At 32.7% G+C, this 127,495-nt stretch overlaps 14 protein-coding genes and 1 pseudogene across 25 annotated transcripts; 9 read left to right on the top strand and 6 right to left on the bottom strand.

The window, feature by feature from the left end:
• Positions 1-6,580: 6,580 nt before the first annotated feature.
• Positions 6,581-13,239, bottom strand: LOC125421003 (cytochrome P450 714C2-like; annotated as a pseudogene).
• A 6,092-nt stretch (positions 13,240-19,331) lies between these two features.
• On the bottom strand, positions 19,332-21,940 carry LOC107411668 (cytochrome P450 714C2). Of its 2 annotated transcripts, none has more exons than XM_048467894.2 (5): positions 21,582-21,940; positions 21,135-21,355; positions 20,810-21,057; positions 20,335-20,692; positions 19,332-20,204 (listed from the first exon to the last, which is right to left on the bottom strand). In XM_048467894.2, exons 1-5 carry the CDS (start codon positions 21,880-21,882, stop codon positions 19,779-19,781), a joined length of 1,554 nt encoding a protein of 517 aa, XP_048323851.2. In that variant the 5' UTR covers positions 21,883-21,940; the 3' UTR covers positions 19,332-19,778. The 2 variants fall into 2 exon arrangements, with proteins under 2 accessions (XP_048323851.2, XP_048323850.2); XM_048467893.2 differs by having other exon boundaries at positions 21,129-21,355; positions 21,582-21,939.
• Positions 21,941-34,888: 12,948 nt separating this feature from the next.
• On the top strand, positions 34,889-40,643 carry LOC107403551 (sister chromatid cohesion protein SCC4). Of its 2 annotated transcripts, XM_016010455.4 has the most exons (12): positions 34,891-35,349; positions 35,560-35,701; positions 36,103-36,219; positions 36,399-36,903; positions 37,086-37,124; positions 37,223-37,344; positions 38,028-38,174; positions 38,417-38,506; positions 38,613-38,737; positions 39,390-39,595; positions 39,967-40,091; positions 40,210-40,643. In XM_016010455.4, the coding sequence occupies exons 1-12, from the start codon at positions 34,985-34,987 to the stop codon at positions 40,396-40,398; spliced, it is 2,172 nt and encodes a 723-aa protein (XP_015865941.1). In that variant the 5' UTR covers positions 34,891-34,984; the 3' UTR covers positions 40,399-40,643. The 2 variants fall into 2 exon arrangements, with proteins under 2 accessions (XP_048324557.1, XP_015865941.1); XM_048468600.2 differs by lacking the exon at positions 38,028-38,174 and having other exon boundaries at positions 34,889-35,349.
• A 254-nt stretch (positions 40,644-40,897) lies between these two features.
• On the bottom strand, positions 40,898-42,442 carry LOC107407962 (NAD(P)H-quinone oxidoreductase subunit N, chloroplastic). Its single transcript, XM_016015305.4, has 4 exons — positions 41,839-42,442; positions 41,624-41,740; positions 41,443-41,528; positions 40,898-41,275 (listed from the first exon to the last, which is right to left on the bottom strand). Exons 1-4 carry the CDS (start codon positions 42,262-42,264, stop codon positions 41,212-41,214), a joined length of 693 nt encoding a protein of 230 aa, XP_015870791.1. The 5' UTR covers positions 42,265-42,442; the 3' UTR covers positions 40,898-41,211.
• Positions 42,443-42,906: 464 nt separating this feature from the next.
• On the top strand, positions 42,907-51,960 carry LOC107403550 (ABC transporter B family member 25, mitochondrial). The gene is made up of 20 exons (XM_016010454.4): positions 42,907-43,741; positions 43,878-44,114; positions 44,232-44,418; positions 44,680-44,741; positions 44,894-44,937; positions 45,188-45,290; positions 45,476-45,583; positions 45,822-45,905; positions 46,022-46,082; positions 46,196-46,341; positions 46,444-46,560; positions 46,797-46,882; positions 47,974-48,062; positions 48,645-48,700; positions 49,656-49,736; positions 49,864-49,929; positions 50,047-50,139; positions 50,559-50,623; positions 50,903-51,038; positions 51,353-51,960. Exons 1-20 carry the CDS (start codon positions 43,403-43,405, stop codon positions 51,494-51,496), a joined length of 2,304 nt encoding a protein of 767 aa, XP_015865940.2. The 5' UTR covers positions 42,907-43,402; the 3' UTR covers positions 51,497-51,960.
• Positions 51,961-52,061: 101 nt separating this feature from the next.
• LOC112489561 (uncharacterized) lies at positions 52,062-57,111 on the top strand. 2 transcript variants are annotated; one of them, XM_048468599.2, is made up of 10 exons: positions 52,062-52,276; positions 52,977-53,333; positions 53,564-53,606; positions 53,778-53,847; positions 53,946-53,991; positions 54,105-54,203; positions 54,709-54,777; positions 54,977-55,160; positions 55,302-55,432; positions 55,553-57,111. In XM_048468599.2, exons 2-10 carry the CDS (start codon positions 52,986-52,988, stop codon positions 56,939-56,941), a joined length of 2,379 nt encoding a protein of 792 aa, XP_048324556.2. In that variant the 5' UTR covers positions 52,062-52,276; positions 52,977-52,985; the 3' UTR covers positions 56,942-57,111. The 2 variants fall into 2 exon arrangements, with proteins under 2 accessions (XP_048324556.2, XP_048324555.2); XM_048468598.2 differs by having other exon boundaries at positions 53,769-53,847.
• Positions 57,112-72,243: 15,132 nt separating this feature from the next.
• LOC107411592 (uncharacterized) lies at positions 72,244-76,216 on the top strand. The gene is made up of 7 exons (XM_016019200.4): positions 72,244-72,967; positions 73,248-73,439; positions 73,713-73,838; positions 74,133-74,300; positions 74,789-74,953; positions 75,644-75,823; positions 75,906-76,216. The coding sequence occupies exons 1-7, from the start codon at positions 72,599-72,601 to the stop codon at positions 76,029-76,031; spliced, it is 1,326 nt and encodes a 441-aa protein (XP_015874686.2). The 5' UTR covers positions 72,244-72,598; the 3' UTR covers positions 76,032-76,216.
• A 445-nt stretch (positions 76,217-76,661) lies between these two features.
• On the bottom strand, positions 76,662-80,699 carry LOC107411593 (uncharacterized). Of its 2 annotated transcripts, none has more exons than XM_048468345.2 (9): positions 80,439-80,699; positions 79,698-80,272; positions 79,448-79,524; positions 79,146-79,314; positions 78,620-78,708; positions 78,336-78,500; positions 78,134-78,211; positions 77,823-77,926; positions 76,662-77,161 (listed from the first exon to the last, which is right to left on the bottom strand). In XM_048468345.2, exons 2-9 carry the CDS (start codon positions 80,257-80,259, stop codon positions 77,056-77,058), a joined length of 1,350 nt encoding a protein of 449 aa, XP_048324302.1. In that variant the 5' UTR covers positions 80,260-80,272; positions 80,439-80,699; the 3' UTR covers positions 76,662-77,055. The 2 variants fall into 2 exon arrangements, with proteins under 2 accessions (XP_048324302.1, XP_048324301.1); XM_048468344.2 differs by having other exon boundaries at positions 79,698-80,277; positions 80,439-80,698.
• A 3,031-nt stretch (positions 80,700-83,730) lies between these two features.
• Positions 83,731-86,906, top strand: LOC107411581 (uncharacterized). Its single transcript, XM_048468348.2, has one exon. It carries the CDS (start codon positions 84,577-84,579, stop codon positions 85,507-85,509), a length of 933 nt encoding a protein of 310 aa, XP_048324305.2. The 5' UTR covers positions 83,731-84,576; the 3' UTR covers positions 85,510-86,906.
• Positions 86,907-89,063: 2,157 nt separating this feature from the next.
• LOC107411562 (KH domain-containing protein At3g08620) lies at positions 89,064-94,250 on the top strand. The gene is made up of 7 exons (XM_016019170.4): positions 89,064-89,634; positions 89,783-89,871; positions 90,666-90,817; positions 92,139-92,255; positions 92,457-92,573; positions 92,862-93,005; positions 93,700-94,250. The coding sequence occupies exons 1-7, from the start codon at positions 89,552-89,554 to the stop codon at positions 93,853-93,855; spliced, it is 858 nt and encodes a 285-aa protein (XP_015874656.1). The 5' UTR covers positions 89,064-89,551; the 3' UTR covers positions 93,856-94,250.
• A 785-nt stretch (positions 94,251-95,035) lies between these two features.
• On the top strand, positions 95,036-96,954 carry LOC107411584 (cytochrome b-c1 complex subunit 8). The gene is made up of 2 exons (XM_016019193.4): positions 95,036-95,451; positions 96,633-96,954. Exons 1-2 carry the CDS (start codon positions 95,282-95,284, stop codon positions 96,679-96,681), a joined length of 219 nt encoding a protein of 72 aa, XP_015874679.2. The 5' UTR covers positions 95,036-95,281; the 3' UTR covers positions 96,682-96,954.
• A 1,318-nt stretch (positions 96,955-98,272) lies between these two features.
• Positions 98,273-102,467, top strand: LOC107406633 (putative B3 domain-containing protein At5g58280). Of its 2 annotated transcripts, none has more exons than XM_048468347.2 (8): positions 98,273-98,488; positions 98,866-98,967; positions 99,462-99,527; positions 99,644-99,739; positions 99,946-100,007; positions 100,089-100,248; positions 100,398-100,604; positions 101,292-102,467. In XM_048468347.2, exons 2-8 carry the CDS (start codon positions 98,932-98,934, stop codon positions 101,682-101,684), a joined length of 1,020 nt encoding a protein of 339 aa, XP_048324304.2. In that variant the 5' UTR covers positions 98,273-98,488; positions 98,866-98,931; the 3' UTR covers positions 101,685-102,467. The 2 variants fall into 2 exon arrangements, with proteins under 2 accessions (XP_048324304.2, XP_048324303.2); XM_048468346.2 differs by having other exon boundaries at positions 98,866-99,009.
• Positions 102,200-104,169, bottom strand: LOC107411601 (large ribosomal subunit protein uL16). The gene is made up of 4 exons (XM_016019214.4): positions 104,014-104,169; positions 103,223-103,724; positions 102,575-102,656; positions 102,200-102,468 (listed from the first exon to the last, which is right to left on the bottom strand). Exons 1-4 carry the CDS (start codon positions 104,021-104,023, stop codon positions 102,403-102,405), a joined length of 660 nt encoding a protein of 219 aa, XP_015874700.1. The 5' UTR covers positions 104,024-104,169; the 3' UTR covers positions 102,200-102,402.
• Positions 104,170-105,303: 1,134 nt separating this feature from the next.
• On the bottom strand, positions 105,304-113,662 carry LOC107411597 (probable LRR receptor-like serine/threonine-protein kinase At1g06840). Of its 7 annotated transcripts, none has more exons than XM_016019206.4 (21): positions 113,372-113,530; positions 112,844-113,036; positions 112,572-112,722; positions 112,035-112,106; positions 111,800-111,871; positions 111,569-111,712; positions 111,389-111,460; positions 111,161-111,232; positions 111,001-111,075; positions 110,499-110,567; positions 110,201-110,269; positions 109,956-110,027; positions 109,663-109,749; positions 109,337-109,405; positions 108,647-109,161; positions 108,162-108,320; positions 107,600-107,883; positions 107,204-107,255; positions 106,562-106,812; positions 106,204-106,338; positions 105,304-105,857 (listed from the first exon to the last, which is right to left on the bottom strand). In XM_016019206.4, the coding sequence occupies exons 2-21, from the start codon at positions 112,947-112,949 to the stop codon at positions 105,513-105,515; spliced, it is 2,871 nt and encodes a 956-aa protein (XP_015874692.2). In that variant the 5' UTR covers positions 112,950-113,036; positions 113,372-113,530; the 3' UTR covers positions 105,304-105,512. The 7 variants fall into 7 exon arrangements, with proteins under 7 accessions (XP_015874692.2, XP_015874693.2, XP_024926834.2 ...); XM_016019207.4 differs by having other exon boundaries at positions 112,844-113,057; positions 113,372-113,503; XM_025071066.3 differs by lacking the exon at positions 113,372-113,530 and adding an exon at positions 113,211-113,350.
• Positions 113,663-120,745: 7,083 nt separating this feature from the next.
• Positions 120,746-123,211, top strand: LOC107411591 (root phototropism protein 2). Its single transcript, XM_016019199.4, has 5 exons — positions 120,746-120,904; positions 121,009-121,078; positions 121,178-121,555; positions 121,665-122,390; positions 122,477-123,211. The coding sequence occupies exons 1-5, from the start codon at positions 120,837-120,839 to the stop codon at positions 122,960-122,962; spliced, it is 1,728 nt and encodes a 575-aa protein (XP_015874685.2). The 5' UTR covers positions 120,746-120,836; the 3' UTR covers positions 122,963-123,211.
• Positions 123,212-127,495: the final 4,284 nt, after the last annotated feature.

Raw genomic sequence — 127,495 nt, 5'->3', positions numbered from 1 at the left:
CTTCCCTGTAATATAAGGCTATCATTAACTTTTTCGTTGAAAATAAATGAGCTTAATTATTTATAACAGTTGAGTTACATATATTTGATATGATATATAATCTAACAATTTCAAATTATCAAATTTTCTTATCCTCAAATCAAAACATTTTCACTTAAGCTGGACTATAGATATAGATATAGATTTTAACCTTGTCCATGTATGGTTCAGAAGCAAGAATTTTTCTTCGATGAGCCCAAAAAATGCCATTTGATGTTAGAATGCCCTGACCAAGTAAAAGACCACGGTCCTTGAATTGGTATAAAAGGCGTTACCAAGTCCAAAGATGTTCTGTGCATGTTGTTATCTCCCTCACCATCTCAGGTTGATTCACTCATAATATTTGGGTGTTACCAAGAGCAAACAGAAACGATTCACCTGGATTTGTCAAATAATAATAATAATAACAACCATATTAATATATAGAAATAGAATTGTGCAGCAAATTAATTCTAAATTATAATCCAGACTTTTGGACCATTGCACATGCATCTCCCAGGTACAGTTTTAAACTTTATTAAAAGCGAAAATTAAATGCCTTTTAAATGGTGTTTGAAGCAACATTCAAATTGGGCCGGACGGAGAGATGGGCCTCAATAGTTTAGGCCCAATTGGACTTTCAGATAACATTATAGTATTGTTTTATTTAATTTAATTTATTGTTTTTATCATTTCTTCATCGACTAAATTTGGAGTCTCAGCATTTTTCATTTTTAAGTTTAATTAAAAAAATTTTGGAAAATGTTTTTTTTTTTAAACCAAAAAAAAAAAGAAAAAAAAAAGAAAAGGAGGGGAAAATGTATTTACTTATTTCTTGATATTATATTATTATTTCTATGTCAAATTTGGAAGGAATTACGTTAGAATTAACACCCAAAATAAGTAATATACGTGTACATTCAATTCCAATTCCACATGCTACTTTTTCAATTTTTACTGTTTTGGTTTCCAATTCTTCCATGGAATCAGAAATCACAGTGTAGAGAGAGAGAGAGAGAGAGAGAGAGAGAGATGGAAGCTGTGGCGGAGGGACTATTCTTTTCATTATTCAATGTATACTATTTTTAATAATATAATTCTTTAAAATAATATTTTAATTATTTATATTTTATTTACACGAATGTCAAAATAAATTCTAAATTGAAAATTTTTTTTTTTTGTATAACAAATATTTCAACAATTTTCTTAAAAAAATAATAAAGAATTTCAAAAATTATTTTAGAATAGAAAAATTATCAACAATTTTAAGTTTTAACCATAAATACGAATTAGAGATAGTTTTTAGTTATATATCAATTCACTATGTTTTAGCCATATTTGTGCTATAAAAAACACTATTTGTACATGTTTGTACATTGTGGGATGTTAAATGTACACATATGCTCTTATAGCCGAACTATTTGCCATATATCAATTTCCTTTGTGCAAAATTAACCATAAATCCAATTGTATAAATCATTTTATCTATATAATATATAAAAGAAAAAGAATGAGTGTCACGTATCAGTATATTATCATTCTAATTTTCTTTCAAAATTATCTTCTTTATTTTAATCATATGTATTTATATTTATGATTTTAACTTTTATAGTTGTACCTAAATATATATAAAATTAATTTTTGTTTTCAAATAAATTTTAAAAAAATATTTTTTTTTTTGAAATATCAATAACCATATATTGAACACAATAAAAGTTGGTACATTATTATACTTCCGAATATGTAAACTCATTCTTTTACTATAAATATTATATTATTATTATAATATTATAATATTTTTATAGTATTATACATATATGTGTATATATATACATAATTTTTATATGCAATAGATTTCGGTTATACATTGTTTGCTTAATTAAACATATTTTAAATATTTTTACATATATAAATATGATTATATAAAAATTAATAAAAATATTTTTTTATTTGGACATAAAAAACATAATATCAAAAATAATAATTATCAAATATAGCAAAATAATATTTATTTTTATATATAATAGATTTGTTTTTAGGAATGAAAGAATAAAAATATATATTTTTATTATTATAATATTATATATATATATATCATAAAATATATTTGCATAGATATTGTTTCCTTAATTAAACATATTTTAAATATTTTTACATATACAAATATCATTATATGGAAATTAATAAAAATATCTTTTTATTTAGATATAAAAAAACATAATATAAGAAATAATAATTGTTAAACATAGTAAAACAATATTTATATTCAAAACAAATTATTTAATCTTATTTTATTTACTAATTAATAAATATTTTTATTATTATATTATAATATTATATAATTGATTGAAAAAGTATAAGATTTTTTTATCTTTTTTTAGTTGTACTCAAAAATATATAAAATCAATTAGTGTTTTAAAAAATTTAAAATAAACATACTTTTTATTATTAGTATTGGTAACAATCTATATATATATATATATATATATATTCCAACACGTGTCATCGTATAAATACTTAAATTTTCATTCAAAAACATAAATAAAAATTCATTAATTATTATTAGGTTGTCAAACAACTATACAAGATTTTATTATATCAAAAATGTATATATTTGATTTTATTTATTTTGGATAAAACTAACTGTGAAATTAATTGAATGAATATTTGATTCTAAAAATTTTATATAGAAAATCTATTGACATTGTATATATTTGATTTTATTTATTTTGGATAAAACTAATTGTGAAATTAATTGAATGAATATTTGATTCTAAAAATTTTAGATTGAAAATCGATTGACATTATATATATTTGATTTTATCTAGTTTTAGTAAAATTGATCATGAAAATAATAGAATGAATATTTGATTGTAGATATTTCATATAAAAAATCGATTAATATTGTATATATTTGATTTTATTTAGTTTTAGTAAAATTGATCGTGAAAATAATAGAATGAACATTTGAATGTAGATATTTCATATAGAAAATCGATTGATATTGTATATATTTGATTTTATTTAGTTTTGGTAAAATTGATTTTGAAAATTATGGAATAAATATTTGATTGTAGATATTTCATATATAAAATCAATTGATATTATATATATATATAATATTTTATATAAGATTATTTATAGTTATTTGGATAAGTATTATATGGAAAATAATAAAGATATACATAATTTTGCCATTAAAAATTACATAAATAATGCGTTATTTTATTAAAAGAAAAAATGTGAAATATTCTTTTCAGAATATAATTGTTAAAAAAAAATCTATTTTTTTATTATTTATAATTATATCAAAATATTAATCCGTATCAAATAAAGCAACTATTTAAAAACATGAAATTGTTTTTCTTTTATTGATTGTATTTAAAAATATATATATTTATTATTATAATATTAAATAATTAATTGAAAAAGTATAATTTTTATTTTTATTTTTTATGGTTGTACCCAAATATATATAAAATCAATTTTTGTTTTGAAATAAATTTTAAATAAATAATAAATATATATTTATAATATTATATATATAAAATTTTACTAAAATGAATATTATCATGCACATTAAATATAAGTTATAATCAAATTATATGTAATAATAAAATAAAATGCGTACAACATACCATAAGTTATATATAATTTGATGCTGATCTGTATCATAATATACAAGTCGACATATATAGTAGTAAAACTGTATATATATATATATATATAGTATGTATATATATCTCTTTTTAAATCCAAATTATTGTTAATTATGATATAATAATAATAATATTAAAATAATAATAATAAATATAATTAAATTATATTAGAAGGAATTAACATAGGAAAATTAATTATTTGCCAAGAATTAAAAAAAAAATATTTGAATTTGAATTTGAAATCCATATATGCAAATATTAAATAAATAACTTTGAATTTGAATTAAATTGGATAATATTTGAATTTAAATTTGAATTTGAATTTTACAAGTGGAAAAAATCAAATAGGTAAATATTTTTTTATTTGAATTCCATAAATAATTTATCTTATAAGGTAAAAATGTGTTTATAACATAAATAACAACAACAACAATAATGATAATAAATAAATAATTAATTAGATTACATTATGAATATTTAATATATAAAAATTAAATAATTGCAATGAATCAAAAAATACGTTCAAATTTGAATTTAAATTCTATAGATGAAAAATATTATTTAAATATATTTGAATTTGAATTAAATTATATAAATGCATTTGATTTGAATTAAATTTCATAGATGGAAAAAATTAAATAGAAAAATTCCATAGAGGAAAAAATTTATATAGATAAATATTTTTTAATTTGAATTCTATAATTGAATAGTATTATATAAAGATGTTAAATTTATAGTTTTTAACAAACTTTTATAGTATAGATTTAAAAAAAAAACCCATATATATTTGTTAATAATAAATTTTTCAAATAAGTTTTCAAATATAATTAAGAATTATAGATTATTTTTAAAATCATCTATTATGGTTGCACATACTAGATATCATACGAGGATGGATGCTAATTACATATTATTTAGATGGTATTAAATGTACACAATGGGATGTTAAATGTACACCGATGCTCTTTATATGATGCTCTTATAGCATAACTGTTAGCCATATGTCAATTCCCTTGGTGCAAAATTAACCATAAATCCAATTGTATAAATCATTTTATTACATATTAAATAAGATATGGTCATTTATTCTATCGGTGTAGCTTTATATATTGTTAACCTTTGTTTAACTAAACCACGAAATAACATAAGTATAAATCACTCAAGTTAACAAACATAATCAAAATCAAAATTATTTCAGTAATTATTAATTTGGTCAAAAGCTTGTAAATTTACTAAACTGCCCATGCAATAAATCAATAAAAATCTAAAAAATACATATAATAATAATAGATGCTAATAAAATATAAAATAAAAAGAAAGAAAATATGCCGTAACTTGTAAGTAGATCTCAAATAGAGGTCTTAAATGTCAAGCAGAGAGATTGTTTGGTGTAGCGAAAATAGAAATGCAAATAAATAAATAAATAAGAAAACATATTGTAAGTAAATTTCAAAGAGGGTTGTAAATCTTAAGCAGAGATTGTTTGAGTGTAGAGAAGATTATTTTAGAGGGAAAGAAGAAAAGTGAGCTGGAAATTGGATGTAGACTATAATTTACAAATTATAATAATACTTAAAAAAAATTGTTTGCCTATATACTAGAATATTTTATTATTTATTTTATAACAAAAAAGAAATTTCATAAAAAGGCTTGCAAATATTAAACCCAATTTGAAAGGAATGTTTCATAAAATTTTTTACCTCTTGGTATATACTAAATTACAATAATTTGATAAATGCATAAAATATTTTTTTTTTTTATAAATAAAATGAAATATAAATTTTTTCCTAGTATATACTAAATTTCAATAACTTTGCTAAATGCATAAAATGAATTTTTTTATTTTTTATGATAAAATCTTTTAGTTCAATGAATATATAAATTAACAATTGATTAAATATACAATATATATATATATATATATATATACAGCACATAAAAAAAATCTATAATTCATATCAAGAAACATTTTTCTAGAGAATTTATATTTTCTGGAATAGGTGTTGTAATTTTGAACAATTTCGATAAACTTTTTGGTGCTATGTCCAAACCAGTAAGGCATCAAGTTTCTCCTCATGTTGTGGAAATTATGGCGACCAGAAAAGCGATCCATTTTGCTCTGGATTGTGGTCATTTAAAAGCTATATATCATCGAAACTGACTCTAATTATCTTTGATTTTTCAGAGTGTAGGGTGATTAAATGTTTCCTTACAGTCTGTATAAAGATGCCTCCTTAGATCCTCTAATTGTTTTTCTTGTAATTTTGGCCGAGGTCCACTAATCAGGTTGCTCACTTTTTAGCAAAACATGCTGTTAATTTGCTAGATACCTTAATCAATGAATTACTCAGTTTTTCTCCCCCAAAAAAAAAAAAAAAAAGAAATGTTATTACTCCTTAAAAACTTTTTTTCCTTTTTTTTGGGAAAACAGTACCTGAAACAAAATTATCATCTAGATAATGATCAACATTAATTGGTTTGCCTATTTATAAGTCATATATATATATATTGATTAAAAAATATATACATATTCAAGAAGTTAAAACATGAAATTCTTTCTAAATTAATAAATATTCATTTATTGATAATTTATTTATCAATAATAAACAATCCATTTAAAATAATAAATCTTTCGTCAGGACATCTTGCACCTCACCTCGTTTAAACTAATAACATTGATAAGCATACACCCAGTGGATTAATGATCCATCTGATCATACGAAATTGAAAACCATTGAACATATGTATTATTTTTTTATTTTATTTTTATTTTTGGCTTTAGGAACCTATTCATTATTTATTTATTTATTTATTTATTCTTTTTTGGTGAATGCGGAACCTATCGACTTCCACATTTAAGAAATAGAGATATCAAACTAAACAATCTCCACTCTCCCGACATACCGAAAAATAAATGTCCCTGCCGTGTATTCCAAGTAACATGTTCGATTCTTCTATTTATCTTTTATATTAACCCAATCTCGCCTTCTGATTAATCATAACTTCTTAATCAAAAGATTAACTCCATATTCTGGTTCAACTACCAAACGATTGGCCGGCGCATGGATATATATGTGGAAGAGTGAAAAGGAGAAATTGGAAACAATTAGAGCCAAAAGTAACTTGAGCTCAACCATGGCCAAGTTCTGTCCAAGACACACCCGAGGTCCAACCCCAAATGGCATTTACAAATATGGAAGCTTGCAAGCTCCAGCTATCCTATTTGCAAATCTATCCGGGTTGAACTTGTAGCTGTCGGGTCCCCATATTTTTGGATCAGTATGCAATGCCACCATCATGGTCCAGACAATGACACCCTTTGGAATATCGATGTCTCCGAACTTCAAGTCCTTGAAAACCTCCTTGATATCACAGTCACCGGGGGATAAAGGCGCAATGATTCATGAATCACCATTGTTAGCTGTATATATATACATATATATATATATATATATATATGCAAAGTTAATTTCCAAGTTTATGTTACTAATTAATCCAAAAAACACTAAATTTAGAAAGTGAAAATGTGTGTGCATATGCATAATTATAAACAATAGTGGAGTGACATTGCACTGCACCTGTTTCATCTTATTGAGCATATCATAATCAGGAGTACTGCAACCTTTGCAAACTTGGAGGACTTCTGCTCGGACACGATCTTGCCAATTTTGGTTTGCAGCCAACAACATGAGGCACCATGTGGCTGCAACTGCAGTGGTTCATAGCCAGCCAAGTATGCGTTCCTGCAGTTGTCAACTACGATGCGGGCAGTTTCTTCCTGATTAAGGCCACTATTTTCAGTAGCCTCAAGGAGGACGTCTTTGTTGTACCCAGCTTCTTGTTTCTCCTTCACCACTTTCATTATCAAATTGGCCACCTCTTTTTCTAAAGCCCAGGCTTCTCTATTGCTCTTTGTAGGAAGATATCTGCAAACCAATCAACTAAATATAATGATAGAGCCCATAGGTTTTATAATGTTTTGCTCATAATTGATGAAGTTACTTAGTACAGAAGAAATTCATGAATTTATTTACTTAACCTACTGCCTGGAATGCCAACGAAAAAGACTTGCTTGGAAATAAGCTCCTGTAGAGATCTTAGTTTGTGGAAAATCTCTTCCCCTTTGGAAAAATTGCTCCCAAAACATGCCCTTGAGATAACATCCCAAGAGAAGCTTCTTGTATGGTTATCTATCTTAATGTCTACGGTTCCTCCTTCCGCCTCTATTATTCTATTCCAAGAATTGACCAAAATTATTGCAGACTCTGTTATTAAGCTCAGCATTCCCTGTAAGTGATTTAAAATATTTTTAACAAATTCTAATATCAAAAATCTATATATGCATATAGTAAACATGTATATACCTTAACCTTGTCCATGCAGAGCTCAGGAGCAAGAATTTTTCTCTGATGAGCCCAGAAAGTGCCATTTGATGTTAGAATTCCCTGACCAAGTAAAGCACCATGGTCCTTGAATTGGTATAAAGGTTTTCCCAATCCAAAGATGTACAAGTTGTTATCTCCCTCACCATCGCAGGTTGATTCACGCATAATACTTGGGTGTTACCAAGAGCAAACGCAAATACATCACCTGCACTTGTCAAAAATAACCATATCAATATATAAAAATGGAAACCCCTGAAGAAAATTAATTCTGTATGTAATATTCATTCCTGGCATTTCTGTTTCAATCCAGGAGACCATGATCAGATAGTGCACATGCACGTATCTACTATGTGCAAGACTATACTTAATATTCTCATTCTCTATGTATATTTATATAGATATAGATACAGATTGTACCGTATTTATTTCTCCATTGCTCAATAAAGTGAAAGAAAACACCGGAGCAGTTGTGGTCCGCACGGGATTCACCGGCAGCACTACGCGAAAATTGATATCTAGCGACACTCATTTAGCGACGCTACGAAACAAACACGTCTGAAAAAACAAAACTGCGACTCTGAAGTTAATACACGTCAGTAAAAATTCAATAAATATACAACATACTATATAGATTGTGCGTCACCTGTTCTCTCTTCCGTTTTTTTAGTTATTTTAATTAATCTAATTTTAATTCAACAACAAATAACTCATAAAAATATTAGAGCAACATAACTGAGGTTTTTTTTTTTCTTTTTTGTTATATGTGTAACAGGCGATGCACTGGTAAGATTGTGTGTCGCCTGTTCTCTCTTACCCTTTTTTTTTTTAGATCTTTTAATTAATCTAATTTTATTTTAATAATAATAATCAATAAAAATATTAGTGCACCAAAACTGAGGGTTTTTTTTTTTTTTATTACACACCAATTGTGCATCGCCTTCTCTCTTCATTTTTATTAATTAAACCCAGGACCTCCTACACTCTCAAGAAATCACCACACCACCAGACCAAATGACTTATATGTACTGATACAACAAAAATTGGTTAATATAGTATTAGGCGACGCATTATTTAAACAATGCGTCGCCAAATACATGAACAGGCGGGCGACGCATTCTTCAACAAATGCGTCGCCTGTTCTTTTTTTTTTTTTTTCAATTTTTTAATAATAATAATCAATAAAAATATTAGTGCACCAAAACTGAGGTTTTTTTTTTTTTTTTTATTACACACCAATTGTGCATCGCCTTCTCTCTTCATTTTTATTAATTAAACCCAGGACCTCCTACACTCTCAAGAAATCACCACACCACCAGACCAAATGACTTATATATACTGATACAACAAAAATTGGTTAATATAGTATTAGGCGACGCATTATTTAAACAATGCGTCGCCAAATACATGAACAGGCGGGCGACGCATTCTTCAACAAATGCGTTGCCTGTTCTTTTTTTTTTTTTCAATTTTTTTGTTTAAACATTTAAAAAAAAAAAATCAAAATAGGACCATAACAAGAATTGAACCCAGGACCTCCTACACTCTCAAGAAATCACCACACCACCAGACCAAATGACTTATATATATTGGTTAATATAGTGTTAGGCGACGCATTAATTGATAGAGCAAAAATTGGTTAATATAGTGTTAGGCGACGCAAAATAGGGCCATAACAAAAGTTGAACCCAGGATCTCCTACACTCTCAAGAAATCACCACACCACCAGGCCAAATGACTTATATGTACTAATACAGTAAAAATTGGTTAATATAGTGTTAGACAACGCACACTCTCAAGAAATTACCACACCACCAGGCCAAATGACTTATATGTACTACAATGCGTCGCCAAATACATGAACAGGCAACGTAACAAGAATTGAACCCAGGACCTCCTATACTCTCAAAAAATCACCACACCACCAGGCCAAATGACTTATATGTATTGATACAACAAAAATTGGTTAATATAGTGTTAGGCGACGCATTATTTAAACAATGTGTCGCCAAATACATGAACAGGCGACCTGTTCTTTTTTTTTTCATTTTTTTTAAAAATTTTTTGTTTAAACATTTAGAAAAGAATAAAATCAAAATAGGGCCATAACAAGAATTGAACCCAGGACCTCCTACATTCTCAAGAAATCACCACACCACCAGGCCAAATGACTTATATGTATTGATATAGCAAAAATTGGTTAATATAATGTTAGGCAACGCATGACGCAGCCATAACAAGAATTGAACCCAGGACCTCCTACACTTTCAAATAATCACCACACCACCAGGCCAAATGACTTATATGTACTGATACAGCAAAAATTGGTTAATATAGTGTTAGGCGACGCGCCTGTTTTTTTTTTTTTCAATTTTTTTGTTTAAACATTTTAAAAAAATAAAATATAAATAGGCCCATAACAAGAATTGAACCCAAGACCTCCTATGCTATCAAGAAATCACCACACCACCAGGCCAAATCACTTGAATGTAATAATACAATAAGAACTAGCTAGTATAGTTTTAGGCGACGCAGTCTTTTAAGAAAAAGTGTCTAAATAAACTAAAAAGCGACGCATTTGTAAACAACTACGTCGCCGTTTCACCCAACCAATTTTTAACTTTTTTTTCAATTTGAAAGTTATTTTTAATAATTTTTTAGTTTTGCAAATATGCTTTTTTTTTTTTTTAATTTGTAGATGACCAATCAACCAAACTAATTAAAGATTAAAAAAAGAAAATGGAATAGGCGACGTGTTTTAATGGAATTGCGTCGCTGTTCCTTCAATTATTTTTTATTTTTTTAAAAAAAATAATTTAATAGACTTTCAATTTTTAAAAACAAGTAAGCTATCAATGACCACAAACACATGAAAGTTAAGCTCATTTAACATACTTATCTAGATAAATTGGTCAATAAATGCTTGTTGAATTAGAATTCTATATTTGGTACCCTATCTCAAATTAGATCTTGAAATATTTTGTGTCTCGTCTATACACATATATGTATAACTAAGAAGAGCATTGACAAAACTATTTTCTATTTTTAGATTAATGGAATTTATGTTCATTGGATTGCTACATGAATATATTTGTAGATGAATAATTAAAAAATTATTTAAAGATTATAAAGAAAATATAAAAAAATCAAACAGGCGATGCTTTTCGACCATAATACGTCGCTTGATCCCAGAATTCAAGAACAGATGATCCTTCTTGAAGAGAATATGTCGCCTATTCTCTCAATTAACAAAAACAAAAATTTTAAAAGACATGTAAATTTTATAAAGAATAAAGGTGTACTTGAAAAACAAAAAAATAAACAGCAATCTTCGATATTTTGCTTCGCATTTTTAAGAAATATTTTCAGTTTTTATTTGTAGTTGAAAAATAAAAAAATTAATCAAAGAAAAAAAATGCAATTGGGAGAAAAGGCGCGTTCTTGCCATTTTTTGAAAAATTTTGGCGCGTTTTAAAATTATTACGCGCTCATTTGAATCCATTTTTTCTTTTTTAAAATTACATCAAGTACACTACCTAATCGATATTAGATTTGGAAGCAATCTAAGAGAGACTTGAAGAGTGAGATATTTCAGGTTTCATTTTTCATTTGCCTACGTTGTCGTCGGCCGAGAAGCTGGATTTCTCTGTGTCGCCCTAGTGATTTTTTGGTTTTCTTCTTTCTTTGTCTCCACCGTTTAAGTGAGTTTCTTTTTTCTTGACATGAGATGGGTTGTTTTTTTTTTTTTTTTTTCATTTTAACTGCAGCTTAGGTTCATTGGGTTTTATTAATCTTGCTTTTATAGAAATAATATTTGTGATATTGCTTAACATTATTTTGCTAGGTTCAACAAGTATTTTATGTTGAAGATCAACTTAAATCAAGATGGTCTATTGTTTTAACTTCACCACAATATCGTACTTTCGTTGAAGAAGATGTTCTTAGAGATACAAAGATGGCTCACAATCCATTTGTCATATAGTTGCCAAGTATCGATGAAAATGATACTGAGGATAAATGTGAGAGTGACTATGTTTGTAATGACTGTGAGGGGAGAAATGTGCTTCGTCAAATCTTAAGAACAATAGTAATATTCTTTAAATTTTCATTTACTAAATTACAAATTTAATAATGATTAATATTTTATTTATTTTGTATAAGTGCTAATAACTTTTTTAATGTTTCCATATGCAGTATGAGGATGTAATATCGTCAACAAGAGGATGTCAACTTCCATCTCAATGAATATGTATTCATGGAAATTTAATTAATATTAAATTTGTTATGAAAAATACAATAGCTTATAAATTATGTAAAAATATGTCAATGAGATGATATTTAATTTATTTGATAATTAATTTGTTATGACAAAATATTTATTTAAAATTTTTGTATTCTATTTTTTTTCGATGAAGCTAGTTTTCGTTTTTTTGTATTTTAATTATTTTTATATTTTTACTATTTTAATCACTTTTCACAAAATTTAAAAAAATTAAAAATAAAAAAAAGAAGGGGTGACATATTAACAAATAATGCATCGTTAAAAGTGTCGATGTGTCGTTAAATAGGCGACCCTATTAATGCGTCGCTAAATAGGCGATTCTACTATTGCATCGCTAAATAGTTAACTCTATTAATGCATCGCTAAATAATCACTTTATTAATGCGTCGCTAAATAGGCAACTCTACTAATGTGTCGTTAAATAGTCAACTCTATTAATGCATCGCTAAATAGGCGATTCTATTAATGCGTCGCTAAATAAGCGACTCTATTAATGAGTCACTAAAAGTAAATATGCGTCGCTAAAAACTCAAAGATAGGCGACTCTCATACTGCGTCGTTTGTTGTCTTATAGATTTAACGACAGGACGTTAGGCGACATCGTGCGATATGTCGTTATTTATTTTGTGCGACGCATTTATTGCGTCATTTATCAATGCGATTCTAGTAGTGCAGGAACAAGGTCGGTGATGGTTTGAGCTTGGGATTTCTTGATCTCCATAATATTTCCAAGAAGAAGAGTGGATGGTGGTCCGCTGATGCCCTGCTTGGTTAACATGGATCGGAGTCTTCTTGGTCTAATCACGAAAACATTGTATAGACGCACCACAATTCCTATCAATCCTACCACTGCAATGGACGATGCTAACATCTTTATCAATTCAAACTCAACCACCATTTCTATTGCTCCTATCGCCTGCCTCTTTCTTTATTCTTCTCTTTATCGAGTCATCTTCCTGAAGCTCTAACGTGTTACATTAATGTAGAGACAGTGCACGAGGACAATTTTGTCATTGCCCTAATGCAACAAAAGTCCATCACTCTTTCTCATGGTCCGCATTCACCCATAAAACTTTTTTTTAAAAAAAAAATAAATAAAAATTTCAAATTTGGAAAAACAGCAAGCTATTTTATATGTTAAATCAGGTTCAAATTTTAAATCGCAAGCCAATTCTTTTTCATCAACAACGCTAGGCTCATCCACAAGCATCATTAAGCAAAAGCACTATTACTTTTGTATATTTTAATTTAAAAATCCATAATATAGAATTAAAGATACTTTGATCTTGATTTATTTCTTTGTTGAACAAAATTTAAGGTTTTGGGATGATTTAGATATTGTCTCGCTTTTTGATGGAAAGTGAGTTGATAAAAGTGATTGGTATAGAGGGAGAGCCGTCTTTGTGAGAAAGTGTGTTTGTTGCAGAGAATGGTCAGGCAGAGAAGAGGTTTAGGGTTTAGGATTAGGTAGAGAAAAGGATTGGGGTTTAGGGTTCACGGTTTAGGCAGACAATGGGTTAGGTGGTTCCAAACAGGAAGAAGGGAGCGTTGTGAGAGAGAATGAAACTGATGTGGAAAGCAAAGTACATATGTCACAAAACGGGTACTGAATGGTTTAATATTCTGGGAGTACTTGAATTTTTTCTCTGTTGATGAAACTCCATTGGCTAATTTGATCGTATAGGCAAATAATGGACCATTACCAATACTAATAAAGTCAGAAACTGTGTGAAGAAGAAAGGAAAAGAAATTCATGAAAGCTAATATGGTAGCTCACTCTCTAGCAAGCCATGCTAAAGATTGTGATAATTGTTGTACTTAGCTAGAGGTTGTGCCCGCATTCGCTTCTACCTATGCTTAATTTTCTTGTAAGTTTTCTTCTTTCACCGTTTCATTTCTCCTTTCATTCCACCAACCTCAGATAACTTTTCAAAATAACATGTATATTTTCCATGACAAAAAATATCTTTTCAAAATAGAGAGTGAAATTTTAAAAAGTCTTCTAACTGTACTTTTTTTACCTTTTTATTTTTTTAATATATAAAGATTTACTGCTTTATTTATATTTCCTTTTTATTTTTATCTAAAATCTCTTTTAAACAATATATATAATAATGGCATGGGAATTTATAATGCATAAATTAATATAATATTATAATAAAGAATGGATTTGAATTTCTATATTTTTAGAGGGTTAAATCCATTTCTTATAACAAAAATTCAACATAAAATGTCTATTGAAACTCCTTTTTTTAAAGATGAGCTCTTTAACAAAATAGAAATTTTATTTATACTCTTTTAGTTTGATCATTATTTTATTCAAATTTTATATTTTTGAAAAATCATATCTTCCTTTAGTTTTCTTAAACCATTAAAACTAACTAATATACCAATTTTTTTAAATTTTTATCAGATTAATTTTAACAGTTAAATATCAAAATTGTATTTTTACAATGTTATTAATTATAAAATATACATTTTTAACTTTCTTTTTGTTTTTAATTCTTAAAATCAATTCGTAAAAATTAACATAAACTAACAAATACATTTGTTTTTATAAATATAAAAAACTAAATGAAAGATGAAAGGATGCAAATGAAATTTTCCCTTAACATTTAAAAAAAAAAAAAAAAACACAAATAAACAATACCCTAGAAATGCAAAGTACCATTTTATATGCACTTGTATGTTGCAGGACATTAAACGCACATATATATTTTATATGTGGTACTCTCAGTCTCTGTAGCAGAACAGCCATATATAAATTCCCTTTGTACGGAATTAACCAACAAATGAAATCCATTGTACAAATCATTTTATTACATTTTAAATAAGTTATGGTAATTTATTCCGTTCACGTAGTCTTATATATTGTTAATTTTTTTTTTTTAACAAAACCACGAAATAACATCAAATAATTCTTTTCAACAATTAAAAATTCGGTCAAAAGTTTTTAAACTTACTAAACTAGCCACACAAATAAATCAATCAAAATTTAAAAAATACATATAAAAGATGATAATAGAAACACAAATAAATAAAAAGAAATAAAATATGTTGTAAGTAAATCTCAAAAGAGACTGTAAATCTGAAGCAGTGGTTGTTTGGGTTGAGAGAACAGAAACACAAATATATAAAAAGAAAGAAAATATGCTGATCTCAAAGAGGGGTTGTAAATCTTAAGGAGAGATTGTTTGAGCTAGAAACGATTATTTTAGAGGGAAAAAAGAAAAGTGAATTGAAAATTGAACGTACACTATAATTTACAAATTAAAATAATATCAAAAGAAAATAACTTATTTCACTATAAACTAGAATATTTTATTATTTATATTAAAACCGAAACGTAATTCCATAAAAAGGCTTCCAAATATTAAACCCAATTTGAAAACAATGTTTCATAAATTTTTTTCCTCTTGTTATATACTAAATTATAATAACTTTGCTAAATGCACAAAATAATATTTTTTTTATAAAATAAAATCCTTTAGTCCAATGAAAATATAAATTAATAATTGATTAAATATACAAATATATATATATATATATATAGCATATAAAAAATCTATTATACATATTAGGAAACATTTGGCTTGAGAATTTATATTTTCTCAATTCCAACGCCTTTCTAATATACAAAATAAAAATAAAAAAAATAATCTAACCCTTTTTCGAAATATGGGTATATGAAGCCATTTTTTTTTAACACCTAAACTGAACTCAAACTCTTCCTTTTTTTTTTTTTTTTTTTTGGCTATACATAGAAGACATTTGATATTAATATTTCATTTTGTAGCAGATAGTAAAGTAGCTATTCAATGTAACTACTGCTCAAAAACATTTTTTTTTCTTTTTTTAGAAAAACAGTCACTAAACACACAATTATCAACTAGGTAATGACCACCATTGATTATAAATATTATAAAAACCCATCAATATAATAAAACTCCTATATTGATTATCATTTATGTATAGATGCATAATTCTTGTAATCTATGTAACATCTTATATTTTATTAATTTTTATCATTATTAGTCATTTGTATCGCTTTAAACGATGACCTTTGTGAGCTTATACATAGTGGCTTTATGATGATGGCTACATACAAATAATAAGAATAGAAAATATTTTCGATTTCTCTATTTTCTTTATGTTTTATATTTTATTGTGTAATTTATATTCTTGTTAAGTTTCAATCAGTTTATAACAACATATAATAAGTAAAAACATGAAATTCTTTTAAATTAAACTAATATTATCATATAGTAATGTAGCTATTTAAAGTTAATAAGAATTATCCAGGTGCTTCAAGTAATGGTTTTTCTCAACCTTGTGGAAGGTGTTATTGAGATCAGTTATCCCAAATAAAATAAAGCTTTTCTCGTTGGAGAGCCTCCCATGATATTTTTCCTTGTTCTTGGAATCTTTTTTAGGAGAAAAGTGTTGAAGTCAGGTAAGTGTGAATTATGTGGTTTAATGGAGCAAGATGGTTTTATGCTCTATGGCAGTGCTCTAAAGCTAAAGAAGTTTGGAAGGAAACTAAATTTTATGGTCTTTTGAAAGGATTCTTCTTTGGATCTTTTGCTGACATTTGTACACTGGTTTCTTAGAATTTTGATGTGCCCAGATTTTGTTTCGTTTGCGTGGGCCATTTGGATTGGATCGAACAAGAGATATTCAATCTTGCATGGTCAACAAGCTGTCTCTATTCATCATCTTTTGGAGTAGCCGTTATCATGCGAATTTTTTGGGAAGCTCATGTTTCTTGTGTTAAAAAAAGTAAATAATAAATAATTTGTAATTTTGTAGTAAAGTCGGCAGCATAAGAAAAAGTTTGATTTGGATACTTCATGGTTAAGAGAGTAAAACGTTGACATGTGTATTGCAATTAATGTAAGGAAGTCAAATTGTTTACTAAAACCATAGCAAGTTGCCACACGTAAGCTAGCCTTAAATGTATTGAGTAGATAGTTGGCAGGTTGACATGTGTACTCATATGAGCTGTATTTTTTCATGTATTGAAAAGAAAGCAGAAAAGCATATGGCGGTTGTTACTTTGAACCGCCTCTTTTAAGCTTATATATTTTTAAGCTTATATATAGGCTTGTACCAACTTATTTTGAATCATTTAGAAAAAGCTATAATAACGTGCATTTCTTTTTTATTTTTTTAACTCTTCTCTTCCTTTAAATTAGAATCAGTTTCAGCCATTTCTTTTACCTTTTCCACTTTATCCAAGTTTTTAATTTTAAATCATATTATCCAAAAAATTTAGTATGAGAGTCTGGTTTAATTCCTTCATAAAAAATCCATGACAGTTATAACCAAACAATTTTTAATTTAACATATAAGCAAACAATGAGAATATTTTATGTATTTTCTTTTTGACGTATAAAAAAGGTTTATATTTGAACTCCATTGAAATTTATTTTGTTTAAAATATGAATCAATTTTTCTGTTCCGAGCTCGTGGTGCTTATTTTAGTTTATATAGTATCTTTTTTAATTGTAAAATTTTGTTGTTTTTTTTTTTTTTTTTTTCTTTGATGGAGTAACCCATAGGTTATTTCATGTATACTTCTTTTTTGAGTTCTGTATTAAGGAAGGTGGATTTGACATCCAATTGATAGACTGGTATCTCCACCAATGATGTTAAATGGGAAGCTGCATAAGGATGATGGTGCAGAAAAGGTTGATGTAAAAAACAACAGAAGTTTAGTTGGATGTCTCATTTCTTTAACAAATATCAGAGCAGATATTATTTTTGCTGTTATGTTTCCAAATTCATACACGAGCCAAGGAAAAATCACCATAGCAGCAAAGAAAATCTTTCACTATCTATAAGATATCAGAAAGTTTGGAATTAAGTATGCCAAAGAAGCATATAACAAGTTTATTGGATATACAAATAGTAACTGAACAGGTTTTGTTTTGTATATGATCGCACATGCATCTTAGGATATTTATTTTGTTTGGGTACAAAACTAATTTTTTGATCATCAAAGAAGTAAAAGACCGTGGCATTATCTTCAATAGAAATGGCAAAACTTCTCATATCCCACAGTAGGACAAAGTATATAAAAATTCGACATTATTAAATTGGATAGTTGATCGAAGAAGAAAAAATTAAATTTGAATTTGTCAACACTGGCAAACATTTTTACAAAGCCAAAATTACAAATTGAAATCGTTTTTAAAAAGTAAATAATAAATAATTTATAATTTTGTAGTAAAGTCGGCAGCATAAGAAAAAGTTTGATTTGGATACTTCTCATGATTACGAGAGTAAAACATTGACATGTATATTGCAATTAATATAAGGAAGTCAAATTGTTTACTAAAACCATAGCAAGTTGCCACACATAAGCTAGCTTTAAATGTATTGAGTAGATAATTGATAGGTTGACATGTGTACTCATATGAGCTGTAATTTTTCAGGTATTGAAAAGAAAACAGCAAAGTATATGGCGGTTGTTACTTTGAACCATCTCTTTTAAGCTTATGTATAGGCTTGTACCAACTTACTTTAGATAATTTAGAAAGAGCTATAATAACGAGCATTCCTTCTTTATGTTTTAGCTTTTCTCTTCCTTCAAATTAGAATTAGTCTTGGCCATTCTTCTTCTTTTTTACCTCTTCCATTTTATCCAAGTCTCCAATTTTAAATACGTTTTTGCATATTATCCAATATCTTGAGGCCAGCATGCTTCCGTTAGGCCCTCTCAATGCTGGAGACCTACAACATCTAAATCAATGTAGATGGTACCTTTTGAATGGATTTTTATATGGATGGAATAGGTGTTGTAATTTGGAATAATTTCGGTAAAATTCTTGGTGTTATGCCCAAACCAGTAATTTTTTTGTGGGGGAACAGTTCCTAAAACAAAATTATCATCTAGATAATGATCAACATTAATTGGTATTGCCTATTTTATAAGTCATACATATATTCAAGAAGTAAAACATGAAATTCTTTTTAAATCAATAAATATTCATAAACTGATAATAAAATTTAAAATTATTTATTTTTCAATAAAAAACAACCTATTTAAAATAATAAATCCTTCATCGGGACATCTTGCACCTCACCTCATTTAAACTTGTACGTGCTAGAATTAGATAAAGATATGTATAACATAACATTGGTAAGCATAGACCCAGTGGGTCAATGATCCATCTGATCATATGAAATTGAAAACCGTCGAACATATATATATATATATATATATATATATTTTTTTTTGGCTTGAGCAACCTATTCACTATTTATTTATTTATTTATTTATTTTTGTTGAATGACGAACCTACTGAGTAAACAGTCTCTACTCTTCTGACATAAAAAAAAAAAAAAAAAAAAGTCTGCTGTCTTTTATTCCAAGCAACATGTTTGATACCTCTATTTGTCTTTTATATTTACGCAACCTCTCTTTCTGTTCAATCACAACTTCCTTATCAAAAGATCAAGTCCATGTTCTGGTTCTACTACCAATCGAAAAACCGGCGCATGGATATACTTGGGGGAGAGTGAGAAGGAGAAATTGGAAACGATTAGAGCCAAAAGTAACTTGAGCTCAACCATGGCCAAGTTCTGTCCAAGACACACCCGAGGTCCAACCCCAAATGGCATGTATAAATATGGAAGCTTGCAAGCTCCAGCTATCCCATTTGCAAATCTATCCGGGTTGAACTTGTAGCTGTCGGGTCCCCATACCTTTGGATCAGTGTGCAATGCCACCATCATGGTCCAGACAATGACACCCTTTGGAACATCGATGTCTCCGAACTTCATGTCCTTGAAAACCTCCCTTGATATCACAGTCACCGGGGGATAAAGGCGCAATGATTCATGAATCACCATTGTTAGCTGCATATATGTATATATGCAAAGTCAATTTCCAAATTTATGTTACTAATTAATAAAGACTAAATTTAGAAAGTGAAAATGTTTGTATATGTATAATTATAAACAATAGTGGAGTAACATTGTACTGCACCTGTTTCATCTTATTGAGCATATCATAATCAGGAGTACTGCAACCTTTGCAAACTTGGAGGACTTCTGCTCGGACACGATCTTGCCAATTTTGGTTTGCAGCCAACAACATGAGGCACCATGTGGCTGCAACTGCTGTGGTTTCATAGCCAGCCAAGTATACGTTCTTGCAGTTGTCAACTACGATGCGGTCAGTTGCTTCTTGGTCAAGGTCACTATTTTTAGTACCCTCAAGAACCATTTGGAGGAGGTCTTTCTTGTATCCAGCTTCCTGTTTCTCCTTCACCACTTCCAATATCAAATTGGCCACCTCTTTTTCTAAAGCCCAGGCTTCTCTATTGCTCTTTGTAGGAAGATATCTGCAAACCAATCAACTAAATATAATGACAGAGCCTACAGATTTTATAATGTTTTGCTCAAGATTGATGAAGTTACTGAGTACCGAAGAAATTCATGCATTTAGTCATTTAATTGACCTGATGCCTGGAATGCCAACGGAGAAGCCTTTCTTGGACATAAGCTCCTGTAGAGATCTTAGTTTGTGGAAAATCTCTTCCCCTTTGGAAAAATTGCTTCCAAAACATGCCCTTGAGATAACATCTCCAGAGAAGCTTCTCATATGGTTATCTATCTTAATGTCTGCGGTTCCTCCTCCTTTCTCAATTATACTCTTCCAAGAATTGACCAAATTGATTGCAGACTCTGTTATTAAGCTCATCATTCCCTGATTAAAAATTTTTTGAACAAGTTATAATATCAAAACTCTCTATATGCATATGATAAACATGTATATACCTTAACCTTGTCCATGTAGAGCTCAGGAGCAAGAATTTTTCTCTGATGGGCCCAGAAAGTGCCATTTGAAGTTAGAATTCCCTGACCAAGTAAAGGACCACGGTCCTTGAATTGGTATAAAGGTTTTCCCAAGTCCAAAGATGTACAAGTTGTTATCTCCCTCACCATCTCAGGTTGGTTCACGCATAATACTTGGGTGTTACCGAGAGCAAAAGCAAATATATCACCTGCACTTGTCAAAAATAACCATCTCAATATATAAAAATGGAAACCCCTGCAGAAAATTAATTCTGTATATAATATTCGTTCTTCACATGTCTTTTTCAATCCAGGAGACCATGATCAGACTTTTGGACTAGCTAGTGCAAATGCACGTATCTACTATGTGCAAGACTATACTTAATTTTCTCATTATCTATGTATATAATATATATATATAGATATAGATTGTACCGTATTTGTTGCTCCATTGCTCAATAAAGTGAAAGAGAACACCGGAGCAGTTGTGGTCCGCAGGGGATTCGCCGGCAGGAGCGAGGCCGGAGATGATTCGAGCTCGAGATTTCTTGATCTCCATAATATTTCCCAGAAGAAGAGTGGATGGTGGTCCGCTGATGCCCTGCTTGGCTAACAAGGATCGGAGTCTTCTTGGTCTAATCACCGAAACATTGTATAGACGCACCACAATTCCTATCAGTCCGACCACTGCAATGGACGACGCTAACATCTTTATCAACTCAAATTCAACAACCATTTCTACCTCTCCTCTCCTCTGTCTCTTTCTCTATTTTTCTCTATACGGAATCATCTTTGCTTTCAGATGTTACATTAATATATAGATACAATGCACGAGGACAATTTTGTCATTGCATATTTTTTCCTTTTTTTTTTTTTTTTTCCTTTCAAATTTGGAAAAAAGAAAGCTATTTTATATGCTAAATTTGGTATCCATTAATCAATATTTATATATGTAACATTGTCCCAGTTGAATAATGCAAAATTATCAAATAAATACAAAGTAATAAAATTTTGGATGCGAAAATGGATGTAAAAACTTGCATGATTGTACCAATGCAAGGTTGGTTTGGAAGGATGTGGATTTTGTAATGGATCTTCTTAGGATGCATTTATCGTATTTTGAAGAGTTTGTGTTTTGTAGTTCTAATAGAAAAGATTTGCGCATTTTTGTTGGGCAATTTGGAATAGGGTAGTGCTTATTATCCATGGTGATTTGCGTAGTACGGATGTGAGCCCAAGAGACAGTGTCAGTGTGATTAATCTGCACTTGACTTTTTTTTCTTTTTTCTTTTTTGAACGCTACAAAACCTGTGGTCCCTGTTTCACATGAAGTTGTGCTTGTGCAGAGTTTGCCACCTTTGGCTGGTCAGTACTACAAATTGTAATGCTGACGGATGGAGCAATTTTTCCTGCAGGTTGGTGAGCGGTGTTGTCGGCGTGTCAATTCGATCGGGACAGCGGTGGCAATCTGATGGCTGCCTCATTTTAGCCTTTTTGATTTTTCCAACGTTATTTCATACCTTTAGCAATCAAGTTATTCATTTTTTCTTCTCATTAATGAAAAGAAAGTTGGATATGACGATCACGAGAACGATTATGTATTTATAAAATAATTTCAATTTTTTTTTTTTTTTTTGGGTTGAATCTAACAATTTCAATTACTTAATTGTTATTTATTAATCAATATATATATATCAATACAAAAAAAGAAAAAAAAAATCAGTGTTTATATATGGAACATATATATGTATAGTCCAGTTGATTAATACGTAGTAATGAAATTCTGTACACCAAATAGATGTAGCATTAACGTGTGAAACACAGCCCGCTGGACACTCTTCTCAGTCTCTCTCACCAACTCAGCCACTAATATTGACTAGGGAGTCATCTAATAAGGAGCTAGTTATTCAATGACCATTTTTTTGGTTTTTTTTTTTTTTCAAAATATTAGAATCATTGCTTGACTAGTTCACTTAACTTATAAGTCCAGGCAAGTTATCCTATTGGAACGGTCATTAAACAGCTGAATTTTTTGGAATAGAGGTTCTCCTAGTGTCCTTGCTGACCTACTGGCAATCGTTGAACAGCTCTGTCTACTGACCTTCTGGCCATTAAAAAAAAAAAAATGGAAAAAAAAAAAAAGTCTTGATCTTAATTGTAATTTTCATTTTGATGACGATGGTCTACACCCCCTCCCAGATGATTTGACTAATTTTGCTCATGCTGACTGTCCTCAGGAGTTAAAGTTTGTATCCCGTTGATGGTTTTTTTTTTTTTTTTTTGGGTGCTGTGCTTAATAGCAAACCCATTCCATCAGAAAGGGCAAGCTATTCTTTATATAACTGCTAATGTTGGTCTGTTATGCTGCTGAACTCTCTTAATATATTGAATCTAGAATCAAGGAGGATACTGGATCGACCAGACCTATAATCCTAGTCCTGATAGCTTTGATACTTATAGATATTTCCTTCACCATCTCCAATACTTTCCTTGCCGTCCGAGTATCACATAATTCTAAAACCTTCGATTCAATGTTGATATCCTTCATGCGCAAATACTGTTACATTTTTTTCAAAAAAAAATTTTGTTATTACTTCTTTTCTTTTTTTTGTTTTTTTTTTTGTTTTTTTTTTGTTTTAATTTACAAAATTTCACACGAAGACTTTAATTGTATAGACACAGTAGAATTCCAATTATTCCAACCGATGCAATGGACGACGCCAACATCATTATCTACTCTAATTAATTCAACCACCATTTCTATCACTCCTTTCTCTGCCTTTTTCTCTTCTTTCTCTTTTAACCGAATCATCTTCTTGACGAGGACAATTTTTTTGTCATTGAATGATTTATAAAATATGAAAATTTCAATTACTTGAGTGGTTTTATTAGTCAATATTTATATATGGAACACTGCTGCAGTTGAATAATAAATATTTATCAAATTATAATACAAAATTTTGAAATTTTGGACACAAAATGATATAGAATTATTCAGTTGTTTCACTTTCTATTATTTTAGTTTATATTAATTTATCAATAAATAAATAAACAATCATATATATATATATAGTTTAGAGTATCATCAATAATTTTGTAGATGGTTATCTATATGGTACAGAAATTGGAAAGATTTATAATCTATGTGATGTAAATATCTACTTAATAGATATTCAATCCAAAAATTATAATTTTATTTAAATCATAATTATTTAATGATGTGCATATATATATATATATATATATATATATATATATTTTAAATAATAATAATAATAATTGATAATGATTTATTTATTTATTTTTTAAAATATCATGATAAAGAATATTTGATAAGTCACATAATCTAGCAAACGGTCTAAAATAGACAATGCTTTGATGGTGTCTATTTTATTTTTTATCACATCTGCTTGACGGAATCAATGAATGAAGTCATTAACGAGTTTTTTTTTTTTTTTTTTTTCAAATCACTATATATACTTTTGACATAACAACAAAAATATAGCAATCTATCAAGCCATTGAAAATGTTTCTTAGCATTCGAATTTTGATAAATAAATTTGATGCTCCTATTGAGTTTTTGCTTTAAATCTACCTATCCAATACTTTTGTATTTTTTTATTTTTTATTTTTATTTTTGGGATGAATCCAATACACTTGTAAATGGTGGTTAGGTCCTTTGTTTCTAGTTATCCTTTCAATGACTTACATTTAAAAAATAAAAAAAAAATAAAAAAAAAGCGCTTTACCTGTTGTTTGCTTTGATATTTGGACATTTAAGTCAACACTAGTAATTAATTTCTTTAAAGACTTCTACGACGTATGGATCTCGCCAATTTTTCATTTTCATAAGTACAAACAAATTTAGGAATGAAGAACTGACTTTTCAACTTAACATTATAACTGTTGGCCAATAAAATGTAATAATTGAATATTTTCTCATTCGCCCAAAAAAATTTATTAATTCATTTTTTTAAAAAGAAAATGTAAAGAATAATAGGATCATCATAGAATTTTCTCAATAATATCGTTGTGATATCGTTGTGAGAAAGATTCTTTGTTTTGTTTGTTCCATTAATTCATATTGACGTGCTAATTCAATTAAAAATTTTAAAATATATAAAATCATTGAAAATGTTTTTAATATCTAAATTTTGACAAATTTCTTTGTTTTGTTTGTTCCATTAATTCATATTGACGTGCTAATTCAATTAAAAATTTTAAAATATATAAAATCATTGAAAATGTTTTTAATATCTAAATTTTGACAAATAAATTTGGTGTTTTTGTCTGAGTTTTTATTGTGTTTAAATCTACCTATCCAATATATTTGTAATTTTTTATTTATTTTTTTTTTTTCTGATGAGTCTAATATTTGTAAATGCCAGTTAGTTCTTTTGTTTTTATAGCATTTTCAAAGTACTTTTTAAATGTGTTATACTTTTTATTTTAAAGAGATAACATTTAAAAAAGAGTTTTAATATATTTTTTATTTTTATTTTTTGATATAAAAAGTTAGTTTGGCTCTCCAAATATAAGGAGTCAAAACCACTATATAGGAAGTCAAAACTATTCTTTATTTTAATATTATATAAATTTAATTGAACGTAGCATATGTTTTTTTACCACAATTATAATATTTAAGAGATAGATAACTCATATAAAATAAAGGGGCTACAAATAAAATAATAAATGTTTATAAAAAAAAAAAATAAAGAGCAATAATAAAATTTTTTATTGAAAAGTATTTTTAAATTTTATTAGTTATCTCAAAAAATATTCTATATTATAAAAAATATAATAATTTACTTTAAAGAGTCCTTTGAGATACTTTTAGTTATCCTTTCAACGACTTACTTAAAGGAAAAAAAGAAAAATGCTTTATGTTAGTTTGCTTTAATATTTAAATGTTTAAAATTACTCGACTAATTATAATTTCCTTAAAGATTTCGACGACTTATGGATCTCACCAATTTTTCATTTTCACAAATATAAACAAATTTAGGAATGAATAACTGACTTTTTAACTTAAAATCATAATTGTTGACAAAAAAAAGTAATAATCGAATTTTTTTTATTCAACCAAAAAATGATATTAATTGACTTTTTTTTTTTTTTTTAAATGTAAAGAGTAATAGGATCAGGGAGATTTTTCTCAACAATATCGTTATGAGAAATATTCGTTGTTTTGTTATGTTTCCTTTTGGCATCAAATGAAATTTGTTTTAGAACAAAATTTATTTTATTATTATTATTATTATTATTATTATTATTATTATTATTTTGTCTTCAGTTTCTGGAAAATATTTGTTACGATTATTTGTACAAATAACATTTGAAGCGGGCTGGACAGTCCTAAGTGAAGGACAAATGGGCATGACTTCTAAGCCGCCCAGTTTCTGTTTGAAAGCAAATTGGGCATCTGTTGGATTTTTTTTTTTTTTTTCTCTCTATATATTTTTTAATCTTTTATTGTTATCATTTTTTATTTTTTTAACCAATCTCAAAAAAAAAATTTTCTTTTTAATCGTGATGTTAAAAATCTCACCCCCTTTTGAAAAATTGCTACAAAAATATGCCCTTGAGATAACATCCCCAAGATTGCTTCTCATATGGTTCGTCTATCTTTATGTCTATGGTTACTCATTTTGTCTCGATTATACTATTTCTGAGTTGACCAAAATTATTGCAGACTCTTGTTCTTAAGCTTGTCCTTCCCTGTAAGTGATGTGAATTTTTAACAACTTATATCACTAAAATTTTATATATGAATATGGCACTATTTATATGGATCACATGTATATATGCAAGAATGCTCATATAAGGATATCATTAACTTTTTAGTTGAAAATAAATAAACTTAATTATTTATAAATGTTGAGTTACATATATTTGATATTGGACATGATATATAATCTAACAATTTCAAATTATCAATTTTACTTATCCTCAAATCAAAACATTTTCACCTAAGCTGGGCTATAAATATAGATTTTAAGCTTGTCCATGTATGGTTCAGAAGCAAGAATTTTTCTTTGATGAGCCCAAAAAGTGCCATTTGATGTTAGAATGCCCTGACCAAGTAAAAGACCACGGTCCTTGAATTGGTATAAAAGGCGTTCCCAAGTCCAAAGATATGATGTGCACGTTGTTATCTCCCTCACCATCTCAGGTTGATTCACGCATAGTATTTGGGTGTTACAAGAGCAAGCAGAAATGATTCACCTGGATTTGTCCAATAAAATAATATTAATAATAACCATATTAATATATAGAAATAGAATTGTGCAGCAAATTAATTCTAAATTATAATCCAGACTTTTGGACCATTGCACATGCATCTACTGTTGTGGTTCTCTGACCACTTTAGAGAAGAAATATGAGAAGAAAATAAAAGAATTCTATTAATCTCTTAAAAATAGAATACAAAAATAAAAACTTCTCTCATGGAGGATTCTCTCGTGGAACCTCTCTCTGCACTCTCCAATTCTCTCTGGAATTGCTCACTCTTCTCTCAAGTTCTCTCTGGAACTTAAACAACTCTCACTCTTGGAGTTTTCTCTCAATTCTCCTCACTTGGGAGGCTTGAGATTGCTCTCTTGGCTTGATTTTCATGGAACGGGAAGGAGCCTATTTATAGGCAAGCATGGCCACAATCTTCAACAACTTAGCCCACAATTGTTGATCGGTGCAGCATGTCAACAATGGTGGCTGTCAACAATGGTGGCTGTGGTTGGTGCGGTTGGTGTGGTTGGTGAGGTTGTGGGTTGGTGAGGTTGGTTGGTGCGGCTGGACTTCACAATTCTCCCCCTCCAGCCGCATTTAAAACTGATGGTCATCTGCCATCTATTCCAGCTATGTCTCTGCATAGCTTCAGCTTCTCTTGAGCAACAACTTTTGTTAGCATATCTGCTGGATTCTCTTTTGTGTGGATCTTCATCAGTTTCAGCAACTGTTGATCTATTACTTCGCGTATCCAATGATAGCGGATGTCAATGTGCTTTGTACGGGAATGATACATTGAGTTTTTGCTCAAATCCATGGCACTTTGGTTATCACAATGTATCTTGTAGTCTTCTTGCTTGATGCCCAATTCTGTGAGAAAACGCTTTAACCACAACATTTCCTTACCCGCTTCCGCTGCGGCAATGTACTCTGCTTCAGTAGTGGATAAAGCAACACACTTCTGCAATCTTGACTGCCATGACACAGCTCCCCTTGCAAAAGTGTAGAGATAACCTGATGTAGACTTTCTATTATCAGGGTCTCCGGCCATATCTGCATCTGTATAGCCTTCTAAGATTGGGTCACCTCCCCCGTAGCACAAGCACAGCTTTGATGTACCTTTAAGATACCTGAGAATCCATTTGACTGCTTCCCAGTGTTTCTTTCCAGGATTTGAAAGAAATCTGCTCACAACACCTACTGCATGAGCAATGTCTGGTCTGGTACACACCATTGCATACATCAGACTTCCTACCGCTGAAGAATATGGTACTGAAGCCATCTCCTCTATCTCTTCTTTGGATGAGGGGCACATTTTCTTACTCAACTTAAAATGATTTGCAAGTGGAATGCTGACCGGTTTGGCTTTATCCATGTTGAATCTCTTTATCACCCGTTCAACATACTTCTCTTGAGATAGCCATAACCTTCTCTTCTTCCTGTCTCGGATTATTTGCATTCCCAAAATTTGTTGAGCTGGTCCTAAGTCTTTCATATCAAAAGACTTAGACAATGCTTTCTTCAGCTTACTAATCTTCATTGCATCTTGTCCAACGATCAACATGTCGTCCACATATAGCAAAAGTGCAATGAAGTTTCCACCTGAAAATTTTTGAATATAAACACACTGGTCTGCTGCAGTCCTTTTATAGCCTTGACTCACCATAAATGAGTCAAACTTCTTATACCATTGTCTTGGTGCTTGCTTGAGGCCATACAAGCTCTTCTTTAGCTTGCATACGAGGTTTTCTTTCCCTGAAACCTCAAATCCTTCTGGCTGCTCCATGTAGATTTCTTCATGTAAATCACCGTGAAGAAATGCTGTCTTCACATCCATCTGCTCAAGCTCTAGGTTTAGACTTGCTACTAAACCAAAAATGACTCGAATTGAAGTCATTTTTACCACTGGTGAAAAAATCTCATCAAAGTCAATTCCTTTCTTCTGAAGAAATCCTTTGACCACCAATCGGGCTTTGTGTTTCACCACCCTTCCGCTGCCATCTTTCTTGAGCTTGAACACCCATTTATTCTTTAGTGCCTTCTTTCCTGTTGGAAGCTCAACCAACTTATAAGTATGATTTTTCTGCAAGGATTCCATCTCATCTTGCATTGCTTGCAGCCACTTTTCCTTCTCTTGATGAGAAACAGCTTCCTGGAAACTCTCTGGCTCCCCCTCTTCAGTAAGCAGAATATACTCAGATTCTGGAAATCTCTTTGATGGAATTCGGCCTCGCTCAGATCTCCGAACTTGTAAACCACTGGTTTCAGGAGGTGTACCATCATCTGACCGCTGTGATGGCCCTGCAGCTGCTTGAGAGGATTGAGTCTCCCCCTGCTCATTATCCCCTTCTTCCTCCTGGTCTGCTTCTGGTATATCTTCATGCACCTCATTATCCTCTGTGGCTATTTGTGCTGGTGCTGGATTAGGACAAAAATTCTCGGCACTAGAACTATAATTAGGAGACATTCTGGGCTTTTCAATGTCTTCCATTTTCTGGTTTTCTTGGAATACTACATCCCTGCTTCTAATAACCTTCTTGGTTTTCGGGTCCCAAAACCTGTATCCGAATTCTTCGTCTCCATATCCTATAAAGATGCATGGAGTAGATCTTGCATCGAGCTTCTGTCTGAGCTCCTTGGATACATGTACATAAGCTATACAACCAAACACTCTTAAATGAGAGTAGGAGGGAATCTTACCCGACCACATTTTCTCCGGAATATCAAAATTCAACGGTACTGACGGTGATCTGTTGATTAAGTAGCAGGCGGCACGAACAGCTTCTCCCCAGAATGGCTTTGGCAGCTTAGCCATACTGAGCATACTTCTGACCTTTTCCATAATGGTTCGGTTCATTCTTTCGGCTATTCCATTATGTTGTGGGGTGCGAGGGACCGTCTTCTCATGTCGAATGCCGTGTCTTCTGCAGTAGGCATCGAACTCCTTGGAAGTATACTCGCCTCCATTATCTGAGCGGAGACATTTCAGCTTCTTTCCTGTTTCACGCTCTACCATGGTATGAAACAGTTTGAAGTAATCCAATACCTGGTCCTTTGTCTTCAAGAAATATACCCACACCTTCCGTGAAGCATCATCAATGAAGGTCAGGAAATACTTGTTGCCACCTAATGATTCCACCTCCATGGGACCACAAACATCAGAGTGCACCAGACTAAGCAACTCTGATCTTCTCAATGCAGAGGAACTGAAGGAGACTCTATGTTGCTTACCAAACAAGCAGTGATTACAAGGATCTAGCGCAGCATCCTTGCAAACAGTGATAAGCTTCTTCCTTGCCAAAGTGGACAATCCTTTTTCACTCATGTGACCGAGTCTCTGGTGCCACAGATTTTGAGACGGCTCTCCTTCTGCAATATTGAGGCTGTCTGCACATATCTTCACATGAGTCTTGTACAACGTTCCACAAATATGTCCTCGGGCGACAACTATGGCACCTTTCGTCATTTTCCATGTGCCTTTACTGAAGTAGTTGTCATAGCCTTGCTTGTCTAAGGCTACTCCCGAAAGTAGATTAAGCCGAAGATCTGGAACATGACGGACATCCTTCAAAGTAATTGTACAACCAACATTCATTTTTATCTGAATATCACCAGTTCCCATAATCTTTGCGAAACTGGAATTTCCCATCTTTACCGTACCAAAGTCTCCTACTTTGTACGTTTTGAAGAAATCTCTATGTGGAGTGACATGGTAGGATGCTGCAGTATCGACTACCCACTCAACATCTTGGGTTGATATATGAAGGCATGTCTCTTCTTCGGTGGAGCAGAGCGCCACTTCTCCTGTACAAGTGACTAGTGTCTCTCCATCCTTCTTCGGCTGATTACCTTGGAGTCTCTGCTCTCTCAACAACTTTCTGCAGTTCTTCTTCATGTGACCCTCCAGGCCACAATGATAGCACTTATACGATGATTTTCTGCCGTCTGTAGATCTGCCTCTGCTCTTGCTCCTGCCTCTCCCCCTATCTCGACCACCTCTTTGCTGTCTTCCTCTCTCTGTGACGAGGGCATGTGACTGATCCATGCCAATGTCCTTTCTCCTGGCCTCTTCATTAAATAGGGCATCCTTAACCATAGCCATAGTAAGTTTGCCATTCGGGGCCGAATTGCTGAGAGAGACTACCAATGTCTCCCAACTGTCTGGAAGAGAGCTTAGAAGTAGGAGGGCCTGATCCTCATCCCCTAGTTGGTAATCCACAGCAGATAGTTGATTTACCAAGCTCTGGAACTCACTGGTATGCTCGGCTACAGAAGTTCCATTCTGTAATGTTAGATGTACCAATCGCTTAAGCAACAGGGCTTTGTTCCGAGCAGTCTTGGCCTGGTACATGTCCTCCAATTTTGTCCAGAGGGCATATGCATCCGTTTCCTTTGCTACATGATGGAAGACACTGTGGTCGATCCATTGCCTGATCTGACCGATCGTTTTCTTGTTTAATTTCTTCCATTCTGCTACTTTGCTGGGATCGGGGTTTTCGCCTTTAGCTTCTATAGGATCAAACAGATCCTTACAATTGAGGAGATCTTCCATCCGAGGTCTCCAAAGTGTATAATTTGTGGCAGTGAGCTTAACCATAGCTCCCGAAGATGATTCTTCCATTGACATTATGGCTTGACCAAAAAATGGAGCTGAATTTGGCAAAACGAAGTTAACCGTTGCGTCCGGAACGGCCGAAAATGGTGGACTTGACTCTTCCGGGGTCAAAATATAATTACCAGAAATTTTGGGGCAAAAATGTAATTTCACAAAATTTCTGGGTCAACCTGCAAATACAGAAACTTCAGGGGTCAATCTGTAATTTCCAATAATTCAGGGGCTATTCCGTAATTTCCGAAACTTCAGGGGCTGTTCCGTAATTTCAGAAAAAATATTGCTGACGTGGCAGATGGTGCTGACGTGGCACTACGTGGCAGATGACGTGTCAGATGACGTGGCGACACGTGGCAGATGACGTGTCGGCTGGCGTGGCAGATGACGTGGTAGGTGTTCGCTGACGTGGCTGCTGACGTGGTCGTCTTCAACCTCCAGACGGCGCGTGCGGCGCGTGGGCGCGTGAACAGTTGCAGAAAAATTTCAGTCGGCGCGTGCGGGCGCGTGGGACGTCCGTTTTCTCTCCGGCGAACTTCGTTGTTCTCCTCTCGTCGGGTACTGTCACCTGGGATTGTCAAATTAATTATTTGAGCAACTTTCCGAAACACCAACTTGAAGAACAATGGCTCTGTTTCTTCAAATTTTGAACCCAAGCTCTCGATCTGGGGCTCTGATACCACTTGTTGTGGTTCTCTGACCACTTTAGAGAAGAAATATGAGAAGAAAATAAAAGAATTCTATTAATCTCTTAAAAATAGAATACAAAAATAAAAACTTCTCTCATGGAGGATTCTCTCGTGGAACCTCTCTCTGCACTCTCCAATTCTCTCTGGAATTGCTCACTCTTCTCTCAAGTTCTCTCTGGAACTTAAACAACTCTCACTCTTGGAGTTTTCTCTCAATTCTCCTCACTTGGGAGGCTTGAGATTGCTCTCTTGGCTTGATTTTCATGGAACGGGAAGGAGCCTATTTATAGGCAAGCATGGCCACAATCTTCAACAACTTAGCCCACAATTGTTGATCGGTGCAGCATGTCAACAATGGTGGCTGTCAACAATGGTGGCTGTGGTTGGTGCGGTTGGTGTGGTTGGTGAGGTTGTGGGTTGGTGAGGTTGGTTGGTGCGGCTGGACTTCACATCTACCATGTACAGGTTTAGACTTATTAAAAGCGAAAATTAAATGCCTTTTAAATGGTGTTTGAAGCAACATTCAAGGTGGGCCGGACGGCCAAATGGGCTTGAATTATTTAGGCCTAGACCCTGTTTACAAGCATATGGGTTAGGAGTGGGTATGGATAGGGATGTCAACGGGGTGAGACGGGACTGGTTTTTAAAATTCCGTCCCCATCCCCGTAGGGAATTTTACATCCTATCTCCGTGATTTTTTCCGTTTCTTTAGGTGCGGGGCGGGATCGGGGATTTGCGGGGCGGGGATGGGGCGGGATGGTTTTCCCCATTTTGTTTTTTAATTGATATATTTTTATAAAAATGTATATAAAAAAATTATTTTATGATTAAAATATAAAAAAAATGATTACAATGCAATAAAAATATAATAAAATACATCAAGGAACAAATTTACAATTATAATAAAATACATATTTAGAAAAATAAATATAAAAAAAAGAAGAAAATGATTTTACATAAATAAAATTTTATAAAAAAAAATAATAAATAAATATATATATATATATATATCGGGGCGGCTTCGGGGTGGGGTTATTATTCCCCGTCCCCAACTCGGTTTTTAGGCATTTGCCCCGAGCCCACCTCGCATCCCCTAGTTTTCGGGGAAAAACCGCCCCGTTAGGGGCGGTGCACCGCGGTTTTGGGGATGGACGGGGCAAATGGACATCCCTAGGTATGGATTGAGTTGATTCAGTTTTAGACCAAAATATAATCCAATCCATATTTATCGGTTTTACTAATATATAATCAAAACAAAACTATTAAAATGTTAAATCCAAATCAAACTAAACAATTTATGATCGGATTTGTTTGGATTAGTTAATCAATTTGAAACTTACTAGTTTATAAATATATAATACAAAAAAAAAATTCAAATATAAAATATAAATAATAAATATAAATATAATTTAGGAACATATACTAAAGCTGCTGTAAGTCTTGAAGCAGAAGAACAGATGCTGAAACTGTCGTAAATTTTGAAACTGTGAGTCTTGAAGTAGAGGAGCAGATGGTTGAATTGAAGCTTGGCATGGTTAATGGTTATGGTGATGAACTGATAGTGAGCGTTAACGAAGGTAAATGTTTAAATGTTTAGTTTAGGGTTATAACTTACAATTCAATTTGGAATTTGGAATGTAAAAAAAAATTATATAAATATATATATATATATATTAAAATTAATATATAAAAATGGAAAATAAAAAGTTAAAATTGATATATAAAAATGAAAAAAAATATATTAAAATAAATATATAAAAATAAAAAATATAATTTTTTAATTATATAATATATTATTTGGATTGGATTGGATTGGATTGGATTAGATTGCATCTATATTTCTAATCCATAACCAATCTAATCCATACAATTTATAATATTTTGAATCCAATTTAATCTAATTGATATAAAAATCCAATATAAACTATTAAAAATAGATTAAATTGAACATATTAAACAAGTTGGATTGAATTTTGTCAATATTTAGTATGGGCTTTCATATGACATTATATTATTATTATTATTATTATTATTTTTTTATCATTTCTTTATCGACTAAATTTGGAAAATGTGTTTTTTAAAGGAGGGGAAAATGTATTTACTTATTTCTTGATATTATATTGTTATTTCTATGTCAAATTTGGAAGGAATTACGTTAGAATTAACACCCAAAACAAATAATAAACGTATACACTCAATTCCAATTCGACATGCTACGTTTTTTACTTTTTACTGTTTTGGCTTTGTTTTCCAATTCTTCCATGGAATTAGAAATCACAGTGTAGAGAAAGAGAGAGCGAGAGAGAGAGAGAGAGATGGAAGCTGTGGCGGAGGGACTGTGGGGACTAGCAGACCACCACGAGAGGAAGGGAGAGATAGCGAAGGCGGTGAAGTGCCTGGAAGCTATTTGCCAGAGCCACGTGTCCTTCTTCCCAATCGTCGAGGTCAAGACTCGTCTCCGCATCGCCACTCTGCTCCTCAAGCATTCTTACAACGTCAATCACGCAAAGTCTCACCTCGAACGCGCTCAGCTCCTCTTGAAATCCATCCCTTCTTGCTTCGATTTGAAGTTCAGAGCTTATAGCTTGCTCAGCCAGTGTTACCATCTCGTCGGTGCTATTCCTCCTCAGAAGCAGATCCTTCATAAGGCTCTCGACCTAACTGCTTCTGCTGGAAACGAGTATGTTGTGCCCTTTTTTCCCCCCCAACTTGTTTTGCAAAGGGTTTATGATGTGGTTTTTTTTTTTATACTTGTTGAGAGGTTAAAGGGGTCCAATTGATTTTGAACGGAATTGTTTATAATCTTAAGTATTTCTCATTTTTGTCTACTTGCTAGTGCAATTGAGGTTACGTAGTCATTGTATTCTTGGGTTTGTTTTCTTTTCTGAAGGATTGCAGTGAAATTATGGTGTTGCAACTTCAATTCGCAGCTTGCAAATGCTCTCATAATCGAAGGAGACTATCCCAATTCAATCTCTGCACTGCAGTGCGGTTTTCTTTGTGCAGCTCAAATATGTTATCCAGAGTTGCAGGTTTGTGTAATCCATATCCACCGTACTTTCTGTTAATCGTTTGTATTTCGGGTCTATCGCTATTCTTGTTTGGTAAAGACTAGTTGGAAGCAAGTTGTATGTTCACATTTCTGCTGTCAATGGGTGCCTCGAGGACCAATGTTTTCTTGATTTGCAAGAAAAAAAAATGCTCTTGTAAGGTTTTAGTTTAATTGATGAGTTTGTCCTGCCATATCTTGTGTTTGTCAAAAGTAGATAACAGCATCCATTTTTGTCCTTCTATCTTCTGATTCAGCGAAATACAACCGAAAGGAATATACTAAATAAATCCCCTTTCAACCGATTGTTATGTTTTACATGTCATTAATTGCATGTTTCTTTTTTCTTTTCTTTTTTTTCTTTTTGTATTTTTGGTAATCCAGATGTTTTTTGCAACTTCAATCCTGCATGTGCACCTCATGCAATGGGAAGATCCAAATCTGGTTGAGGGAGCTGTTAACAAATGTGATCAGGTCTGGGAGTCCATTGCGCCAGAAAAAGTAAGGGCATGCCTGTCTATGTTAGCGATCCTGCTTTTCAATGTGTGGCTAAGCAACTTGGAAAGATTTACTTTATTCCTGTATGTTTTGTTTAATGTAACTTTCGTATGCTAATTTGCTTCTTGTGCTGGTGGTGCTTGTTTTTATATCTGTATTGTTAACTCTTCACATCCAAAAAGAGACAACATTGCCTTGGTTTACTCTTTTACAATGAGCTGCTGCACATATTTTATCGGCTTCGGATCTGTGACTACAAGAATGCTGCACAGCATATAGACATTTTGGATACTGCTATGAAGGCTGATTTGCAGCAAACACAGCATGTACAGGAGCTGACGAAGGAACTTGATGCCTTGAATCAAAGTCTCTCCCGGTCCGATCTCCACTACAGGGATAGGTCTGCTCTGTCTGAAAAACAAGCTTTGCTTCAGGAGAGATTAAGTAGTATGACAAGATTTAGTAATTCAAGTAGAAAAGATTTTCTGGAACCAGCATATTTTGGTAATGTGAGACGAACATCTGGAGATAAGCTTGAGTTGGCACCTCCACCAATTGATGGGGAGTGGCTACCTAAAAGTGCTGTCTATGCTTTAGTTGATCTAATGGTGGTCATCTTTGGGCGTCCAAAAGGACTTTTTAAGGAGTGTGGAAAACGTATTCAATCTGGAATGCATACCATACAAGGTGGTCATTTTACATTACCAAACAGTTCATGTTTCTTTTCCTGTTAAGTTGTTACAGTTTGAAGCTGCAGCTAGTTATTTATGTATTAAAAGTTATGATGAAAGTGATGTGGACATATTGTATATGATCTTACCAGTTCAGGTATCTGACTTATTATCTTTTAATTTATTATCTTACTGCAGAAGAACTGGTTAAGCTTGGAATAACTGACGGTGTGAGAGGTGGGTTTCACTTTTCCAGAATGCTACAATAGCAAGGTTTCAGTGCTTCTGTGATCTTGTGGTTAATAAATCAAGCTTTCTTATTTTTGTTTGTGCAGAGGTGAATCTGCAGCACTCTGCAATCTGGATGGCTGGTGTATATTTAATGCTACTAATGCAGTTCCTTGAAAACAAAGTTGCGGTGGACCTAACTAGGTCGGAGTTTGTTGAAGCACAAGAGGTATGTGGCATGCATTCACTAATGGTATTTTTTAAGGTTCCTCATTTATTCATTTTGTTATTTTTGTGGTTTGTTACATGTCTCATTTTCCCAATTTGCATATCTCTATGCCCTCAGTCATGTTACTTTTTCAGTTCCGCATTTATTCATTTTAGTAATTTTGTTGTTTGATATGTTTGTTGGAGCTCTTTGGCTTTCAGAGCAGTTTTAGATGTGCTCCGTTGGCACAGTTGAATTTAGTGGTTTACAATGTAATGTGTGTTCTAATTAACCTAATTAATGCATGTTTAGTCATAAAAGTTAGTTCCTTGTTTCATTGTGTCTTTGTCAATCCTATCTGAAGAGTTATTTCTTTCGTAAAATTGACAACTCATAACTTGAATGTTGCAAATACAATAACGCTGTGGGAGTAAAAATATTACAGAGATCTTGTTCCTGTAAAATAATTTTATTCACATTAAAAAATTATTACATGTAGTTATCCAGTTAAGAAGAAATTTCTTGTGAAATTCCCCTGCATGAATTTTTATGGAATTTTTTATGACTGTTATGTGGTATGGTGTTTGAATGTATGCATTTTGGTAGTTATTTGAATGGAACTAAATAGTTAAACTGCTTTCTGTTTGTAGGGAAATTTTTTCATACTCTCTCCCTTACCTTGTTGTCTAAATTATTCCCAACAGGCACTGGTGCAGATGAAAAACTGGTTTATACGCTTCCCTACAATTTTACAGGCTTGTGAGAGCGTAATTGAGATGCTTAGGGGGCAGTATGCTCATTGTTTTGGCTGTTATAGTGAAGCAGCTTTCCATTATATTGAAGCAGCAAGGGTGTGTATTCTATAGTTTCTCACTCTTAGGTTAGAATAGATGCTGTTGTCAGTCTAGGAGTTCCATTTTTCAGATGATGCTTCGAAGCAATATGCTAGTTTCTGTGTGCGAATGTATATTAGTTTATTGTATTTAGTTTTTGGAGGGATGGTATCTGTTGTATTTAGCAAATGCTGAAGGCTCATATTTATTGAACATTTTATGGATTCTATATAAATTTTATATGTTTATTTTATGTTCAGCTCACGGAGAACAAATCAATGCAAGCCATTTGCCAAGTTTATGCAGCTGTCTCTTATATCTGCATTGGTGATGCAGAATCCTCTTCGCAGGTGACATGTTTTCTATAACTGTAGTTTTCTGCTTATTTTGGCATTACAATCTGATTTTATAGTTATCAAGTTAATTTTTCCTTGCTAAAGTTATATTCTTTTGCAGGCACTTGATTTGATTGGACCAGTTTACAGGATGATGGATTCTTTTGTAGGAGTTCGAGAGAAAACTGGTGTCCTTTTTGCTTATGGACTTTTATTGATGAAACAACATGATCTACAGGAAGCAAGGTAGATATTTGAGTTTGTAATGAACCTGTTCCCGTTTCTCACACTAGGGAAAATATCATTCTGGCTGATGACCTCACCTCCTATGTGGGGATATGTATAGTCTTTGCATTAACCATTGTCTATAAAGCATTGAACAATTGGGTTTCTTAAGCCAGAAAACTGGACATTATTACATGATGTCTCTTTCGTCATCAGCCCAGTCTTGAAGCTCCTTTGCTTATTAAGTAATATGTATGCTTTTCCTGTCCTCTTTGTTCAGATAACAAATGTGTCCTCCAAGTTCCACCAAAGAAGGAATGGTTTATATTTCTTAGGTGACTTTAAATACAGTTAAAACAATTGAGTGATGATTACATGGTGTCTTGAAGTTTTGTCATATTATTTCTACTTATAAGGACAAAAACTAAAATATGCACAACCCTGTCCCTTTGCAATGTTTGACAACATTTTGAATAAATAATCCAGGAACTTCCTCTGTTTGAATTTTTTTTTTTAAAACTGGTTCAATCCCTGTATGTTGACTGGACAAAATCCATAATAAGCTCATCGTTGCAGCTCACCATTTTATGCCATTTACTTAATATGGACCACTCTTCAGTCCATTGCTTTTTCTACTCACTCTTTCTCCACTAATTTATCATTGTTGATGCAGAAACCGACTGGCCAAAGGTTTGCAGTTGACACATAATCATCTGGGAAACCTTCAACTTGTTGCACAGTATTTGACAATCCTTGGAAGTTTGGCACTAGCCTTACATGACACTGTACAGGCTAGAGAGATCTTGAGATCATCCTTAACATTGGCAAAGAAGCTTTATGATGTCCCAACTCAGATCTGGGTGCTCTCTGTGTTGACGAGTATATCTGATCTTTCACATTTCTTTATTTTACATTTCTTTATTTCACATTTCTTTTAGATGCCAACCTGGTCTCATTCTGAGTGCAACAGAGATATCTTTGATATATCATCTTGTGACTTGCACAGATTGAGAATGATCATTTTAGGTTTCTGTTCAAGTATCCTTTCTTGTTTGATATTTTTCATATGCTTCCATTGTTCTCTGTGTTGATCTGTGCATGTTACAAAGATGGCTTCCAGTGATTACCTTGTGCGGTAATGTAGCTTATTGTGGGAACAGATATTTGATGGTTGAAGCAAATTAAAAGATTGTTTGATTATATCATACTTACCATTTCGCCATTGTTACATATATGCTGTTTCCTGGCAGCTTTGTATCAAGAATTGGGTGAGAGGGGAAATGAAATGGAGAATATTGACTATCAGAGGAAAAAGATGGATGATCTGCAAAAGAGGCTTGCTGATGCACTTTCATCCATTCATCACATTGAACTAGTAAGGACATTATCTCTCTGGTCTTATAAGTGGAAAGTTGCTTGATATTTCTAACCAATGTCCAGATGTTTAGTCTGAGGCACTTACTGGTTATATTTATTGTATATAAAATGGGCAGATTGACAAAGTGAAGCTTCAAGTCCAACAATTTCATGAGGTTGACATCAAACGTGCAATTGCTGGTCCATCCATGAGTATTAATCTTGACATCCCAGAATCTATTGGTTTGTCTGCGCCATTACCGGGTTCTTCAACGTCAAGGCTAGTGGATTTAGACATAGGAAGACTTGGGAAGAGGAAAATTTAGTTTCTGATTTGTACAGGTTCCACTTCCTCCCCTTTCACTTTTTATAAGCAAAAGAAAATGATAGCTTAGGAGGAGATTGAAGGTTGGCCAATTCAATGTGTTATAGAGTAGGAAGTCCCACAGAACAATGCGCATTCAACTTTGTTGTACAGTAGAAAGTCCAGCAAAAGATTGTCTCTAGCATCTTTAGGGATGTTGTATAGTTCTTAACTATAAATATATTATCATTCGTTAATATTGCCATATCCTCTCTCTTCTTCTTCTTCTCTTTGTCTCTCTTCTCCATCTTTTTTAAGAATGTCTCTAGAACAGTTAATGATGTTCCCGGACAAGTGAAAGCTAATAACCAATAAAGCAACAATGCAATACTTTGGTTCGTTATTTTTAACACAAACATTCTGCAAATGAGTCACATGAGTGGTTTTTGTTGGTCCTTGGAAGCATAAATAGCTGCCATCAGTGCAACCCGGGCTTTTTGTATTAGCTTAACATGCTCATGTAATGAAAGCTCCTCTCTTTAACTTATCAATTCAAAGATACAAACAATAATATACAAGGCGGTGGGACTGTGTTGTTACATGGTTAAAAAAAGTAGTAATTTTAGACAGGAGAACTGTTATGTACTTCCAACAATTCAATATAATGCAGTTACTTTAGACAATTCTTATTGTAAATATTTGGCCCGTTTTGTTTTCTATGGATTTGCTTCTCCTCTGCAGTACAGCTTAGAAACCGTCAGGGGAGAACAGCCTCAGCATATGTGGTGACCATAAAAACTGTGGACTTCTGGTCTGCTATTGCACACGGTTGTTCTCATGCCCCCTCATTAGCAGCTAGTCCAGCAATTTCTTTAAGTGGCTTCCACATGAATTTTCTCCTGCAAATACCTTTAGTTATTATAACATGGATATAATAGGTCTCAACTATAGAAAACTGCATAACTGAGGCAACATAATGAAAGGCAGGAATGATGCCAATGGCCATACAGGTTTATGAAACAAGAACTTGATTATGGATGCAGAACATAATTTATGGAGAGCCTACCAGTTTCCGCACTCAGCAATGACCCGGACTTTTGGCCTGAGAGTCGGAAGTAAAGCAAGAAACTGTAATTCAGACTTGGACAGAACCTGCACATAGAGGACCATGATAATCTTGATTCAATATCGTTTGATGCATTGAAGACGGGTAGATAATGCTATATAAGTCCTTCAATAATGTGTACCTTGGCTTCAATAATCCAGACCACAAGGCCTTTGGCATTCGGAGGCAATGCATCCAGTCTGTAATCAACCTCTGGTGGAAAATACCACCTTGCTATTGGCTGCTTGCCCACATGAGCCTACTCTTTAACAAAAACACAGACCAAAATAAATACTTACAGAAAAAACTACCCATGCTTCTGCTTTAAAGAATCAAGGAAGCAGAATAGAAACTCACAGGGCAAACAGGGTGAATCTTGGTGAGGGTGGTCTCAGGATCGCCAAGACCCCGGGCGGTGAGGTCTAGGAAGTAGTAGCCTTGGTATCTGAGACGGTTCAGGTATCGACCCTCATAGCCTCCCTCATGTGGACTGTAAATGGCAAGAGCCTTATGCTCTTCTACATCGGAAAGCCATTGACCCAAATCAGGTCTCAACAAATCTCCACCAATGAAGTCCCCTATCCCGATCCCGCTACACCTCACCATGCCAAACCTCTTGGAAATCTTGCCATTTTCATATCCTCCTCTCGCTCCCATCAACATCATGTCCCTCTTACCCACCATCTTTACATTTACCATGCAGTTGTGGCTCGGTGGGTGGTTCTGCTGAGGACTGGCCAAGACAGGGATTCCATGCTTGAAGCAGCTTGTCGTTGCTGCCATTTTATCTTTTGCTCTGTGTTCTTTTCTAAGTTTCTAACCCACGAAATAAATGGTGATAGCTTCTGGTGAGATGAAGCCATAATGAGAAATGAAATGAAAATTGGATAGAAGGTTACTTTTTTTTGTTTTGTTTTTGGGGTGAAAATTGGATGGAAGATTACTTGCAGTTCAATAAGTTGTGTAGTTTGTATGGTGTACAAATGAGATAAGAAAATGACCATACCAAGCTTTTATAACATGTTTGGGCTTGAGTGTAAGTGAGACGTGGGGTTTGTGGACCCATGTGAATCAAGTGGGGAATCAGGGACAAGTTCATTCCAAATGAGTCACAGAAAATTGTGTACGTAACCTTTTTTTTTTTTTTTTTTTTTTTCTTTTGGTAACTTCTTGAGGATTTATCACCAAAACCATATAAAACAGTAAAATGATATTTGTATTTAGTCCTAATTTTTTGTTTTAAAATATTAATCACATATTAACCAATCATATTGCTACTTCTAATTTTTTTTTTTTTTTTGGGGTAAAAAATTGTTCTCCATGAAAAGCCAAAATTAAAATATAGTATTTTCTTTCTTTTTTTTATTATTATTTTTATAATATTTGAAGTTTTTTTAGATGCCACTAAAGAATTTGAAAGGTCTGAGAAGTCAGACAACGGAATTTAATACAATATATATATATATATATATTGTGAAAGGCTGCAGCATAAACCCTCAACGTTTGAAACTTGTGACTGAAAAAGGGATCGGCGAGACGCTAATAATCCCACCGGCGAGGGCAGAGCTCCTCTATCAAAATGTTAATATTGCGTTAAAACTTGTACCATGGAACAATCTAGTGTAGCCTGCAACTTATAGGTTTCTCAGCAGGGTTTTCTTTATTTTTTGCCCTTCTCATAATCATATCACAAACACATATCTTCTTTCTCTGTTTTCCTCTGTTTTTCTCTGTTTTTCAATTTTTTTGGGGATTTTCTTCGATTTTTGGATTATTCTAATTAGTTTTCTTTTGTTGTAAGTTTTAGTCTAAAAGGTTCAATCTTTCGTCGTCTTCCCACCGTTAATTGTTGTTTTCAAAAGAAAAAAAAAAAATTAGGAATTTGATCGAGAAACAATAATAATAATTATATAAAAAAAAAATGCTGGGTGCTACCGCATCGAGATGGTGTAGGGCTGGTGGTGAGCTTCTCTCTATACAAGCCAGAGGCCACAGGAAGATTCTATTGAAACGTATTGTTCTAACCCAGACCGCCAATTTGTATCCCATAGCTCATATTGGCTGTGGAAGCAGTTCTAATGGCAGTCGAGAACGACGGTGCCTCATTCACAGCAGCACCAGAAGCGACTTTCATGGCAACCCATTGAACCCCATTGGTAGAACGACAACGAGGCCTTGTCCCCAAACCATCCTCTTTACCACCCACGTCAATGCCTTCCTTGCTGATTCCTCTTCCTCTCGTAACCCTCAGTCTCAACCTGTTAGTCAATCTGACTGTTTGCCCATTTCTCTTTTTTTCCCTTTGTTTCTTCTTCTTTAATATGTTGAGTTTTTTTTTTTTTTTTTTTTTTTTTTTTTTTTTTTTTGTTTACTCTGAAATGCTTTGGCAATGACAGGATTCGATGATCAATGGACGCAAATTGTTCTCTACATCTCCTACTGATAACCAAAATGGAGATGCAACTAAGCAATCTGCAGAGCAGAGCAAAGCTACTACTATTAAGGGACCTCCAGACCAACAAGTTGCTGACGTGAAAATCCTCCGTACTCTTGCCAGTTACTTGTGGATGAAAGACAACCTCGAATTCCGTTTGAGGGTCATTGCAGCATTGGGTCTTTTGGTTGGAGCTAAGGTCAGTTTGTCAATGATTTTTTTATTGTGTTACAATTTAGCTTCCTTTCATACTCTAATGTTGTATGCTAAGGATGGTATCCAGTAGTGTTTAATGGGTGCTTGTTTGTTTTTTCAGGTTCTAAATGTTCAGGTGCCATTCCTATTTAAGCTGGCTGTGGATTGGTTAACCACTGCAACTGGAAATGCTAGTGCTCTTGCTTCTTTCACTACAGCGAATTCGACTTCATTACTTCTTTTTGCAACTCCAGCTTCGGTTATGATTGGTTATGGGATTGCACGCACATTAGCTTCTGCTTTCAACGGTACTACAAATGATGTAATTGTTTGCTGATACTTGTTCACATTTCAAAATTAGTATATATATATATATATATATTCTTTTTTCAATACTTAAATGACATATATGATTTTGCGTTCTGTTTAAAGTAAAACTACTTTTTGTCACGTTCTTTTTAAAAAATTTTTACTTGTTACAATATGTTTTTTATTCACATCTTTTTCTTGTGTTTATCTTCTTTGGAGTATTTCAATTCTTCAAATCAAATGAAATTGTATTGTGGCAGAATTCCGAACCGCTATATTCTCTAAGGTAGCTTTGCGAACAATCCGATCAGTTTCAAGGAAGGTATGCCATAACCCTCGATCTTTTCTTACAAATATACCTCCAAAATTTTCTACATTCCAGCATGTTCTTAAAATTTATTTTTAATTTTTCTTTTCTAATACTTTAGATGCTCGAATGACTTTGACATATATATTAGGAACTAACATTTGCAGGTCTTTTCGCATTTGCATGACCTTGACCTTCGTTATCATCTTAGGTATGTATATCTCCCTAAAAAAATAATTCCTGTATAATAAACTGGAAAATTGAAAGTAGGCATATTTCTGAATTTGCACTTGATTGGATGAACATGGTGTAGCTTATGTAGCACCTCAGGCTGTTTATAATCAATGTACCTCCTCTAGATACTCTGCTTAAACTTTTTATAAATTCCTTTAAACAATATTGTTTATGCCAAAAAGTTTATTCTGTATTATCGGTTTCATATTTTGCTGTTAAATTTCCAGTCGAGAAACAGGTGCACTGAGCCGAATAATTGACCGTGGTAGCCGTGGAATAAATTTTATTCTTTCAGCTATGGTATTCCATGTCTTGCCCACTGTGTTGGAGGTATGGATCTGTACCTAATGTAAATAGAATTTGCTGCTAATTGTATAACGTAACATATCATCCACGTCTATTTTATGCTATTCTTCATAGGTGACATTTTGTGAAAAATAACTTTTTCAGTCGATCTGAATTTGTTATTCTTTGTTCATGAACAAGTTCAACAGATTTAACATGTATCCTTCCAGATATCTATGGTTTCAGGTATCCTTGCTTACAAATTTGGAGCACCATTTGCATGGATCACTTCATTATCAGTTGCTGCATATGTTTTCTTTACATTGACTGTGACGCAGGTAACATATCTCCTTCCACTTTTATTCATATATGATTATAGCTATGAGTTGATGCATTTCATTTTCCTAGTTTTTCTTCTTAGTCCTGTTTCTGTTAGATTTGTGTCACATTCAGAGATATCTTGAGCTGCTTTGCTGCATTGACATCAATACATTTGGATCTCACTTGATTGCCCTGCGTGCTTTCATTTTTTAGAATGTTAGTAAATTTCATGTAAGGTGTTTCTTTTCTTTCCAGTGGAGAACTAAGTTTAGGAAGTCCATGAATAAGGCCGATAACGATGCAAATACAAGGGTAGTCGATTCACTTATTAATTATGAGGTAAGGTTGGGATGAATATTTTATGGGCTATTCTCTTTACGTTAATTATGTTATTTTTTCTTGTTGCTGCACTTTAAAGTATTTATTATTATCTGATGTTATTTTTTTCCCCCTAGACTGTGAAATATTTCAACAATGAAACATTTGAAGTTGGCAAATATGATGAGTATTTGGAGAGTAAGTTGACAATTATTTCATTGGGGTTTTTTATTTCCTCATAAATTTTTTTAATTGATTATTAATCATGCATTTTTTCTTTTTCTACTGATTTTGCTGGTTTTGTCTTTTAGGGTATGAAGATGCTGCTTTGAAAGCGCAACGTAGTCTTGCTTTCTTAAACTTTGGCCAAAACGCTATATTTAGCACAGCTTTGTCAACAGCTATGGTGTTATGCTCGCATGGTATTTTGAATGGAAGTATGACAGTCGGTGATTTGGTAAATTATCTTCTTGATAAGTTGAATAGTTTTTAGAGTTTGGATTTGTAAAATGATTATGTGGAGGTTGCACGTAAATTATGGATTAAATTCAAAATGCAGGTGATGGTGAATGGGCTTCTCTTCCAACTATCTCTTCCACTCAATTTCCTTGGTAGTGTTTATCGTGAGACTATACAGAGTCTAGTTGACATGAAGGCAATGTTTCAGTTGCTGGAGGTGATTTTCGAGGAAAATCTTTACAGTTTTCTTAATTTTTAGTTTTAACTGGATGTCATAATCTTCTTTATGAGGTTGTTTTTTGATTGTGTTGAGTTTTCCATGTTGGTTGTGTTAATGCCCTTGCACATGAGTTAATCTTGTTGTTTATACTTCCTGACATATTAGTGAGTTCTTAGTAATGTTAAGGAAAAACCTCTTTTGATGCCTGTGTCTTCTTTCTATAACTACTGCAGGAGAGAGCTGACATTGCAGATAAGGATGATGCAAAGCCTCTGAATTTGAGTGGGGGTAGCATTCAATTTGACAATGTACACTTCAGGTGGTTGATGCTTCTCTTTGTTACCATCAAAAAATTATTAGAGAATGGATCTAATTATGCATATGAGCCAACATGAGAGACACTAAGCGATTTTCATTGCATGACTTTATTGCAACCTTCTCATGACTAGATTCTTCTTGATGTTATAATGTAGGACAGGTTGGGAGTTTGAAAACATGAGGTTAGAGAGGGCTGTTTCATGGGGAAAAAATGGTTGATGGAATTTTGAGAAAACAGCTGATTTTTGGGATTGTAGGTTATTTAAAACAGATATTTTTGAGAGGTTGGTGATTGGAAATGTAAGGGTTTGAATAGTTTAATTAGGGAATTTGTTTTGGTATGAAAGTAGGTTAGGAAAAGGAAGAAGTTCATGTTGCTTTAAACTGCAAACCACCTAAATGAACAGTAATGGAAAAAAATTAATAATAAGAGAGAGATTAGAAGTATATGGAGAAGAAAATGAAGGAAAACTTGGGTATGTATGTCTTTAATTGACAAGTACACTTTGCATTAATCAAACACTAATTGTCAATACAACTATGTGACTTTTGAAGCTTACTTTTTCCCTACAGAAAGGAGATTCTAGGACTTTTTGTTTTGGTGTACTGACAGAGTAGGGACTACTGCCTTAATAATAAGAAAAAGACTGGCATAAAACCACAACCAAACTAAGAAAATAAGAACCATGGCCTACTTTTGAGACATATAATGGTTTCTCACTAATAAGATAAGAACCATGGCCTACTTTTGAGACATATAATGGTTTCTCACTAAGAAGATAAGAACCATGGCCTACTTTTGAGACATATGCTGGTTTCTCTCTCTCTCTCTCTCTCTCTCTCTCTCTCTCTCTCTCTCTCTTCAGAGTGGCTTATCCCATCATTTATAGATCGAAAAGTATTTTCTGAGTTTTCAAAATCAATTCAATGCTGTCAAATGCAAATTTTTTTATACTTTATGTGTGATCAATAACTCTACTGGAACCTTTTACCAAACAAAATAAATAAACAAATTGACAGGAACCACACTATAATTTTTATTGATTTGTGTTGCTTCTTTTGTCACTGATTGCTCATATTTATTAAATACAGTTACTTGACAGAGAGAAAAATTCTTGATGGGGTATCTTTCGTAGTACCTGCTGGAAAGAGCGTGGCCATTGTTGGAACCAGTGGCAGTGGTAAGGCTTTAGTGCGTCATGATTTTTTTATGTTACTTGTTTATCTTCTTTAAAAATCAATCTCTATAAATATAAAATCCATTTCTTTGAAGACTTTTGTACGCCTCTCTCTTTCCTGTTTGTTCCATCTTCTTCTTGCCCTCATTCATTGAAATACTTGGAGATTGTTTTACTGTGCAATATCATTTAGTCTCTTATGTATCAGTAAAAATTTGATAGGTTAAGAGTTTATGCGGTGTCAATATTAAAACCAAAAAAAAAAAAAAAAGTGATAGTTGAAAATTTTGTTTCAATATTGTTATGCGGTTTTGGGATTAGTGTTGAATTTTTGCACCATGAGTTGATGGGGCAAGCCTCTTTTTGTTCTTTTTGTATTCTGTGTGCTGTTGTGGATTGAAAGGTACTAAATAAAGGGGAGAATCTTGGTTTTTCCAGTACATTATTTGTGGCCGGTTTTTCAATAATAAAAACAGTGAATCCACATTGTGATAGAATTAAAATATTCACTCATATTCAATAATTAATAAGGTCCTTTAGGTATATGATGCTGTTATTGATATATTAAACTGGAACTGTTTGCAGGCAAATCTACCATTCTAAGATTGCTCTTCAGGTTTTTTGACACCCATTCTGGAAGCGTAAGAACTGATTATGTTCTCTTTAATTGTTTGCTATCTGTACCATGCTTGCTTACTTTTTTCTTCTTCTTCCTTTTTTTTTTTTTTTTTTTTCTTTTTTTTTTTTTTTTTGTTGTTTCGTTTCAAACGGATGGCATCGTTGCCATGGTGTCTTTCCACTCTTCCAGGGTAAATGTATTTAGACTTCCTTTTTTGCCCTTCTAACGTTTTCTTTTCATCCTTTCTTCTGACATTAAACCTTCATCTGAATGATCTCTCTCCAAAAACAACTTGGTTTCCAAAGAGAGAGGGGCGGGGGGGAATGTATTCTTCATTATAATCTAATTCAGCCCAACAAGTACTCCCCTATTCATTACCACTAGCCACCAATCAATCATGTTCCTTGACTGCCACCTGTTTTTTGCCCAACTTGGCTGCCCAAACTGAAGCCTTCTCTTAGCCAGTTTATTTCTCCATGATTTTGCTGCTTATGGAGTTATCTTGGCATGGGGTTTTGTTATATGCTTCTGAAAGAGCTTTGTAGCAGAGGGATGTTGTTATATTTAACGGGCATAGCATATTTTTGCTGAGGAATGCATAAGCATGAATGGTCAAACAACAGGTACTTCGGGTTGAGTCGGAAGTAACTAAAAATTAAACGATACTTTAGATCAATGTGTATAAATTGGAGAGCGGGTATGAATTTGAGTGTACTAATTAAGTTGAAGAAAAAAATGGAATGAATTTTCAGAAAATGGGGTTCTCAAAAATTGATGAAAAAAGCTAAAAGGCAAAAAAGGTGTTACAAATATTTACCGTGGCAGAGGCGTAAGAGACCTTGGCAATAACACTCCCCTTTTTAAAGATTGCTCTTCTGGTTGTTTGCCACCCATATTTATTTTATTTTTCTTTTGGTTAGTTAATATAGTGGATATACCTAACCTAACATCTAATATGAATTACCTATTATTGACAGATAAGGATAGATGGACAAGACATTCGGAAGGTCACAGTACAGAGTCTACGAAAGTCTATTGGTGTTGTTCCCCAAGATACAGTATGGTCTAATATGCAACTTTCTTCTTTTTCATGTTTTGGTTGTTTCTGCTTTAAATGGTAGGTGACCCATGTGAGATCATGATAGCTGTAACATTATAAGGCAAAATTTGGTGCTTCATGAACAGGTGCTTTTCAATGATACAATATTTCACAACATCCATTATGGTCGTCTTTCAGCAACAAAAGATGAGGTATATGATGAGCAAGCATTTCTACTTTTTGATTCTCTGGTGTGCATTGTGAGATTCAAAATTTGGTATACTGCGTCCTTCAAGTCCTAATAACTCTTTTTCTTTTTCCTTAATCAGGTATATGATGCTGCCCAACGTGCAGCAATACATGACACTATAATGAATTTCCCTCAACAGTATTCTACTATTGTTGGGGAACGAGGTCTCAAGGTGAGAGGAATGCTTCTATTAAGTGTTAGATTTCCATAGTAGTTATGGCATTAAAACGCTCTTTCAGGCATTGTGGGGTATCAAGTTTCTGAACATTGATATTAGAAACATTTTTGAAATTGCATGTTTCTGACAATTTAAGTAAAGTTAAACGAAGGCTCTGAGAGACCATACAAATCACTCATTTGATGAAGCCTCATGGAATTATTTAATACGTTTTTGTGAGGGATCATACAAGTAACTAGTTTGGTGATCATACAAGTAACTAATTTCGTGAACTCTCATGCATATATTTAAAACTTTCGTGTAGATCTTGATGCTCTATATAGTGATAACTTAAACGAAAAAGGAAAAGTTAATACTCTACAATGCTTTCAGCTGACTCTTGAATGTTGGTTTTTTGGTGATATTCTGTGCAGTTAAGTGGTGGCGAGAAGCAGCGAGTGGCCCTAGCTCGTGCATTTCTAAAAGCACCTCCAATTCTGTAATTATATTCTATTACTCTTTTTCTTTATTTAACTTTTCATATAAGTGTATCTATGCAATTATCATTTTGGACCTGATTAATATAAAAAATATTGTTGCATAAGCAAGTAATCTCTTTGTTCTGATATTCTTTGGATTATCCTATCATTACCTCTGAGTGTCATGTTGTTGCTGCCATTCAAGTTTTTCTTGCAATATGATACTTTTCATCAAACAGGAATTTAGACATGCTTGTCACATGCAATATACAATGTTTATTTAAATTTTGTATCCTCAGGTTATGCGATGAAGCTACAAGTGCACTGGACAGCACAACAGAGGCGGAGATATTAAATGCATTGAAGACCTTAGCAAATAATCGGACTTCAGTCTTCATTGCCCACAGGCTGACCACTGCAATGCAATGTGATGAGGTAAACATTTTTGGGATAGAAAAGTGCAGCATGGTTCTGAAGCTTAAGTGAGCCAAATAGAAAATACTTTTAGGAGAAGTAGAATGAGGATTTATGACAATTGATAGCCGCAACGTCAATTGCAATCATTAGGATATGTCAACATTCATCCTTATTATTTTCCATATATGTCGCAATATTTATTCTATGCGACTTTGCATATATATGCTCAACATTCAATCTCATCCATTAGTATATATGTCAATACTTGTCCTTATTCTTTTCCTTGTGTGTCGCAATATTTATTCTGTGCAACTTTGCATATATATTCTCAGATAATAGTTTTGGAGAATGGAAAGGTGATCGAACAGGGACCCCATGAGGTTCTTTTGTCTAAGGCAGGAAGATATGCTCAGCTTTGGGGACAACAAAATAACACCGTGGATGCACTTGATTCTGCTGTGAAATTGAGTCCATGATTTTCATCCCATCCCCACAATTTCTCACCCAAAATATGAAGGATTTAAGAATTTCCCTTGTTTGTATCATGCTGGATGCATACTCTGGCATCACTTTGTAGATATGTTAAGCTGATGTGAAGCAGATGCATTTTTTTGGAAGCCTATACTTTCTGGTGGTGCCAGATGAAGCAATTGATGCATCCACGCTCTAAGTTCGCCTTCATCATATGTCTGCAAGACACAGTCCTCTTGATACATGTACAAAAAGCAATTAGCTGTGCAGGCTTAGTTAGCCCATGTGTGATACATTAATAGTTTTGGCATTGTAACCTTATACTTGAGTTTCACAAATGTGTCACAAATAAAGCCCTGTTTTCCATTGATACATTTTTTTGATTGAGGTTGTGTAAAATATTGTTCTTGCCATAGTAATTTTGGCGTATCGATAACGACAGTATTATATACATTAGCATTGTGCCAAATGTGTGTAACAATTTCATGTTGAGCCAAATTGGAAGTTATGGACACTTTTCAATGAAGAAATTAATCAATGTACAGTTGTCAAATCCATCGTTGCATGTAACGCTAACTCTTACCACCGACAACAGCGCCTAGCTTCAGATTTAAGGGTTGAAAACCAGTCTTGATGAGTGAACTCTTGAGTATGCCTTAAATGTTTATGGTAGGCTTACCTAAAATGAAGAATTAAGAAGGTTTTTCTCTCCATTTGGGAAGATATCCTACCATTCAGCGAGTGAGCAGTTATCATTTCCTTGTGTATGAGTCAGAGTTGATCTGGTAATTTTTCCTCTTCTTTGCTTTGTGTTTGTATATGAAATGCACTGTTTTCACAAACAAGACAGCTCTATGAATCAGTTTCTTCATCGCTTCATTATCAAAGCCAATCTTCCTTAATTTATAGTTTTATATCACCTTAACCCTTTAATGATTGTTTCTAGGTCAATCTAGCATGTGGTTGTGGAATTCTTGTCTCTCATACTTTTCTGTTCTGTATTCCCTTTTCCTCTGCATTCCCTTGCAGCCAAAGTAGATTCATGTTTGTCTGAGAAGTCTGAATACCCAAAATGCGATTTTTAACATGCAAAATCATTAACACCTTTAAGCAGCATCTACATCTTCTAGAATTTGACAACCTTGGACGTTGTCTTGGTTGTCAAATCAGACCTCCATGACCAACATGTCAAGGCCTGTGATTTTAGAGAAATGAAGATACTGTGGTTGATTGTGTTCTTTACTTTTATTTTCTTATAATTACACAAAATTTGGCCACCAATCCTTCTCTGAAAAAGGTCTGAATTTTGATGAACCATTTCAGTGGTCAAACTAAGCTTGCTTGCATGCAACAGAATACCATTTATTTATTTTTCTCTTTTTGTAACGGTTAGAAGAGATAATAATACTGGTGACAGATAGCAGGTTGGAAATGCACATTAACTGTTAGTAAAATTGAACCATATATAACCATATACAATTACAGGAAGTAAATATGAAAATGTGGTGGAAAGAAGATGATGAAATAGAAATTATAGCATATAGAAGGAAAAGTGCCAGATTATCGGCATTGACAGAGAATAAGAAAGAAAAACAGAAGAACAACCACTCATCTGCAGCCATTTCCCCTAGTAATAATAGCAATGTCAACAAGAAGGACGTTGGAGATAAAGAAGGCAAGACCGTCGCATCTGATCATCTTGATGGTGATGATGTAGCTGTGTTGCCAACAACTAAGACTGAAATTCTAGCTCTACTTCCTCGTCCTCCTCCTCCGGAGACAGCCAAGAAGGGACGCAAGCGGAAAAAACTTGGAGACCTCGCCATCCTTTCTTCTCAACAGGTAAGTCTGCCTTTCTTTTGTCACACACACTACTACTCTACTACTCATGCATGCACAGTACATATGTATAAATAGTCGCAATGAAATTTATGTATGTCGTACATACAAACTAATAGTTGAATATTGTTTGAATGAATCGTAGCTAAGGATGATGAGGAACATGGATTTTATGCCTCCTATTTCCTTATATTTATATATATATATATATTACATTTTTATTGCGTATGCAGGATGGAGAAAACCCAAAACCTGAAAATACTTCTGCCCAAAATGGTGAGCCTGTTATGTTTCTGATGTAGATTAGGAATGATGGATTCAAGAGAAAAAATAATAATAATAAAAATAAATAAATGAATTAATTAATTAATTAATAGAATTTTACAGAAAAGGGACGCTTAAAATGGTTGGTACATATTTATATATGAATTGTTTTAGATCATCCAGAAACTGTTCCATCCACAAGGAGAATGCCTGGAAGATGCATGCTTGAGTTTATCCTTGATATTCTGCAAAGGTAAAACAATTTTGTTTGAAAAAGATTGTGGAAAAATGTGGATTTTTCTAATGTGGAAACTGGTTTTTTTCTGATCTTGAATATTGTTCCTAATGTAGGAGAGACAAAAATGAAATATTTGCCCAGCCTGTTAACCCTGAAGAGGTTATAACTTTCATTGAACTTTCTAACTATACATCCTTTCAATTAATGCTTGCAATTTTTCACTCCCATGTAGTTGATAATAGTAATTATTTTCTTTTGCTTAAAAAAACAAGGTCGAGAGCTACTACAGAATTATCAAAGAGCCCATGGATTTTGGCACCATGAGGGCTAAACTTCAGGAAGGACTGTATACAAGTTTGGAACAATTTGAGGTTAGCTATAAAACTTTTTGGAATGTATTCATAATTCATTATTATTGCTAAATTATATATAGACTTTTTCCTAGTAATTTATTATCCAATTGAATGTATTCATAATTCATTATTATTGCTAAATTATATATAGACTTTTTCCTTGTAATTTATTATCCAATTGGAATGTATTCATAATTCATTATTATTGCTAAATTATATATAGACTTTTTCCTAGTAATTTATTATCCAACAATGAATATTAAAATATTTTTTATTTTTGTTTTCCCCTGATGTATAAATTCCATATTTCTATATCCAACATAAATATAGCCTTAAAGGGAATATGGAATATTCTTTTAATCTTCTTGGACAAAAATTATAATCCATTTAGCTATAATTTCCCATAATTTGCATGAAGCAGGTTGATGCATACAATTAATTTATTGATCAAGTACTAATTATGTTAGTTCTGGAACTCCATATGAACCTTCTTCCACTGATTTTTCTGTGTATTAATCTACAGCGTGATGTGCTTCTAATATCTAGCAATGCAATGCATTTCAATTCATCAGCCACCGTATTCTATAAAGAGGTTGGTAAATTTATTTCATTTTTTTGTTTCTTGTTTCCTATGTCATTTTTCAATATATGGTGACTGATTGATACAATTATGTTGAGATTTATTTATACATGTTTCATATTTTATATAATCATGATCCCGAGGTCTCAGTTTTATTTACTAATGCATATATATATATATATATATACACACTGAGGTTTTTGTTATCCAGGCTCGAGCCATACAAGAACTAAGCCAGAGGGTTTTCCAAGCTCTAAAATCTGACCCGGAAAATTTTGAATCAAATTTGTTGTTTAGCAAAAGAATCCCAGCAAGCAAACGCCAAGTTGAAGCCAAAGCTTCACGCTCAAAACTTGCTAAACTTGGTGGACTGAAAATTGGAGTTTCAGAATCTGGTAAAACCAACCTGTACCTCTAATTGCTATTTCTTTCAAGAAAAAAAGTTACTACCAAATAGATGAATTGCATTACACTTCATGTTATGGATTGAAAAGGAAATTAAACCAATCTGGAATTCCTTTTTGCTTATTGAACAGGATCAAGAAATGGCAGGAAAAAATCAACTCTACCTGAAATGCAAAAACGTAAAGCTTATAAACCTTCAATTTCCACTCAGAATGAATTACTTGTTTCATCCATCTACAATGGACCCAAGCCACTTGTCCCTGTAAGTTACAATACACAGCTTTTTCTAGCCATCTTTTTTGTACCTTTACAAGCTTAACCTGAGACGTAATATTTCTTATATATATATATATATATATATATCTCCATATTGCGTTTGTAGATAGAGGATCAAGATTATACATACAAAGAAAGTCTTTTGCGGTTTGCTGAAGGTTTAGGACCAGCAGCACAAGAGTTTGCACGGAAGAAGTTGGGCAGATTTCTAACCGAAGCACCAAGGCCCAAGTCTCAGACTCCTTCAACACCTACAATGCAGACTCAGAATCTTCTGCTTCCTACACCATCAGCTCCACTTCCACCTGTTCATCCAAATAGAGTTCATAATCCAAAAAGGCCCAACACTATCCTACGTGAAAAACCCAGGACTTCAGATATTTCTTTCATCAAGAAAGGCGTTGTTGTCAATGTCAATGGCAATGCTTCAAACAGTGGCTCAGGAAATGTTGCTTCTTTCACTGGGGGTCTTAACATTCTCAAGAATTCCAAAGAAAGTGATCGTGGAGGGAAAGTGAACCCTAATGCAACAATTAATGGATCGATATTTAGCAGCAAGAATTCTGTGCAGACAGAAATGAATACTGCCGGTGCCAATTCAAGTTTGAATTTGGACATCTTGAAAGGAAAAGAAATGTATGCGAATACAAGTTTAAATTTGAACATCTTGAATGGACAACGGGTTATGACCAGTGAAAAAATTGATTTCCAAGGGAATTATAACAGAAAAAATGTTATTCCTCATCATCATCAATATCGTAACGACTCGTTTCGCTTAGCATCACATTTTCGAGTCTTCAAGATTGAGAATTCTACAAGTCCAGGGGCACCAAAGACTCCAAGACTAGGATACAAGGCTATAGATATGATGGCAAATGCTAACAAACAGCTAGGGAAACAAGTTCAGCAATCTCCAAAAACGGATGAAAATCACAGGAAGCTGATCGATTTCATGTCCAAAAGCAACAAGTATCTGAAGTCAAATTTCTTGCCATTACAGTCTTTCTTTCCATCAGAAACTTCGTACGCTTCGCAAGTTCTATTGGCTTCGCATGCTTTATTGTCTACACAAAATTTCTCTCCTCCACCAATACCACCACAAGATATTAAGTTTCAAAGCGTGCTGGTTCATGCCACTCTCTCCTCCCTAGCAGTGCCTCCACTGACCTTAAACTCTGCACCAACTGAACCGGAATTGGACCTGACTCGACCTGAAACATGGGCAAAAAGCCCAGTATGCAATTTTACAAACTTGCTTATGCAGACTAATTACGAGGAGGATTACAAGGCAGTGAACCATGGAACATCTTTTGTGCAAGAACTGAAATCTCCATCCTCAGCTCAAGGGTCAATGCCTCTGTACCCTTCAAATAGTCTTCAAGAAAGAGCCATTGATCAATACCCTCAATCAGGATCCACATCTCAACTTTACCATGTTGATCAACAGCTATCCTTGATGGACAATCAACATCCAGATTTGGCTCTCCAGCTGTGAGTGAGTCCTAGCAACACAAGGGTGAATAGCTCTCAAGTTTGGAAATTCATATTAGCTTGAGTTTCTAACACCCTTTGGATGAAACTATATAATCCTTCTGTATCTAACTTAGAGAAAGTGTACTCAGTTTCTGTACTTTTCAAGTATCTTTCTTTCGTTTTTAGTGTTCATCTATATTTTCTCTTTGCTTGACTGCTTGATTGCATATGCTTTAAGAAACAAAAACGGGAAAAACTTCCACGTTGCAGAAAACATTTTTAACAATTAGCAAAACAGAATATTAAAAAAGATGTACCATATTATCTAAAAATGAAGGCAATGCATTTGCCTCCATAGGAGACCATTTAGGCCGAGACTGCAGCTTGAGTACATAAGTACATGCTAAATTCCTCGTTAATCTCCAAGACAAAAAAAACTAATTTCCCCCCCCCCCCCCCCCCCCCCCTTTTTGAATAAAAAAATGGCACTTGTTTTATCCGAGCTTTGATCAAATTTCCCAAACCACCAAGACAAAAAAATTGGGGAAAAAAAAAAATGAAATAAGAAGAAAGATTCTGGTTTGAAAATGGAAACCGAGCAAAGATTGGAGAGTAGACAGAAAGCACGTAGTCCTAGTCAAATCCACCTCACCCTGGAGACAGAATCAAGGAAATCTAAATCTCCCTTTGGTCGTGTGATTACACAAAAAATTATTTGTTAATATTATCATCAAAGTTTTGATTAGTTCTCTCCTGTAAAGTCCAAAGTAAATTCTTAACCCTCCAATGACCATAAAAGAAATAGAAAAAGGAAATGTTTCTTGCTTTTGTCCAAGACATAACATAATTTAGTGTTAAATTTGATTGTACATTGGTCTAGGGTAAGTGAGGATGAGGACCACATAAAATAACCATACACACCACTCAGTGTTAAAGCCTTCCCTGAGTTGTCATTCTCAATGTTCTCTTTTCTCTACATCTCTCTCTCTTCTTTGGAGAGAAAAGGAAGCCAAAGCAAAGCAAAGCAAGGAATCCCACTTAATAATCAAGGGAATGAGTTCCTTATCCTATGTAACCAATAAAAACAAAGCTAAACAGAATCTAAACTTGGATATGGGTCGGGTACAGGGGTTTCTCATTCTCATGACCTTTTCTCTTTGTAGTTTGTAGAAAAGACTGACCGTGTTTCGCTTCTGAAAAAGCAAAACTCCATCCAATGGATTATTTACCCAAAAAAAAAAAAACTCCATCAAATGGAGAAAGTCTTTTAAGTACAAGGGATGGTTACCTAGGTGCCATTAAACTCTACAATATATAATATGTCCATCTTACAAAATAATTTATATGCATACCATTATTAGTGATTGTTTGTATGTAACATTTTTATTTTTGTTACCAAAAAAAAAGTATATAAGATTTTTTCCCATGATAAGTAGCTAGCTAGAATATGATTTTTTTTTCCCCATCAAAGTTGGGGGTTTCCAAGATTGCTACAGTAAGAGCTCACCATTTTGAGAAAGCTTTCTAGGCTGCACCAAACCAATAGCCAATGGGGGAACCTTTTGCTGGTAACAAGACCACAAGGCCAAAGCAAGTGGGATGGTAAATGGCAGTTTCCTAGAATGTCCATATATATATACATGTGTACCCCATATCCACGAACGTTAATATCTTCCTTTTTTTTGTTTTCTTGGTTTAAACTATGTGTTGAATTCTCATAGGGAATAAAAAGTAAACTGCATGCCTGTAAAGCACCTCCCATGTTATAAATAGGTATTTACCACCCCATCCTTCCAAGATTTTCTTCTTCTTCATTTTTTTTTTCTTATTCTTTCATTAACAATTTAACATTAATTCGAGCTAACAACTTACCAGAAACCAAACATGGCAAGGCAGAGCTCATGATTTTATGTCATATGAGATGGGGGATTTTCAGGTGACTTAATATATCCAAATGAAAGCCACATAGATAGATCTTTGTCACATGGAGGCTGCAACATTAAGCAGCAAAACATGCTTAATAAATGAAATGTGCATCTTTCTTTCAAGTTGAAAAGCTCATTCATTGATTATAGGTTAAGTAAACAGACTTACCACAGAACAAACACATACGCACCAAAAAAAAAAAAAAAAAAAAAAAAAAAAAAGGAACTATGCGTTTTGCATGATATAATATAGAAATATATATTAGGAGAAAAGACAGCGGAGAAGGTGAGAGAGGTTAATAGAGCCAACAAGGAGGAATTTTATAAATACATTATCGAAGGAAGTGAACACATGGGGCATTACTCAAAAAGCATAGAATAATGGAGTTCAATTGTACTTGCAGCCTCAACACCCCCAAGGAACTGCTTATTTTATTGTCATTTGAGTCCTTTATACACACACACGCATAGACTTATACCACAGATACGTCGTCCTTCTCCTAGCTAGCCACTCTCTTTTTTGTAAAAATAAATAAATAAATAATAATAATAATAATAACTACAACAACAATAAACAAATAGGTTTTTCACCTCCTCAAAAACACCAAAACAAACACCTCTGCAGTCTGCCACATACATTTTCATTATAAAATCTACAAACCCTCAAATGCCAATTAATGATTATTACAAAATAAACGTAATCTTTTACCAGACCTTAAAAGCTTTTACCCCAAACAATAATCTGCTTAAAATAAGAACAAGACCTTTATTTTCTTTTTTTAAAATAAGAACAAGACCTTTCTTTTCTTTATTTATTTATTTATTATTATTATTATTTATTTTTTTGGTGAATATAGGAACAAGACCTTTTAGACAAAGTGTGATTCGGTTCTTTACATAAAAGGTAAAGAGTCACACACCCTTCCATCAACCAGCTCTTCATGTTTGAAAAGAAAAGTGATTTTTTTTTTTTTTTTTTTTTTTTTGCTCTGAGTTTGAAAAGAAAAGTGATATGTTTTAGAGAAGAGAATCCAAATATATATTAAATAAATATATAATAGTGTCCATTTCAAAGTGTTTGAACCGTATAAAAGGATGTAGATTATGACATGCAATAAAATAAAAAAACTAAATGTGGGGCTGGGGTTGAAGGGTTGGGAAATAGGAATACCTGAAAATACTACTAGCATTATTAATAATACACATACAGGGGTGGGCATCACGAAAGCCAATGAACCATGAATGAAGCTAGAATAGCTCCAAGTTCCAACCTCTGTCTAAACTGAGTCTACTACTGTGTTTTAGCCCCACTAGACATGGACATGAGGCGGGCTTTATGATGCCCAATATATATGCACGGGATTATATAAAATATTATATGCTGCTGCTAAAACCTGGCCAAAAGAATAGCGACAACCAACCACCATCCATTTCTCACTAATAATTTTTTCTTTCCCTTATACAAAAGCTCTTCCTCATATTATATAAGCTCCATGTTGACAAAGACGTAAAGTTTAATCTTTTGTATTAAATTTAAACCGGGTTTTTATAATGTACTATGACAATGACAAATACGTCCTCACGTAACATGTCCAAATTCCCCTACTACACAATTTACAAAAGAAATACATACCCAACCAAAGAATCCCATCAAAACCCTTTTCAGTACCTTTTTCTTTTTTTCTTTTTTTTTTTCTTTTTTCACCTTACTATGGCAAACACCTCCACATTTAATAAATAAATATTAATAACAAAAACAATAATAATAAACCATCGTTGACACATTTCTAAGAAGTTACCAAATTAAAGAAAACAACGATACACACTTCTAAGAGAGAAGCAGCTAAAAAGTGAATGCCCATTCCCATTTGGCTATGGAGTAAGGATTCAGGGGAAGCTTCAAAGGACATATTTTCCAATATTTACGTGAGAAATCTTTATCCATCTACATCCTCATCCATCCAAAATATTTCTCTCGTCCTTAGATTCTTGCACTTTCCATAAAAGCCTTGTGGTGCTGAAGGTAAACACACTTTTTCTTTATTCTTTTTTTTTCCCCCCCAATTTTCTTACTTAAGAAGAATATAATGGACTTCCATTTAGAAATGGCATAAAAAAATCCCATCCAAAAGATAATTGGAAACCCAATTCAAGTTCCATCTACACGATACTAAGAAACCCAGACTCGTGGAAAAGAATGAAATGCCATGCAACTCATTCGAGAAAATAAACAGGGTTTCAAATCAAAGAGACAAAAAAAAAAAAAAAAAAACATATATATCTGAATTGATCGGTTGAAGATAATTAAATTTGGAAATTCTTGTGTTATACAAACACTAAATAGTTTGTCATCTAGCTTGGAAATCATAGAAGACAAGCATGAATTACAAACTTGAGTAAATTCTGAGTATATCTTCATTTATAATTGCAAGCACAAATTTAAGCTATCAATTTTTCCAAGATCAGGTAACACTGTACCATAACCAAAAAACAAAGAGTGGAAACGGTTGAGAAGATGATGAAATTGTAGTTATATAAAATGAAGAAATTAGTTAATGCTATAGCGTTGTAGTCTGCTTTGGCCAAGCGATATATATATATATATATATAATAATTGGCATAAGCAATTAATACATTAGCGCAAATGATAGAAAATGAATGACTGAAGAAAACGGAAAAAGGGAGCTCCCTTCAGTCCAAGCACAGACAAGAAAAGGATGAAATTATCTCCCGCATCATTCACACAATTCACAGTAGTATAAACAAACTCTCCTTTGTCTACTGTGTTTGAATGAATGAGTCGGCAGCCAATCCAAACCCTTTACCCTTCCATGAGTGGACTGAAGAAAGCTCTTTTAATCCATCTCTCATACATAATAATCAATTCAATTCCCACTATTCATATAATCCATGGAAATTCTTCAACTAGGAACAAAATTAACTACTACAAATTAATGAAAATGGTATACTAATTAATCTAAAAGGGACAAAAGAAGAAAAACAAAATCATCATGATTTCAGGTCTTTATTTTTTACCCTTATTAATACAGACTAAATTAAGAAAATTTTAATTAAACAATGAAATCATCCACAAAGGACAATTCTCCTAGCTCCATCCTATAATTTATGATATCCATCACTAATGTCCCAATTTCAACATGTCTAATAAGTACCAAGGACGATGATATTCAAGATTATTAAACAAAACTATAAAAATCTAGAAACTAAGCAAAAGCAATCAAATCCAGACATATTATTAAAGAGTTAAGAGTTGGTAACTCGAAAAGAAAATGGCTATAAAATAATAAATACTGGGCCAAACTAAGATGGTAAAGGAGAGGGATGGCTCATTCTTGCTTGATTGTTGCGGATCATGAATTGATGATAATATTGTATGATCTATAATTTTTTGCCATAATTTTATAATCTGTTAGATAAGAATCTTACATCTCCAAATGGCAATCCATGTTGATAGCAGCAAAAGGTCTATATTTTGCCGAAAAACGAAAAAACCAAAAAATAAAAAATAAAAAATACACAAACACACACAACATAAAATGAAACCAATTCTACCTTTACCATGACTTCTAAACTTCTAGGCTTAGAGAATCGAGTTTCCAAAGTGGAGAAATTGGCTTGCATGAACCCTAACCCTAATTAAGTACTAGAAACCAAGGAAAGGAAATACAAACAAAATCAGTAAGGAGGTTAACAGAGATGCTGAAGGAAGGAAATGCAGTTGGCACTATCACATCATATCAAACCCCTTAGAGATTAAAAACCATTACCATTCTTCGTAAATCTCAGTACCTTATTATATATATTTGGCTATAGAAAGTATATATGATAGTAAAGACAGTAGAAAAGCTTTCAATGTTATTATGTAAACCAGTACCTTATTATGTAATTAAGTTGAATATTGTCTAGTACTTTGCCTGTCCAACCTAAAATCAGATTTCTTTTCAGACATTGCAGAAGGAGAGCAATGTGATATATTGGTACAAGGCACAAAGAAACAACTAGTTAAATGTTAAAGAAATTATGTATATATATATATATATATATGATTCAGAGAAAACAAATCTCTTTAAATAAAGAGTTTCTGCAAACTTACAAATTTTGGAAAAGCTAGCTTCATGTATCTCCGGAACACAACTTAAATCGGATGCTTCGACCACCTATCATGCCGTAACTCTTAAATGGTGAAGAAAAAGAAAAGAAAAAGCACCCATAACAAAGAAAGAGCAGGAATTTATTTTGTAATTATTGTATGGGGGGGCAAAATAAGAAATAAGAAGAAGAATAATAAAAAGAATGAGAAAATGAATATATAAATATGAAAAAGAAAGAAATTAAGTAAGAAAGAAAGTTTGAGTTGCCAAAATCACGGAGAGGAATTTTATTAAAGACTAGAGGGGGGGTGTGGAGACTAGAGAGGCAGCAGGGAAGAAGGAAGTGTCGCTGTCTTCGTGAGAGTCAGAGAAAAAAGGGAAAGCGATTGAAGATCTCTCTCATCTTTCTCTCTCTACACAAATCTGGCAATCCACTATCACAACTCTTTCATTATTTACCATAACAAATAAATATTTTTTTTTTTTTTAAAGATAGAGTGGGATTTTCTTTTTCTTTTTCTTTTTTTCCCTTTTTGCAGGAGATTTTTCAGGAGGGTTATGTGTGTGTGTGTGTGTATGTGTTAGCCACAAAGGGCTTAGGAGTAGTCTGGCATAAAGTGTATAGTTTGGTTTAAATTTGGAAAAACAAGAAGCTCTATGTATGATATGATATGATAATGATCTCATGTATAGGTAGCTGCTCTGTTTGTAGTGTTTTGGTGATCAGAATCAGACTAACAGAGAGAGATGCTTTTGTTATGTAACATATATACAAAATCCAACTCACCTCTGCTGTGTAGTCTTCTCTCTGTGTTGTGTTGAGAAAGGATAGATAGTAGTGATGGTGGTGGGGTTTCTTTTGACCATTTTACTACTGGTCTCTCTCTCCTCTCTCTCTCTCTCTCTCTCTCTTACTTCTGCATAGTCTACAGTGTTGCACTACTCTCCAAGTCTATCTCTTCACTATCTGTGGAAAACAGGTATCCTATATATATAGGGTTTCACTTCACCATTTGGTCTGGCGGAGAACTCCTTGTACTCTTTCTTCATTCCCTTAAATTACATCCATGTCCCTCACTCTTTCATTTTTTAGCTCTCTCTTTTTTCTTTTTTTTCTTTTTTTTTATTCTCTTTGGTCAAATAAATAAATAAATAAATTTTGCAAAAGTTTCATAAAGTATTACATCACATTAAAAAAAAAATAATTGTATAATTGCACACTTTGTGTAATTTTAGTCAAAGGTGACATAAAATCGGTGTTCTAATTGGTCTCTTCTAATGTGATCATGAATGACGAATGTGTGCCTGTCCCCCTCCCCAGATTAACATATTTCAAAAAAAATAAATAAGGTGTTTTAACGTTTACTTTATATTATTTGAATTTTCAAAATTATTATTCTTGTAAAATTACTCTTAAATTTTTAATAATTAAAATTATTGTTCACTATGCATATACGTTAATTCTATTTTTCCAAATTTAAAAAGAAATTGCAGATCCAGTCTTTTCAAAAAAAAAGAAAAAAAGAAAAGGGTAGATATCTTTTTTTTTTTGGGTTAATAGATACAATTTTGAAACAACATATGTCCTTAGAAAGAATGAAATAAAAAATTCTTAAATCAATCTAGCTATTTACCAAATTCCATCTCTATTTAAAAAAAAAAAAAAAAACAAAGAAAAACGAACAAAAACAAAGAAAGAAAAGAAGAAGTTTGCTTTTGTTAACCTTCTTATATTATATATATATATATATATATATATATATATATATATATATATATATGTATATGTGGGTACAAATGAGATATGGAAATTTTACCTTGAAACAATTAGTGCATCCAGCTGAGTTTGATTTATGCATTTCACATCTACATCGAATGCATGGTGGGTTTCAACTTTGAATCATGTTATTGTTTGCATTACAAAATTATTGTAATCCTAACTAAAAAACTCAATTCCACTACATCATACTTTGATTGTTTTGGATAATATCAAAACAATTATTACATCTAGATTTTTTTATTCAAAAAATATTTAAAAACTATCTTTTGATTTTTACCCAAAAAAAAATGTTAATTGTTTTTTAGTACTCTCTAGTTTTAAAATATTGTAATTTTGATTTTGATTTTAAAACTCACCATGTTGAACCCTCAACCATTCATTCCATGTGGGTTTAAAAGGTAATTTTTTGAAAAAAAGAAGATAGTATTAGAATGAAAATTTTAAAACTATATTAAAAATTCTACAATTTTTTTATATAAATTAAATCATGAAATTATAGAAAGATCCCTAATTTTTGCCCAACTTTTTGTTCATTTTTCAAATACCCTCTATTTCCTTAAAATATATATATATATATATATATATATTTTATGCTCCTTGTGCAACTCACATGGGATGGCCATTAACCTTTATCAATCAAAAGTTAAATATGATTCAATTTGTAACAAATTAAAGGTTGAGAGCTTACTGTGATGGGCTTTAAAATTGAAAACAAAATTTACAACATTCTCAAACAAAAGGTATCAAAATGTAAGTAATTTATTATAACATTTACACTAATAACCAATGTTTTAAAAAACGAAAGCATAAGATAGGGCATTTTAACTGATATTAATCTAGGTGTATACCCCACATTGGGGTGTATGCTTTTTAGGAATTAAATTATAATATGAAATATATATATATATATATATACACACACACATTAATTGATGTAGAATTTTAAAAATAAAAATAAAATAAGTTTTAAACTGAAAAATAAACAAATTAAATTTTCAATAAACATATAATTAATAAGTTATAAATAAATATACGATACAATATATATTTTTGGTTTATAACTAATAATCTTTAGATATAAATGAGGATAAGAAAGATTTTTATAAAATAGAAAATAAAAGGTTGAATTTAATTACATCTGTGAAGCATATATCTTAGGATATATATCTTATTTTCCAAAGCATATACTTTATAAATGCAATGTCTAAATTTTACACCTCAATTTTTTATTTTTATTTTTTATTTTTATTATTATTTATTATTTTTATTATTTTTTATTTTTATGCCTCTACTTGAGAAGAGCCCTTGGGAAGCTTTTTAAAACACTAATAATAATCGATCTAAAAAGCCTAGCTAACTTATAAGTTTCAATAAATTTTGTTAGCCTCTGCCACTTTACCACTTTTGGCTTGCCCTAGAATCCTCAAAACATGGATCATGGGTGTTAAATGACTATTTTCTTTGACCAATTAAAGCCATAAATTGATTATGTTTCTTTTTCTTTGGGCAAAAGTTTTTAAAAAAGATGTGTGGGTAATAACATATATTAATTTAGATGTTAAAGTATAATTTTACTCGAAATTTTTTTTTTAAAAAATTTTATAAAACAACAACAACAACAGCAACGAGAGTTTTCTATAGTAGTCGAAAAATATATACTCCAGCCATCCATTTTGAAGGCTTATCAGTTTAGCATGTTTACTCTTTTTTTTTTTTTTTTTTTTTTTGTTGGTTAATTTATAGTTAGTTTTATGGTAAACATAAAAAATTTATAACCACTAGGTTTTTGTTTTGCCTTATTACTTATAACATCCTTTAATTATGATTAATTTTTTTAAAACCAAAAAAGATTTAAGCGGGGAAATAAAACTCATAATTATTATTTAACATTCTTATCGTTATTAATTGAAATCATCCATCTTTTTGTTTTATTCTGTACTCTTTTGTATATTTCTATGCCAACACTGAAATAACAATGACGTACAAAAAATTTGAATACATACTTTAGTTGATTTGTTATAAAAATAAATAAATAAGACAATAAAAGGGACATAGTATAAGACATCGAAATCTGCATCAAATTGTATTCTTAGTACTATGAACCAACCCAAAAAAAAAAAAAAAAACATAGCTTTATTTTTAATGTCATGTCATGATTCTACTCTCACATCATATGTATAAAACATCTATATATACACTCAACACCCACTATCAATGGATATGACACATACATCGTTGAATACACTAAAATAATATTAACATGCGTAGCCAATACTCAAACAAAACTATTGCTTATGGCGTGGCTATAAATCCTATACATCACGATGATTCCCCTTCTAACAAAAAAGATTTAGAAATTATTTTGCACGAATTAGAATGGGATTCATGTGCATGAAATGACAACCCCCGTATATTAATAATTCGTAATGACATGCCGTGGATCGAAGCTTAATCACCAATTTCCTTTTGAGTCTTTTCGCTTTAACTTTAAAAACAAAAGAAAAAAAAGAAATTGTGAGTGTAAAATGAAATAAGAAGAAGATGAAGTTTGATTGGGAGACCTTCTCCAGGATTCGCTGCGATTCAGGATGTTTCATATCCTCCAAAAAAGATTGGTTTATCACTTTATATATTCCAATTGGAAAATTAATGTAATATAATAATTAAATGTCTACACACACATCACATGTGATGTGGTTATGTCGTTTGTGTGTAAGTAGATATGCATACACATCATGTGTATATATGGTTATGTGTTTTGGGTGTATATATCACAATGACAGGCCACCACAATATTATGTTTTGGTAGTGTTAAATAATGTAATTAATTTGTATATTTATGTTTATAATAAATTAATTACATGAGTTTAACATAAAACCGCCGTCAGAGCTAACCCATGTCTGTTTGTCTGGGAAATGGGTGGCCACCGCCATGCTCTATCTGCCTACCATTTTCTATTTTTCCATCATATTCACTGCATTTGCACATGAAGCTGTGTACACACTCATTGCTTTTCACTTTCAGCTTATTTTTTATGCAATCTCTCAATAAACCTCCCATGCAAATTCTCTAAACATATGTATAATTTATAGATATTTTCACGTCTTGCATATCTTTCTTCCTTTTTATCTTTTTTTTTTTTTCCCCTTGTTTTCGGCTACATTAGCTACCATGTTCCTAGCTAGCCAGAGCTTTTAGACAGGTTTTGCCGACTGAATATACATGAATATATTATTTGCTTTTTCCTTGTAAACTTGTGTGTCTAGAAGTCTAATATGACATGAAATTAAACACTAGCTGTAGTACTTTTCAAAAGATGCACAGTAACACCGGTCGAGTTCATATTATATATATATATGGTTTTCCTGTAGTAGTTTTGTTTTCTACAAATTGGCGTGCACTCTAATTGATTGACGGTGTGAATAAGCTTGGCTATCCTTATCCATTGGTATAGTAATTAATGTGAAGGGTTTGGTCGCAACTTCCATGGCCAGAGATTGAAGAAGCAGACGCTCTTTCCTCTGCCGCTCCTTCCCAAAAATACTCAAAGACATAAAAAAAAAAAAAAAAAAAAAAAAACAGATATTAAATAAAGCAGAAAGTAAATATACATAAATATATTACCAAAAAATATATATTAAATAAAAAAATAAAGTTGAAAGTATAGATATATGCAATGACAGAAAGCTAAAATTATGTACGATATTTTTAGGCACCTGCGGCCTGCCCCCTATTAGAGTACGGTTCACTCTTACATAAGGGAATTTGATCATATATACACATGATCACTCGACTTCATCAATGGATATTTATCTTTCCAAGCTGCTTCCATTGCACTGCTCCATGAACACCTGCTATTACATATTTTTGCAGGCTTATGATTGTGTTTTTTTTCTTTTTTGGTAATTGCTTATGATTGTGTTTATCTTTATATGTATATGCACCAGCATCATCAGCTAAAACAAGGAAAAAATCTGTGCATTAATATACATAATTATGATCTTGACAAGTTGGGAATGAAAACATAATTTTTATCCCCCCATCGAAAATATAATAATGTGATATATATTAAAGATTACCATTAATTTAATTAAGTATTTAATTATAAATTATTAACCTATATTTGAATTAAATATAAAAAAGAATATAAATTTAATGGAAAAAAGTATTTATTAATATTTATTAATTAAATTATTAATAAATAAAAAATAACATAAAAAAATAATATTTTATAGTAATAATAAAATTAATTTTGAAATACTTAAAAAAATCCATTAAAATATTTTTTTATTCGTTTTCTATCAATAATAAAATAAAAACAAATCTGATCAAAATAAAATAATTAATCCTTTTTGCATCATTTCTTTTCGTTTCCGCCTCATTTTAATTATTCAAATAAAAAATTTAAATTATTTTCTTTCTATTCTATCCTATCCCATATATCCAAATATAGAGTTAAATTATTAATAGTGCGGCACATCAACACTTACACATCAGCATGTGATTTCACTTTATATATAGTTGAAATATGTTCTTTATATATACAATGCGTAGAAGAAAAGAAAGGGAAAAAAAAAAAAAATAAATAGTACACATTAAGGATCAATGCCGAAGAAAGTGTACCCTGAGTTCCATTTTTTCTTTTTGATTGATAGACTAGCCAGTGACCACTTAAATCAGGTTGAGTCCCTATGCAGAAGAACCAAAATACATTCATACATATATATATATATATATTAGTATAGATTTTTATTTATTTTTTTTTCCTTTTTAGTGAATATATGTTGGTATAGATATGTTGCATGTTAACAATTACGATTACAAATACAAGGGCGCATTCAACAATGATTATGATTCAGACACTATGATTTCTTTCTACAAGACTTAAAAACCAATAAAAGAGAGCTATAAGTGATGCTATAAAGGGGAAGTGATCATAGCATAGCGTAGAATAGGTAGGTATCGAAAGCTGAATTTGGTTTTGAGCATTATGGGGTTGAAGCGTTTGATGATCCAATAGAAAGCCTGTCTTTGAGATGTGATATGCATCCAATAAAAAGGTTGAAGCCCGATAGGGGCTATGTTGGGGGTTTTGATTCCCTCACGTCCTAAACCCATTTCCTAGCCCGGAAATGAAGGAGAGGACTAGGACCACAAAAGTAATGGCCTCAGCCATTCACCAATTTTAGGGTTATTAAATTAGGATTTTAATAGTTTTTTTTTTTTTGAAATTTAAAAATTTGAATGTAATCAACATAATTTTCAAAAAAATTTGTAAAAATTTAAGCATATTCAATATAGATTTAACTTTTTTTAAGTTTATAAAAATTAAGAATATTTAATTAAAACTATTTTAAAGTGTATAAAAGTTATGTGGTATTCAAAGATTTTTATTGGCTTTAAAGATCGTGGATTTTTATCCATTTTTAAGCTAAAAATGGAAACATTTATTTCAAAAAATTTCCACTCATTTATCCCCAAAACTTTTAAGACTTTTGAACCCACAAGCCAATTTTGCAGCTCATCCTTCTCTCAATTGGAAAAAAACTCTGATACTCCTACATTATCCATTCGTCATTTATCTACTTCTCTGTAACCAAAAAAAAAAAAAAAAAAAGAAAGAAAAAAAAGGGGGGGTGGGGGGGTGGTGGGCGACTTATTAGTTTGTTAACTTATATACAAAGTGGAATGATATGAAAAGAAAATAATTGATTTACATCCTCCCACATAAGTGTCTTTTTAATAATTCATTTATTCCATTTTTGATAATAATAAAAAAAATGTATATTTTTTTATAATATAGAATCCAATATGAAAAATGGAAATTTTTTACATTTATCCAATATGTATCATTTTTCACATGTTTAATCTTGTTTTTAATAATGTATAATTTAACTTAAAAAAGTTTAAGATGTGTTACATTTGTAGAATCAAATTTCTAGTCACTTTTTTAACATTGAAGTAAGAAATTGGGTTAAGAAATTATATTTACAATACAAAAACAAGAGAAGATAAAAAATTGTAGGCCTACAAAAACTCATGAATCAATCTGTTTTTGGAATGCATAGAACAGAAACTCTAATAATAAGATATATGTGTATCCAAAACATTTTTAGATCATACCCATAACCTATACATAAAATAAAATAAAAACATATATATATATATATATCAAAGTTGGAAATTTTCCTTTCTATTTTTTTCCAAGCAAATATTCCTTTTTAATATTTTTATTTTATTATTTTAATAATATATTTTATTATCGACATGAAAAATGTAATTTTATTTCCACAAAGTCTATATTTATATTTGAAAATCAATAAAAATCTTTTAAAATGAAAGTCTCTAAAAGTGCATGGGAGTCTTTCATAATTTTATAAACTTTATTAAAGTCATTGGAATCTAATAAATTCTGTAAATGCCAGTTATTAAAACAAGTTAATAAAATTTTTTTAAAATTTAAATTGAATAATTCATATCTTTTATTTTAAAAATGAAAATTTTTATCAAACACCTTTCAAATTTAATGAGAATTTATTGACGCTTATGAAGTTTTAAAAATTATTACTTACACATTGAGATTTGGAAAAATCATCATTCATGAATTTATGTGAAAATCAACTTCAAGTGTAATGAATAATATTGGCCAAAAAAAAGGGTAATGATAATTTTCCAAATTTCATGGCAGTAAGTGATGATTTTTTAATCTCTGAGAGTGTTAATGAATTTTCATCACATCTCAAGGGTGTTGATGAAATTTTCCCTTTTAAAAAAGTTTCAACGATTCTTCAAGGGGAAAAAAAAAAAAAAATGGTTTCAGCCACAAAAGCATGTTTAGTATACAAAACAAAAGCAAGAATATAATCGCTACTCCATAATAATAGTTTGTTTTATATTTGGTACATTTTTAAATTAAAGAATAACTTAAAAAAAAAAAAAACTCACAATTGTTATTAGCATATTATAACCTAAATAAGCTTTAAATATATCGTTACCATATTTGTAACAAATATAAATTCAGATAGCCTATAACATTTTAAAAATATAAAAGTTTAATTTTTATTAATTTTAACCAAATTTGAAATTTGATGTTTATAAAAGCTAAATTTTGCTTTTAATTCTTTATTGGTACAAAATATATAAATAAAAATTTTAAATTTTTTTTATTACTATTATTTTGATTTTAATAAATCATTATTTATTGTTATTAAATATATAAAATTGAAATAACAATTTTTTTACTTTCTTATATTCACGTTTTAACAAGAACAACTATTATGTGAAAACAAAATGCGCCCGAAATAAAAAAAAAAATGTTATGACTTGCAAGAAAGTAGCTAATGTTTGAAAAAAAAAAAAAAAAGGATTGTGTTCTTGTGAAGTGGGCCGAAACCATAATCCCAACTATGGTAGCCCAAGAAAAAATGGGTGAAGCCCAATTTAATCTTGGTGAGTTGGTCGGTGAATTTGTTTAACGGGTGATCCGGATTCCGATTTCTGTACTATCGGGGAACAGAGGAACGAGCGTTGACAAGGGGAGAGAGAGAGAGAGAGAGAGAGAGAGGGAGGGTAGAAGAAGAAGAAGAAGAGAGGAAAAGAGAAGGGGTTTTGGAACCCAAGAAGGGATTTTCAGCTGTGCCCCTTTCTCTTTATATATATATATATATGCTTGTTACGTTTCATTATTTTGTTTCTGTTTGTGCGTGAATCTGTTTGTGGTTGCGGTGGGCTATATTGGTGGGGGGTTAGAGAGTTAGGGCTTATTGCTCTGAGATTTGTCAATAATTTGATTCTCCCCTAAAAAGCTCCTCCACAACTATCAATCTGTCAAAAGGCACGCGCAGTAGAGAGGGAGAGGATAATGGCGTACCGGAGGAGGCAGCAGGGAGTATCGAAGCCTTCAACAACTGCCATTGAAGAGCGCATCGAGAAACCTGTGTCTCCTCCGCCTTCTTTGTATTCAGATTCAGCTTCAGCTGCGGCTTCCACTGATGATTGGTCGTCGTCTTCTTCTTCGCTTGCGGCCAAAGCCATTAGAGCTTCTTCAGCCTATCGGGGTTCTTCCCTCTCCTCCGCTTACGCTGCCGCAGGTGGTGGTGGTGGTGATGGTGGTCGTGGCACAATCTCAACTTCAACGTCTACCTCTTCAGCTTCTCGATATTCCAACCTCACTGCCTCATCATCTCCTTCTCCTTTACCTTCTCCCTCTCCCCCGCAATTCTCTTCCAAGGTTTCCTTCTTCTTCTTTTTCTTATTGAATTTTTGCGTTGCTTGCCTTTTTGATGGACTTCGTGTCAATTGGGTTCAACTGGATATAAGCTAGAAAGACGTACATATATCAGAACACCAATGCCTGGCTTTGTATTTATTTGCATTTCGTTCCATCTCATTTCAATGCTTCCTTTCATCCATTTCTAGTAGACGAGATAAAGTCACCGCTATAATGAATGATTAAATTGAAAAGATTTTTTTTTTCCCCCCTCTCTCTTTCTTGTTTCTTGTGTATGTAGGATTCTAAGGCTTATGAGTATACATCAATGAGAAGTTTGAATGAATCCAAACAAGGATTTTGGGGTGTTCTGGCTAGAAAAGCCAAAGCCTTTCTCGACGATGATAATGACAATCATAATGAAGCTCAACAACAATTCGGTACGCCTGGAAGAACAGAGGTGGAGACGCCTCCTACAGCAACGAGGAGCAAGGTTACAATTCAAACTGCTTCTTACTAGACACTGTTAAAGGGCTTAAATAAAGGTTGAGAAATAGCATGAGATATCTTTTTGAGACCGTAACTTTCATTCGGTACTCGTTGGGAAAGTCTTAATCATTCCATGTTTGTCAGTTAATGTATTTCTGTCATATCTTGTAGTTTGGCAGATTGCTCTCCATGTAGTCGTTGCTTCATAAACAGAAAATTTTACATTCACCGGTGCATAAGATATGACACCATTTGTTTGATTTCTACCCATTTGCAGTATCATGCTCCCTATCAGGCCGATGTGAACCGGCGGAAAATGGACAATCCCAAGTTACAGAAAGGATTGGATGCAATCACATCTTCTTTCAGTCATATAGGTGGCACCATTGGGAATGCATTTGAGGTAAGCTTATATATTTTGTTGAAATAACTTGCATGCATTTGGTAGTTTTTTGCAGTAACCGTTAATGTTTTTCCTGCTGTTTTGTTCTGTTTCTGAAACTTGGTATAAGTTATAATTATTAACAAATCCTACCGCACAACCCGTATCTTTCTCTGTGGATGAATTGCCATTATATATGTATATTTCTATAGCACGTTTATTTATGTACTTCTTTTTCTCAACCTCCCCTGGAAACCTTCCAAGAGTCTTGTGTCTACCAGTTTATTCATATTTGATTTTTCCTTTTCATCCCAGGAGGGTTGTACTATTGTGGAGAACAGGACTGCAGACATCATTCAAGAAACTCGTAAGCATATCAAGAAAAAGCCAGGCAGTTCTGCTACACAAAATAATGCGCAGAAACCCCAGATGCACAACCAGATGGAAACCGACCTAGAACTTCAATTGAAGGCTTCTCGCGACGTAAGGTGGCAATTATGTATACTAGTTCATATACAGAAGTATTTTACATGTGGTTTCCTGCTCTCATTATTTTTATGGAGATAAAAGGCAATGCCAGTTTATTCGGCACTAGTACATCATTTCTTTTGATATTTTATCAATCCTAGGTTAGTTATCCTCTGCAAAAGTAAAATTGACAGATCCAGTGGGTAAGAAGTCTTAGATGATTCTGAGCTCAATTATCTCCACTACTAAGTTCATTTTTGTTAGCTCCAACTTGACACTTTAGTAAAAAGCCTTGAGAAAACTGCTTTATGAGCATACCTTCACTAATCTTGTGCTGTTACCATCCATAGCCTGGTGATGCAAATATGAGAGAAGAATCTTTGGAAAGGGAAAAGAAAATGGGATGGGGGGTTTGTTATACATAATTAGTTATTCTCTTTGTACTTTCTCTCTTCTATTTGTCTTTTCCTGGGGCATGATATGCCTCTTGGTTGACACTACAGGTTGCAATGGCAATGGCTGCCAAAGCAAAACTTCTTCTTCGGGAGTTGAAGACTGTGAAGGCAGATCTTGCTTTTGCAAAGGAGCGATGTGCTCAACTAGAGGAAGAAAATAAAATTCTTCGGGAGAATCGTGAAAGGGGAGACAGCCCAGAAGATGATGATTTGGTACACGTTTTCTTCCTTAGTTCACCCCCCTCAATTTTATTTTTGAGTCAATATTGAAAATTATAATAATAATATTATAATTTTCTTATTTTATATTATTTGTTAATATATTTGTTATGTAGCCAGAGTATGATTTTCATCATTTTATATTGTGGATATTAATCTCCTTCATTTATTATCACATTTGTGTTTTGATGTATATGTGTATATCTGACCTTATCGTGTATAATTACTCATTATAGGGGCATAATCCATTTACATTGAGTGTGAAAATAAAAGTTAACTCACATTCTGGACCACTAAATATTTTCACATCCATCAATTAGTAATCCTGCCGATGATTTATGTTCTCGCACTTGTTTGGCTCTTATACCGCTATCTCTCTTAAGGTGGCCAATGGATGAAGGCTGTGATGATGAAAAAAATATTTGAAGCTTACTCTTATTGTCTTCATGATTATCAGATTCGCCCCATAGCCAATTTAATGTCCAAGCTAAGCGTAAAATAGTTGATTTGTTTGGCTTTTGTTATATCTTTTTTTAATTTTTTTCTTTTTCCTTTCTGTAGTTCTATCATATGGAAACGTTTTGGTCCCTGATTTTTGATACATGTTAAGTGTAGAATGACCCAAACTTATCACCCGTTTCATTGAGAAATTCCAAATTTTGATGCCTAGCTTTTCCATATCAGATACGGCTTCAACTTGAAACACTTCTGGCAGAGAAGGCAAGATTGGCACATGAAAACTCAGTTTATGCACGAGAGAATCGTTTTCTGAGAGAGGTGGTTGAATACCACCAACTTACCATGCAGGATGTTGTATATTTGGATGAGGGTACTGAAGAAGTCACTGAAGTATACCCCATCAAGGTACCACAACTACCCAGTATATTTTCTGTTCCTGTTTGTTGCCTCTTGGGTTGCATTTAACATGTATTTGCACATGAATCAGGTTATCCCTGCTCATCCTACACCACCACCAGATGTCAAAGGGGTCTCCCAAAATTCTGCCCAATCAGGCTCTTCTAACTACACTACACTGTCAGAGAAAAGCCGACACCCAGATGCGTCAGTTTGAAACCCTTGTATTCCATAATTTCAACAAAGGTTTGAAGTTGTATCCAAGTACCATTTTCTTGTTTTTGCTACTGGTTTTATTTCTTTCATCTTCTTTTTGTCATTATTTGTTGTCATTCTTCTGTATTATTTGGCTGATATGTAATGTTATGTAATTAATATTAAAATGTGGCTTTGCTTTCTTTCTTTTTTTTCTTCTTTTTTTTTCCCTTTCTGAGATGATGCATCATGATACTTCAGTTTTGGTTATCAATAGCTGGCATATTTATAGCAAATTTGGTGAAGGGAAATAAGAATTGTTTTTGATATCTGTAAATACGATTACCAGTGTAGTGTTGTCAGTTGTGTACAAGATTGACCATGTTCAGGTCTGAGAAGGGCTTAGAATTAATTCTAAAGTGAGTGCCTATATCTAGGTTAATGATCTGTTTAGTCCTTGAATTTGTCAAGTGGGAGCTAAGAACTAGTCCTTTCATAGGCTTGCCACGATATCTTGGGATCTGGCAGCATCTACCGTTGCATCAGCATGAGAACGGAATACATTCTAAATGCTGTCAAGCGTGTCACATTAAGCTGTTGATACAGTTACCACAACCGGTTTTAAGTGCTAGGCTGTAAGCTTTACAAAACATGAAGATAAGAGTTTGCACAACTATATATATATATATGCTACAATAAACATCAGTTAATCTACCAAACACAATTAATCCGTTTCAGCAACTGTTTAGGATGCTATACAAACCTTTATAGAATATCAGTATATATATGTGTATAGATTCAAGGAGATACTATTTTAGGTATAAATACATATATAGATATAAAACTCTTTGGCTATACACCGGAAGGCCAGTATCAGTGAGGAAACGCAAGCACCGCGGAGATAGAACCATCTCATCATCCAGTGTGTGAAATAAGATGTCACCTCCTTTTTTGGGTCTTTTGGACCAAAATGGGAGTTCCAGCGCTGCAACTCCAAAATGATTTTTTGGTTAAAGTAGGAGTCTAGTTTCCAAAGCACTGAAATCTTAGAATAACTGGAAGAATATGCTTGTTGATCCATCGCCATATGATTTAATACTCGCTGGTTTCACCAAGGCTCTGCATAGTGGGCAAGTCCTTTCCCGCTCAAACCTGAAAAATTTTGTACGGCAAATCATTGGTCAGAAAATAGCGTCAAATATCAAATTTGCATCAAAGTAAATAGCATTAACTATGAAAGCGCCCTACTCGTCGTAATTAATTGGATACTAAGATACATTTTTAAGGTTTCTAAATAACATTTTGTTAACTTATAACCCCGTTGAAATGACTTTTGAGTTCTAAAAGCTTTTCTATGGTTATGACCAGACTGTATCCCCGAACTCACTCCCTAGTGATTCATATGGAAATGTTGGGGAATGACATATGCAAACATCACAGAATAATAAAGATTTTAGCCATAACAATATAGAAACCATGGTTCAGGATCCAATTAAATCATTCCTTGCTGAAATTTGTTTTTAACCTCCAGACATAAGCCATTTAACATTGTGCCATCTAATATTTTCAAAAAGCTAGAAATTAACTGTTGAAACACAAAACCAACAAAAATGGCATGCTAAGCATATGAAACATGCAAGCTGCTTAACTGCTTATTTGTTCCATCCTATGATAAACTTTGGTCAAAGGTAAAGAGCTTATGTCAATTGAGGAAATTAGGTATTATAACACCTCAAATGCCTGGATATAGAATGGACGAAGAAACCATTGCAGCAAATTCTCATATAATTAAAAGTTGAAAGAAAGGAACTACCATTCTGATACACAATCCTCGCAGAATATGTGTTTACAGCGAAGCAGTATAGGAGCATGCATCTTCTCCTGACAAATTGCACATAGATCTCCTGCCGCATTTACCTACATTCAATAATTTGACAGTTTCGGATGCATAAAACTTTTAAGTTGTCAACTAAAGGCATCCAAGTCAAGGCTAGCTTAACAGGTTTTTCAGTCCATAGATGAAATGTAAATAATTTGTTAAAGAGACTATTTGATCCAAAATCCTGGTAACTAGGGTAAGCTTGAGCTTATTAGGGTGGGGGAAAGAAACAGTGAGAGACTGACCTGCTCAGTTGTTGCATAAGATCCATAATGCACTTCCTTACGTGATAGGGCTCTCAATGCCATAAAAAAGTATCGAACCTAAAAACCAAATAACATAGTATGTTAGTTATCACACTGATAAGCTGTTGTTATCTTTGTGATTTTAAAATCTCAAGTTAAAAATACATGAAAGGTAAAATTTTGTTATCTTCGCAAATAATACCTTCTCTACAACTTGTGTAAGCTTGAATGTTAAATACAATCCTGTAGTTAATGAAGAAAAAAAGCTTCCATATTCTTTATTTAGAAAGAACTGGTACCAGACTGGTGTTGGCAGCAGGGCACGGTACAACAACAATAGATACTCGACAAGAGTTAGCAGTTGACCCTGAAAGAAATATGTACCATTACATGTGATATTTGAGGTATAAATCGATGAAATACAGAAAAATTTGACATTCAAATTAAAATAACTAATATGACTTTGAAATTCAAATAACTAGTAACCTGCTTATGGTTATCACGGCCTCTGCTATTCTTGTAGTACATCAAAATTACACATTTAAGTGCCATTGCTGCTTGCCGCACCATAATATCTATAAAAAGAAGCAGTTACTAAGTATGGGATAGAAACATCAGGAGATATATCGAAACCAATGAGAATTTCATGATCGGATAGAAATATGTGACAGCATACTGTTGACCTTACCTACAAACTCTTTACTCTTTAAATAATTTCAAAAATATACAACATTTCTGAGATTATCAATACCTGATTAAAAGATTTCTGCCAAAAACAAGTTCATCAACATTTATTTAAATTATATCTTCCTAATCTTTCTCAGAATTCATCAGCAAAAGAAAAGACAAAGAAAGGAAAACTACCGGACAAGTAAATGGCACTACAGAATGTTACTAATTTAACTAATTTATCGCAGCCATAGAACATGATCCCAATATCAAGCATATCACCAACTACTACATGTATGATATTAAGTTAATAAAACAAACAATTTACAGTTGGAGTATTTACCATTTACCATGATGATGAATATGGCATGCCAGAAAGGAGGTATAGTTTTAGGAGGAAATAGAATTAACGGGTAGAGAAGATCCTCATTTCTGTACCACCAATAAATGAAAACGACATGGATCACGAACACTAAACTGATGCCCACAAGAACAGGAACTTTTCTCTCCCCCTGCACAAAAGTCAACAATACAATACAATACACGATTAGATTACCCAGAAATTAAAAAAATTAAATTAGAAAAAAAAGAAAATAAAAGGGGAAAAACCATCAGCCTAAAAAAGCTAAGGGCAAGTTACACTACCTTCAGAGCCGTCTGCTTCCGTAAGATATCATTTGATTTGTACATGACACCAGTGATCCAAACGGTAACGGAAAAACCTGAAAATTCAAGTAGCCCAGAACATGAATTTATCATAAAGGTACAACTGGTACCGAAATTCAATCATATGAGTAGCTTACAAGTTATCGATTATGGTGATTGGAAGAGGAAAAGAACATATAGGAAAAGAAGAAGGAAAAAAAAAAAAAAAAAAAGAAGCAAAAGAAAATACCTTGAAAATGTTGACGAATGAAGACAAGAAGAAGAAGCAAAGTAAAAGGGAGAATCTGCTCAAACCACCTGGCCAAGTGCTGAATATCGTATCTTTGATACGAAGAATCGCCGCCATTACTGACACCTCCGCTTCCAGAATCAAAATCGTCCTCACCATCATCCTCGCGGCTTTCGTTTCCGGAACTCGAAGCTGCGTTTCCGATTCCACCTCCATTTAGCTGCGCGCCATTATTAGCTCCGTCAATACCATTCCGCTCAACCTCATGCTCCGCGGAACCGATAATCCTAATCGACACCTCCTCTTCCACCACCACATCACCTTCCTCCTCCTCCTCCTCCTCCACCTCCATCTGTACAGCGGCGCGTGGGGCACGATGCCGCGAATTCCGATTGATCACGAAGCCGTGTGGTCCTTGAGCAACCGACCTAGCTTCGTATACACCAGCTTGCTCCAACAAGAGCGTCAATGGAGAGCGAATGAAACCAGGAATTTGGATTCCGAATCTTCTCGAACTACTACTGCTACTACTCCTCTCCGCATCACTCGCCGATGTCTGCATTTCCCTTCTTGTACTATACTTTAACAGAGAAAAAAAAAAAAAAAAAAAAAAAAAGCAAACTCTGTTTTAGTATAGAAAAACGGAACCGAATTTGGATCCTCAATGTGAAAGCCCTAAAAACAAGAGAAAACCAAAAATGGTGGCTTTTTTTCCTGAGAGCGAAGAGGTTTTCAGAGTACCAATCATGAGTGAGCTTGTTGGAGTTGTGAAAGATCCATTTCCATTCTTAAATACTTGTTTTTTTTTTTAAATTTCTTTCTTTTTGAATTTTTGAAATTCTTCCTTTTTTTTTTTAAAAAAAAAAATTGTAATGAAAGTTTTGATTAGAATAAAAATGAATAGGTGAGAGAGTAAGTGGGGTGGGTCTCTCTCTCTGTCTCTCTCTCTCTATCTTTCTTTGCCAGTGCTTTGTAGCAGTCCCCGTTTTCTTCTCTCTACGCGGATTCTTTCTTTTCTTTTCTTTTTTTTTATTCTTTTTTTTTTTCTTTTCCCGACAAATGTATTACATACTTTACAATTAACGATGTCGTTTTTACACACAATAAGACAGATAACCCAACTAACCAAATCCAATACCTATCCAAAATCCACTACACCTCCCATTACCCATGCATACAATAGCCATTTTTTTAGATTTTCAAAATCCAATAATAATGGTAAACAATAACCCCATTCACACCACTACTTATTTACCAATTTTATTTACAGTCTCATTGGTGCTCAATGCTTATAGCTACTATTTTATGTGCCATAAGTAAACCAATAGTTGATATCGCAATTTAATTTTAGTCATGTTATTTTCACCAATAGTATTATATATTTAGGTTATTATAATGCTTAGTAACTATTGTTCACTACTACTCCATCTCCTTTAATTTAATCCCTCAATCATAGCTGAGGAAGGAGTCAATATTTGTGTAATTTTCAATGCACTGGGGCTGGCATGTGGATTTGTTTTATTGCTATTTCAACAATACATTTATTATCAATATATATATAAATAAATATTTATTGTTCTATTATCTTTATGATCTTATTTTCAGAGCAAAAAAAAAACAAAAAAATCTTTATGATTATTATAATAATTACTGTTAAACAACATATTTGAAGCGTGGTATCACTTTGAGTGGTGCGAAAGCATAGTAAGAAAGCCTTTTTAATCACCTAGTTGGCATCCTTTGGAATTAATGACATTTTAAAATTCAAAAATCCCTTAAGATGGATCTCTACGATACACAAAAGTATACTACACATATTAGAAGACCCTTCAAACCTGTTTTCTATGTGATAATTAAAATGTAATTTCTGTATAAAACTCTATTAGATTTTGTGGGTCCAAACAAGTAATTTATGTTACAAACTATTATGTATATATTTTTTTCAATGTCGAAAAAAATTTAGAATAAAGTAAGTATAAGTAAGCGTGGTCCATCAATCATTATTCACGGATCAGCCTGATTAAAGCCCAGTTATGGAGATTGATAGTGGGCTGAAAGCAAGTAGGTGACGTGTCACCTTCTTTCTCGGCCCCAAATCTCAGTAGGTATTTGCTGCATAACACTATCTCTTCCAATAATTAAAACCACCTACCGACCTCCTGAGATATTTGCTCTGGATTTAAGGACCTTCCCTATCAAGTTTTTTTTTATTCTAATTACTTTTTTTTCTTTTTTTCTTTGGAAAAAAAAAAAAAGGATATTTCTCTGTCTGTATCTCGCACAATAGCAATGTATTCAGCACATACTTTCCCTTCCCTGTCTGTCTCTTATCTTTTTAGCTGGTTCATTAATTTTATATCAACATCAACAGCCTTTTTTTTTTTTTTTTTTTTTTTTTTTCAGCTAAAGTGTTTTTAGCAACAACAAATTATCATTAAATCTACAAGCACTTTTTCAATTTTCTTGGAATCATCGAATGTGAAACCTCTTCTTTTAGTAGCTTGTGTTTTAAGTAGCCATATATTTCCATCTTCAAATAACCACCATATAGCACAAGCAAGAGACATTTTTTTTTGTTTTTTCCAAAACCTTTTTCATTAATAAGGGGAGAGAGATTGTACTTGTTTTGGTGGAATAGAAGTGGTATGTTTAATTCTTTATAAATGCATCTAAGCATCCATTAATATTATTTTATGGCTCAAATTATGTGGATTAGGTTTAATGAGCTCATGGATTACATTCCAATGATAAAACCTTTTTTTTTTTCTGTTTAAAAGCCAAAAAATAAAAATAAAAACACCATTTCTAATTTTTACCAAAGCATATTAGAAGAGTGAACATTTGTCAGAAGAAGTGGTGGAACTCCAAAGAGACAGCACATATGCTATTTTTATTTATTTATTTATTTATTATGAATATTAAAGTATAAGAAAGATTTATGACTATATATTGCTTTTATAATTAATAGAAGCTGATGCCTAGGAAAGTAACACATACCTGTTAAACCAACATGCATTAATACTTGTAGGCATTAACAATCTTTGTAATGGAGCCACCATCATAACTCATTAACGTTTGGCTCTTAGTTTTTTGGTGGGTCGCATTATCCTTTGGCCTCAACTCTTTTAAGTGATCAATTTTCATGACTGGAAGTCAGATGTTTGTTTTACAAGCTCCAAATTTTGCGGACCTGTTATCTTTGTCTCTTGCAAGGAGGGCTCGTTACAAGTTAGCTACCTAAATAATAAAAATCACTTTAACCTTCTTTATTTTGTTATTTTTTTTAATACTATATCTTTGTTATGGAAAATATCGGTATAGTCTTTTTAGATTTGGTTTTTATTTTAATTTAACACCTTTTTTTCAAAAAGATTTACTAATAAAATTAAAATTAAACCTTTTACCTTTCATTTGAATCCTTTTTTTTCACTTTTATAGTTTTTTTTTTCTCGATTTTTATGTACTTTTGAAAAAAAAAAAAACCACAAGCACATGCACATTTCTTTTAAAATTAATCTTTAAAATAATGGTGCTAAAATCTCCTTTCCCTTATTCATAAATAATAATAATAAAAAATTATATATGATAACCATGATTGATTTTTTTCAAATAAAGTTAAATTTATTTGCAATGAATACATTTGAAATTATTTTAAAAAAAAAAAGTGAATAATGATGACTTTGATCAAATTATTTTCATTTATTAATTTTTTTATTCTTTATCTCTAAAAATTGGTTAAAAAAAATTTGTTAAATGAATGGTAAGTAAATCAAATACTAATTTATTGATAAGAGTTTGAAAAAATTGGTTATATTGAAATCAAAATGAAATATAAGGTAACTGTGTTGATATTGAATAGCAAAATAAAGGGAATTATAATGATGTTTACCCTACTCAATAAAATGGTTTTTTTTTTTTTTTTTTTTTTTTTTTTGGCTAAAAACTGACTTCATTGATAAGGAACATAGAATTAGAAAAAAAAGATAATGGTTATCTAGGTATTAGCTAGCTACTTTATCCAATATGTGCAAATTTGTGTTTTTCCTTCGTGGGTTAAAGAAAACACTATTATTTTTCTCATACATTTTTAGGAAATGGGTTTATGGGACACCAGCTGGTTGCTAATAAAATTTGATTAATTTAGTGTGCTTTGTTTCTCTACCCACAGTCCAAAATATTGAGAAGAACATCATGAATTAAACAATTGGCACAGCAGAAGCAAAAGCTCGTCAGGTGTTTATCCAATACCTGAATTATCTACATCTTATTTATTTTCTCTGAAAATAACTGTATTTTGTTAATTTATTTTATTTTGCAAAAAAAAAAAATGAAGATAATTCTATCCTCTGGGATATTGGGGGGAGAGTAAGAGACTCAAACTCATAAGGAAGCAATCTTTTGAGGATTGGCGTTACAGCAAATTCAATGCCTTACGGTAGAGCTATATTTTCTCCTAATTTTGCGGCTTTCGTTTCCCTTCTCTAAATGCTTGTACATTGTCAAAACTCCACCACTACCAGATGCTTTTTTACAGTGGTTGGGAAATCCAATGTGGTAGAAATTAGAAATTCTTGAAGAAAGAAAATGCTTATACAAAGCCATTAGTTTTGGATAATCGGGTAAATTTCCAGGATTTTTTTTTTTTTTTTTTTTTTTGGGGTTGTAGTTAAGGTTTTTGTTATTAGTCCTTGATATGCTAGAGGGAATGGTGAAGAATCAGAGAGAAATGTGATAAAAATTACCAGGTGTTACTTTCTTTAAGCCTAACAATGGTTTCAAAAGGAAAAAAAAGGTCAAATTTTTTTAGCATAGAAAGTTCATTTTGGTGAGAGATCCAGGAAGACTCAGATCTTTGTTTTGTTGGGTTTTGCTGTTCTAGATGAGGGTTGAAGAGAGAGTCTTTATGTTCACAGCATTGCTATATGTGCTTTGTATGCCATGCCTCAGTGCTCAGCCGCTTGGGATTTCAACACGCTCGTTGGATGCTCTTCTTCAAGACTATGCATTTAGGACCTTTGTCCGGCCAAGAACTGGCATTCCTTATAACGCTGAGGTACCCCACAATCTCACAGGCATTAAAGTTTCTGCCATGAGGCTTAGGAGTGGTAGCTTGAGAACCAAAGGTGTTCAAAGCTATAATGAGTTTCAGATCCCAATTGGGGTTGTTGAGCAACCCTTTGTTAAGAGGCTTGTTTTGGTGTACCACAACCTGGGCAATTGGTCTTCTCTTTTTTACCCTTTACCTGGTTACTCCTACTTAGCTCCTGTTCTCGGTCTCCTTGCTTACGATGCTTCCAATTTGTCTGCCATAAATTTACCAGAATTGGATCTGAGAGCTTCTGAAAAGCCAATCTTGGTTAAGTTTTCAGATGTCAAACCGACACTAGATGGTTTTTCACCGAAGTGTGTGTATTTTGATTTACATGGTTCAGTGGAATTTGACAATGTATTACCTGGAAATGCATGTTCAATGATCCAACAAGGGCATTTCTCCATTGTCACAGAGTCTGTTTCACCCTCACCAGCTCCTTCAGCAGAGAGTTTACCTCATAGCAGGGTTGATAGAGGAAAGGTCAAGTCCAGGGTGTGGAAGATAGTCTGGCCATTGTTTGTTGGCTTAATTTTACTGATTGTGCTTGGTTTTGTGATTGTAAGAGTAAGAGGGTGTAAACGTGGAAGGAAGATACAGCAAATGGAGAGTGTAATGGATGGAAGTGAAGCTTTACAGATGACACCTATTGGGAATACCAAAGCACCACTAGCAACAGGAACTCGGACCAGACCAGTATTGGAGAATCATTACATGCCGTAGATTATGATTTGTTTTGTCCAAAGTATTTATTTCTTTTTTACTCAAGATCTGTGCAATTGTTCAGCATTTTTTTTTTTATTTAGTCACAAAAAAACAAAACAGAGAAAAACAAAATGTTCAAAATGTTTAATTCATTAGCACTAATCAGATTTGGCTGCTGTTATTCTCTGTCCTTTTATGAGTGGGGGGCCTTCAAATGATGGTGGCAGACTGCCATTTGATTGTCAAAAGTGACATTTCTTTGCTATATTGCTAAAACTAACCTGAGTTTTATGATCCATGTATCTTGAACACCAAAGAATAGAAGGAGGTCTTTTTTTTTTTTATTTTGGTGTAAATGGGATGTTTTTATGTTTCCTTCTTTTCCTTCCCAATACAAAAACTGGGATCAAGATATTTCTGCTTGCTTAAAACACCACAGCAAGAAGTTCGGATCAAACTGTTCTGTTAGGCCATTTATCTTCTTTTCAAGAGCAATCAAATAAAGGAAGTTGGGATCAAACTGTTCTGTTAGGCCATTTATCTTCTTTACAGCGGCAATCAAATAAATCTTTTTTCCTGTAATATTTGCTTCTCTTTCAGCTTTCTTTCTGATGCATATTGAGACAAACAGCTTCTTGTGATCAGCCTCCGGATTTAGTCTTGGTGCTGCATGTTCCTTAAGCAAAACAGTTATAAAAGAGACAGAGAATGATCATTAGAGTGATGTCAATCAGTTGTCCTCTTTATGTACAATAAATCCAATGCCGCCATTTTACAGCTCTAAACTGGATTATCTGATCGTTCTCTTCTATGATTCTACCCTTCTTATCAATCACAAAAAAAAATAAAAAATATAAATAAAAATAAAAAAAAGAAAAAAGAAAAAAAGAAGAAGAAGAAAAATCGATGCCGTCATTTATCTGGATCTGTTTAGGACTTTGTCCCGCTGTTCCTTGTTACAAACCATCACTTGCTAAAGCACAGCCACTGTAGAAGTTGCTGAACCATTTGAAAGGTTCAAGTGAAACTTCTCAAAGTTTTGATTGTAAGTATACTATCAGATAAAAATGAAAGAATAAATTGAAATGGAATTCCAACTAAATATCTACTAGTGCAATAGAGAATTTCCTGCTTTAACCTAACCCACAACATTTATTTTTGGGTTTTTCATTCTGTGGTCCAGAAAAGGAACTTAATTTGGAAATTGAAGCTAGTAACAAAGCAGAATTTGATATATAACAACTAGCCCTTTTGAGCTGCAATGTCCTATTACCTTTTCTTTAGAGAATATATAGAAACAAAATCATAACAGTTTAAGTCTGAAAAATTGGAACGGCTGTAGTATAGATATATCAATAATGAACTAGTTTATTGTGCTTTGAGCAGGAATTGAGTTTTTATTCCCTGACAATAAATATTACATGCCAAACCTTTTTTCCCAATGAATTCTAACATAGACTTTATCAACAAAAAGTATTAAACTTACCCAGTAGTTGGACCATTTGGAAGAAGACAACTGGAAACACTGAGCCCAAAGTTGAGCATAGATCTTAACCTTTACCCCTCACCCCCAGTAAAATAAAAAGGAAAAAAAAAAAAATTGCAATGTGGATGCAAGCTTCTCAATATTGTGATTGAATGGTGCCTAAATACATAAAACTAATAAAAAAATAAACCAATAAAGAGAAATAAAGCATCTTGAAACCTAATTGTAATAACTTGTTAGCTAATATTATTCTAGTTTTCTTAAGATAAAAGGCAGAATTAAACTCTATAACATTTTTCAGCTATAATTAGTGAGACTTACATAACATCTTTAATATCCCATCTTTGTATAATAATCATCTTGTCTAATAAGAAGGGTAATCAATCATGCTCAATCAAACAACAGATACAGATAAATAGTCATGTTCATTTATTTATTTATTGGGTAACAATGACCAAGTTTGAAAGTTAATAAGAGCTCTCTTTTCTTTCCTTGGTTTCTCATATGCTATTTACTTTAACCATATTTAAAAAAAAAAAAAAAAAGTCGTATATTCCTTTTTGTGTTTTTGTTTAAGTTGCATAATTTATGTGGAAATTGAAGGATATGAACGATGGTGGTAGCTAACCGCATAGCTTTGGTATATGATTTTCCAATTCAATAAACAAAGGATACAGTAGACAAACTATGTTTTTGTTGTCACATATTAAATTACGTATAAACAATTCAGCAGGGCTTTGCAAGATGCACATGACATTAATAATTTTTGAAGAACTTTTCCCATGGTTTGTTTTGATCCACACATTGTTTGTCTCCGGCGCAACGCAACATGCACTGCCATGTACTTTTTTTGCAAACACAACCTAACAGGAATCCTATGCTTCATTTTCAACCATGTCCTGGTAAAATAAAAAGAAGACCATATTTGATACTCAGTAATAAAATAATCTTAATTCTATTTTTTTCCTTCCCCACTTCAAATAATGTCTTGGTGTTTCATTGAAATCCCTCATTGGTTGGCAAGCAAAAGGGTAGTTAATTTTATTAGTTTTATGGGCTAATCATTGCTTTATATATGCAATCAAGGGAAAACTGTCTGCTAGTTAAGAGAGAATTGTTTGGTGGGGAGGACAATATTAATGAGGTAGACAGTTGGGTTTTTGGTGGGTATGGTGACAGATTCCAAATCTAAAATACTAACACTGTTGGACAGAAAATTTAAGCTGCTGGGTAGCTAAGAAATGGATTTTTTTGAGAAGCTGGAGGAAGAAACTGCTTTTTTTTTTTTTTTTTTTTTTTTAATTTTTTTTAAGTGACTGTAAATGTTGTTAATTAAAAATTTCACATGAAAAATAAAGGTACAAAAAAATAAATAAATAAGTAAAAACAAACGCATATAGATGTATAAGCAAGGTTTTGGTTTTATTGGTCTTAAAGTTCAAAGTCCAAACCCCTCATTTCATGTGATTGAGATGCAAAGTCTAGCCACAGCATTCAATGTTTAAAAATAAGCAAGAACTTGAAACATGTGAAGGCGATGGAGAAGAAGGTTGATTAATTCAAAATTTGATATTTAATAATAAGATCCCCCTTCTGGGTTTTTCTAATGTCACTGTAAATCAATAATTATTGGGAAAGAATAAACAAAATAAAAATCAAAATTTTTTTTACCTCAGTTTTATATATACACTTGGTAGATCTCCTGGTGATGGAATGCACTGGCCAGTCGTTCTTACCGTTTCAATGATGCGAATATTCAAAAAGGCGGAGGAGAGTGGGAGCCCCACTTGCAGACCCAACGCTTGAAAGAGCGTGTAGTGAGTTTCACGTGGTTGATCTGGTGCCACCTATGTCGAATTGTTGGGTGAAAGAGAAAATGGGTCCCACATAGTATGGCAATTTGCCAAATTTTCAACCTTCCGATTAGAGCGTGACCCCACGTGCTATATTTGGAGCGTGTACTTAAATTATTTATTTATTTATTTATTTTTTGGCTCTGTTGCTGTCAATGTCTGGTGTCAATCTAAAATCTTACAGCAACGACAAGAACCCTCCTTTTGTCTATGGTATCTGGGTTTTCTCCTCGCTGAAAACGCAGACACAAACGTGTACAACTTGCTTGTAAAAAGATCAAAGAGAAACAAAAAAAAAAAAAAAAAAACACAAACTTTGTGTTAAAAAAGAATTTTTCCTTTAAAAAGAAAAAAAAAATTCCAATTTTGATTCAGGAGCAATCAGAGAGAGAAGCAAGAAAACCCCATTAAAATCCTCACCCCACCATTACTATTACTCTGCGGAACTCTTATTTAAAGCCCCCCACCATTACTGCTACCACTGCCACTGTACTGTGAAAAAAAATAATAATAATAATAAAGGATGTAAAGAAAAAAAATGAAATTTTTATTGGTTATTTGATTTTCCTAATTTATTTCAAGGGTTACCCAGTTCCTAACATACCTAATTTGAGCTCCTTTTTCTTCTATTTAGGTTCTTTTTTCTTTCTTTTTTTTTTTTTTTTTTTTGGGCCTCTTTCAACCATATGTATTGTTGAAGAAATTTTTTTTAGGATTTCAAATGTCAGGTTTATACTCTCAGAATTTAGCAACAGCAAGAGCTCTTTCTCCACATATAAGAACCCCACCACCGGATGTCGATAGGTAATTCGACCAAGTTTTCTTGATGTATATAATATAAGATGATTGTTGATTTTCATGTTTTACCTTCGTTTTTCTTGTTTCTTCGACGTGTAATAGAGATTGTCTGCCCCCTTTGCGTTTTGATTGATTTTCTCTTCTTTTTTTCTAGTCAGTACTTGACAGAGCTGTTAGCGGAGTACCAGAAGCTTGGTCCCTTTCAGCAAGTTCTTCCCATATGTAGCCGACTTTTGAATCAAGGTTTCTTGCTTTCTAAATTCATTCTCGGATCTTAATTTTACCCTTTTTTTTTTAATTTTTTTTTTATTGGGTTCTTCTTTTTCTATTGACTCTTATTAAAGGGTGGTTATTTACATCTTAACATGTTTGAGTAATTAATGAATTGGATTTGATCCAAGAATGCTTCGAGCAAATTATTTTTCATAGTTCATAGGCTTCCATGTGCTTTAGAGTACAAAGTTTATGAATCTGTAATCAGTGGAGTTCATCGCTTCTCTTTGATGCAAAAGTCTTTGTCAAATTCTAATTCTTCATGTGAGTGTCCTGAGTTCCTGATTTGTTTTGATAGATAAGTGTAAAATATAATGATGAATTAAAGGTTCTTTATTGATAAGTAATGAAAAGAAAGGGAGGGAGTGAAGAGGTCGGGGTATGGGGAGAAGGTGGAATGTGCTGGAAATATTCTTTTTCTCTAACAAGCAAGAATAAAAACTTGGTACTTGAACTGTTAGAAATTACTTGTGCAAACTGAATGCTCCTCTCAATTCAAGCAATATTGATTTTAGCTTTTGCTGTTGGTTAATGTGGGCTTCTTTTTCCACCCGTGTTGTAGTTGACTTGGATATTCCATAGAATGTGATGCTTCATCTTCTGAGATCTTCCTATTCAATGCTTCTTCTAATACCTTAACTTCAATTATTTAAAACTTTATTCATTGGTAAAGCAGTAGCTGATATCAATTTTTTTAAGTCATCATCTTACATTTAGAAGAAGGAAATTCTTAAGCTTATGCATGCACTCTTTCTTATTGACAGAGATATTAAGAGTTTCTGGAATGCTACCCAGCCAAGTGCTTAATGACTATGACAGACTGCAACGTGGAAGTCCCAGCCCCGTTGCATCTTCAGACATAATGCCGAATTATAGAGGAACGGGATTCAGTAACCGACATGGCCTGTCTCATGATGTAAGTGTTGGGTAGTCCATTGTTGTCCTTAATTTCTTGCTCTAGTGTCCCATTACTTGCTTTGATTTATGGACCAATATAGACTGACTTTTTGCTTGTTTCTCCACTAAATTACTTCTAACAGCTTATTATTGCATGCTTTATTAGAGTATGAAGGAACTTAACGAGCCAGTACATTCAACAAAGACTTAGTTTATAAGGAGCTTGGTTATTCTTTTGTTCCATATTGTCAACTTATATATATATGCTAGATCTATAAACCCAAGAATGTAGTGGAAAGCAGTACCTTGGTCATGGCTTGGATATAACTCTTTCCAGATATTTTGAAGTTGTAGATATAGTAATTCTAATAGAAAAATCCATAAGGAATAAATTTTAGAATTCTATTAAGGACAAAAACTAATGCAATTTACTTGAACTATTCCTTTATCGTATTCAAAGTAGGAGAGTTCTCAATTTAAAGTGCTTTTATATATCTATATATATAATTTTAGCAAAAAACTTAGTAGCTCATTAGGAAGATTGTCATGCAACTATCCTTGTCTTGGCACTTTTCCTAGCCGTGGAGCTGACAAACCTTAATCTAATTTGTCCTGGAAACACTATGCAATGTTTTTACAAGCTTAGAACCTCAGTTTCCTCCTGTTTTCTGAACGTAAAACTTGGTCCATGCCCACACATTTAAGTTTTTAGTAATTAGAACAATTTAGAGAACAAAGTTAAAATACTTGATGCTTGAACATGTCCACATGGTATTCCAACATGAACTAATATCAGGTTCTGTAAAACGTCCAGTTATATTCTACTGACCTTGAAGAGTTGGAGTCTTTGTTAGAATTGAACAAAAATATTTAGTTTAGGATTGAAAGTTTGGAGTCAGGTGTTAGTATTCTTCAATCAGGTTGTTGAGATTCATGGTAATGGTTGCCTTTTTTTTTCTTTTTTCTTTTTTTTTAATTCATGGTAATGGTTGCTTTTTTTCTTTTTCTTTTTTTTTTTAATTGAAATTTCATCCATTTATAAAATGATAAATATATTGGATTGCTTGATTCCATCTTTGTTGTTCTTTTTTTAAGTATCTTTGCTATTTTAGAAATTCTGCATGATGCATGCATGGATTTTGAATTTACGGGGCTTTCCTTTCCTCCATTTTAATATTTGCCACATGGATTACTTGAGCACCTATTCATCTGTTTCTTCCGTGTTCAGTATTCCCTTTGGCCTTTGTTTCTTTCTTCCACAACCTTCTCCTCCAGCTCTGTTCCTTTTCATTGGTTTTTGTTGGTTATTGGAGTAAGACATTAAGTTTATGATGTAACAGAGACTAAGTGGACAACAAGGGATGAACATGGAGTGGCAAACAGCTCCCCCAAGCCCAAGTTCTTATCTTGTGAAGAGGATATTGCGGTTGGAGATTCCCGTAGATAGCTATCCAAATGTATGCTAAATACACAATTTGAGAATGCTTGTGATAGTAATATCTTCTTTTTTTTTTTTTTTTTTTTTTTTTTTTTTTTTTTTTTTTGGGGTCTTCCAAAGCTTGAAAAGACTATTCTTTTTGGAGGTCCTGTGTATAATCTAAAATCAAACTCTAAATTCTTCTGTTCCTTTCCATGGTGCTAAACTTCAAAATTTATAGTTCAATTTTGTGGGCCGGCTTCTGGGTCCTAGAGGGAATTCATTAAAGCGAGTTGAAGCTTCAACAGGTTGTCGTGTGTATATTAGAGGAAAAGGTTCTATAAAAGATCCAGACAAGGTAAAAGTTCTTCCAGTACATGTTCCTATGATGTCAAGCATAGTTTAAATCCTAACATAGCTGCTTAGGATTGGCCATTTTATCTTATAAGCTTTCTCTTTACAAATAAAAAATAATAATGATAAAAAAATCTAATAAGCCACTCTAACTCTTTTGGGATGCTTCTTATTTCTCTCATCTGTGGTTTCATGGCAATGGGTCTCTTTTTTGACCTTTTCATGTTTGTAACAGTATCATTTTTGTTTAACTCTGTTGACATATAAATTTGTTGCTTCTTTACTCTTTAAGGAGGAGTCCTTTAGGGGACGACCAGGGTATGAGCATCTAAATGATCCCTTACACATTTTGATTGAAGCTGAATTACCAGCAAATGTAGTTGATATGCGGCTGAGACAAGCACAAGAAATCATAGAAGAACTCCTCAAACCTGTGGTATCTTTCCTAAACTCATCTCTGTAGCTTTTTATATACACTTATTATCTTTTAATTTTATACTGTTTCCGTATAACGAGCACTTCTTTAGTACCTGATGAAAGTTGTCGCAATTACAATAGGAAAAGGAAAGATGAACAATGTGATCTATGCTCTTTCAGCATTTTGATATACTCCTCTGTTGTTGCAAGTTCCAAATTATTTTGCGTTCATAATGAAAATTAGGATAACCAAAGTCCATTTCTTTTCACTCTTTCATTTTTTAAGTCCAAGAATTCCTCTTTTGAAGGACATCCATTTCCTTGTCCTTAAAGCCCTTTGAGTGGAATGTTTGATACCATACCTCTTGCTACTTGCTATAGATAGATATTTACTCTGTCAAAGGGGAGTGTTGAAACTATATGATCTTATGTTTGGTTCTTCTCCTACAAGCTTGAGGTTTTAGGAAAGTGACTTTTATGTTATGCAAATGAAGTTTTTTTTCTGTTTGCTTATCATGTATAGCTTCTGAAAGTTATCCTCTCTAAAGAGACCTCTTTGGATTGCATGATAGAGGCAAACAAGTAATTCCCTTGTGCTACTTGGCCATTGCATTTGTGGTAGTGCCATACAAGAGAAGTCTTGCGTCTTTGCTCTAGAGTATATCTTCGGTGTCCTTTTTATTCAGATGCTAACTTCATCACTCAAATTTCAGGATGAATCACAGGACTTCTTTAAGAGGCAACAGTTGAGAGAACTAGCCATGCTAAATTCCAATTTCAGAGAAGAGAGCCCTCGACCGAGTCCAAGTGGTAGTGTCTCGCCTTTGATCACTTCAAGCGGGCTGAAGCGTGCCAAAACTGGTTTGTAGTTGTTGTTGTTTTCGATTCAGTCTGATCTTCGATGGTTTTATCGGATGTGCAGCTTCCACATTCTTTCCATAATATATACCCCTCATTGCGTTGATCTCCAATTTGCCTAATATAGCTTTGAAGAGAGGGGAGGGGGTGTGGAATTTACTGGTGAAGCCAGATGCAGATTGTCCTTCCATAACCATATAAAATTTACAGGGGAAAGGGAAAAAATAACCAAAACATATATATATATATATATATATATATGGAGAAAAATATTCATTTGTTACAGTTCTTGTGATTGTAGTGGTTGTGATTTTAGAAGTATATAGTTTCTTTCTTGCTGGACATTATTTTGTTATTGACTTCGCCTTATCAATATAACTAAATACATACATATTTATTTCTTCAATATATGTTTTTTCTGTCTCTTTTTTGGCATTCTTAAGATTTGAAAGGCATTATCAAACTAGCTCTTTGATGTGCAGTGAAATCTTTGGTCTAGTGGGATGTACCTATCCTATATTTTGAAAATGGGAGAGTTATGTAAATCCTTTACATATACATACCAGTATAATTTATTCTGTGATCCTTGAACCCCAATTCCAATTCAAGACTTGCTCAAATTTTCCTCTTTCACATAAAAGTATGAAGGTTATCGGTGGTGGTCTGTATTATTATGTTGTATTCCTCCGTCAGAATCATGTTTTATGAACTTACTAATCTTCTGACATAAAAGAAAGAAACAAAGTGTTTTTTTTTTTTCTAAAAGGACAAGTATAGGTGGTGGTAATAATAATTATCATGTTACTTTTAAAGGTTTACTGCATTTAGCTTCGGAAAATTACATTTTCAGCTTTGCAATTTAGGGGCTTTGATTTTAATATGTGTCATTTTGATGGGATTAAAGTTTCTGACTAATGGTGATTAAGCTTTCATTTGAGATGATAAACACCATTTATAACTAGTTTTCTACTTCAAAAAGATAAGTCAGAAAATAATAGTATGTTTTGTAATCGGAGCAAGTGTTATCAAAGTAAAGGAATTTACCAGGCTAATAAAATCGCACGAGGAATCTGAAAAGAAATATTCCTTTTTTTCTTTTTTTCTTTTTTTCTTTTTTTCTTTTTTTCTTTTTTTCTTTTTTTTTGTTTTTTTTGTTTTTTTTTTTTGGGGCGTAAATTTAAAAGAAGCATTCATGACAAAACAGAAGTAGGCCCAAATAAATACCCAAAAGGCTTTTCCACTACCACATTTTTAAAGGGCTTGAAATATGGGTCGGGCAATTTGAGATCCGTCCGTCGGTCCATCCGGGTGGTATTATATAAAAGAGGTCCATCAGAGTCGGAGACGGAGAGAACAGTAGGCGTGTTGAAGCGATCAGAAGAATACGAAACATCAATCATCGCATCGCAGAAGAAGAAGAAGAAGAAGAAGAAGAAGATGGGGAAACAGCCAGTGAGAATGAAGGCGGTGGTGTACGCACTTTCACCTTTCCAGCAGAAGATAATGCCGGGGCTATGGAACGATCTTCCTTCCAAAATCCACCACAAGGTCTTCGATAACTGGATCAGCACCTTCCTTTTTCTCGGTCCTCTCCTTGGCACCTACACGTACATACATACTATACACCATTCCTTTTCTTCTCTTTCTATCTCTCTGTTTTGCTGTTCGATTCCATTTTTTGCATTTCTTTACATTTTTTATCTCTTCAATTTCATTTCCTTGTTGCATTTCCTCCGTTTGATGTTTGTCTGTAATTTTATGTTATTTTGAGGATGGTCATCTCTAATTACGAATGTTAAACAATCTTTACTCACAATATGCTTGTTCTGAGGATCACCAAAAAAAAAAAAAAAAAAAAAAAACTCCCTTTGTTGAATGGGAATTTGAAGGATTAGATAAATATATTTGGCTATATGTTTTAAAAACTGTTTTTTAATTTTTTAAATAAAAAATTATTTTTAAAATAAAAATATATTATTTGGTCTTTAATTTTTTAAAATTATTTTTAAAAAATAAATAGAAAATAGAAAATAATAAAAATGTGTTGTTTATAATTTTCAATAAAATTAAAAATATTTTGGTTCACTGTATTTAGTATTTGAATGTTGAAAGATCAGAGTAAAAATGATAATTTATCCTTTATAATTTGAAATTGTATGTACCATTTCTAAAAGTATGATTTTGTTTTTTAAAAATTATTTTTACACACGATCGGTCAAATATTTATTATTTTCATAAAATAATAGAAACTGTTTTTGTTCTATATTTTAAAAATAATATTGTGAAAGCAAAAAATAAAAAACATGGCGCCTAAATAATTTCTGTTTTTTTGTTTTTGTGGTATTTTTAGGGGTTTAGTTGATAAGTAGACTGAGTGGGAAAGAGGGAAAAGAGAGGGATTGAAGAATAAATTAAAAGGACTATGTTATATTATTGTAGCAGGTATTAGTATTTAAAATATGTCTTGACATTTTAAAGCCAAAATGTTTTTGTTATGAATTATTAGCAAAAAAAACATGTTTTTGTTTTTGAATTGTATCAGCTCAGGAAAGTATTTATGTATGTATGTGTTACAGAGCAAAACTCATGTTTCCTTCTGTTTTTACATTTTTTAACAACTATAATGTCTCTGCTGTGTGTAATGTGTGAGTTGACTGACTGTTTATCAGCCACTGATTGTTTAAAATTTTCTTAGCAAAGAAGAAAGGAAAAAAAAATATAAATAAATAAATAAATAAAGAATTGATTGTTGAAAAAATTAACCTTTTGTGCTGTTAAATGCATGCAGGTATGTCCGGAGGTACCAAGAAAAGGAGAAGTTGGCTCATAGGTATTGATTTATCGTCAAGAGCGCTCATATGTGCTAGAAGAATTCTTTATTTATTTATTTGTTTCACCTGCAAATAAGTTGAATGTTTACAATAGATATCAACTACAAAGTCTACAATTGCAAAACTTTCTCATTCAATTTTAACTATGAGCCCTCTGCTTTTGCAGTCAGTTATTAAATTCACCAGCTGTTTGAACATTTTTTTGTCTTTGGGTATTACAAAGATTTTGGTGATTGATTCTTATGAAAAATAAAATAACATAATAAAATGTTTGATTGAGTGTGGTGTCAAGGGTACGTATTGGATATTCCTCCGAATTCCCGATGACCAATCTTTGGTCCTCTCAATCTAAAGACAAAAAAAATTATCATTTTGTGTACTTTTCGGATGGCTGAAGGCATGCACTCCATTTATTAACACCCTCAAAATAAAAAAAACTTTTTTTCTTTTGCCAATCATAAAAATAATGTTCACATTAATCCAAATGATAAAAGATAATAATAATTTCATATTATGAGAAGACAGATGATTATGAACATAAATATCTCAATATGTCTCCTTCGCAGAATAGTTTTTGTGTCGGCCGTAAAAGAATGCATTATTTAAGTGTGCTTTATTTAGTTTGTTATGCAAAAAGAAAATCCTCCTTATCTTAATGTACTGTAAATGCTTTATTTGTATCGTATTCCTTTGTTTATAAAAGAAAGAAGGTTTTCTGTGTAAATTCAAGACTCAGAAGAAAATATTTTCTTAATATAGTAAATGTCTTTCATATATATGTTTTTTTAATTTATTTTCTTTTTAAAAATCTATAATTTCATTATGAGATCAGATAAATTCTGAATACAAATGTGTTCTAAATTTACCTTATTAAAAAAAACCTTTATAATTTCTTTTCTCTTTGGAAACCTATATTTTCATTATGAGATCATATAAGTTTTAAATACAAGTATGTTTTGAATTTGCCTTGTTAGAAGAACCTCTCCATCAAAAAATATGAAAAGCTCTAATAGATTTTGATATTTTTTAAATAATTAATTACGTATAAACTATAAAGTGGGATTGGAAATCTAAAAAATTTTTATCTCGATCATTCATATAATAGTTTAGTGTGATTAATTACATGGAACTCTATAATTTATATTTATATGTTTGCAAATTATAGATAATATTATATATATATACACAAGAAAAAAATGTGATCTTTTCTCTCAAGATAAAAGCAGACACTTTACGAAAAAAAAAAAGCATCAGGTTTTCTAAAAAATATTGATTTTGCATCGGTTTTACTCTTAATTTGCACGTAATTCTATCCGGACGATCTTGATCATAAAATCATCCTACATATATATATATATATATATAAAGCTTATTACATTAGAATTCAGGAAAAAGGCTTCTTAGGGTGTGTTTGGCAATTCCCATCACATTCAACCCAGATTTTTATGGGTGAGATTCGGAATTTCAGATTCATTATAAAACAGAACACTTTAATGAAGTGGAGAAGTAAGCTCAAGAATAGTTGAAACAAACGACATCGCTTTAAAGGACGATTGGATGCCACCAACAAATAAATTATTAATTTGAAATTTCAAAGAGCGCGCTGTCTTAGTCACACACACACACACTCTCTCTCTCTCTCTCTCTCTCTCTCTCTCTGTGTCTCTGTTGGAGTGTTTATTTTCCAGTAAGAAAAAGAAGAAATTAACTCTGAAACCGTGAAAACCCAAAAAGACAACAGGAAGACCCAAAAAGCGGGGGAGCTTTCCATCTTCCCATCTCAATAATCACTAAAAAAGCGACTCATTTGCAGGTTAGTCATTGATTTTCCTCATAAACTTGAGAGAGGAAAAGACCTTCAATTTTCCCTTCTTAAACATACCTTTTTTTAAGTCATTATATTTAAAAATGTGATTGAGAAAAATACTTTAGATTCGCTTTTGGTTTGTTTGATAATGACACCATCTTCTTTTTAATATTTCTTTTTGGAAGCTATTTTATACAATCATACAAAGCCCATCTCAATCCCCATTTCAAATCTTTAGCTCAAAACTTTTTGCTTCACTTTTGCACGGTTTCATCGATTATTTAGTTGAAGCTTTTTCCTTTGTCTAATCTAAACCTTACACAAACACAAATTCTCTTTCATGTATTTATTTGGACTTATATTGGTTTTTTTTTTTTTTGAAGAACTGGGTTTTGAAGATCCCCCAAGCAAATATTGGTTATCTGAGTTTCTGGATCTTCATTAGCAAGATGACTGTCAATGGCATTGCCAACACATATGAAGAAGTTCGTAAGAAACGCCTTGAACAAAATAAAAAGATATTTGAGGTTGTTATTAATATGCACATGCTTGGTTTTGTTTCATCGTTTCTTGCTGAAAACCAGTTTGCATTTTTACTAAAAATACCAAATGGATCAGACAGAGGAAGTAATAAGCCATTGTTTTGCAAAGAATTTTTCAGTTCTAGGAATGGAAAAGTTCTTGACCAAGCTGTATTATCTAAGTTGTGCCCTATTTTTCCCTAATGCTCCTTTTGGATATGTGGTGTTCAGCAGTCTGGACTTGAAATTCCTTGTATGGATCTGATTAAGGTTGAAAATCCTCCCCGGATTTTATCTCTCAACATTTATCAAGCGTCTGAAGTCTTTTTCTAAGTAGGAATTTGAAAATAAAGTTTTCTCATGTCATCTAAATTTTTACTATGATGCAGGAATGTAGCACTACACTACTTTTTTCCCATTATTTATTTATCTATATTTGTTTTAATTTTTGCTTGAAGGATCTGGGAATTTCAAAGATTTCAAAAAGTCTGACTGACCTCACAAAGTCTGAGAATAACTCCCAGGTAAAAGGATTGCAATTCTTTTCCGTCATTTGTTTGGAAGGTAACTGACTCTATGATTTTCTCCACAACTGAACCTTTTCTACTTTTCTTGTTTTAAATTACATCACCAATTGAAGCAAAAGCTTTCAAAATTCAAATCCAAGAGCACTTGCATATCGGAACCAAGACGCTCTTCCCGTGTGCGCAACCCTGTTCAGTCATATTGTGATGATGTAAGCAAAACTTCCTCTCATCAGTATGTAATAAGGAAAGAATTAAGTTTGATGAAATTGAATTTGACATGGAAAAACTTATATGGATGATTCATTAGACAGCTTATAATAAACATGAAAGCGTTTAATTTCTGGTCCTCAATTTTTAGTCTAAAAGAACACGTATCCTAGAATAAGAATTAAAATCTATTTTGCATGCATAACAGGCTAATGTGGATCTTCCACCTTTACGGAAAAGGTCAAGGTCAAGGTCGTCATCCTGGACAAGGTGAAGATATATTGTTTTTAGGAGTTTATGTTACTTTTTTTTCGATGATAGATGTTAGTGTTAAAGGTATCGTATTTTCAGCTATGCAGTGAGGCCATTGGATGAAGTCAAATTAGCTTCCTATGAAGAAAGAGTTGCTGCACTTAAAGCTGCAGAAGAGCTTCAAAGCAATCTACAATCTGAAAATCCGTGCTTCGTAAAATCGATGGTTAGGTCTCATGTTTATAGTTGCTTCTGGTTGGTAAGTTGCAACAGAGGAAATTTTTCAGACGTGTGCTCTCACTTTATTAGATTTATATTATGTGCATGTTTAGTTTTAAGTAAATGAAAAATGTGATATAGTATCCTGACTTAACTAATACATCTAGTTCTTTTTTATCTAAATACAAGGGCCTTCCCACTAAATTTTGTGAGGAGCATCTTTCATCATCAGTGGTGGATATGACATTGGAGGATGAAAGTGGTCAAGAATTTGAGGCTATCTACATTGGCAAAAGAACTGGGCTTAGTGGTGGTTGGAGAGCATTTGCACTGGATCATAAGTTGGATGATGGTGATGCACTTGTGTTTGAGTTGATTGAGCCCACAAGATTTAAGGTACATCTAAGGTTATCCGTATTTAGTAAACCCATATGGCCTAAAGGGAGCTACTTTTGTACATTAGTGTTTTGAAATTGAACGGTCAGTAGAACATATCTCCATTGATGCACTAACCAAGTGACACAAAAACATTTAAATATGTTACGTTTGAGCTCAAGAGGTTAGAGTGAATTGCAACCACTGTGATTTGAGAATGTATATTTGTAGCTTAAACCATTCTGAATTTCTTCTTTTGAATGTCTTGAATTTCATGTTTATACATTGTTCGCAGGCATATTGGTTTACATTGGAGACATTAAGTTGACTTGCTAGATCATTTTAGAAATATAGATTTTGAATCTTGAAGTGGAGACAAAATGCAATTTAGGATCTTCTCACACTTCATTTTTTTGCAAATGTCAACGTACATGCATGTAGCTACCAGTACTCGTCACTTTCTCTGTTCAAGTCTCTGCATATTATACTTCATCCTAAATCAGGCATTCATACATGTCTAGCTCTGGTGAGTGCATAATTTATGTCTTTTTCACCCATTATTATTGCAAAAAAATTAGTCTTATCATCAAATACTCCCCACTAAGATGGAACTAAGACTAGATGAGTTGAGATTGATAACGTTACATTTATTTCTCCACAGTTTTTCTGAAAGGCTTATTACTGAATTATAAGGTGCTATATTTACAGGTCTACATAATCAGAGCATCCATGGTTTCAGGTGGAGAATGTGACACAAAGATGCATGACAAAGAAAATACCACTGAACGTAAAAGGAAATCAAAGGTGGACATGAAACTTCGCTCACAATCAAATCAGGCAAAGAAGAAGACTACGAAAGCTAGCATATCTAAAAATGACGACTCGAAAAGCCTCCCAGAACTTTCAGCTAAGTGTCCCATTGGTAATGAGATCAAACAGGAGCGAAATCCAACCGAGAAGAATGGGTGTGCTTCTCAAAAACTTGAAAAGAAAGGTAGAGGTGAAGTTAATGAATCAAATATTGTTGGTGACGGGGACAAAGGTCTTACTCGAAAACCCAGGAGAAAACCTGCTTCAAGGTCTTTCAGAAAGAGAGCATGACAGAACTCTACATATCATCCTCACATTTTTAACATAGTTATGAGATTTGTCGTCAATCTAAAGGGCCTAGTTTCTGTTTTCGGTAATGCGAGTTTACAAAATGTCTGAACATTTAACCTATCTCTGTGAAAGTTCAATTTCTTTTTTACAATTTTGGTCATTATTCTTTAACCAAAAAAAAAATTTTGGACATTATTCTCCATCGTTCCTTGGAGAAAAACTTTTTCAGTAAATTTACCATATTCGCATCCACATTGAATGCAGGCGAGGAGACAAAACATTAACGAGAATAAAATGTCAAAATACAGCTCACGGCATACATAAAAAGATTAAATGATCACAAGAGCCACATCATTGCTGGCTGGTCTTCGAGAATGCATCGGGTTGAGGACCATAAAATTCTATGTTACAAATTACAGAGTAAGCTAACAATAGTCTATGGTTTACTATTTGTCCATAGTAAAAGAAAATTAAGAATGGAATGAGAGAGATGTTTGCACTGTAACTTTAAAATCTTAAACGAAATAAATCCACAAAAATATCATTGCAAATTGGTAATCTATGCCAATATTAAGAAATTGCACAAGTACGAAATCCTCAAAAGGCAAACTAAATCCGATCTGATACCAAACACAAACTTAGACAACTTCAAATACAGTATAACAGCAGTCAAATCTCAGATTTAGAAACAAGAAACTCATTTCTAGAAACAAATATTCTAAGCTGCTTCTAGAAATGCTCTTCCAGGTTGACGGTTGGCCAAAGGACCATGGCATCCAAGAAGCTGCAAGACAAACAATATGAAAAACATTAGCAAAAAGCTTCTAAAGAGTGGGAAAACTAACTGAGCGGGGTATTTGTAATATGCACAAGATAAAGAGAAAATTAACCTTGGCATTGACACCATCAGGAAGAATACGATTCTCTGCTTTCAATTTGACATAATCATTGCGGCTGAACTTGGTAAATCCCCTGAAAATCGCAGCATAAGGCACGTGAATCACATTCAGATAATGGCACCAACAGAGAGAACAAATTTTTGGCCCAGCCAATTCCAACATCAAAATATAGAGGCATCAACATAGAAGTTTTTCCAATGGAGATGCTGATGTGTAAACCCAAAGGACACACTATTCGAAAATTTTGATAATGGCATAAAGCATACTAGCTCCTATATGTATTAATGTGCTAATGATAAAGTTTGCCAGAGTCCGCTCCTACAGAGCTGCTGCTTCGAATCAGATGCTATAGAACCTAACATAACAAGGTAAAACTATACGCAGCCATAAACAATACCACAGCAGTCTTTCATGATAGAAATGTACTTAACGACACAAACATATCCTAGCATAAGCCAACATTAAAAGAGATAATCACAGTAGCACCTATTACCGAAAGCGAACATTTTGGAGCTAACCCTCAAAAGACAAGATAAAGAAGGTTCTCATGTTTGTGCAAACGAGTAACTAATGATTCTATGAAACCATTCTTTAATAGGGCCACAAAGAACTTAACAAGACAATAAACTGAACACATACCACTTCCTGCTAACAATAATCTTCTGACGACCAGGGAATTTGAACTTGGCACGGCGAAGAGCCTCCTGTGCATGAGCGCTGTTGCTGTCCTTGCAACGAACAGACAGAAGAACCTGCCCAATGCTAACTCTAGCACAAGTACCTTGTGGTTTCCCAAAAGCACCTCTCATTCCAGTCTGAAGCCTATCAGCTCCGGCACACGAAAGCATCTTGTTGATACGCAAGACATGGAAAGGATGAACACGCACACGCAAATGGAAAGCATCCTTGCCAGCGTACTTGGCCATGTACTTGTTGCATGCAATTCGTGCAGCCTCAAGAGCTTCACTGGAAACATTTTCCTTTTCCCATGAAACCAAATGTACGCAGAAGGGGAATTCATCAACCCCTTTCTTCTTCATCCCCACATCATAAATCCTGATCTTAGGATCAGGCACACCTCGACAATACCGTGATTTCGGATACGGCTTGTTCTTGATTTGACGATAACATCTCGCAGGTCCTTAAATATGGAATACAAAACAAAATCCAAAAATAAACAAATATCATTGAAATGTTCACGCAAATCCTCAGATTAGTGTATAATCAAATCTCTAAACATGTTTTAACTCAACCAATTGAACAAGAAATGAACTAAAAAATGAATTTTTTTTTTCATTACCCTAATCATTTACAGATAGAAAAATTCAGCCAAACGACATCAGAGAAACAAAAAGAAATTTAATCTAGCCATTAATCTAATACCAGATAATCATATCTCAAAAACCATACAGATAAGACTAAAAACTTACTTCTCCCCATGGCGGATCTTTCTTCTCTATCAACGACGACAAGCGAAGCCCTAACGCGCTATTTATAGGGTGCGAATGCTGTAGGCGGCAGCTAATTCTAAGAAACCCTAACACGTTTTACGCGGTTGTACGTGTGGGCTTACGTCATCTAATGGGCTAGCCAATCAAAGTCCATCGGATTTAGCCCAAATTTATTTCAAGTAATCTTCTTGGACCCGTCTCTAGTCGACCTAAAAAGTAAAAGCCCGTAAAATGAATTTTTATTTTAAATAAATTTTCAGTTTTTTACATATTAAATAAATTTTCATTCAATATATCTGAAGTTTTTTGGTAGTTATTCAATATATATGAAGTTGGAGTTGCTTTCAGAATTAATATTTTATGGTTCATCAAAGATAATATTATTAATTAAAAAATAAAAATTTTGTGGACAGAATTTTTAACATTTAACAAAAAAAAAAAATTTGCTGACTTATATATAAATCGATGGCATAGAGTGAAACGTATAGGCTAAAAATTGAGACAATTGTATTGATTTGTGACTTGTGAGTGAATATTAAAATATCCGTTCTTATAATCTGTTTTTAGGTGTTAATTAATTTATCACTATAACTTGTTTTTCTATTAATTATTAACCTTTTCTTAAAGTTTCACTTAAAAATTTATATATATATATATATATATACATATATAAAATTTGAGGAAATTATGTGTTTGATAAAACATTACAAAACTTATCATCAACAGGTCATGCAGTGAGTTACTAACATCCTTATAATTTGTTCCATTTTCATTTAATATTAGCATTCTTAATCTTGACATTATAAATAAGATACGCCATAACTATTTGACCCTGATGATCCAGGAGAAGCACTCTAATTAAATTGCCAGGATGTTGTTGTTGTTTTTTTACAACAATTTGTCAACGTTTGATTTACTAGCAAAGCCATGTGCTGTGCCAAACACGACTTAGAAAACATTTTTAATTTTCAGTTCGGTTGCAGCTGTTTCACATACTAAAAAGATATTCTCATAGAGTCGTAGCAAAGTATATAATATAATGGAAAACCATTAAGTTGTCAATTTTCATTTTATAAATTACTCTAAAAAAAAAAAGAGAAAAAAAATTCGAGTTTTCCAAATATGCCATCTGAATTTTTTATCTTTATTTTCTTTTTTATTTTTTATTTTTTGGTGGTCTTGGTTATAGTATTGCATGTTGTCCACTACATTCAACCAGACCAAACAGTTCCCTAAAATACATATTATTGACAAGATTTACTCCCAAAGTAACCAAATAACAAATTGCACCCCTAGCACTTTCCTTAATTGTAAATCAAATAAACAAATCGAATAATGTACTGCACTACCTTCTTGTTTTCTCTATTTCAAATCACTTCTAATTAGATGCTATACAAATATCAGATACCAAAAATTCAAACAAGATTTTAGAGACTTCCAGAGTGAAAAAGTGAACTCAGAATCAGATATATGTCTGTTTATCTAGGGACTATGGTAGGAATAATTTCACTATCAAGGTTACTGCCAGAGACATCAGAAGAAATGTAAGGATGCTTCATTTCAGAGGATGAAAATGGTGGAGTTGCTAGTTTTCCACTGTCACTCATCACAGAATCCACTGATTTAGTCTCAGCCTCAGGCATCTTAGCCCAAAAACTTTCAAGTTCTCTAACTACATCTGCCATTGAAGGTCTTGCATCTGTCTCTTCTTGGCAACACTTGAGGGCCAAAGTCAAGAACTTTTCCACACAGTCAGAAGGATAAGATCCCATTCTGTTATCAATAACCGAGAAGATCATGCCACCTTGAAATGCATTATTGACCTGAAGTGGGAAAAAAGAAATAAATTGGTTCGAATATAATAAGAGGAATATGAAAATAGCATGAATAACATTCTCAGATGTGCCATATATATTATGTCAAAAGGACAGTTTGTATATGCATTACTGAATGTTAGTGCATAAAGCAAATGATAACAAAAATAAGGAGCAAATCATCACTGTTTTTGGAGTAGCGAGTCCTAGATGTAGATGGAAATAGACATATAACTCAGAGACAAGGAATGTGCTATTCATATCTTCCACAAGACCATAATTACAAAATTCCAATTTTCAGAACCTGCCCATAAATCCGAATAACATACCACCTTACTCTAATTCACTTTTTTACCTCTCTGACAATGTTTTTCCCATGTGAGATTGGCTGCATCCCAGTTAAGAGCTCAAGAAACACAACACCAAGACTGTAAACATCGCTCTTGTCTGTCAGTTTATGAGTTAAGAAGTACTCGGGATCAAGGTAACCCTGGAAAGTTAACACATAATATAACATCAGCCACTGCCTGTGAACCTCTGAAAAGAATATAAGTTTTTTTTTTTTTTTTTTTTGGGGTGAAAAATAATGAGTTAATTTCACCAAGTATCATTTCCTTTGTCGATAAAACAAATTTTAGAATACAGACTTTTATATACGTTCACAGTTTCAAAAGAAATATATCAATATTTTTTTACAATTGCAAAAGTCATACCGGAGTTCCCTTCACTACTGTGGATACATGGGCAGGCACGGTTCCTTCAATATCTGGAACAGGAGCAAGTCGTGACAGCCCAAAATCAGCAACCTTTGCAATGAACCTAGAGTCCAATAATATGTTGCTTGCCTTGATATCTCGATGGAATATTGGAGGATTGGCTTCTGTATGTAGGTAAAGGATTCCCTTGGCTGATGCCAGGGCAATTCTCAATCTCATAGCGAAACTCAGAGGTTCTTTAGCCTTAACTGCAATACCAGATATCAACTATCATGAGAGATTATTCAAATGTCATGCAAATTCAAAATCCCATGTTTATAAAATACTATCTTTAGTTTTTCATTTGTCAAGAAACCCAGTTTCCTACAAGTTAAGCATGTGGGTATGAGCTAAAATTCTCTCTATTGCGCAGATATATAGGTGGTGGAGAAATTTTTAGAAAAGGCCAACTTATTATCTATGAGTTCGAACCATGTCAAATATACAATTCTCCAAGGGCACTAAACATGCAGAATATCCTAGGTCCTAGCACGTTCTAATATACAGCAAATGACATTTTAAAAAGCACCAAGTCAGATCATTTAAGAACTGGAGCAAGAATGATAAAAATTATATGCTAAAATAAAATAAGGGGCCTACCAGTTAGGTGATCCCTTAGAGTGCCATTGGACATAAATTCATAGACCAACATCTGCAGGCACAAAAGTAAACATATGAAGCTTTCCCAAATTGGCTGCTATTGAATGAAGTAGAAAAGAAATTGCCAAATTAATTTTAGGGAGGCAGTTGAGCTCATAAAGAAAGTATATCAGGAATTGTATTTGTTGAAGTTCACAATAGAACATGCTTAACTATTGTTGCACTTTGACATTAATAGAGCCATATGTACAATTTATTTCCTCTCTTAAAGCATTTCCTCATGGGCCTTATTATTGGAAAAACAACATACTGGATTGATAGATATAATATGCCAAAGATTTTCTTCTCAGAGGAGCTTAGAACTTAGAAGAAGATAAATTTAAAAGTGACAAGTACCTGTTCACCCTCTTCATCACAATATCCAAGCAAGGACACAAGATTCCTGTGATGTAATCGTGATAATAACTGTATTTCTGTTAAGAATTCCCTCTCACCCTGTAATGAATTCTCTTGTGCACGCTTTATGGCCACCACTGTGCCATCCGTCAGAATGCCTCTGTAAACCTTTCCATAACCTCCTTGACCAACTTGAGCAGAGCTGTCAAAGTCATTTGTAGCCAAGGCCATTTCTCCATAAGTGAAATCCTTCACACCATCAATTTTTATGGAGGCCTTCGAAACTGCACAAAAATAGAGGTCCAACATTAACATTGAAATTACTTGAACCAATTATGCCCATTTCAATTCAATACAGCCGTCAAAACAAATATTAAAATTATCAATATTTGTTTCCACTAGAACAGGATAAACAAGTAGTCTGATGTAGCTTTTAAAGCAGACTGATATTGTAATAAACAAGAACATCGTACTGAAATTTGGACCAGTAGCTAGGGAAACAAGAAGGGGGAAATGATGATGGATTTATGCAGACATCCTATCATAATAGTTAGATACTCACTGCGGCGTTTTCGAGAAATTGCACGATAATCTCTTGTGCGCCTTCTCAATATAAGAAGAGAAACAATTGCAGATAGTGTAACTGCAACAGCAATACCACCAAGTATGAAGCCAGCTAGTGCACCTGTGCTTATACCAGATTTTGTAGAAGTGGGAAATACTGCAATGTTAAAAAGTTCATAATCAGTAATGTGTGACAAATAAACTCATCTAAGCATGGGATCATTTTATAGATAATTCGAGCTTCAAGGTCTCTTTCCCAAAAAGAAACCACATAGATCTTACTAACATTTACATGAGAACCATGCACATAACAAAGATCGAGTGACCTTCATTACTAAGCATGCAAAGAAGACTTGCATATCCCCATATATTTATGTTATTAGAGACAAGTTTCAGAACTTTAATTATGCTCAACTCTGATTTGATATAATAAAAAATATATGAATCTGGAAAAACATTTTAAATAAGGTTTTTGAGACAAACTGTGCTGATAAGGGCCCAGCAGAGTAAAGTTGAGCAGTTCATAGGGTCCAAATAGTTCACTGTCAGGAATTTTCCATGATGTATATTTGTTCCTGATTCTCTGAACCTCACTGTCATTGAAGGTATGAGTTGTCTGGTTGTTAACTACATTCACTCCAAATACAGGAAAGAGCTTCAAGTACATTTCAAGCCGAGGTCCCTTTTGCCACCGAAATGAATAAATCTCAAGCTGATAAAGATGCAAGTCAAGACCCCAAGTAAGGTAATTCTCAAATGTACTTCTGTAAGTGCGGAAATCTGAGAATCCAGGACTCTTTAACCTATAACCAACAAGCAGAGGAGCAGCACAAAAACAATTTTCAGGAGATCTTTCGGAATATTCATAAGGGGGTGGGCAGGATTGGATGGGGCATCCACCAGTGGAGTTTGTCAAGCTTGTGACATTTTCATCCTCAATTTCAGATCCACAGAAATGGACTAGGGAGATATTGTTGCATAAGGGATTCCCCTGCAGCCTGAAAATTAATAAGGAAAGACTAAGTATTTGACTGCCATGCAATACAAAGTAAAAACTAAATTAGCTTGAAGATGCATTTCAAATCATGTTGAGTTGTTTATAAGCTATAATATGTTTTTCACTTGTATTAATATAAATTTGGAACAAGTGCAGCAACAAGGTGGAAAACAAACCAGAGGGTGACATTTAGAGGGATTTCAGTGCTGCCTGAGAAAGATGTAAGATTATTATTCTGCAATTCCCTGAAATATTAGAAGCCAAAAACCACATGTTAAAAGATGCCGTATGAGATGCTATAAATCTTTTTCAAAACCGACCTGAAGGAGATTAAAGAGCATGCTGGGAATTAGTATCAAACTGGGGCGTTTTATACACACATAAAATGTAATCAACATAAAATGGTACCACCTAGTGGGTCAAACATACAGACAAATAAAAGCATGTGCCACCATCCACCCATGCCCCAATATAAATTATGATATTGGAAGTTTAGTCTTACAATTCCAGTATTTCTGTTGCATTGAAAGTCCTATCTTGCCAAATGGTGGATGGAACAGTGCCATTCAGTGAATTGTTTGCAATAGACCTGCCAACAGGAACAACTTCCAATAGTATCTCATTTCATAATTTGTATTATCCACATAATTATATTCACCAATAATATCATAACAAATAGCTTTAAATTCTCAAATTCACAAAGTTAAGATAAACTGAAAATTGAATCTGCCTGTATATAATCAACAATATCATTGAACCATCATAAGAGATCAAAAGAAGAATATAAGTTCTCACAATTTTTGAAGACGAGGAAGACTTGAAAAGTAGGTAGGAATGGTTCCAGTAAGTTTGTTGTTGGATAAATTACTGCACATGTTGATAGAATTTCAATGTTAGCAAGGAAATATTGGTAGAATGAAGTATGAATTATACCATACTACAAAGTTATAAATGCTTCTTGAAGAATATAAAATTAAATTTGTGCTGAATTCCAATAAAATTCCGATGGTGTATCATTTGAAAGATGGGGAGAACCTTACATAGTTGTGATATTATCAGAAAGATTTCCTTGAGGTATAGATCCAGTTAGCTGGTTTGAACTGAGATCTCTGAAATTTGAAAATATAACAAGGTAAACATATATTAAAGCCTGCAGAATTTTCTTTGAAAAATATTATGCACTCGGATGCATTTACTATTATAATAAACAAGCTCACAAGTCATTATTATATAACAATATGCAAAAGAAATCCAATTACAAATAACTAAAGTTGGTATCAAGCTTAAATAGGGGAATTGATAATAAATACCAAAAGAAAACCCATGATATGAACTTACAAGTAACCGAGCTTTGGAATCCGGCTCAAGTCAGGAATTGGTCCTTGTAAACTGCAGTTCCTAAGGCTCCTACAGAAACAAAAGTACACAAATTTATTTTAAAAGTAAGAATCAAAGAAACTTCCTAAAGCATTAACAGCCGAACAACACTAAAAACAGGAGTCAACTACACCAGCCTCAATCAACTTAATGTCGAGGTTTGATTAATGTTCCTATTTATGTTCTTCTGTATTCAGTGACTGGAGTCCGATGACTTCAAATGAAAATACGAACAACAATCTCTATGCTTGGGCAGTTTTAATTTGTGACATACAATGTATCTGTTTTTTTTTTTTTTGGTTAACCATGAGGAATAATAAAAAAATTTTCATTAACCATGAGGAATCATAAAGTTTTCAGCCCCAGACCTCAAGCTTTTTTCCGAAAATTAAGTATATAAGCTAGCACTTCATGCCTCTATCTTTTAAATATACTTGCATATAAATATATTGTTATCACTTACAATTTCAACAACTGAGACATGTTGCCATAAGTATCTGGAATCTCACTCCCATCAAAGTGGTTGTTATCAACTTGACTGCAAACAAAAGTTAAAACGAAGTCATAAAAATTCTGACGCTATATTTGTTTTTATAATGAACCTTGGTAGCCAGAACACATACAGTATAAGTAATTTCGGAAGTTCGGAGAACTCTGGTGGAAGATGCCCAGATAAGTTGTTATTATCTAGAAGGCTGCAGCAGAAGACAGATATCTATTTGATTAACAAAAGGAAGAAATAACATAAAACAAAACCACAGAGGACACAGAATAATTTAGTTGAAGTCCTCAAGAATGGCACAGACAGCTAACACAATTAAATATAGGAAAATAGTGGATCTTAAGCTTACAAGTGAACTAGATTTGGTAATCTTGCAAGCTCAGCCGGGATTTGCCCACTAATTGAATTGTTGTTCATATGACTGCTCAAAAGGAAAAAAAAAAACAACATGAAATAGAGTGAGACAATTGGAATAAATAATGCATAATAAAATATATTTCATGTGAAACAGCTTTAGGAACACCCTTACAAGTGCTTTGCTTTGTCCAAGTTTGCAAAGGATTTAGGTATTGGTCCTGATATGTTGTTCTGGTCGATTTGTATTCTGTCCAAATTTACAAGATTGCCAAGTTCTTCAGGCAAGGGACCTGATAAGTGATTTCCATTCAGTAGCCTGGAAATGCAGAAAATAACATTATAAGTAAATGAAAGTCATGGTGATATACTGGAGCCAAATTGAAGAATCTAACCAGCAACTTACAAGAGTTCCAAGGATGTAATGTTGCCTATTTCCTTTGGTATGGGCCCACTTATTTTGTTCCACATAAAATCCCTACAAGAAAATGAAAACGAGACATGAATAGAGAGAAGAAGAAACCACGAGCTGATGACACAGAGAGTAAACAAATTCTCTGAGTATTGAGAGAAGGACGTTTCCTATATTTCCTATCTAATAAGGTGAAATAAATATACTATCATTCCTTATCGCGCCTTACAATATTTTCATATAAGATAAACGGCCAAGCTCTGGTGATAAAGTTCCTGACAGATTCAGGTTTAGTAGTTGCCTGCAACAAAGAAGACAACAATTAAAACAAACTCCAAAATTCACCAATGGAATTTTTTTCTTCAAGCTTTAAGGACGAACAAGTTAACATAGTACCACTATATACTTTCTATCATGACCATATCTGTGGAACAATAACTATTCCACAAGCGACAGATTATGAGGCAGGACAATTCAAAGACAAAAGAAAAAATTATACAGAAAAAATGTTGCATATTGAGATATGTTGTAAGTTATCTCGTCTCCCATGACTACAATCTTAGTAATATTACAGTGGCAACTTTTTCTAATACATCTAAACTGAAGAAACAGGGGATTTTGATCTTTGGTAGCTACTCAAAAGTTATAGCGGCTGTATTGAACTGCTTCTCACCACAGAAGGAAGAAGAAAGAAACAAAGAAAAACAAAAGGCAAAATAGATTATCTTTCATAGCATAAACAAAAATTGAGTGATTGAAAGCATACAATTCTTCAACATGTAGATAGTCATCACCAAGTGTTGTATTGTAGCATATAACCCCGGTCCAATTCGCGTTACAGGGATCACCTTTATTCCAATTACTCAGGTTCTTGTTAGGATCAGTCAAGCTTTTCTTAATGGCTTTCAATGCCTTCACTGCAAAGTTTGGTAAAAATTGTAGAATTATTATCATTATTAATTTTTTCCATCAAACATATGGTAGTCACTATTTCCTCGAACACTACTAATTGCTAATTAGAAAACAAAAAATGATCACCTTCTACAGGATCCATAATGGAATCTTTTGCTCCATTAATTTGTGCAGACCAACTTAAGAACACAACCAAGAAGGCTGCATACGCCAAAACTTTTAACCGACACATCCCAATAACCTATAAATCATCAAAATTCTGATGAATTTCTCCAAACCCAACACCGCAAAATCTCGCAGTAATTGAACAACGACTCCCCTGATAGCAGCAAACAACAAACTAAAAAAAAATTTAGGAAACTGAATTCAAGGAAGCTCAAATATATAGAAAATTACATATTCAACACTGGAAAAACAACCAACTTTTCAAACAATTGAAAACCCAATAACAAGAAGCTCTAATAACTTTCCAAAAAGTAAAAAGAGAACCAACCCAACGCAAGTGCCAAATATACCACAATCCCAAGTCCCCGCATAAAAAATAAGCAAAAATAAAATAACTCTGATATACCCTTACTGTAGAGGGGATGAAAAAAAAAAAAAAGAACTTGAAGAAGGAAAATAGAAATGATGAGAAAAGAGTAGATTTGGGACCTTGAAGAAGTTCGCAGCTTTATGACCAGGTCGCCATTGAAAATGCCGGTGCAGTGATTGTTGTTGTTGTTGATGATAATGACGATGATGATCATAGGCATAGCCATCACTTTCAATAATTTATATGTCGATAAACAAAAGATTATAATATAAAAAGGGGAAAAAATATGATAAAAATGATAAAAAAGAAGAATTGGGGTGTGCGTTTGGTGTTATTGACTTTCAGGGAATTGGTGCAGTTAGGAAGCTTCCATTTGTTTAATACCAACAACACGAAAACCACACTGACGTTTGCTGTTTGCTAATAATGGCCAACCTATCCAATCAGCAAAGCAGAAGCATATATTACTCCATCGCCCCTCCTTATTTTTCAAATTGTACATTTGTGAATTTTTCAAATTGATTTGTATTTATTACAAATCTCCCTAAAAGCTTCTCTCTATTTTTTTTTTTTCTTTTCTTTTCCTCTTCTTAATATTGGGATGACGTATTCAAATTCAAAATTACTGTCCAAAAAAAAGAAACATAGCAAACCGCTAGATGAAAGTGTTGGAATTGAAAGCATAGTTTTGTTATTATACTATCCCACATACATAAATGGTAGGTTTTTTTTTTTTTTTTTTTTTGTCGTTCAGTTAGGATCCTTACCATATATAATCTTTGTGCTTAGATCTTGTCATTATAATGTTATGTAGATTTTAAAAATTAATGTACTACATAAGCAATATAAACATTGGTTAAAAATTAAAGTTTTCCAATGGTAATATTTATAATGAATATTAAATTGTTGGGGCTTATTCATTTTTAATATTTAAAAACTTTATTAAACATAATAGTTTTTCTTAAAAAATCAATTTATTCTAAAATTTATTATTAAAATGTACAATTAATTAATTATCATTGATATATATATACATATGTATATATATATATATATTCTACAATATCATTAAAATAATTTATTAGATTGTCATATACTTATATCAGCTAGATATTAAATTGTTGTATCACATTAATATCAATTCATATTTATTAAAAGTGGCTCTAAGCTTTTTTGAAGATATAATCTCATACAGTATAGATGCAATAGGTACAAAATCTATTAGACGAAAAAATCAAAGCTAATGTGGGTGGGAAAATTAATATTCATGTCTTTATCAATCCTAGATGTTTGATATTTCAGTAGTTGAAATATAACACTGTGTTGGGTGCAATTTTTTCAACTTGAAATAAAAGTTGATTAGCATGCTGCATTCATATCAGTGATTGATCTTTCACCAAAAATAAATAAATATGGCGATTGATCTCCATAAACCCCCAAATTTACATTTCAATTAAACACATTGGTCCTCTTCCACTTACCCTCAAAATTTTTCATTTTGGTCAAAAGCGTCAACTAAAAGCTTTTAGACTTTCTCTTTGTTTTATTATATTATTCTTGGTTGTCACCTTTTGGATTGGCTGCTCTAGATAGCGTTTTAGGAAATTCGACTCCAAACCTTTGTTTTTCGCACGTGTTGTTGACTTCATATTACTAACTCACTGTCATTTTAAAAATTTTAGCTTTACATGTTTTCGTGTTCACAAAATTACCTAAAAACGTATTAGGTGATGTAGGCCCTACTCCTAATTAATACAGACCCTTTGATTATTATTTATTTTTTATCATTTGATGTGCTTGTTTCTAATCCCATCATTGCTTATCAATCTAATATATCCCTATATTTTAAAAATAAAAATATACAAGCACTTGAAAAAAATCAGTTATTCAAACCTATTCAATTGATAATAAATCTGAATTTAAAATTTGATAATGAAACCTTTTTACTTCAATTTATAAAATAATAATAAATAAAAAATCCACTTTAGGATAGTTTTTACTAATCCATTTTAGGGTAATTTTTACTTTTTCTTTTTCCATAGCTTTTCAAAAACAACTTTATGAGAAATAAAACTGCGAGTTTTGGCTTTAAATAGTTAATAAATCAAAATAATATTTCACAAATCATGGGAGAAGAGCCGCAATCTCAACAAATCGAAAATGGTTGAGTAATTAATGCGTCCCATCTTATCTATTGACTTGGTTGAACTTGAACAGTGTTTATGAACAAAATAAGCCCACCCTAATGAGTCAGTCTACTCTATGCTCGCCAGACCTGGTCCACAGCTATCATAATCTAATTGTAGTAGCGTTCACTTTGGTTAAATATCCCTTTCGTGTACTGAAAGATCCCTCTGAAAATTCTGCTGGTTAATCTACGATGCAACAAATGGCAGTCAGAGCGAAGACTTTCTTACTTTTCGTTTTTGGTAAATTTATACTATTTATTTTAGTCTTCCAGCAAGGCTTAAAACTGAAGCCATCAATAGCACTTGGCGTCATCGTATAATAGTCCTTACCCATTACCAGTATTTATTTATTTGTTTTTATTTTTTTGGTAGAATATAAATTTCATTGTTTGCCTTAAGGTGTTAATAAGTAACACGGGGGGAATCCTTCTTTTATCACCCAAAACTGCTCTAACATGCTTAAAATGAAGTGCGTTTGTAATTTGGTTGTACCTGAATATGTAATTTTGAAAACATGTGCATAAAGTACAAAAGGATAAGTTGAAGACTTCGTATGTTTAATATTCATAACATCACAAGCATTGGATTTTTTGGACGCAAATTAAGGAAGTAATTTCCCACTTCGTGCTCATGGTTTGAAGACAATATAATCAGCATCTTTTACCTTCTTGAATTTTTCTTATTGAGCTCGTCATGGATTACGTTAAAATTCAAAACTTTTTATGCTTTAGAACTTCTCCGATTAAAATTATTATAATGGCAACATCATCATAAAATTTTAATATTCATAAGAAAACTCCTATGCTTCTTTATAATAATAATAATAATAATAATAATAAAACTCCAATGCAAAACGTTAGAATGCTAATGTCAACATTTTTCACCAACATAATTATCATAGCGGATACACTTTTAAAAATTTAACAGTGATTCTCTATATAAACCATGCTGCATTATAAATGTAAAAAATGACATCAATACTATATTTTAATATTATCTTTTAACATCTATCTTCCTCTGTATAAGTAGTTCAACGGTAATATCATTATTTGTTTGGGAATATTTTCAAATTCAAATTTTTTAATATGAATTTTCAAATTCAATCCTTTACATCTTTAATATTTAAATAAAAAATACGATGCAAGCATTAAAGCATACATTCAAAACTTTTTTTTGTTTTTTCTTGTTTTTGGGTGAAACATACATACGTACAAATACTTGCATCAAGAGGATTCGTGGCCGGCTTGTTGTACGGGTGAAAATTCCACGCGGCTGTTTGAAAATCTAGTCCAAGTATATAAAATAGTTTAATACAAAAATGGTTTTATTTTTTATTTTTTAAAAGAAAAAAAAAAAACTGTGTATACGAAAGGGAACTTATATTTTATATTTTATAGAATTGTATTGGATTATATTTTTCTCCTACGTTGATAATACCCTTTGAATTCCAAATACTTTATTTTAAATGTATTCATTGTACATAGATAGCACCCATTTTAATCATTGTTTTTGGATGTCGAGAGAGAGTAGCAATACATCTGTACAACGAACTTTGAGATGCTAGTTTGACAAAAACGACAAGGCTTGAAACAAAGCACTTGGGGCTGATTGGTCAATTTCTGTCACCACAAATGGGCCTGAATATGTTTTCCAAAATAAAATAAAAAGCCTGAAGATGTTGTATGCATATGCATAAAGTTACCACCATAACACGCGGAGTTTGGACCCCTAGGCTTTATAAGATAAGACATCGTACTGTAAATTCCTCCTCTTTTATTTATATTTATTATTGCGTTTAATTTTATGGAATAATTTAGTGGACATAATGGCTTTCTTTGTTGGGTGGTCTCTCTTTGAGGCCCAGTTAAAGAGCAAGCTTCGGTATACAAACATTGATAGCCCAAAGAAAAACGCAGTGTTCTGATTCCAAGTCGTATTGTCCATTTCAGCCATCACGCACAATTCTTGTAGTGGACCCACGAATATGGCACAACTGAATTAAAAAAACAGTTAATAATAATGTGATAATAAAATTTAATTAATTTGTTTGGGAACCCAATTATTCGTATTTAATTTATATTAATTGTTAAATCAATAATATATGCACATTGATAAACAATTTAGCATCTGGAACACCATTTTACTTTATATTAATAATTTTCTAAGGCACTGACAAGTAATTAGGAAATCATATACAATTTTTTTTTCTTTTTTTCTTTTTCAATGAAAAACATGCACAATTAGAACTTTAAAAAAAAAATGTAGACAACCTCTTGTTTTTAAGCGAGATCCCAACTGGCCTGTTCTGGGTATTGGTCATTGATAATAATACCAAATTATGAGGGTGGACCCTAGTTTGAAAGATATAAACTTTGACAACCCAAAAAATTGTTTTCGAAGAAAGTTACGTTTAATTCCAGTCCACGATTTTGGTTAGGAAGAGCATATGTAGCCAAGGGGGACCAACCTTTTCTTTGGTGCGCTTCCTCAAGTTCCAGCGTTTTGGTTCCTATAACATGCAAAAACCCGTGGGGTCTTCTAACAATCCCTCTATTTTCCATCCTATTCATCATCTCTATATATCCTCTTTGCGTTTGTTCCCTAATCTCATAATGTTGGGTCTATTTTACATTTGCTTATGTATATATTTTGTACAAATTTTGGATAATATGGGTTTCATACCCTCGAGTAACACTATTACATGTGGTACGAACATCTTGTCAGGAATGTGGAGTCCCAATCACATGACCCTCTTGCAGGTCAGATCACCATAATTGACCACCTCTCCACTGAGATTTCAGTGTATATTCCAAATGGACAACCTCCACCTGTGGATCAGTACCTCCCTCTGGACTGACCCCAAAAAATGCCTTCTAAGTTCACTTTCATGCCCCCTACTTTATCCTTGCTCGTGATTAAACAAAATCATCGAGAATATATATAATTGGCTATTCAGACTTTTTAGACTTCTTTATTCGATAATTAAGTAAAAGTCCCTTAAAATTGTTGTTATAGCCTCTGGTTATGATAATTTTTGCTTTTGACTTTTTCAAAGCTTTTAGTTTTCCATAAAACATTTCCAAAACACTGTATTGTAATGGTTTTCATTATAAACTTTTTAGAATGCCAAAAACTATCAAAACACTTTCAAAAAACTTTCGAACCTTTAAAATCTTAAAAATTAGAAATAATTTTCTTAGAAATCATATTAAATAGGATCTTAATTGTTTTCCATTTATAGGGGAAAAAAAAAGGCGAAAAAAGATAAAAATGCATATAAATGAATCAGAATTATTATTATTTTTTGTTTCTCTAAGTGAAAATTTTTAATCAAAGCCTGAATTTCTGTAGAGGAAATAATGGATCATGTCATTGGATTGTTCTCCAAAAAAGCTAGTAGATCATTGTGACATACGCATTATTGAAAGTTACTTTGTACTGGTTTTATCAAAAGGCATAGGCTTTTCTGTCAATGATTCACCCAAAAAAACAAAAAAAAACCTTTTCTTGCTATAAATCAATACCAAATTCATTATTACCCATAAAAAAAACCCGATATTAATTTTATCGGATGGTCATATTCATTCCATTTTTAACAGAGCTGTGATATGTCATACATCACATAAGGGATTGACCATCAAGTAAGCTGGTACTTTTTAGTTTTGGGTATTGGTAGTAGTATTTTTCTATTGGTTTGCAGTCCCTCCGACGGGTGGATATCTGTTTCTTCAAAGGCAGTGGATGAAGGGGAATGTACCGGATGCCACGTGCTCTGATATCATTGGCTGATTCCGATCAATTCCAGTAGGAGCCCACATTGTTATCCTGGTTAGGATTTGTCCCCTGTTTATTGCCCAGTCAGTGGAGCTGGTGGGACCGACTGACTGACTGACTGACTGATGGGCGTGTGAAAAATATGGTTTTGGATGACGTGGCGCCATGCAGACCAAGATATTGCGGTCACGTAGCTGGACGAGTCCTAGCCACTCGTTTGAGTGGCTCACACCGTCTTGATTTGCGACAAAAATCATGGCACCATCTAGCCATATCAAAATTTCTATTAAAATTTTGATAAATGACTGATAATATTTTCAAATTTTTTATAGCAGAGTAATTATGATTTTTTTTTTATATATTTTATAAAAGAGTAAAAGAGAGATACCGTGTTAAAAAAAAAAAATCAAAATACTGAACTGGGAAAAATTATTTTCACATGTAAAAATAGAAAATATTAGAAGATTAAATTTTGGAAAAAAAAATTTAACAAAAAGAAATTTTTGCGTAGCAAAAATGGAATCAAAGTATTAATGGAAATTTTTTTAAAAATTATTTTTGGCACTTGAAAAATTCTATCAATCACTTATCAAAATTTTAATAGAAAATTTTTCCAGAGCTGAGTGGTCCCGGAGATACGATCTTTTTCACTTGCTTTGATCCATCTCCGAAGACTTTCCAGTCCCATCACACTGGAGTTTCCATCCATTATAGCCGACGTCGTTAATATTATACCGACGTTAGGAAGCTGTCAAAGTCGAATTCTCATCCCTCCAGCTGATCATTTCCTAACCATTTCATGTTGTTGGAGCCGAAAAGCCAGCTGATATCTCACTCCTAATTAAAGCTAATAACGATGATAGATAAATTTTTTCGTACGATGATTATTCCATATTTATAGAGTCCCGTATCGTTCCGTTCACATATATTGCTCCTCTAGTATTGTATATGTGCTTTATTACAGACTAGTATTTTAACTAGTATTTTTTGGAAAGAACATTCGAGTCTTCAATTACAACTGATATCAAACTTTTGTTAAATTTTATCACATATATATATATATATAATCATTCTAATAAAAAAATAGTTTATATATATATATATTTTACTTCACTAATTTTGAAAAAAATGCGAAATCAGTGAGTTAAAGAACAATTAGGTCATTTTCAATTTCAAAGCATGTGATAGTTTCGAAAAGGAGGGGAACAAAGTACTGCCAAATAAGAAAGGTGACAAGTTTTTTTTCAGCAAGAAGAAACCTTAGGGTGGGACTCGAAGTTATAAATCACTCTAGCTGTGCAGAATTCTATGAACAGAATGGATTGGAGCAAACATGTACACCAAAACTTATCAGCTCCAATTTGTCAGGGAGTGAAATAATTGGGTTAGAATGGTCAATGGTTCACCCAATCAATATTGTAGGAAAAAACTATCTCGAAAAAGAAAAAAATAAAGTGCTAGTGATTTTTGATGACACAGATAAAAAAGACAATTAATTAAAAAAAGCAACACTTTACGTGTTATAAAGGGTAAATTAAAAATCTTTATATAACACAAAATAGGATCCTATTCTTATTTGAACTTTCACTTTCTTCTACAACCCCAACTCAAACTCATACATATGGCTTCTAGTTCTGTCATGAACAACCACAACAGGCTCTCTATTGCCATGGAGAGAACCGGCCAATGGTACTTAATTTGGCCATACCCACTTTTATAGATCTTCCTAGTTTTGGTCTACATGAAACATATATATATATTATTCATGCTTTTTTGGGTGTGATTTTTTTCAGGGTTTTCTCGCAAGAAATTCCAACTGACGTTTTGATCGAAGTTGGTGAAGCAAATTTCTCTCTGCACAAAGTATGGAATTATACAAAACTTGTCTATCTGCGTTTCTTTTATCTAATTTCTCTGCTTCAAAGCCATTTATATTCTAATGAGTTTCGAATTACGCACCAGTTCATGCTCGTAGCGAAGAGCAACCACATAAGGAAACTGATAGTGGAATCCAAAGAGCCTGATCTAACAAGGATTGATCTCTCGGGTATTCCTGGAGGCCCAGAGATCTTCGAGAAAGCAGCTAAATTCTGCTATGGTGTTAACTTCGAAATTACGGTACACAACGTAGCAGCTCTTCGTTGCGCTGCGGAGTATCTGCAAATGACCGATAAGTACTGCGATAACAATCTCGCTGGCCGTACAGAAGATTTCCTTTCTCAAGTGGCTTTGTCTAGCCTCTCCGGCGCCATTGTGGTGCTCAAGTCTTGTGAAGATCTTCTTCCCATGGCAGAAGACCTCAAAATCGTACAGAGATGTGTAGAAGTTGCTAGCAGTAAGGTAAATTAAATGATCAAATCCAAGCTCTAACTAATTAGAAATTAGATGCAGATTATTTTTGTTTCATATATATGTATATATATGGTTCTGATTTGTACGGATTTTTTAGGCCTGTAACGAAGCGAACTTTCCGAGCCGCTCGCCACCGAACTGGTGGACGGAGGAGCTTTCGATCTTGGACATCGAGGTGTTCGGGAGAATCATTTCCGGGATGAGGAAACGCGGCGCGAAAGCTTTGATCGTAGCAAGTGCTCTGATAACGTACGCTGAGAGATCGCTTCGAGATCTAGTCCGAGATCACTCCGGCAACGGTGCGAATTCTTCGGATCTAGTTGAATCTGACGTCAGAATCCGGCAAAAGGAGATTCTAGAGTCTATCGTCGCTCTTTTACCCTCGGAGAAAGCCGCTTTTCCAATCAATTTCCTCTGCTGCCTTCTTCGCTCTGCGATTTTCCTCAAAGCCTCGGATAACTGTAAGAACGAGCTCGAGAAGCGGATCTCGATCATCTTGGAGCACGTGACCGTCGATGATCTGCTGGTGTTGTCTTTCACCTACGACGGCGAGAGGCTTTTCGACCTCGACAGCGTGAGGAGGATCCTCGCCGGGTTTGTGGAGAAGGAGAAAAACATGGCGGTTTTCAACGCCGGCGATTTCAGAGAGGTCTGTTCCACCGCGATGCACAGGGTTGCGAAGACCGTCGACGCCTACCTCGGCGAGATCGCGACGTACACAGAGCTAAGCATCTCCAAATTCAACGGCATCGCCAATCTAGTCCCGAAAGGTGCACGCAAAGTCGACGACGATCTCTACCGAGCCATTGACATCTACTTGAAGGTAATGAATCCAAAAAGTCGTCGTGATTTTATTTCTAATTTCTTCGGTGCTTAATGGCTATGGCGGTTTTTTTAATTTTGCTGCAGGCTCATCCAAACCTCGATGAGATAGAGAGAGAGAAGGTTTGCAGCGTAATGGACGCACTTAAGCTGTCGTACGAAGCACGTGTCCACGCGTCGCAAAACAAGCGGTTGCCCGTGCAGATTGTACTTCACGCGCTCTATTACGATCAGCTTAAGCTGAGGAGCGGAGTAGAAGATCGAAATATGCAAGAAGCGGTGACGACGAAGAGTCAGTTACAGACCGACGTGTCGTTGGTGAGAGAGAACGAGGCTTTAAGGTCGGAGCTGGTGAGGATGAAGCTTTACATTTCGGACTTGCAAAAGAGCGCGCCAGGTGGCATCACCGGTACGTCATCAAAAAGTGTGCCGAAAAAGCCCAGGTTCTTCTCGTCAATGTCCAAGACTCTGGGGAAGTTGAATCCGTTCAAGCACGGGTCCAAAGACACTTCTAACATCGATGATGGTGTAGATATTAACAAGCCCAGAAGAAGAAGGTTCTCAATATCTTAAAAATGTTGTTCAGGTATAAAATTAAAATTTGCAGATGATCTCCTTGTAAAATTAAAATTTGCAGATGATCTCCTTGTAACATTGTTTGTTGATGTATTTTTTTTTTTTTCGGTTTTTGTTTTTATTTATTTTTCTGGCTTTGTTTTGTTTCTCCTAGTGGTGTTTATTGGCGTTATATTTTTTTAAAAGTTTTTTGGGTTGCTGATTCGGGTTAAATTGATTATAAGAGGAAGAGAATTGGTGAACGCATGTATAGTTACAAATATTGTTGCTATGCCTTTTTTATTTTTTATTTTGGTAATTGCCCAAAACAAAACGAACCTAAAAACTAGTAGAAGAGTAACAATATCCCATACAATTGTCAGAAAACATATCTTTGTCTTAAACAGTGGTAAAGTTTGACAATTGAAAACCCAAATCTTTTTTTTTTTTTTGGATAATATAGATTCCAATATAAAAAATGAAAATTTTCACATTTATCCAACATGTATAATTTTCACATTTTTAATATTGTTTTAAATAATTTAAATTTTAAGTTGAAAAATGGTTAAAATGTATATACATATATAGGATCCAATTTCTAATAACATTTTTAACATCGAAAAAAATCAAATTCAGAAATTATATTTGTAATGAGAAAAATATATAAAAAAAAAAAAGAGAAAAGAAAAATTGTGGATCCAAAAATACTTTTTAATCAATTTTTGAAAAATTTTTGGATTGCATAGAGTAAAGATTTTGATGAAAAGATATATGTATAGTAAAAATATTTCTAAATCATACACCCAAAATTTTTACACAAAGGATAATAATTAAAAAAATGCAAAATATGAAAGTTATCTCAACACAAAATTATTTATTTTATTTTTTTATAATTTTTTTTTTTTGGTTAACATGAGAAATATAATTTTGTTTCTACAAAGTTTATTACAAGTCAACAAAATAAATGTACATGAAACTCTATTAATGTCAATTAAATTAAGTTTATAAAATTCTATAAAAATATTTCATAATTCTATAAACTCTATAAAAGTTATTAGAAGTCCAATAAATTTTGTAGAAATCCGCTATTAAAAAAAGTTAATAATTTTTTTTTAAATCCAAAGTCAATACATCTTCTTACGTGTTACATTCATTCCAAAATGCAACCAAACAGTGAAATCAATTTCATCCTCCATCGTATTCCATTTTCTATTTCATTTAATTTCCATTCCCCTTTATTTTAACAACTAAATATGAATTTCGGTGTCATTTCATCTCAAACTAGTCATATATCTGATTTCTATCAAAACCAAAATAGCCACAGTTTTGTGCAAAAAGTATTTCATTCTAAAGCTTTACAAACTATAAACCTTTTATTTCAATTATAATCATCGTTTAATAAACCCAAATGTTTCATTTCAATCAAAACTATAACAGCTAACATTCATTTTACCAAAGTTAATAAAAATAAAAAATAAAAAAACTCTAAGAAAACTCTCAATTCCTTCTACATTTACAAAAGTTAAACCAATATATAAGCTCCAAATCTTTTAAAACACAGGAACTAAGCTAAATAATTTATTTCGATTAAAACAATACTTTATATCAAAGAAATCAAAATCGAAATTGAAATTTTTATCACACAATAAAATGCCCCAATAAGCAAACACTTTGACTTCAACATGTTCTAGGTCAAATTAATCCATTGTTGGATTAATAAATAATTAATGTAACCATCAATTTGGTGTTCTTGGTAAAATTCAAAAACCAATTTAGATACAGTCATTTTGCATCCCAAGTATTAAATATTAAACGCCCAAATATTGATGAGAATTTCTAGCCTATTTCCTCTCTTATTTACTACAATTTTGAAGAAAATGCACATGCATAAAGCTGGCAGTTTGCGTAATGACATAGTGATATGATTTGAAAATGGCACGAAATAAATGAGTTTGGTTTATCATAAATGGGTTCAGATCATAATCGGATCAACTCATTTAACACGATTATTAATCGTATCATTTTTGAGTTGACTGGTTTAACTCGAAATTGACACGCAATAACCCTTTTATTAAATATGTCAGTTTTAATTCGAAATGATTATATATTTATTATAACTCATTTAAATTTAATTATAAATTAAAATTTTATCCACTAATATGATTTTAATAAGTAAATGTTATAAAAAGTAATTCCCTATTATTAATTTTTTATAAACAAAAATAAAAACATCAAAAAAGAAACTCAAATGACTAAAAAGCCACCACACCATTAGATTAGAAGCCCTAATTGGTCCCTCATCTTTCTAGACTCCAACTCCAAGCCATGATGCCATCACTGACCTGAAGCACCGCTTGAACATTACCGCTTGTCTTTCTGGCCTCCAACTTCTTCTCTTTTTGTCTCTCTCTCTCTCTCTATATATATATATATATATATCTATCTATTTTTACTGGGTCCTAGTTTTGGTAGTTTTCTTCTCTCTTCTCATTGATGTGGTGTCCTATATCTTAAAAGAACAAAGGAAAAAGGCTTTCACCAAGCAAGATCAGAAAACCCATTTCACTCAGTGCATCAATTCCACGAGTTTCAGACACAACGGGTCCTTAAGTCAATGTCATTTGTTCTTTACTCTGAACCATACTTAACACACTGCAACCATTGATATTGATAACCTCTAGAAATGTTTCAGAGAAAATTTGAGTTCAACTATTTGCTTTAAAGATTAATGAATTAGAGGCAATTAGGTAGGATAAAAACTTTGGAATTCTTTTTCTTATGTTGGATTGCAAATGAGTTTTAAGTTTGATGACTCTGCGATTGAGGACATTAACAAAAAACAATGTTTAGCTAGTAGCACTAACCCACCACGCATCATATGAAGAACTACTCAAAATCCAATTATACTTATGCATTCAAAAGTGAAAATAAAGAAGAGACAACAATAATTATTGCAAGATGGTGTCAACAACAGTCATAAGTTAGATATATAATAAAACATCTATTGTCGGATGCCATGTTCTGTTCATTCTTTTCATTTTCAATTCATCAGACAAATTAGCATACATATAAGACTCGAAATAACATCAAAGTACTATTAATTAACAATTGGAAGTAATGTCATACATGCCATTAATCAATTTGAGAATCTAAATCTTTCTATACATACATGATGAAGAATGCCATGATATATATTTGACAGCATTACCTAGAATGATCCCCTTGGTCACCTTTTCTAGTAAGACTTGTTAGTGCTTTGAATCTCCCATGTTCAGCTGTAATAAACAATATGTTTTCTCATTCTGTGAAAAGGTATTCTTAAGAATACCTAATAATGCACCAATAGTAGATAATAGAATAATGTAAATGCATACATAAACTAAGTGACCTGCTCAACTAAGAATGCATTTTTAAACAAAGAAAAAAACTAATATTAATAACATTTAGGAGTACAAAAAAGAAATCTCAATTAGCATTAGTTTATTAGAAACTCTAGAGAACTTTCGCGGTAGGTATAGAGCCACCACCACTCCTCTATATAGGTATAGAGCTAGATTACCACCACTCTTCTCATTTGTAGTGTTAGAAAAAGAATATAAATACATATACATATATATTGCTTTGTGATTTGGAAATTAAAAAATTGAAAAAAAAAAAAAAGAATTGAAGAATATTGTTGCAATTTATACTAGTTAATTGTACAATGGAGAGGACCTAACAAAGACTAGGTGTCCCTCTCTCTACATTAACTCCATGATATGTCAATATATAGGTATAGAACTAGATTACAACCACTACTCTTATTTGTAGCACTAGAAAAAGGATATATGTGTGTGTGTGTGTGTGTGTGTGTGTGTGTGATTTGGAAAATAAAAAATTACATATGTGTGTGTGTATATATATTTTGCTTTGTGATTTGAAAAATAAAAATTATATACATGTTTACTTGAAGGTTATTACAATATTTTATTTTAATATGTAATTTAAAAAAAAAAAAAAACATGTAGATAAATATGGATGGACTTCAAGTAACTCTTGGATCAAATAGCATGATGCAAGTATTATGAAGGGAGTCACAAGTGAGCATAAAGTAAAGTACAAGAGAAAACTTCCTTGAAAAGTTTAGCCTTACTTTGATGTGCTTTTGTTGGATATTTATGGTAAGCAAAGATATAATGTAAAGATAGTGATACAATTTATCTCTGTGATAGTAAATATGAAACAATTAATTTGAAATGTCATTTAAAAAGTTGTGTGAGAAGAAACACTCGTGATATAGGCCATATTGTCTTTGTGACTCTAAATTCTTGTTTAAGAAGCTTGGTGGTAATGGTAAACATGAGGAATTGATGGGATGATGTTTGGTAATGTAGTGAAGAGGAAGGAAGCAAGGAAAACAAGAAGAGAAAGGAGAAGGTAGCAGACCCGGGGTCTTGGTGCTATTTCTGGGAGCCTAGGCGCTGCACTAAAGTTTTTTGGTTGCTGTTCATAGAGAACCCAATGCCTAGGCGCACGATTCTGATGAGCAAAATTCCAGTTCTGTCCCTACAG

Source organism: Ziziphus jujuba, chromosome 10 (genome assembly GCF_031755915.1).
Source record: "Ziziphus jujuba cultivar Dongzao chromosome 10, ASM3175591v1".
Classification (NCBI taxonomy): domain Eukaryota; kingdom Viridiplantae; phylum Streptophyta; class Magnoliopsida; order Rosales; family Rhamnaceae; genus Ziziphus; species Ziziphus jujuba.
The sequence above is the reverse complement of the archived record's forward strand: the minus strand, read 5'-3'. Positions and strand labels throughout refer to the sequence as shown.

Bases quoted from the DNA above. Each gene is read 5' to 3' on its own strand.
- LOC107411593 (XM_048468345.2), bottom strand. From the start codon at position 80,259: ATGCAGACATCGGCGAGTGATGCGGAGAGGAGTAGTAGCAGTAGTAGT. The intron at 79,525-79,697 runs GTATTTTCTTTT...TTGAATTTTCAG, and splicing joins CATTCGTCAACATTTTCAAG to GTTTTTCCGTTACCGTTTGG. The intron at 78,212-78,335 runs GTATTATTTGCG...TTTGGTTTTTAG, and splicing joins TTACACAAGTTGTAGAGAAG to GTTCGATACTTTTTTATGGC.
- LOC107411562 (XM_016019170.4), top strand. From the start codon at position 89,552: ATGTCAGGTTTATACTCTCAGAATTTAGCAACAGCAAGAGCTCTTTCT. The intron at 92,256-92,456 runs GTATGCTAAATA...CAAAATTTATAG, and splicing joins CCGTAGATAGCTATCCAAAT to TTCAATTTTGTGGGCCGGCT. The intron at 92,574-92,861 runs GTAAAAGTTCTT...TTACTCTTTAAG, and splicing joins CTATAAAAGATCCAGACAAG to GAGGAGTCCTTTAGGGGACG.
- LOC107411601 (XM_016019214.4), bottom strand. The intron at 102,657-103,222 runs GTATGTGTTCAG...TGCGATTTTCAG, and splicing joins ATTATTGTTAGCAGGAAGTG to GGGATTTACCAAGTTCAGCC. The intron at 102,469-102,574 runs GTTAATTTTCTC...TTTGTCTTGCAG, and splicing joins CTGATGGTGTCAATGCCAAG to CTTCTTGGATGCCATGGTCC.
- LOC107407962 (XM_016015305.4), bottom strand. From the start codon at position 42,264: ATGGCAGCAACGACAAGCTGCTTCAAGCATGGAATCCCTGTCTTGGCC. The intron at 41,741-41,838 runs GTGAGTTTCTAT...GTTAAAGAGTAG, and splicing joins AGATTCACCCTGTTTGCCCT to GCTCATGTGGGCAAGCAGCC. The intron at 41,276-41,442 runs GTAGGCTCTCCA...AGGTATTTGCAG, and splicing joins ATTGCTGAGTGCGGAAACTG to GAGAAAATTCATGTGGAAGC.
- LOC107406633 (XM_048468346.2), top strand. From the start codon at position 98,932: ATGACTGTCAATGGCATTGCCAACACATATGAAGAAGTTCGTAAGAAA. The intron at 100,249-100,397 runs GTAAGTTGCAAC...TCTAAATACAAG, and splicing joins TTTATAGTTGCTTCTGGTTG to GGCCTTCCCACTAAATTTTG. The intron at 100,605-101,291 runs GTACATCTAAGG...CTATATTTACAG, and splicing joins TTGAGCCCACAAGATTTAAG to GTCTACATAATCAGAGCATC.
- LOC107411592 (XM_016019200.4), top strand. From the start codon at position 72,599: ATGGCGTACCGGAGGAGGCAGCAGGGAGTATCGAAGCCTTCAACAACT. The intron at 73,440-73,712 runs GTTACAATTCAA...ACCCATTTGCAG, and splicing joins CTACAGCAACGAGGAGCAAG to TATCATGCTCCCTATCAGGC. The intron at 73,839-74,132 runs GTAAGCTTATAT...TTTTCATCCCAG, and splicing joins CCATTGGGAATGCATTTGAG to GAGGGTTGTACTATTGTGGA.
- LOC107411581 (XM_048468348.2), top strand. From the start codon at position 84,577: ATGAGGGTTGAAGAGAGAGTCTTTATGTTCACAGCATTGCTATATGTG.
- LOC107411668 (XM_048467893.2), bottom strand. From the start codon at position 21,882: ATGGTTGTTGAATTTGAGTTGATAAAGATGTTAGCGTCGTCCATTGCA. The intron at 20,693-20,809 runs GTCAATTAAATG...ATTGGTTTGCAG, and splicing joins GTTGGCATTCCAGGCATCAG to ATATCTTCCTACAAAGAGCA. The intron at 20,205-20,334 runs GTGCAGTACAAT...ACATATATGCAG, and splicing joins TGCTCAATAAGATGAAACAG to CTAACAATGGTGATTCATGA.
- LOC107403550 (XM_016010454.4), top strand. From the start codon at position 43,403: ATGCTGGGTGCTACCGCATCGAGATGGTGTAGGGCTGGTGGTGAGCTT. The intron at 44,115-44,231 runs GTCAGTTTGTCA...TTGTTTTTTCAG, and splicing joins GTCTTTTGGTTGGAGCTAAG to GTTCTAAATGTTCAGGTGCC. The intron at 46,561-46,796 runs GTGATTTTCGAG...TAACTACTGCAG, and splicing joins CAATGTTTCAGTTGCTGGAG to GAGAGAGCTGACATTGCAGA.
- LOC107403551 (XM_016010455.4), top strand. From the start codon at position 34,985: ATGGAAGCTGTGGCGGAGGGACTGTGGGGACTAGCAGACCACCACGAG. The intron at 36,220-36,398 runs GTAAGGGCATGC...ACATCCAAAAAG, and splicing joins AGTCCATTGCGCCAGAAAAA to AGACAACATTGCCTTGGTTT. The intron at 40,092-40,209 runs GTAAGGACATTA...TAAAATGGGCAG, and splicing joins CCATTCATCACATTGAACTA to ATTGACAAAGTGAAGCTTCA.
- LOC107411597 (XM_016019206.4), bottom strand. From the start codon at position 112,949: ATGTGTCGGTTAAAAGTTTTGGCGTATGCAGCCTTCTTGGTTGTGTTC. The intron at 111,713-111,799 runs GTAAGTTGCTGG...CTGCATTTCCAG, and splicing joins ATTACATCCTTGGAACTCTT to GCTACTGAATGGAAATCACT. The intron at 109,750-109,955 runs GTGAGAACTTAT...TCCTGTTGGCAG, and splicing joins CTTCCTCGTCTTCAAAAATT to GTCTATTGCAAACAATTCAC.
- LOC107411584 (XM_016019193.4), top strand. From the start codon at position 95,282: ATGGGGAAACAGCCAGTGAGAATGAAGGCGGTGGTGTACGCACTTTCA. The intron at 95,452-96,632 runs GTACATACATAC...AAATGCATGCAG, and splicing joins CCTCTCCTTGGCACCTACAC to GTATGTCCGGAGGTACCAAG.
- LOC107411591 (XM_016019199.4), top strand. From the start codon at position 120,837: ATGGCTTCTAGTTCTGTCATGAACAACCACAACAGGCTCTCTATTGCC. The intron at 120,905-121,008 runs GTACTTAATTTG...GATTTTTTTCAG, and splicing joins ATGGAGAGAACCGGCCAATG to GGTTTTCTCGCAAGAAATTC. The intron at 122,391-122,476 runs GTAATGAATCCA...ATTTTGCTGCAG, and splicing joins CCATTGACATCTACTTGAAG to GCTCATCCAAACCTCGATGA.
- LOC112489561 (XM_048468598.2), top strand. From the start codon at position 52,986: ATGAAAATGTGGTGGAAAGAAGATGATGAAATAGAAATTATAGCATAT. The intron at 53,607-53,768 runs GTGAGCCTGTTA...GAATTGTTTTAG, and splicing joins AAATACTTCTGCCCAAAATG to ATCATCCAGAAACTGTTCCA. The intron at 55,433-55,552 runs GTAAGTTACAAT...TTGCGTTTGTAG, and splicing joins GACCCAAGCCACTTGTCCCT to ATAGAGGATCAAGATTATAC.